The sequence below is a fragment of the Chamaea fasciata genome, unplaced genomic scaffold (assembly GCF_029207755.1).
Source record: "Chamaea fasciata isolate MVZ Bird 193981 ecotype frontalis unplaced genomic scaffold, bChaFas1.0.hap1 SCAF_1, whole genome shotgun sequence".
NCBI lineage: Eukaryota > Metazoa > Chordata > Aves > Passeriformes > Sylviidae > Chamaea > Chamaea fasciata.
Window position 1 is genome coordinate 153,167,535 of NW_027094086.1, and position 132,504 is coordinate 153,300,038.

The 132,504-nt window shown below is 49.2% G+C and overlaps 1 protein-coding gene and 2 long non-coding RNA genes across 6 annotated transcripts; all 3 read left to right on the forward strand.

The window, feature by feature from the left end:
- Window positions 1-9,943: 9,943 nt before the first annotated feature.
- Window positions 9,944-59,566, forward strand: SMARCD3 (SWI/SNF related, matrix associated, actin dependent regulator of chromatin, subfamily d, member 3). 4 transcript variants are annotated; one of them, XM_066202985.1, is made up of 14 exons: window positions 9,944-10,020; window positions 22,205-22,422; window positions 25,482-25,524; window positions 35,666-35,788; window positions 43,069-43,191; window positions 44,942-45,037; window positions 45,534-45,635; window positions 47,126-47,287; window positions 51,096-51,185; window positions 51,870-51,967; window positions 54,267-54,402; window positions 56,457-56,579; window positions 57,818-57,919; window positions 58,017-59,566. In XM_066202985.1, exons 2-14 carry the CDS (start codon window positions 22,214-22,216, stop codon window positions 58,068-58,070), a joined length of 1,461 nt encoding a protein of 486 aa, XP_066059082.1. In that variant the 5' UTR covers window positions 9,944-10,020; window positions 22,205-22,213; the 3' UTR covers window positions 58,071-59,566. The 4 variants fall into 4 exon arrangements, with proteins under 4 accessions (XP_066059082.1, XP_066059076.1, XP_066059090.1 ...); XM_066202979.1 differs by lacking the exon at window positions 9,944-10,020 and adding an exon at window positions 11,531-11,869; XM_066202993.1 differs by lacking the exons at window positions 9,944-10,020; window positions 51,096-51,185 and adding an exon at window positions 11,538-11,869.
- A 43,861-nt stretch (window positions 59,567-103,427) lies between these two features.
- LOC136298122 (uncharacterized) lies at window positions 103,428-106,789 on the forward strand. The gene is made up of 3 exons (XR_010723272.1): window positions 103,428-103,513; window positions 104,676-104,898; window positions 105,060-106,789. It is a non-coding gene; the product is annotated as an uncharacterized lncRNA (long non-coding RNA).
- A 21,738-nt stretch (window positions 106,790-128,527) lies between these two features.
- Window positions 128,528-130,686, forward strand: LOC136298163 (uncharacterized). The gene is made up of 3 exons (XR_010723275.1): window positions 128,528-128,613; window positions 129,777-129,999; window positions 130,161-130,686. It is a non-coding gene; the product is annotated as an uncharacterized lncRNA (long non-coding RNA).
- Window positions 130,687-132,504: the final 1,818 nt, after the last annotated feature.

Below are 132,504 nucleotides of genomic sequence, written 5' to 3' on the forward strand. Positions count from 1 at the left end.
CAGAATGGTTGAAGTTAGAAAGCACCTCTTGAGGTCGTGTGTTCCAACCTCCCATTTCAGAGCTGGCTCAGCTTGAGCGATTTGCTGAGTACCAAGTTCAGTGAACTTCTGAATATCTGCAGTGATGGAGTGAACTTGCTCTTTGGGCAACCTTTTCTAAGTAAAAAACTGTTCACCTGTTGTGTATGTCCATGTGCTTTACACATTCCCTAATCGTGTATTCCTTCACTGACAGCAAGTCTTCCTTGCTCCAGATTTCCTTACTGGTCTTAGGAGCCTGGAATTCCTGACAGCCAATCTTGCCAATAAAGAAAGGCATTCAGTACTTCAACTTTTTCTGTGTTCATTCTTAGCAAATCCCGTCCCCAGTAAGCCCACATAATTCTCACATCTGTCTTTTACCATTGAGATATTTGTAAAAACCTTTCTGTCTGCCCTTCATGTTCCTCACCAGATTCAACTCCAGGTGGGCTTTTGTTATCCTAATTGCATCCCTGCGTGCTTGGACACTGTCTCTGTATTCCTTATGGGTCACCTGTCCCTGCTTCTGCCTCTTGTAATGTTTCAGGTCAGTCAGGAGCTCCTTACTCGTGCATGCAGGCTTGCTGCTGCTTTTGATCCATTTCCTGCCTGTGGGATGAACCAGTCTTGAACTTGGAGGAGGCGATCTTTGAAAATCAACCAGATCTCCTGGAACTCTCTTCTTTCCAAAACCGTAACTCATAGAATTCTTCCTAGAAGATCCCTGAAGAGGCCAAAGACTGCTCTTTTGAACTCTAGGGCTGTGATCCTGTTTTCTGCCCTGGCCCATCCTCTCATGCTCGTGAAATGTCATCTCATGGTGTAGCCAAGGCTGCTCTGACCTTCACATTCCTGACCAGCTCTTCCATGTTCAGCAGAGCACCTCTCTTTGTCTGCTCCTCAGCTGCCCATGTTAGGAGTTTATCTTCACTGTGACCCAGAAGCCTCATGGATTGCTTGTGCCCTGTTGTTATCCCCTCAGCAGGTACTGGGGTGGTTGTAGTCTTCCATGAAGACCGGAGACCGTGGACATGGGGATTTTCCTGCTGTCTGTGGTCTCATTACTTTTTCTTCAGCAGGTGCTCTGCAGCAGACACCTACCACGGCACTACGTATTGATCTGCCTGATAACTCTGATCCTAACTCTGGTCTGTGAGCGCTCAGCTCATTCTCTGTCCATCCCAAGATGGAGCTCTGTGTGCTCCAGCCACACACTTGGCTGAAGGGCAGCTCCTCCTCCTCAGCCCCCAGCCTGGAGTCCGTCTCCAGCCATCACAGCACTCCTGTCCTGTGCCTTGTCAGTTACCTTGGAGCTCAGTGCAAGTTCGGGGTGAAAAGGGACCAGAGAGAGTATCAGTAACAGTGTGGATGTCTGGACGCTTTCTGGAGGAGGGGGAGGTGGGCTGTCGGTCTGGGGGCAGATACAGCACCGTTGCCATAGGAATCAGGAGAATGTGTCACAGCTTCCTCAGTCTGAAGACAGTGACTGAGGGCGGCGTTCTGTCCTCCAGCCACAGGCAAATGGCAGAAAAAGCATTTCACATGTTCCTGCTCTCTCAGATGCTTTGCTGCAGGGAGACTGCAACAAGATCAGGAACTGAAACAATAACTATTGGAGTTACATGTGGTCCATTCTTCACCAGCTGCCAGATGGAACAGTAATTTTCTGAGGGTGTTCTTCAGGGATTTGTCTGGTTTGAAATGTCAGAGACCTGTTGTTTCTGCAGGCAGACAAGAGGGTTCACAGCACTGGTCTTTTGATAGACAAATGGAGCTGAAGTGTAAGGGAAGATCATAAGCCTTAAAATAAGACCATAACAGGAAAGGGATATAGGTCTGCAACAGATTTTTGATTAAATAATTTCTTAGGAGGAACTGTGATTGTTGACTCCTTGCAGAACTGTGGAAGAGACAAGGCATCCTGGGGTTCCATGGCAAAGTGGATGCAGGGCAGGGTAAAATCAGCAAATGCATAAGGCTGATGGGATGCAGAGGGATGCAGAATTGGGCCGTATCTATATGCAGTATCTATACTGCCGATAGACAGTTTCAGAACAAATTTTTGCCTGTGGCATTCCAAGAGGATTTAATCCCAGTGAAAAAGAAAAAGTATTTTCCAAGTTCAGAAGAGACAGAATTGCGGTTTTGTGATGTGCAACAGCAGGAGCCTGAACTGGGGAGAGGAAGGATTGACTTGAATAGAAGGAGGTGGAGAAACAAAACAAAAAAAGAGGGTAACTATCAAAACAAAATCAGCCAAAGGAAAGAGTTGCTAAAGGTCAAATGCAGCAGAAAAGGAGTAAGTTATGCGATAGACAAGAGAACCTTCTCTGAAGAACAGAAATATGACAAGCTTTTTTTGTATTGAAATATTTCTTAGCTCCCTGTATTATTGGAATATTAATGATTAATTTTCCATTACATAAACTTTTCACTAATTTTTTAAAGTTTGTTTTATGCTTGTTTAGATTAGGTGAATACCCTACTGGAGATTAATATCCAAACTAAAAGGATTTAAAGAAATACTGTTTTAATTTTCAAGGTATCTCAGACTAACAGTAGCAATTTAGAAAGCCTTTCTCTCTATAATCTTAGCTGAAATGTATGTATTACTATTTGGCATCGTATTTATAATTAGCATTCGGTGTTGCTGTATCATATGTATATATACCAGCTTGGCTGGATATTCTGATATATATGTCAGAACACTAGGGAATCTCTTTGAAGAAGGAACCATAGTTATTTCACAAGAGACAAAAAGGTAGTTGAAATCCCCCACAAGTGTGTTACTTCTATGGTTTCAAATTGCAGGCTGGGTATAAATTGATCAGAAAACAGGTGCCAGGGGTGGGGTGCACGGGGTAGGAACTTGGTGGCTATTCCAAACAAGTGCAGCCAGACAGCTGGCATGCCTGTCGGGATGACTGGTGTTCTCTATTCCACTGCGCTCCTTCTATTTCCATCTGTTAACTTCATCTGTAAACTGTCAAGGTCAGAGACTACATTGTTCTTAGCTGTACCTCCTCATACTCTCAAGCACCAGAAACTACTGAGTCCCAACAATGGGAAGGATTGTGGCATGTGACAGAGAATGTGACACAAAGTACAACGCTTAGCTCTTCTCTGACAGTTCATGGCCATGCACAAACAAGCCCCTCTCCTGGAAGTTCTCCAAAGTCCACTCTGTTTTGAAAAGCACTGAATGCCATAATGGTTCAACTTACGTTTCTTCTTTCTGTGTTTCTTCTGCATGTTTTGAAGATGATTTAACACGTAACTTGTGCCACCACTTGTGTGCCTTGTTGTTCAGACACGCTTTTTCCTGGGATCACTGCGGCGCGTTGCTGTGCACGCCGCGTGCCGGGTGACCCCAGTGCCAAAGGCAGGTCGTGGCTCTGAGCCGGGAGCTGCCAGCCTGCTGTGCTGTGCTCTGGTGAGGGAGGGGAGCAGACAAACCACTGTGTTGTGCTGTGGCCAGTTTCCACTTCTGCAATACTCAGTTGCTCAGATGAGCATTAGTGAAAAGCCCATCGTCCAGCCGGAGCCCAAGTGCTCTAATCATGTCCCTGTGCCACGAGCTGCTGTGCAGGTCCTGTGATTTCATACATGTATTTATGTACTGGGTGAATCGGCGCTGGAAGGATTAGCAAACCATCCTACCTGCCTGCTGCACCGACATAGCACAGTTCTTCTGCCTCAGGATTTGTCTTCCAGCTGGATTTTTTCCAGCTTAAATCTCCTGTGTAACATTTTAGGCCGAGTTGAGTTTTTTATCCTCTCTCCTGATTGGCTGTGAAACTTTTCCAAAATCTTCTTGTGTGAGGATTTAATCTACATATATTTCGCTTCTCTCTTTTTAAATCTTTGAAGGAGGTAAAAAAAGTCTGTCTGTAACAGAGTTACACCTTGGAGTCCATAGTAGACACGTTCCTTCCACTTGTTTTTATTACATGTTTATAACTTTTCAGTAATGTTACATTCAAATTACATACAAATTATGTTCCCATTATGAATTCCAGGCATATGATAATGTTTTTACTACATTGCCTCTAAGTCACATTTGCCATTTCCTGTTGGCTGCCATTGTTTTTCTTCCAAAGCCATTGTTTGCTGTAATGATGTACTGTTTGAGATTAACTTTGACTTTTTGGGGTAATCTGTAATTGTTGTAAGTATTCTGCCAAATAAAATAATTTAAAAAGACATTTGGCCTTGTCTGGCAACGCAGTTTTTTTATGATCACTACTCTTACTTGCTCGCAGTTCCATGGTGCTGATGTGATTGTATTCCCCTGTTAATTGTCTTTCCAGTTCAGCTGAAGTGGGAGCTGGGTTTATGAGACAGTCCATGCCAAGATTGCTCTGTTTTCCTTCTTTGGTTCTGTGTTTTCTCCAGCCTCCTGGTGCTCAATTCTTAGGCAGCTTTGCATATGAATACATCCTTCAGTCCATATTTACTTACTATTGATTTGCTTAAACTATAGATACTTTCCATATGATTTTCAGTGAGAATAGGACATAATTCTTAGCACTGCTAGTATTAATCAAAATGGACTTTAAATTTATTTTTCCTGACAAACGGGAAATCCTCTAGGTTTTCTGACAATGCAGAAGGGCAAGAGTACTCTAGGCAGATGCACTAGGTTCATCCTAAGTCCATGCAAGGCTCAAGAATGATTTTTAAAGAGAAAGTAACTGAGCATGAGAAGGATATGCATGGTATGAAAAAGCAGCCTAAGTTTACTAATCTGCTGTTTTTCAGATAATTTCTACACAAAGGAATCAGTGTCTTTCTTGTCTAGACTTGAGTGAAGCCCTTGATACAGTGTGATCTGAAAATCTGGCTGGGACTCAGAAGACAGGTAATAGCAGAACTGTAAAGTAGGTAAGGAGCTCAGTAAAGAAGACACAAAAGACATTGCAGCGTCTTCAGGATTTGTCTTGGCATTGGTGTCATTTAATATTTTCACTAATGCCCACGGCACAAAAATAGGCAAAATAATAATTAAATTTGCTGATGATGCAAAATAGGTATTGTTGAAGCAGAAAAAAACAGGTTATATATGGGAAGAACTGCTTGACTGTGAACTACACAGACAGAAACCAGCTGGTGTCTGGTGACAGTGCAGTGCACAGCCATGCACTCGGGGCCTTGTCACAGGAGCAGGCACTGTGTGCCCGAAGTGATCTAATGACAGTGTTTAGGAAGGAGAAGGAGAAACAGCCGGGTACATCAGTTCACAAGAGAATGTGGAGCTGTCACTGTCAGGATGTTGTGGGAGGCAACTGTGAACCTGGCGAGGTCTCATAGATGGATTTCTGCTCGTGAGAAAAGTCTCAATGGCACACGAGCATGTGGCCTGGACACAGGAGGTACAGTTCTCTCTGCCCTTATTCTAGCCAGGTTAACTGTGACTGGCAGGAAAAGATGAGTGATGAGAAATGGGCACAGAATTTTAAGAATCCAAATAACAGTTTCGCTTGTTTAATCTGACAAAAGGAGGACTGAATGTGGATGTGACAGGTATGTAGAAATGCTTCAAAGCATAAACATTAGACACAAAGGACCATTAAGGACAGTATTGATAAGAGTAAATGAAAATAGCCACATCTACAAAGCCCCAGAACTCAGATTTTTAGCAGTTGTCCTGTAGGAATACCAAGACTTAAAGTGCTGTGCAATAAACTTACATCTGAAAGGTTTATATGTGACATGGTTGCTGTTGATTATACATAGAAGCAGAGAATTGTAGAATGGCTTGAGTAGGAAGGGACTTCCCAGTCCAACCAGTAGACCAGGTCGCTCCAAGTCCTGTCCAACTTGGCCTGGAACACTTTTAGGGATGGGGCAGCCACAGCTTCTCTGGGCAACCTGTGCCAGGGCCTCACCACCCTCATTGGGAAAAACCAGTGGTTCCCAGCTGCTGACCCTGTGGTTCCCCCAGCTCCGTTCTGTCCGTGACTGACAGCAGGCAAACCTTTAAGATGCTCTTACCCAAAGCCATCATTCTAACCGCCAAATATCATGAAGATACACTTTTTGGACTAGGGGGCAGTTGGTTTGAGGGTAGTCGTTGATAGGTCTTTATCTCTGCTCCCTCAGGATTACCCACCAAGAATTCCTCCATTTCCTTCACTTTTGAAAAATTCAAACATTTATTCCCAACTGTTCTCCTTCCAGGACCAAAGTCTTACTGCTAACCTCTCACACTTTGCAGCTCTGCTCTGGCCCTTGGCTAGAGGATGAGGATTGTGGCTGCTGCTTGCAGTGCTCTGGTTCTTTGCTCAGATGTTTGAAGCTGTGTATAAGTGTTGCTGCACACTCAGTGTAAAGAGGGATGGTGAGGATGGTGATGATGGAAAAGTGGAGGTAAAGGTATGGTAGAACTGGACAGCTTACCATGAGGTCAAACAGAATTGTGCAGAATTGGCTAAAATATTCGTATGGTTGATGACATGATAATTCTGGTGACTCGTTATTTTGTATCCTATAATGTTACATATATATTTTATATATTTCTCTGTCTTTTAGCATCTCTGCTGTTGCCTTTGGTTACTTTTAAAATAATCAGGAAATAAGTTTCTCTCTACCTCTGCACAATAATGTTTGGAACCTTTAGAGACAAATACTTTTCTTTGCCTTAATCCTTCCTTCCTTCCTTCCTTCCTTCCTTCCTTCCTTCCTTCCTTCCTTCCTTCCTTCCTTCCGTCCTTCCGTCCTTCCTTCCGTCCTTCCTTCCCTCCCTCCCTCTCAGATAGATTTTAGAAACAAGTGCTGGAAAGGCCTAACAGAGAAAGGAACCCTGTTGTTACAAAATTTCATACAGTTTCTGTAGGGAAATAAGACAAAAGGAGCCTCTGGAAATCAGCTGGTCCTTTGTCCTGCCCCAAGTCCGAATGCACACCATCTACATCACTCTGGATAGATGCTTGTCTAACCTGATCTTGAAAGACCTTTGGCGATTGGGATTCCCATCCTTGCTGGACAAACTATCCCAGAACATCTCCACTGTCACTACTGTGCTTCTCCTTAATATCTAACATAAATCTTCCTGGGAGAAATTAAATCCATTATTTGCTGTACTCTGTGTATGGGGAGCAGCTCTTCCCCGTATTTGCTGCAGCCGTTTGGATACCTGACGACTGTTGTTTCCTCTTAATCTTCTTTGGGCCTTACAGTTCTTGTCACACTTACTGCCCTTTCCTTAACCATCCTGGCTTCCTGGTTTCTCCCCCATTTCCTTGATGCACAGAGCTCCTGACTGCAAAGGTTGGTCTGGATGAGACACTGACAATTCATACCACGACAGAACTGCTTTGGAAGAGTTCCTCAGCAATTGTGGCAAAATTTAATTTTGCAACTGTACAGAAATGTTGAGCTGGAACAGCTTGTGCCCTGGAGAGCTCAGGGGATGGGGAGAGGAGAGACGAAATGAGGAGGAAAGAAGAATCTAGAGTATTGTTGTCAGTGTCTGTGCTGCCACCAAGGGGATGAGAGCAGTGGGGCAGCATTCCTGCAGTTCCTTATCTTTTGGGGGTTTATCTGTTTATTTTGTGACAGTGTAGTACTGTTAACTCACAATCAGCTTATGATCTATCATATCCCCAGGTATTTTTTTCTGAAAAAGATTGTCTTCAGGTCTTTGTTCCCCATCTTCTGTTTAGATAGTTGTTGGATTTATATCCTCATGTGGAACCTTGCACTGTTTCTGATTGAATTATGGTTTGAAAAGAACAGGACATATCTCTAGGTCCTCAAGATTTTAATTTTAATTATTTCTTGTAGCAAACTTGTTACCTCTCCAAACCATATGTTGCTAGGAAATTGAATAAGCATGTTATCTAAGTACATTATCCATATTGTTAATGAGACCATTGAATAATTCTGAAATCAGGAACAGGTGGACATTTATTTAGATTAAGCAGAGCCTCAGTCCTGGGATATGTCTTCTATGCCACATTGCATCAATTCCAAAACTGTTGTCAATAGTTTAAGTTTCAGAGAAAAGAGTGATGCTGACTTTAATGAAACTTGGATGAGGGGAACCACGCCTGCTTAAGGCAGTCAGTACCTTCATGTACTTCTATAATTACTTACAGATGAAAAAGTCACAAGTAGCAGCAAACGTGTCTCCCTAAAACCACAACTTGGTTCATCTCTTTTCTAATTGGACCGTCTTAGTTTAACAGCCTGAAAAGCCTGAGGAACAGCACAGAAGTTAAAGCAAACCACACCCACGGAGACCAGGTGGGCTCCCAGCGCCCCAGGAAGTGCCAGGGAAGGAGGTCAGCCTTTCTCTGAAATGAAATGGCCTGGGAATGTGACATGAAGCCAGCTGAAAGTGAGTATGAATGGGCCCCAGGGCTCAGCCTTCAAGAACCGGTGGAGGAACACAAGCCTTACAGAGAGCCCCATGGCACAGAGAACTTCCAGGCCAGAGATGCCTGGGACCTGCCAGGATACTTGCAGCAGTTGGGAATGACTTGGGTTGGATCAGTCACTTTTTAAAAGAACATTGACAACTATTTTCTGCACTTTTATTGGGGGGGAAAAAAAAAAAAAAAAGGTTGGGAAAATAGGAAACCAAACTATTTAAAATAAAATTATATGCTGTTTCTCTTAATATGGGAAATGACATTATTGCATGGTAACCTTCACCCTTTTGTGCCAATGCCTTGCACAGTAGTTTTCCTGGACACTATTGTGAAGGGTTGAAGAATCACAGGAAATGGATTTCGTTCTCAGCTAGGTGATGTTGGGCAAGTCACTTCCATCCATTTGTACCGTATTTTCCATTTGCAAAACATAAGAGCTGCATGTACTGATTTATTTTCTAAAGTCCTTGGAGAACCACCATCATGCTAAGTAAGAACTTTTTTATTATTACAGGATTTTAAAACTTTTTTTTTTTTTTTTTTTTTTTTTTTTTTACCCAGTTGACAGCTACAGTGAGACTGGCATTCCTTAATTTTCAAGTGGCTGGCCTTGAAATTTGACGTTCAAGGAAATCTAGTTTTGGATGTCTGTTAAGAACATCGGGGTAGATTACAATATATATAGTGTGGTTTTCAGCTTAAATCAGTAACACTTCATAGCAATGTCCGGCTCCAGGAGGTAATCAGCGGCTATCGATACCGGGGCAGCTGCGGCTCCACGCCGTGTGCGCAGCTAAGGGGAGAAATAAGCAAACCCTGAAGCGCGCGGCCGAGCGCATGCCCCGGCGGCGGGACAAAGGGCCGGGGCGAGGGGCTCCCGCCCGGCCCGGGAGCAGCCGGCCCCCGCTCTGTCCGTCCCCTCCGCCGGCCCCGGGCGGCCGCCGGGCCCTCCCCGGTCCGCGGGCGGCGCCGCCGCGGCGCGGGAGGGGTTAAAGCGCCGCCGCCCGCGCGTCCCCGCCGGCCCGCGCTGACCTTCACGGGGCCGCGCCGAGCATGCGCGCGCCGCGCCCCGGCCCGCGGGGCCGCGCTGCGCCCGCCGCGGTTCCGCTCGCCCGGCACGGCCCGGCCCGGCCCGGCCCGGCCCCGGGCAGGCGGATCGGCCCGGGCCGGTCCCCGCCCGCCTGCGGCCGGGCCGGGACCGTGGCAGGCGCACGCCCTGCCCGTGCCGGGCGCGCCGTTGCCATTCGGTGCCGATGGTGCTGGCGACGGAGCGCGGGGGGACGCGAGGGGGGCCCGCGCGCCGCGCCGCAGCCCGGAGCCGCCGCCGCCCCTTCCCGCGCCGGGCGGGCGGGCAGGGCCGCGGGGCGCGCCGGGCCCGGCACGACGGCTGCTGGAGGAGCCGCTGCGGCCCGTCCTCGGTGCCGCTTCACGCGGCGAGGGCCCGCACGGCGCCCCGTGATGGGGGGAGCAGTCGCACGGGCCCGGGCCGGTGATCCCCACGGCCCGGATTGCTGAGACCGCCGGCCAGTGCGGCACCAGCAGCTAGTACAGACTGTGAGGAAAATGCACGGTGTCTGCTGGGAGCGGGGAGAAGGGCTCACATGATGGGAGCCAGCATCTCTGTGTGAGTCTGGGGTCTAAAAACCATGGCAGATACCGGCTGGGTGCTGTCCTGCCAGTCACACTGGCATGTAGAATTCGGAGTCGTTTAGGTTGGAAAAACCTCTCCAGATCAAATTAACCTGACATTACCACATCCACCAGACACAGAGCAGTTGGTTCCAGATTATGTGTGCCTTTAGTTCAGCTAGAACTTGAGGATTTTTTCCAGCGCAGAACATGGCAAGGCTATGTTGATTTGCTTGGCATATTCCTTCTGAGGGGCTGAGAGGGGGAACTGATTACCACGCTCGCCCTCCCTAAGTTTCTGTGATTCCTAGGGCTGTTGTCACACGCCAGCACTTAGATTGGGCGGCCCTAAAAATCATGGAGGTCACTGTCTTCATCCCCATGTTCAGAAGGCCGTGTGACCTTCATGGCTTGCCCTTCACTGCTAGTCAATGCAGTGTGTTTTCTGTGCTTGTTTCTATTATTGCACGAGGGCAGAATATTTTTTATTTGTTTCCGATCTGATTCTGTTCTGTTTGCAGTCTTGCCAGAAAATTCTCAGCCCCTAGACAAGAATTTCAAGCAGAGGCATAGAATAAACCTCTCTTGTAACCTGGCAACATCTCGCCTATGGCCGTGTTAAGGCAGAGCAGGAACGCGGGCCCGGGCGAGCCGCGGGCGCACGGCCCCGCCGGGAAGCCGCTCGGTGCCCCGGGCCGGCACGGCGGGCTCGGCCATCACGGAGCAGCCACGCTCCGCTCTGGAATGGCCGCCGTGTGCCCCAGCGCCGCGGAGGGGCCGGGCTGCCGCTCCCTTCTCCCTTCCCCCTTGGGCTGCTTGTTCCCAGCGGTGTCCGGGGATGTCACACGCTGTAGCGCAGGGCTTTGTGTGACGAGCAGCGAGCTGCTGATGTCTTGCAGCAGCTGTGGTGTTAATAATATGTCTGCGTCTGTCAGTCACCCGGGGTCTCTAGAGGATCCGGCACGGTGGTACCAGAGCATCCCGAGAGGGGTCACTGGGGAGAGGCAGCGGGAGCGCAGGGTTGGAAAGGAGCCGTGGGAGCCGTGCCGCCATGCCGCCCCCCACCCCCTTCCTCCGCTGATCTCACACTCTTTCCCCTCGCTTCCACATGTTGTCCCTCCCTGTTCCCAGCTCCGGCCTCCCGCTGCTTCTCTCTTGTCCAGAGGGGTTAGCTCTCGTCTCTCATGCTGGAAATGCTGCCAGCGAATGTTTCTGTGTGCTGCCTGCCAGGTCCCTGGGGAAAGGGCCTGGAAATGCAGTGCGGGAGGAGCAGTGGGAGCAAGGGAAAACCACTGCTCGCCTGCTGCATTTTCTAATGGGAAAACATCTCTGCGAGGTGCTGAGCTCCGTGTCGCTGCTGAAGTTGCCCCCTCCCCCTTCCCCTTGCCCCAGAATTTCCCATCCCTGATGCAGAGGAGGAGAGGCTGCAGCACTACCACGGAAAACGGAGACGTGTTTTTCAATTTGCCTCCTGCTTATCTCTGCTGTTTGGACAGAGAGGTTTAAAAAGCTGGATTTTCCGTCCCTGCAGAGTAAACAGACAGAGCCCGGCAGCACAAACTATTTCTGGCTTATCAGTGGAGGAATGCAGCAGCTGAGGCTGAGCGCGAGTGGGCCGTCAGGAAGGCCCTGAAGGGGCCCCCTCCCCACTCCGCGCTATTAGAAGTGTGAGAGCCCAGCAGGACTCAGAGGGGAGAGTTGGAGAAAAAGGCAGAAAAGGGAAAGAAAGAGGAAGAGAGAGAGTGAGAGAGGCTGAGCAGACCCTGATGGCTACAGATGAAGTTACAGGAGGGGCTCGCAAAGCTACGAAAAGCAAACTTTTTGAGTTTCTGGTCCATGGGGTGGTGAGTCGGGAAAGTTAGTGAGCTGGCTGGCTCTGAATAGAGGGATGAGTGGAAACTGGAGGTTCTGTGCTGGGCTGGATCGGCTCCTGCAGTGTGCTCCTGGGGCGCTGGTAGCTGCCTGCCCAGGAGAACACCGGGGTGTGTGGAGCCCCCAGCCTATGCACTGATTCATTGGTAATACAGGCTTGTGTCTGGGGGGATGTGTGCTGTGCTTTTTGCTGTGATTCTCCATGAATGGTGAATAGCATGCTTTTCAGCCTGATCATGGTGCAGAATCTGCACTGGATCTAACCCAAATGGGCTTGTAGGACACTTTGTTCTGTAATCAAACTTGTGTTTTGAAAAACAATTCTGATGAGAGCCTGATGAAGCCTTGGGGTGCTGCCTCTGGTTCTTGTCTCCAGTCTTGGCTGGTATGTATCCTCTGGCTACATAACAGGTGACTTTCAGGGGCTTGAAGAGATTAGCTCTGCAGATCTGTAACAGTCTATGGAAACTGACCCACGAGAGAATTTCAGGGTGCCATGCTTAATTAAAGCAATCCTTCAGGTCTTTAAAAATGTTCCAGCTTTTGTTTAAGAATCAGGTCTTCGATCTCCATTTAAGGGGAAATGCTCACCCTGTTTTGCTGCCATTGGAAACGTTCTTTAAATGACTCTAATGTCTGAGAGCAGTCACCATTTACAACATTTGGATTTCTGTCATTGATACATACTGAACAGAAATAAGGCTGTTAAAGAGCCCCAAGGAACGCAATATTGTTTGGATCCTGATAGTCCCAAGTGCTTCTTTCTTGAGGATCCTGGCACCTCCTGTGACACCTTTTTGAAGACATCAGGTGGGGGCTCTTGTTCAGAGATCACAGAAACCTCTGGGGCTCGAGGCAGACTATTGAGTTGTCTCCGTGATTCAGGCTTACTCCAGATGGGTTGGATCTTGCGTGTGTCCATTAGGTCCTGGATTTGGTGGGACTGGAAGGGCCAAGGACTTTGAGGTGGCACTCTGTGTTGGTGAGAGCTGTGAGGAGGTGGTGTGGTGCCCGTGTACAGGAGCATGCGGTGCAGGATGGGCCGCTGTTCGGGGCTGATGGAGAGCGGGTGTGCAGGTGGCAGCAGTGATTTTGTTGTGGACATGTGGGTTTGTCAGGGTGTCTGATTGTGGTGGTGGTGTCTGACCAGAACCAGAAGCAAGTCGGGAGGGTGGCAGATGGGATGATTTTGCCTTTTCTAAAGTTTCCCTTGGCATTTGTACACCAATGCTCTTCCTTGAGTATCAAGAGGAGCGGCAAAAATAGTTACGTGAATTTGCTTATTCCAAATCTAGCTGGCCTTCGTGTGAAAGCAGCATGCAGGGCTCTAAAGCCTGGGAAATTTTTAATTTATACTGGAATGAAAAAAAGCAGAACTCATTTCCATTACTTATTTGGATGCCAGGAAAGTGGGCCTTTTCTGCCCTGGAAGTTTTGTTGCTAGTGGCATCTTATTTGAATACATGCATTAGCCTGGAATATCTGTATATATCTTCCTGCTTCTTGTTCTGAGGCTGGGGCTTCTTGGCTGTTGTTCTGGTGCCTGAACACCTCTTGTATCACTCTCTCCTTTTCGTCATTATTGTCTCCTTCAGTTCTTCTTCGGTGCCTGGTTTGTTCTTTCCTTTAGTTTTGTCTTCATCTCAGGTTCATTTTGGTCAAGACATGGATTGGGGTAGTCACTCTTCCATTACTTAAAAAAGAAGAAAAAAAATTATAACTTATTTTTATCTCTCTAGGCCCTGTATCCTGCCAAATAAGAGAATGTGCCGTGCCAGCCATTACCTTGAGTTTACCTAATGCTGGCTCCTCGGTTTTATTACTACCCAAAGTGTGTCAACACCTGAATTAATTCCTTGAAAAATCAAGTTGCATAGCAAACTTTAGTGGAATTTCTTGGAGTCAGATTCTGTTTTAATTTCAGTGACCAATCTCTTCCTCAAGTGACTATTTTTTTTTTATTTTATCTATGATAACATTAATTTGGTTATCAAAAATTATTTTCTTCCCCACTCCCCCCCCCCCCCAAAGAAAAAAAAAAGGAAGAAAAAAAAGAGAAGAAGCAAACAGAGGTAGAATGTTGTGAGAAGTCTTTTTTTGCTTTGTTGACACTTACATGAGCAGGATAATTCTGCAGTACTTCCTAAGGGCAGTTAGCTCTTGGATTCACTTGATCTTTCTTGAGACATATGTTCCTTTGCTAAGGTCACTTTGCCCTTTGCTCTTGTGCACCTGATCCTGCTTTTGTGCTTTTCCGTCCTGCCAGCTTAGACGATGTCTTCTTCCTCATTTGTCCCAGGCAGAAAGGATCGCCCTGAAAGGTGAAATCTCATAACGGTTAAAACTCTCAAGTAGGACGCTTCATTTTCTCCTACTTGAGACCTTGGTATACACCTCTGGTTAGCAGTTGGGCTTTTAGAAAGGTTATTTTTTCTTTCAGTTATTTATTTTTACTATGCTTTTACTCCTGTTCGGTTTCATTTGCGTCTTGCAGATTGTTTTTGTGCGAAGAATTTTTTTTTTGCCTCCAAAGGCTTCATCCTGTACTTCATCCTTTTGTTGTTGTTGTTGTTGTTCCTCTCTTTTTCTAGCATTTGTATGGACAAATATGGCTTTAATCACCACATTTATGTTGATTATCTTTTTGTCAATGCATTTTCTGCCGTCCAGTAGTACACTTCAGGCAGTCTTTATGGTGTTTCTCTAGGTGTCCAGCTGTTGCCTTACATTTTGCTGAACAAGTTACTGGTCTTGCTGGAGGTCATTCCTTTCCTCCGTTTCCCCTTATCCTGAGGTCCCTACCATAGGCCTCACCGTTGGCTGGATCCCATAACTGGATTCTGCCTGTGTCTCCCTCCCCTGCTTTTTTCTTTGTTTCTTTCTCTTTTTTCTTTTTCTTACTCAAACAGGTATCTGCCTGTTTAGTCTTGAGAAGGTCCATGGTGCTGGTCTTGCCAAAGCTCTTGTCCAGACATCTGTCCTCTTGTGACTGGATCGCAGGAGCCTTCGCTTGGTGCCTTGTGCTGGCGACCTTGGCTGTGTCATCTGCACACGAGAACCTGCTGAGAGGTTCATTTTCTCCTCCCGTTGTTCTGACCTTTTTAATCTGCTTCTGTGTCCTTTTCCTGTTCCCACTTTATCTTCCCTCCAAAGCCAATCTTCTTGCCTTTTATCCACCAGATACCCCTATAAAGGTCTATGTGCCTTTCTTAACTCTGGAGTCACAGCTGTATTTACAATGTACTTGCTGTCACTTCAAATCACCTTTTCCCGTAGTGATCTTGGTCTTTGTCCTCTTTGCCGTGCTTAGGAAGCTCTCTGTGGCAATATAAGTCCTTATCCATATTTATTTTCTGCTAATAGATGTTATTTCATAGTTCCTGCTAATCTCTACAGTTTAATATTAGTTACACTCCAAGATTGCTAATTCATGCAAACCTGTGTATCGCTGATGTGACTCCTTTGCTTATCCTCAGCACTCTTTTTGCTTGGCTATCTACCTCTCAAATCTGGTCATAGGATTTTATGGTGAATACACAAACTGTCTTATATGAAATGGCATTTACAACAGTAAAAGAAGAGTGTCGGAGCATGCCAGCATGTAAACAAATATTTAATATATATGATAAATAACTTGTCAGTGTTAGAACAGACTAAACAACAGGTCTGGTGGGTATGGAGGATCTATTACAGATTTATCAAAACTCTGATTTGTGGTTTGGAAAAATAGGTAAGCAATGAATTTCATAACTGAGTTTTGCATCTCCTGATACATTGTGGGTGTAAATGAATTGTCACCATTCAGGAGAAAGGCTTGGATGTCCTGTGAGCTGCCCAGTGTCTAACTAATAAGAAATCACGTAAACTATTAGCCTGCTTGGGAAGTGGGGCAGGGAATAATGCAGAAGCAATTGTAAACCCATGGCATATACTCACAAGAATGTTTTTCTTTTTTTGGTAATCTGTATGACTAACAGGCCAAAAGACTGGGAACTCAGAGGGCAGTAGTAGGGAGAGACCTCTGAAGGCTTCATCAGTAGGGGAATAGGAGTATTTTTGATTTTATTTATAATATCTAAGTATAGAGACTGATTATGTAAGTTGTAAAATCTCTGTCACTGGAGGCTCTGAGGTACTGGTTAAAGAAGTAAACGTCTGTCAAAGATGATGGAGATACTGGTGATACTTGTTTGAGAGGAGAAGGAGCCGCATGACCTCAAGGACTCATATTTCAGTATATTATAAAAATTGTGGAGGTTTTATTAGTATGGAAAGAACTAAAGATATTTTCCCAAAATTGAATGGTGGCCTGTTTTAGTTGTAAGTGAATAAAAGTGACTGTTTCTCCCAGCCCGTCACAGGGGTGTAGAGATTACTACTGGCAGTAGTGAGGTGAAGAGAGTATGGGCCAAGTTTGAAAAAAGTAGAGCTTTGCTAATGAAAAATATCCCACTAATTTTTCTTTTGTCATGCACGTCGATGGTGTCATGTCAGAGCATAAGCCACCTAACACTGGAGTGGCCAGAAAAGAGCCTCATGAACTGTTTGTTTTGGACAGTTGGTCCCACTTTCTGCCACAGAAAGTGCAGAGCTCCCAGCTCCACAGAGCTCCCAGCTCCACAGAGCTCCCAGCATGATTCTCCCTGCAAGGGCATCCTCAGGGAACGGGGCCTGGAACGGAGGCACTGGTTTGCTGTGTGCACGTTCCCTGTTGTGGTGAACGAGGAGGTGTTTGGGGTGGGCAGGGCAGCCTGGAGCAATCAAGGGATTTGATTGGGAAGGTAGTTGCAGGGGGCAGCTAGAGTGAAAACCTTGTACAGTGTTCAGCTATGTGAGCAAGCTGCTGGTGGAGACTGAAGGTTTGTCCTTTTCTAGCCATGGACTGATTTCAGGCTGTCAGATAGAGAAAGGTTCATACATAATGAAGAAAATAAAATCATGTTAATGCTAGTTAAGGCTTTAATTGAGATCAAAGTGATTTTGTGCAATATGGGCTTGTTAAACAAATTTGAGTTCCTGGTTGAGGAGACTTGGATTTGCTGATTTGTTTGATTGTTGTAAGGGAAGGGAAGAGGCAACGAGTTCTTGACCAGCTTCTTCTCTCTCCAGACTAGTAACTGTGCTGCAGAGCTCTGCTGTTCCTTTCCCTCCCATCCTTTCCAAGAGGTGTATTCTGGTAGTTCTTCATACAAAATCCCTTCCATACATTAGATCACGGCAGTGGTATGATCAGATCTAATAAAGCTGGTGGAACTCAAAGCTGATCTGTAAGGTTTGTTTCAGTTCCAGACAGTTCTTTGGGTGGGTTTTTTTTTCGTTACATCCAAGTGCTCTACTTGAGCTTGGTGTGGGATTATTCTGAGCTGTGAACAGACGTACATGAAGTAGAACTGAACTTCATCTCATTTTCCACTTCACAGTTCTATAAATGGGATGTTTTCAAAGTTAAAGACCTCTGGATTGTTGTCAACATTATATTAAAATACGTGGTACCTGGCACAATTGGACTTAGAGACTGAAAGCTTTTGGGAAATGGAGGAAGGTGAATATGACAGGAAGCAAGAATTGCAAAACTGATGTTTCAGCTTACTAAGGCTCTAAAACATTCATAGACATTAAAAAAGGGAACTTATGAAGTAACATCTATAATTGTAGGTAGGAGAGAAGCCTTGTACCAGTTTTATTTGTGGTACTTCTAAGAGTCCATTTTGAAACAGCACATCGAGTTGGGAAACCATTTGTGCAGTCAGAAACTTGCTGCCATCACACAGTATCAATCCAGTCTAAATTTCTTAAGAGTTCCAGGCACTTCTGGTTACTCATTCTTACTTCCAGGCAGCATCAGGTATCTCCTCTTGCTTATGTTTATGCGCTATAGAAATCATAGAGTGGTTTGGATTGAAAGGGGCCTTAGAGGTCATCTCATCCTACCCTCTGGCATGGACAGGGACACCTTCTGCTAGACCAGATTGCTCCAAGCTCCATCCAGCCTGGGTTTGAACACTTCCAGGGACGAGGCAGCCACAACCTGGGCCTCACAACCCTCATAAGTAAAGAAGTTTTTTTCTAATCTAAACCTACTGTTTGTCAGTGTGAAGCCCTTTTCTCTTTTCTGTCACTCCAGGCTCTTATGAACAGTCTCTCTCCATCTTTCTTGGAGACTCCTTTTTAATTAGGAGATATGCTGTTTGTGTACTTGGTGGTGATTCTCAGAGTCTGTCGGTGTCTCTGTTAACAAGAAGCTGGTGGCTCTTCCCCACGAGCCAGCCGTAAGAGCCGCCTGTGTGGTGCTGAGGTGGACGGAGTCTGTCAGGACAGGAGATTGCTGTGAGCAGCACTCGGCGCTCAGCTGCAATGCAGCAGCTCCTGGCTCTCCATTCAGCCTCTTTCTGAGGCCTCTTGTGGGTGTTTTTGCTTTACTTTTCTTGAGGCTTTCTTTTGCTTTCACCTGTCAGTTGTCCGGGTTATTTTCCTCTTACTGGTATGTCCAGACAGGACTCCTTTTTTCTACTTCTGTGTTTTGACTGCTGTGATGCACATCCCCTGAGAAAAGACTTGGCAGTGAAAGAATGTAGAAAAGCACTGCTGTAATGTCGTCTCGTTACTGCTGTGGGACGGAAGTTCACTTAAGGATGACAAAGAGGACAGAGGCAGAGCTCTGATGTGACAGGAAGTTCAGGCAAGGAAGACAGCAGACAAGCCAAACGTGGTTTTGGAAACTGGTCAGTGGAGAGCAGTGAAGGGCTGTGGCCTTCGGGTGTGGGGGGGTGGTGATCTGCTGCACAGACAGTGTGCTCGGGTTTGAGCAGCTGTAGCCAGAGCAGTGATGGGCCGTGTACACAGACAGTTGGCAGAACTCTTGGGGACCAGTCCAGGGGCATGAAATATTGGTCATGTGCCTTTGTGCACTGTACTGTCTTTGCCTTGCTGCAGTGCCTCACCTCTCTGCTCTGCTCTCTGCTGCACCTTCTCAGAGCTGTGAGAGTGGTCCCTTCAACTGGGGACAGATCCTGACCTGTAGATAGATGCACCGTCAAGATCTCTTTCAAAAACCATAATGGTATTGGAATACTCTTTAGGATGAGGACTTTCTTTTTAATGTCACTGTTGGGAAAAATTTGATGTATTGTCCATTACAGTCTTTTCTTGCACGTGCATTTGAGAGCAAAATAAGCTCTTAGGTAAGGTGAGACACTTACTGCTTGTATGTTGTTCTTCTATGAAAGTTTAAATAGATAAAGCACTTCTGTATCTTGGGAGTCTGGTGGGCTCGCAGCAGGAAGACAGCTGCACAGTTGCATAGGGAGTAATATTTTATCTGTGAGTGATATTGGAGGTAGGAACATGAGAACTGAGGCAAAGGAATGAGGTGGTCAAGGGACAAGATGGAATGTGCTTTTGCCAGAGCTGCCTCTCTTTTCTCATGTTTGTCCTTTCTCTGTATTTCTCTATTTTAGTGCTTAACAAAGGAAACTGAAGGAAATTCAAAAACGTAAGACCACAAGCAGATTTAGCTTGCTGACCTTGTTCTTCGAGCCCTAAGTTGTCCTTTAGAGCAGCATCAAAGTGGGCCTTCAGTTGTTTTAGTGGGCCAGTCAGTCTCCGTGAGATGGCTGTGCTCAGGATGCGGGCTCCTCTCAATGACTGTCAGATGTCCCCAGTTGACTGGCAGGCAGCAGCTGGCCCAGTGGTCTGCCTGTTGCTGGAAGGAGGCCACTATGTGTGGCTTGGTAGATGACAGATCTTAAATGCAGGCTCAAGAGAGAAGCATTTTTGGGGCCATTTCTTTCTGCTGACGCTGCCTGGGTCAGAGGGTCGGGGTGCAGAGAGCGCTGTTCCCTTCCAGCTGTTCTTGGGGCTCCCAGCTCATGGCAGAAGACATTTGGAGCTTTGCACAAAACTGCAGTTTGGCCTGACTGCTGCCTGCTGCTCCCTCCATGGCCGTACCGGCCGCTGCTTTCGTACGTCGACTCTTGCTGAGTTCACCTGCTTAGATTCCTGCGCTGGTGACTCTCCTACCTCCTGCCTTGCTTCTCTGTCTGTACCAGTTGCAGCCCATCTTGGTTCTTTGTTGTTCATCCGTTCCTCTCCTCTCTCCTGTTTCCTTTATAGATACAAGTGTGAGGAATATGTAAGACTTCTAAGGGAGGGCACTGAGCTGGGGTTTTGGGAGCTGTAGTGGATTTGGGTGGTTAATTTGGAGATGTGGGTCCAAATTATTTTTAGAATTATGTTTTATTATAGCAGTTATATATTTAGAAATCATTGAAATTATGAGGTAAGGATGAAATAAACTTTAAAAAATAATTGTGTATGTTGACTGTGCACTGGGTATTTTCTTCCCACCCCCAGTGGCCTGGCTTGCATACCCTCAGGGGTGCATGCATCTCGCTCTGGCGTCCAGTAGCGTATTTCTCCCAAGTACCTTCTCAGTCTGCAGTTACTGAGCCGAGAATGTCTTCCATGTTGTTAGCAGCCCTTTGGAAGAGGGTTCCACTGGCTGATGCCCACGGTGTGACAAACTCACCCCTCCGCTGATGGCCAGGATTCACTATTCCAGCAGGGGCAGTGAACAGTCAATACCCGACTGTCCTCCCCCGGCCACGTGTGATTCTGCAGAGCTCTGGCAAATGCCCCTTTCCATCACCTTGGATCACCTCTTTCCACGTGAGGAGTCATAATATACTTATCTTTACTTCCATTGATGGAGTTCCACATGTTGAGAGTTTCTGTGCCATTCGTTGTCCTTGTTTCTTTCAGCTCTGCTCTGCCATCACTGATCTGCCGGAGCCAGAGCTGCATACAGACCTTCACTTGTGGACTCACCATGGCCATGGCACACTGATAGCTTCTGTTCCCTCCACTCTTATTTCTTTTCTTTATGACTTTTTTTGACCTCTAGTAACCAGTGAACAGGTATTTTTCTGGAAGTGTCTGTTTAAACAAGATCTAGGTTCTGCTAGACAGCAATCAGCTTAGGGCTCAACGCTTTTTCTGTGATTCTTGGACGGTTCTCCTTTTGTAATTCAGTTTAATATGTATTGAACTACATTTGTGTCTTCCTTTTAGGTGTTCCTTCTGTCTCATAAAGTCCTTCTGAAGTTCTTTAAGCTGGCCTTCATCCTTCCAGCATGAATAGCTTAGCATTACTAACAAGCTTTTTCACTTCCTTGCTTCTTTCCTGGCTTTTTTGGTTCTTTTTTCCCCCAGGTTGTTTTAAATATGCTGAAAAGGAGAATTTTACACATGCCTTTCTTTGTTTTCAGAACCAATTACTTTTGCCTCATTTCTGTCCGTTAACCAATTGTTTATCCATATTTGATGTCATTGCCTTTTTGTTTCCTTAAAAGACTTTGTGAAGGGACTTGGCTTTCAAAGGACTTTTGTTGTATGGTTACTCTTAATTCCCATCCTTGTTCAAACGCCTGGAGAGTGTGTGTCTGTATTTTTGCATATATGTGGACATACAAATATTGATAATTCTCAGCATGAGACTAAGCTGATCTCTCTGTTTTGAATTGCATTCTACAGGCAGTAATTATTTTACTGGTGGTTTTCCTTGATGACTATAAACTTTTAGAATTCAGAGTTGGGTTTACTGTGTGTCTTGTGCAGCATTAAGCTTGTGATTTGAACCACTGTCTCTCCAGAGCATTCAGAAGTCAACATAAATGCCGGGGCGTTAGAATGCCTACGGGGGCTGCTGACAAACTACCACATCCTCTTCATTTTTTAAAATTTATTTTAAAGGCTTGATCGGAGACATGACCCTTTTTCTTAAAAGATTCGTGTTGCATTATGAACTTACACTGCTCTCTGGTGCAGGCGAAGTAGAAGGCTGTTAATGGAAAATGTTTATCCTGGTGTTCTGCCTGTGCTGGTTTCTGTCTCCCAGCTGCTCGGCAGTGCAGTGCGTGCAGTGGGAGCGTGCTCGCGGCTCTGAGCAGCACGTGAGCCGTACCAGTGTGGGCTGCGTGTCGCTGCCACGGGGGTTCTGCTCAGGCTGAGGGTAGAGCTTCCACCTGTAGCCTGGTCTGGATATGCTACTGACCACTGAGTGTTTTCCCAAGCCTGGCATTTTGCCTCCCTGTTTCCTGTCTACCTTGTCCCTGAGTACCTCTTCATGATACCCAGGATACACCAGTCACAGAGCTTGTGTGCGTTGTGTTGCTGCTTAGTGCTTGTCAGGATGGCCAAAACCATCAGGGGAGTGTGGTGGGGCCGGTGTCGCATGATGTACAAATGTCTTGGCAGCTGCAGAAACGGGAACCAAACTGGCTTTTCTTTCTGTTTCGCTTTTCCTCCAGCGCCCTGGGATGCCATCAGGAGCTCGAATGCCCCATCAGGGGGCTCCAATGGGTCCTCCCGGCCCCCCGTACGTCGGAACCCCCTCTGTGCGGCCTGGGATGCCCCAGACCGTGATGGAAACAACAAGAAAACGCACTGCACCACAGCAGGTCCAACAGCAACAGGTGCAGCAGCAGGTGCAGCAGCAGCAGCAAGCCACTCAGAACCGAGCTAGGAGGTGAGTGTTCTGGAAAGAAAACACAGGAGGACAGTTTGAGGAAGCAAAGATGGTACCTGTTTAGCAGTAGGTAAGACCTTTAGGATCAAACGAGATAGAATAGAAGATCTATGTATTGTCAGATTTTTAAGCAGGAAAAACATCAGTAAATTTTACTTTTTTTTTGTTTATGAGTGGTCTTGAGCAAACCAACCTTTAGTAATACCTGGTTTTGAAGTTACTCTGCTTTTACTTTGCAGGTTTGTCAGGCCATAAATCTGTCGAGTATGTTTCGCCTGTGGAATTAATGAGCAGTTCTCTTTTAAATACAGTACAATTCCTGTATTATTTGTTGCCTGTTCTGTACAGTTGCTCTGATTTCTGATTGGCTAGCATAGTAGTTTGTACATTACACAAGTGGAAAAAGCTTTGGTTTGTCATTTGAGTACTTGTACTATGGTCACTCAGAAGAGTGGTCATAAAATTTGCAGTTGTCCCAAGTGTTTTTTATGTATGAGGTGAATAAATATGCACTGGAAGTAATTTCATAAAATTTCTATAAGGATTTCTATAAGGAACTTCCTTTTTGAAATATGCCCACCTTGTACATTGCTGAATGCATTCTCTCTTAAATAAGTTAACGAATTTGCTTTTGCAGTGTGTTAGACCCCATCAGTCTCGGGTGTCGAGTATGATCCACACACGGGGCGCGGTCATCTGTGTGGGCAATCTTTTACAAAACCATTGTAGATGTATATACAGCTTCAGGCAGTGCTCTGGTGGTGTCAGGGAATCCAGCTGTAGGTAAAACATGACTCTAAGCTGGGTTCTTCAGGAGCCCTGCTCTGTCCAGGTTGTATACCTTGGATCAGCAAGCCAGATTTGGGAATGCTTGAGTCTGGGATGCATCTGGAAAGGACGCTGATCTTGAGAGTGTCAACACATTGCAGTTGAAAAAGGTTGAACACTGAAGGAACGTGTGTGAGTGCAGCAGATGAGCACAAGCAGTGTATGTGCATCTTGGAGGCCTTGCCCAGCACCAGCGAAAATGCACATTCTGTAGCACCTCCCTGGTGGTTCTCCAGGAAACTGCACAAAATAATGCCCAGCCTTCAGGTACTAGGGTGGATATAACCTGAAAAATTGCCCCTGCTGGATAATTAAGGTAAACTTTAGTCACTAACTAGTTTCCAGGGAGCATTAAAGGACAGTATTTGCTAAAAGTTGGTGACCTGACTCACAAAAAGAAGTTCCCCTCCCCTGTTCTTAAGTTCAGCGTTTCTAGTTCGGGACCCAGCGGTGATGTCTACTACCTTGGGCCCAGTTCACACCAGCGCTCCCTGGGTACTCAGAGGTTTCTCTGTTTCTTCTGCTGTGCCTTCCCATTCAGATGAATGTTTTCCCTTTTTTTCATTTCCACCTCCCTGTCATTTCTCATTCTGTTTTTTAAGACCCACTTTCCTGGTGCCTTGGGTCCGGTTCTGGGGATAAATGAGCTCCATGTTTTCTGGCGTGGGCCAAGAAAGTTGCACTTGTCCTTTCTTGGCAGGTTTGGTGGAGACAAAAGTCTCATCTCTGTACTGTTGAAGAACTTGTTGAGATCCAAATTGTTTGGGGATGTTGCTTTGGTTTCTTTCTTGCTTTTTATTTGCAGGCCTGTGGGGTTGTTGCAGGTACATGCATATCCCAATCCCTTTGGGAGGCTGGGGTTTGCTCAGCCTTTACTTCCAGGTTCTGTGAAGTGTTTCAGTGCAGATTTGATTTTGTGAGCTGTGGAAGGTGTTGGAGTTTCACACCGTGTGACATTCCGTTCCCATTATTCCTACACTTTTTATAAGGGACATTGTTTGCCTATTAAGTTGGGTGTAACTGAATTTTCTGCCCTCTGCACCTCCGTGCACAAAGAGTTCCTCAGCCCTGGCTTATGTGGGGATCGGGGAGAGTCTTAAGAATCTGGTTTTTCAGCCCTGGCGTATTATTAACAAACATAAGAAGAGAATATGCCACATCAATGTGCATGGAAACAGCTTTTATGTGGACACGGCTGACGACAGACTTCCAGCGTGAAGACAGTAAGGAGGGATGTCCTTGTAACATGGCAGTGGCAGCAGGTGGTTTGCTTTCTCCCATTTGTCTGTCACAGATGGAGTGATTCACCTCCTGCTTAAGATAAAGGCCTCACAAATTAAAAAGATGAAGAATAGGACCTGAATTCCCTCTTGGCCCTGTTAGAGAAAGCTGGGTGACAGGTTTGGTGGGCATGAGCGGTTCTTAGAATCTGAAGACAGTCTTTTTGACAGTACCATTTCTCAGGCACATACACATTTGTGTTTATGTACATGAGTGCAAATGTGTTTTTAAAAGGATAGCTATAGAAATGTGCATGGGTATGGACACAGTACGTATACACACTGCAGACACACATTCATCTTCCCATGTGTGTTCGTAAAGATGAAGAAATGTGGAAGTGTAAGGTCTTTTACCTTTGTCCATCACTCATGCCAATATGTTCGAGTAAAACAAGTGTGTATGTACATAAGGAAGGAAGGAAGGGTGTTCGTGTGTGTGTGTTTTCATACCTCATGTGAAATACACGCGTCTATATGTGTGTTCTTCAGCTCTTAATTTTGGGCATGATTGAATAAATGTGTGTTGTCTGTTTGAGCAAGTTGTCGTGCCATTTGCAGGCGCCCAGCCACTCAGCCGTGCACACACGCAGGTGTGTCTGTGCGCGCCACACTGGAGACTGTGCCCCGCACACTCGTCTGTACCTAAAGCAGAGTGTGCCCTTGCACTTGCACACGTTGCCGCTCTGCACCACAGAAGATGCTGTGATCAAAGAACTTGCAGACTTCTTTCCAGGATGCATAACAGACAGCCCTGATTTGTCCTTACCTAACTGCCTCCCCAGGCTGCTGAGAGAAGGGGTGCGAGGTCCTGGGCATGGGTGAGACCCTTTTGCTGATGCATGCACAGCTGTGCACCAGCATGTGGAGATGTCAGGATAATTTAGCAGGTGGCCTCGTTACTCCTAGATCTGTCACCATGGTAACGTGTTTTTTTCTTTAAAAAATGTACAGTGCCAAGAGGAGGAAGATGGCTGACAAAATTCTCCCTCAGAGGGTGAGTCGCTTTCATTTCCTATTCCCTTCACAATCAGTTCAGCATCTTAGTGTAATTAGAGGAATTTTAGAAAATTCTTTCACTTTTTGTTTAAAAATCTAATTAAAAAGTAAGTCGGCAGTGGGTGAAAGTCTGGAGAGGCAGGCTGGGGCTGGGCTGGGGGCTGGGAGCGCGGAGCAGCCCGGCCTGCGCGGCCTCGCGCCTGGGTTAGCCGAGCCAGCACTGCCGCTTGCTGGAGGGACCGTGGTGCCGGGTGCCAGGAGACAGCTCGGCACCGTGCTTCTGATCCCTGCTGGAAAGGGATCAGTCTGGCCGAAACCTGCTCCACACTGTGGCTGTTCCTGCGGGGTGGGCTCACACTCGGGGCTCTGACCCGGTAGAGCTGCCAGGTTGTGGTTTTTGTGGTTGTATCACCATGGGGCTGGAGTGAGCCCGTATAAACAACAGAGTCCAAAGGGTCTGTATTGTCTGGAGAGTTATTAATTCTCTTATCCCTGGGGATACTTCTAGCCTGCCTATGTTTGATTCTCAATGCTTACATCTTCTACTTCCTTTCTAAATGTTGGGATTTCTCTCTGCTCTCCTCTCTTATTCCTCCCATACTTTTCCTTTCCTTTACCCTCTTCAGTACAGTTCCCAAGAACCCGCTTGGTCCCTGAAGGCTTCAAAACACGCACCCTTGTCACATCCTAGTCTCAGTTGCTTTGACTGCTGGTGCTTTTTCTGAGCTCAGAATCCCTTGGACAGGTGTGTCCTTTTCCTCCTTATCCTTTTCAAGTCTTCAAGCTCCACTGCTAGTGTGAGCCTAAACTTGCTGGCAGGCTCCAAAGTCACTTCTGTGACATTTCACAGGTGCCTACTATCAGCCGTCCAAGAGGTGAGCCCGCTTTGGTACTCCTGATGTTATACTATCACTTCTTCTCTTGTTATTCCTGCTACTTGCTGAAAGCACAGCCTCTCATATGTAAGCCATTAGATCTCTCATGTTACTGTCTTGAAAGGACTAAGCTACCATTAAACCCAGACCTTTGAACTCCTTGCAGCCTCTCTAGTAATTGTGTTGAAGCCTCATTCCTGCTCTGCTGGTGGTCTGTACTTTTTTTAATAATGAAAGCTAACTTTCTTGTGCTGTCGGTTTTGTCTGTCCCACACAAACTGTTTTCACAGACAGTGATACATCCTGTATAGTGAGGCTGTTGTTGGAAATATAAGTCAGTTTCAAGGTGCTTTTTTGTTTTGTTTTGGGTTGTTTGTTTGGTTGTGGGAGAGTTTTTATTTTTGGTTTTTATTTTGCCTGTTGCCTTTTTAAGATTAAAAGGTGTGAGAGGTAATCAAATTTTTTTGCCAGCAGAAGACCACTGACTCTACCTAGTCCATGATAATTTTTTAATAGGTAGAGTCTTATATAGGTGTGTCAAAAACCTTTACAGATACTTTCAGAACCATGCTGTCACCGAATAGTCCTGCTTTTCAGTGTCTTTGTTCCTACCAGCCAATAGTTTTAACTGATGGAATAATAAGGCATTTGCTAGAGGTCTTTTCTGCAGTGGGGTTTTTGTCAGTGCAGCTGGAGTGCTGGTATCGATGATGTGACCTCTGTCTGCTCTGCTAGGCTGCAGTTAGTGTGTCAGAAATCCTTAACACCATCTGTGGGATAAAGAAATGCTGTGCACATCATTGTCCTGTCACGTGGAGGATTTGCACTGGTGGCTGTGGAATGCACGTGAAACACGGGGTAAAACTTCCAGCTTTCTGGAAGTGCCTCTGGAGTGTTTTCCAACCAGTCAGCATCTGTTAGCCACAGACTTTTTGCGGACTCTTGCTTGTGTTTTCTGGGAACTTTGGAGGGAAGAGGGGAAGATACTAAATATATTTGACTCTTGAAAATGATCTTATGTAGTAGTGGGGAAGGAGGTGGGTTCTCAGTATTCCTCACTACGATAATGGCTCAGGCAGTTGGCACAGGTAACCTCCTGTTGGATTTCCAGACTCTGGTCAAGCCTGTGACGTAGTCCTGGAGCATAGTGCTGGTTGGGTAGGATCACTGAGCCACTCCAGGTCTACTATTTGAGAAGGATTTAATTTTGCAGGAATATAATTGTGTGAAAAGTTCAACCCAGCAAACTATTGCACATAGGAAGATTGGATTAGGGAACTGCATGGGATGTCCTGGCACTTCCAGCCTGGTTCCCTCTGTCACAGAAGCCGTAACACAACTGCCTCTTCAGGACTAGTTAGGTTCCTTACTTGAGACATACTTTTGAGCTGGCAGATTGCTTTTTTTTTTTTTAATTTTGCTAGGCTCGGCAAGGGAAGTGCTTTTAGTTTGCCGAGTTAGAGAGGCTCCCCTCTTGAAATCCTCTTAGTCGTTTGTTTTTTCTGATCCGGGTTGAATCAATGTCTTTCAAACCTTTTAAAATCTGACTCTCAAGAAACCAGAATTATACGTAATATTACAGATTGCCACTATCACCAGTGCTTGAATGCCACTCCTGCATTTTTAACTCTATTGGAAATAGCACTGCAAATTGGGATTGCTGGGTTTTGTGGGTTGTTTTTTTTTTTTTTTTTTTAAATGGCCTTTCCAAATTGATACAGCCTCTGGTCATTCTGTGATTGGCCAATACGAGTATTTCTGCTTTCTGTCATATGTAACTGATAAATTCCCATATTAGAGCAGGATTTGGACTCGGAGGTATGATCCTGGGCTATGTGTAATGCTGTATTTCATCCCATCTCCATTATACAATTCTGAGCTTCCTTAGATTCTCTGTACTATCCTCTGCCTTGCAGTGACAGCGACACCCAAATTTATCATGACTAGGTTTTCTTAGCACACTTCTCCTTTTTGTACAAGAGCACTTTTTTCCTATGCTGGGTCTTCTTCCAACTCCCATTTTTCAGTCTTAAGGAGTGGTTGCCTTTATGACTGTATGTCAAATGCTTCGCCTAAATGCAAGTTGATTGTACTGACTGCGTATCTTTTGTCTAAAATGCAAAATGAACACAACTTTGAATGAACACAAGGACTTGGTTACGCTCACATTGACGTACTGTAACATTACAAGGCGTAGTATTTTTTATAGTGTATTTAACATTAACTCCCGTTCTGTCCAGCAGGCTCTTTCCTGCCCTATTTGCCTCACTTCTGGGTCTTTCTCTTGTTCACACTTGGCTGTTGCTGAAACCCTCATTAAGTTCTGGAGAAGTTCACAGGCATCTTCTTTCCTAGCTGGGGACCTAAATCTTTGGAGCTGGTGTTGCTCTTGTGACCCAAGTTTAGCAGTTGTGCTTCAATTTTGACCTCAGACCACAAACTGTCTGTAGGGTCACATGACTAATCCTCAGATTGGACCTCTTTCTCCAGGCCTTGCCTCCGCATTGCTTCTGGTCAGTCTTATTTTCTCCTTGGATTGAGTCATAACATTTTTCCCAGGGACCTGTGAATGTGATCCACCGTTCTGTTTCTTTGACTTCCTTGCCTACCCATTCTGATGCAAAAATCTCAGCTGAAAACCATTCTGGCATCATAGCTGTGCCTGTCTCTGCTTTTTCTTGTTTAACTTGCTGAGTGGGGTACAACTTTGAAAGAGCAAACTGCCCCTCCTTCAGTGGCATGCTTGTCTGAGTATTAGCTGCTGCTCTTCTCACTCCGCCCCAAATTCCTGGGGACTTTTTGTCTAGCTGTGCTGACAGGTTTTTGTACACCTGTCCTCTCCTTTTCATCTTCTCTACTTCATTTTCCTTTACACAAATATTTAGTCAATTTTGCTGCTGCTGTTCACTGACCACCATGTGGAATTCTCTGCACAGATCCCATGCCATAATAGCTGTCCTGCTGTGGTTTGGTCACTGCATGGCTGTTGTCCACCTCTTTCTCCATCTGAGCCAACCAGAGGTGAGGAACACCTGGATCTGCCATTCATTTGTAAGAAAGAAGAGTTGAGGGGGTGTGGTAGCCTTGGATATAGCAACTGTGAAATAAATTCGAAATCTTGCAGGGGATGAGGAGGGAGAATAGTCAAGTACAAACCCTGGACTCTAGACAAGCAGAGTTTGGCTTATTCAGGGAACTGGTAGGTGTGGTTCCTTGAGAAGCAGCTCTGAAGGGCAGAGTGGCTCAGGGAAGCTGGGAGGTCTGTAAGGACCTTTAAGAGCAGCTGTTTAAAATGCAGAAAAATGAGCAGATTTATTAGGGAGCCCAGAACAGTGGTGGTCCCAACATCAAAAGGCAATGTACAAGAAGTGAAGCAGGCACAGGCTACAAAGGAGGAGTATAGAAACATTGCCTGGGCATGCAGGGAATGGTATCAGCAAAGTCAAAGGTCGGCTGTAGTTGAGATCTTCAAGGGACATCAAGGACAAGAAAAGCTTCTACTCTTGCACTAGTAATAAAGGCTGACCAAGGCAAATGTGTGTCCCATGCTGAGTGGGCTGGGTGATCCAGTGATGGCAGAGACAATAAGTCTGAAGCACTCAGAAAGCCTTCTTTGTTCAGTCTGCACTGATGATGCCTCCCGAGCCCCGTGATCAGTGAGCACATCCAAGGGGAGCAGCCACAGTGGATGGGGATAGGGCCAGGGCTTAGGTGAGGAAACTTGACCCGTCCAGCTCCATGATCCCCAACAGGCTGCACCTGATGGACCCGGGGGAACTGGCCAATGTCCTTTCAAGGCTGCTGTCTCGTATGTAATAGTCTTGTATTCAGGTTGGGACATTTTGGTCTAAATGGGCTGACAGCCGTCTGGTTGGACGATGAGGCTGAGAAGGTGGCTAATGGTTACACTTGGCCATGAAGATACTGACACTAGAGCACTGCAGGGATGTGTCACAGCAGCAGTTCAGTCCAGCATCTCTGCCACTGGAAAAGGTAGTGCAGTGCTTGCTTATAAAATCTACAGATGACACCAATCACTGGGTGGGGAAACCAGTTGATATGCTTGTGGACACGCTGGAGGTGTGAACCAACAAGAGCTTTGTGAAAGTCTACTAGGTCAAATGTTCTTCCTTGGGAAAGAGGAGGGCCGCCTGGCTGGGAAGCTGCACTGCTGGAGAGGCCCTGGAGGCACTGGTGGACAGTGAGCTGTGTGTGAGCAGGAGGTGTGCCTTGTCACCAAAGATGACTAACAGCATCCAGGGCTCTGTGGCCGGGAGCACAGCCAAGAGTTTGAGGGACTTGATTACCCTTCTTTGCTCAGTGCTAGAGCACTGTGTCCAGTTTTGGGATCCTGAATTCAAGAAAAACATTGGCCAACTGGACTGAGGTCAGTGGATGATTGTCAGGTTGATTGAATGACTGGATCAGCACATGAAGAAAGACTGAGACAACTGGCCTTGTTCAGCCTGAAGGAATGCTCTGAGGCGACCTAGCAACAGCAGTGTCTTGTCAGCTCCTAAGAGGGGAGGACCAAGAACATGGATTGCTTTTGGCATTTTACTGGACTGTGTTACTGGCCCTGTGGCAGTGAATCAGAAATCCTCCTCAAACCGCACTCTCTTAGGGGTCACAGGGTGGTATGATTTAGAAGGAGTGTCAGCCCTTAGCTGTCTTTCTTTGACCATGACTCAGTATTCCTCACTACGATAATGGCTCAGGCAGTTGGCACAGGTAACCTCCTGCTGGATTTCCAGGCTCTCTGGTCAAGCCTGTGACGTAGTCCTGGAGCATAGTGCTGGTTGGGTAGGATCACTGAGCCACTCCAGGTCAACTATTTGAGAAGGATTTAATTTTGCAGGAATATAATTGTGTGGCAATAAGCTACAGGCTAAAGTTTCTTAGCAGGGAAACTGTCCAGTAGCTGCCAAGTCAGACTTCAGTCATTGCCACTTAAGATACAAAAATTCTGGTTCTCAGCAACACCTGTGAAATGTGTGGGTTATGTCCGCCTGCCATAGATAGTAAAAAAACGGCTGAGGATCAAATTGAGCTTGTCAGACTTGGGGGAGGTCTTGGATTTTGTAACCTCTCTCAAAGATGGGAATTCCAGGGTAGCCGGTTTCGGAAGAAGCTGCCAGATCTCTATGTATTAGTGCTTTGGGGTTTTTTAAATCAAGATTGCTGAAACTATTTTGTTTGTCCTGCTTAGGCAGTGAAGTATGCAGCTCCAATTGTTCTGCCTGAAATACTTCCCATTTTATTTATTGGGTTTTTTTCTGGGAACTTGGAGGTACACAACAATAGGACCTGTGAAAGTTGTGCAGGCCAGCTGTTGTACAAAACAGCTTCAGGTTACATCAGCTTGCTCAGGACCTTGACCAGACTGGTTCTGAATACCTCCAGCCAAGGATGGACACTCGGGAGCATTTTTGGACAGCCTGTTCCAAGGTTTTAATACCCCATGTGTCTTGCTTGTTTTCTCAGAGGTTTTTTTCACAAACCAATTCCTTATAGGGGGTGAATAACCCTAACCCATGCTGCAGTGAGTTTCTGTTGCCTCTCACCCTAATCTCATGCACCTCCAAGGGGAGGCTGGCCCTGTCTGTGTTTCACCAGCGCCATATGGCCGTTGCACTCTCCCAGGCAATCTCATTTTCCCTTTTCTTCTCCAGGCTGGAGAAGCTCTTGCAGCTTCTCTCAGCAGGTCTATGCCCCAGCCCCCAACATCCTGCTGAGCCTCTGCAGGCCTCGCTCCAGAGCGTCACGTCTTTGTGGTCCTGTGCCCACCAGTCCATATCCAGTTTCACCAGCGTGGCGTAGCGAGAAAGAACCTCTTTCCTGGGCTCGATGGCAACGCCTGTGCTAATGCAGCCCCTCTTGCAGCTGACCTTTGCTACGGCTGCCTTACCCCACAGCCTCCTTCTGCACTTGTCTGTCCATCAGGGCGCCCAAGTCCTCTCCTGCCAACCTGTTTTGTGCCCGGCCGATGCCCACCTGTCCCCCTGCACGCACGGTGTCGTTCTGTCACAGCAGCAGAGCTTTTCCTGAGCTGAGCCTCGCCGTGCTGAAGGGCCCTCCTGTTTCTGCGGCCTGTCAGGGTCCCTCGGCACAGCCCTGCTGCCCTGGCTGACCTGGGCTCAGGACCCTGAGAGGCCTGAGGACAGGACTCAGCCAGGAGCGGTGGAGCCAAAGTCGGCGTGGAGCCTTCTCTGGGCCTTTCGACACGAGCGGCAGAACCAGACCTGGACCTAGGTTTTTCCTTAGCTTTCCTTCTGCTGCTGAACTTCTTGCAGAGGGCTTCCTCGTTGCTTTCCCCAGCCTTCTGGCTGCTGTTGTTGCTTTCCAAGCTGTCGTACTGTGACAGCCATAGAAGCTATCCAGAGATGTTGTTCGTATCTCAGAATCTGTAGTGTTGCTGCTTTTCCTTGGTTTCCGATTCTGTCTCACAAGCCTTGGACATCTGTTTACAGGCAGGTGTGGTGGGGCCTTCACATCGTGCTGCTTCTACAAGAAAATCGTGAGAGACTCTCCCATCATGGCATCTCTTCCACACTGTCCTCACTGCCCCCACTTCCAAGTTAGCCATTTTTTTGTCACCGTTGATAAAAAACCTTTGAAAATCAAGGATAAAAATGCATAATTTAGTAATAATTGCTTTTTACTGATCTTTAAAAGTTTGAAACCTATGAATTTTCATAACAGAAAGATAACTCCAGCCTCGAGAAAGACACTGTCTTACTAATGTTAGTAGTAATCTCTTACAGTTATCCATGGAATTCAAAGATAAAGTACAACTATATACGCTTCAAAACCTTGGCTGACAAGGTGCTGCTTCTGCTTGGTGCTTTCTGGAGTTTCTTCAGCTAGATAAAGGCCAGAATGGAGAATTTAAGTGTTGAAATACTCTACTCAGGACGTCAGTAGAGGAGTGTAGACCTGCATGGAGCTGTGAACTTTTCAGTTAGGGCAAACCATGCAAGAGAAGGAATTCAGCAGGCCGCACAGATCCTTGTAACATATGCACTATCATGCCTCCGAAAGGTTATTCCATTAGCAGGGTGAGAAAGCAAAAGACTGTGAGGGCTGCCAAAACTGGCCTGGGTGAACCTTTGATCTAGCCCAAAATTCCATCTTTGCTGTGACCATAACACATCCCTAGAGAAGAATACAAGCACAGCAAGTACAATTCTACTCTCAAATGCTCTCCCAGTCTCTGGCCATTTGCAGTTCAAGGAATTAGATGCAGTTTTGTCTTTAGCTGACCTTAGAGTGTTTGTACTTTTTAGCATCTTAAAATATTTAACATCCGGTTTGGTTATAGGAACGGAATAGGAAATAGCCCTTTCACTTTCATGTGACAAAAGATGTGAAAGTGTGGAATAAAAGTATTTATTGAAGGTTTCTGCTGTTTCTATGAACTTCCTGGATTTTTCATTAGATCCTGGGTCTAGTACCCATTGAACTAGCTGGAAAGGTTGGATCACCTGTGTTGTATAGGCTGTGTCTTAAGGACTGTATAGGCCTCTGCCTTTTCACCCTGTGTCCGGGGGGTTCACAAACTGCTTCTGATGGAACTTGGCATTAAAGGTTGGAAACACTTTCTCGGTAAAAAATTCAAAGAATTTTTAATTGACTGCAGAACACCATGATTAATTTCTTCCGGCGAGGAAATGAGGAATCTTTTCATCTGTGCAGAACAGGAAAAAAACCTTGGAGTGTTTTGTTGTGTCCAAAGATTTGCACTCACTGCCTTGCTGCCCTTGCTCTGCAAGCTGCCTGTCAATTCTTTGATGTTTCCAGGGTAATGCTTGCTCTTCGTGCTCATGATTCTTTTATTATTCTGCTGATACGAACATTTTGAGAAAGCATATAAGCAGTTAAAAATACAATGGTTCGGCTAAAGCTGGACAGGTTTTGCTCTGTGGTTTCTGCTTTTCCAAAGGATCAGTCTTGCTGTAAGTTGAGCAGGTATTCTGCCATGTCAAAACAAGCAGAGTAGGTTGAAAGAGACATTTATTTGTTAATCTTAATCAGTCGAAATACAGCAGGGAGAAATTGTTCGTCTTCAGGCTGGAAAAGAAAATTATTAAGAAAGGGACGGCAAAAACCTGTAAAACATATGGCAGAGGGGCCTAGGGAATACCTGCCCACTGCTGCTCCGGCAGTGCAGGGAAATGGCGTCAGATGAAACTCACCTGGGGCAGGTTCCCAATGAGCAAAAGAGCTTCTTCCTCCCACACTGCCTGGTGAGGTTCTGCAACGCTCTGCCTCAGGCTATTGCTGCTAAAAGGCAACAGCTTTGGAACCTTGTCAGAGACACAATCCTAGGAGAGCCAGCTCTTGGCATGACCTCGTGCAAGAGTTCTCATGTCCCTGCGGAGCACAGGGAGCAGGTGCATGCCTAGTGTCTCTCACGTAGGTGGTTGTGCCTTACACCAGGTATAAACCGTAATTGTAACAGTAACTAATGGTGATTCTAAAGCAAAGCAGGAATACCAACTCACTTTTAATTCCTGTGGAAATACTATAACAGTTAAATATTTTAGTTAAATAAGTGAAAGCTAGAGTGAATATTGTAGAAATAGAAAAGGTTGTGTAGTAGACCTATTTTAGTTACTTACAGTACCTTTTTTTAATGGTTTTCCTGCAGGAGTTATTCCAAATTATCATTTAAGGGTATATTTAGCATTTCTAAGCTCCGTTCATTAGGTCTTCGTTCCAACCTACTTCATATCCCCTTCTCTGCTAACTTGCTTGTAAAAGAGAAAATAAAAAAGGGGGTTTGTCAGTAGAACTAATGTAGTTAACTAATTTATTAAAGTGCCAATAAAAGTTGGCAGGATCATAAGTTGACACCTGATATCTGGTCATGTTGAAACTTTGACGTGAAGGTCAGTTTCACCTCAGCCAGGAAGATGTGCTGACAAAGGCTGGCATCCGACGGGACAGTTTTTACTTTGGATTGCTGGAAGTAGTGGCTCCCTGGCTGCTGGCGGCTAAGCCTCACTCGAGGAAAACAGCCTTGATTCAGGCCTTGTGGATTCAGGCAGGGTCTTCCAGAATGCATTAGCCTCAGTTCTGTGCTTTTCAGTCTGTGCCACATTGTCCACGCCACTGAGACCTGCCCCACTGTCTGGGAATGCTGCCGGAGGGAGAACTCCTCTAGGCACGTCTGTCCAAGGGCTGGGACTGTGTCGATGTTGCTGTTCGGGAGCACGGCAGATTCGTGCTTCCTGTGCTTGGATATTCATTGCTTCCTTTCAGATCCGGGAGCTGGTTCCTGAGTCCCAGGCCTACATGGATCTCTTGGCCTTCGAGCGCAAACTGGACCAGACCATTATGCGGAAGCGCGTGGATATTCAGGAAGCACTGAAGAGGCCGATGAAGGTATGTGGATTGTGTCAGGGGAGAAGAATAATTCTTGTAGTAAACGGTGGAAATACCTTTCCAGTAAAAGTCCCATTAGCAGAAGCGCTTTGGAATGGGTCAGTGAGCAAACAGCTGGGAATCAGCATGCATAGAAAAGAGGCAGAGAAAATTCTGTGGCTATTACCAGCTCTAGCTTCTGAAAGTCTTTAATAAGGGGAATAATGGCCTAGGGATAAATAAAGGATAGATAAACACTGGTCTGGGAACTTCGTATTGAAATGATAAAAAATGAGAAAAGAAGAGATTAGAGGGGTGTGCTGAAGGTATGTATTAATGTTTCCAATTCAAATTTGGTCAAAAGTGGAACTTGAGGAATAACAGAGCATACAATGGAAGATTTACTTACAGAAATTATTATTTGTGTGAGAAAAGAATGGATGACATTTTCTGCGTTTTCTATTAGATCAAGTCCAGCACTTCGCTCTTCCTAATTTCCCACTGAAATGGTCTTTTTCTGACTTTTCTGAGTCTGTTCATTGGAATCACGTAAGAGTTTAGATAGGAGGAAACTGGAAGTTATCTAGTTCAACCTTCTGCTAAAAACAAGGTTGTCAAGGCCTTGTTGAGTTTTGAAAATATCTAAGGATGGAGGTTTCACAGCATCGTCAAGCAGTCTGCTAAAATTTTTGCCCACTCTCATTGTGAAGAATTTCTTTTCGTGTCTCATTTAATTCTTGTGACTGTATTGGGTAGCTCATACTCTATTCCTCCAATAGCTCCCATAGAATAAAGGGGTTTGTAGCTGTATCTCTGCTGTGACGTAAAGCTAACATTCTTGTCTGTACCACAGTGATGGGGTCAGCCCAACAAAGATCAATATCCTATTGTCTTTGCCACTGTACAGGTGATACAATGTGATAGGCTGATAAAATGTGGAAGGTTTTACCTCTTTCCAGTTTTACCGGTTGCTATATGCAAAAAAAACAAACAAAAAAGAAACAATCAAGTTCCATTAACACCTAGACAGGGAACTGAACTGTGGATGGTCTAAATCATGAATTCATTCTTAAAAAGTGTTGTACATAGTAGATTGTACTCTCAGAAGAAATAATTTGTCTTACCTTCTTGATACGGGTAGAACACCGTTCTTTTAAACTGGCTAGGAATCTGGCTAAAGGTTTTTGAAGGTTTAAAGGGGATTTAAAGGTGATTGAAGACTTTGACTTGAATTCATAAATCAGCAGGAAGTTATTTATTCTGTGGCAAGCTCTTTAATGAGGGAATTAACAGGTCCACAAGGTCCTAGCTGTAAGCTGTGCAATGAAGATACTCAATCTCTGGGATAGGGATGAGTGTAGAAGGCACAACACTCTACAGAAACTGTAGAGAGGAAATTTTGTTTCCATCTAGGGCTCAGCAAACACATTTTAAATATCGGTTACTCAGTTACCATCTAGAGAATGATCAAACGGATGTTTTTCAATTCATGTATAGGTAGTCCTAGCATATCGGTATCAGACCTGTCAAAATAGGGCTAAACCTAGATACACTTGGGTTTTTCTTAATGTTAAATATTTCCATTTTATTACAGTTGCAGAATTGGTTATAGCAATAGAAGTTATCTCTGCATTTCCATCTCTTATCAAAGCTCTTGTAATTTTGAAATATTTGCCCTAACTCAGTGATTCTCAAACTGGGATTGTAATCCCAGGTGAAATATGAATTTGTCTGAGGTGTGTGAAATTATGTAGGGAATATGCAGGATTTCTCAGAGTTACCAGCTGTAATTGCAGTCACAGTGATTGAGCTGTAGCTAGAGACAGTCGTAAGGCACCACAGATTTATGGTCTAGTGTTGCTCAGGCTGGCTTTTTTTTTTTTCTGTCTGAAGACTAACTATTCTGGGGAAATTTTAGGGAGAAGTGGTTTAAGCTTTTTTTTTTTTTCGAGAGGACAGTGCATAAAATATGTTTGGCTTGTTGGTCCTACTTGGATCTCCTCAGAGCAGTTGTGCTCTTGAGCCAGCTGACAGCTGTGGGACGACTCAAGAAGTGAGGAGACCTGGGGTTTGTGCGGCTGTTGGAGGGGGAAATGGCCTTCCCCACCTGTCAGCTCCTTTGACTACTGTCGGCAGCCCCCTTCAGCTGCCAGCTTCTCCACTTTAGATCCTGCCTTGGCTGTTGTCTGCTGGTTGGGCACTGCTGTTTACTGTCCTCTTCCTCAGCCACTCCTGCATTCTTGGATTGCATCTGTCAGGAGAGTCTCAGAATTCCTTGTCTGGAGAGCAGCATTAGCGTTGTACTGACTTCATGGAAGACCCACATGGTCAGAATTCCAGAAAGAACTTACAGGAGGTAGTCGGGCAGGCAGGGCTGTTTGACAGATACAGCAAGCTCCGTGGCCCGAAGGAAACAGAAGCCGTACACTCACAAGACCAGTAGATGGCATTAAAGAATCTGTGAAAAATCTATGCAGCTCTAAGACCATGGTGGACTTGGGGAGTAGGATTTATTTGACTAAGTGTAGACATACCCATTTTATTCATTGGTATGTGAGCTGGTCACTCTTGGCTCCCTTCATAGTTGAGAGATTAAGTTGGTGTAGGCGGTGCTGTTCAGGGCACAGTTCTTCTCATACAGAAGTGGATGTTTAAAAGAATATAGATAAATAACACCCTAAAAATGTTTTTTTTTTCTCTCCATGGTGCAAGCCTGAGTTAGACAGTTGTGGCCATAAACATAATTTTAAGACTGAGACAATTTTCATCCCGAAGCTTGAACCAGGGTCTCCTGACTGAAAGAGGGATGTGACCCATGTCACAAGCAAGGCTCCTGCTCCAAGTCCTGGCACCACAGACAGTACTTTCGTCTCACCCAAACCAGAGACTCTCATGCAGGGACTGTCACTCTTTTGCAGTGAACTGGTGTGAGACATTCAGTTTACCAGATATGTGTATAGTTGCAGTTTCCAAACTAAATTATCTGCTTCCAGGTTCTCCATTTTTGGGTGAAAAACAAGTAGTAGCATCATAATACCATCATAGTGTCTCTCTCCCTAGTTTCATGAATTGAGATTTTTTCCCCACTTTCAAGTTTTAGGATGACTGAGGAATTGATATCCCATTGTTGCCAGAAAGCAAGTTTGGGTTGTTTTCTGAAACACTTGTCTTGTGGCATAATTTTATGTGTTCTACTGTTTGCATTATGAGATAAGGAAAACATGAACACCTAATCTCCTCCTTTAATCAGTCAATGATTTAAATATGTCTTTCGGGTTCTTTAATGTTCTCTTTTCTCAGGTAAAAAATTCACTCCTCCCAATCACTGCAGAAAAAGAATTTTTCAGTGCACTTGGCTTCTTATTACCTGTCGCTATACAACACCTCATTCTCTCCTGAGAAAGTACAATATGCAACTGAGAAATAAGCTGCTGTAGCTGATTTTATAGACTGTTGTGCATACTAATTTCCACTTTATTCCTCTGTAGCATTTGCTTCACTTCTTTTTGAGTTTTTTGTTGTTCTTTAGGTTTTATAGAACTGTCTGCAAGTATTTTTCATGCAATTTTGAACTCAGTAAATATTGTCTCATTCCTTTTATTATTCATGATATTATGTAGTCTACCAAGCCACTGGTTTTTCTGCTTCAGGTTGGCCATTTTTAAGTTCTTGTCCATTTTTTTTAAGGAGTTACCTAACTAATTTTGTTTCCTCTACAAATTTTGACATCTCTGGCTGCTGCTCTGTGTAAGATGCCTCTGTATTCCAGCTCTGATGTGGACACTCTTTGTTTAATTTGGGTCTTTTATAATGAACAGACAGTGGTCATTGTTTTTTCTGTCTCCTGATTTTTAGTTTCCATGCTGCCACTGTTAATTTTGCTTCCTAAAAAGTTTCTTGTGTGTGTGAGACCGGGAGACAGTTACTCTGTGTGCAAAGGGAGAAACACAGATTTTAATCTTTTCTGTGCTTTTGCCTTGAAGTTTTTATGCTATGTTGAGATTCATAGAAATTCACCCTTAAGATATACTTAGGGAGCTCTTAACACAATGCTACTTATAAAGTTGGCAGTCAGGGTTTTTTTGACTCAGTCAGCAATGGAGTATCTGCTAATAACTTGGTTTGTTTGAAATCCCGACTTCCCTGGAAGTGTCCTGGAGGTTTTGTGTCCAGCCTGAGTTCATTGAAGAGAGCTAAATTCAGCAGCTGATGGAGATTTGTCTGGGGGGTAGCACACGGATCATGGCATCATCAGATACTTCCTTCCTGATTCAACTTGTTAGGTTTTCAATACTAATGGAAACTGGGGGGAAAAAAGTAACACTGAAAACCAGGGGAAGTTTTCTGAAGGTTTTGACAGATTTCCAGCATTTCACCCATTTACTTGAACTTAAAGCTGTATTGATTTCTGTGAAGATGACATCAGAGAACCTGGAGAGAGAGCAAGCTGTAGGTGTGGTGCTCCACCATTCCTGTCAGCCTCCCATTTAAATCTGTTTGATCTCACAGGAGCCCTCCCAGCAGTTGTGCTGAGACCTTTGCAGGAGTTCATTTCTGAAATGACCACTCATCTGTTACATATGATTTTTTTTTCCTTTTTGTTTTCTCAAGGAGAAATTGTAAGTGAAACACAATGGGTTTAGGAGAAGACTTTTCATTTTAATATGACTGCTATTTAAAGTCATTTTTGCTGAAGCTGAGTCCAAGGTCTGTATCTTACTCTTAGAGGGCAAGGAGATCAAGCATTTACTGATTTTTTGGACACAAGATGATTTGATTCACAACGTTGATCAAGTCTCTGTGAAGTTTCCCCTTCTTAGCTTTGTGGTTTTGGGTGGTAAAGTCCTGGTGTGTCTGAAGAGATGAAGTGTGATGCTTTCTGTTTGCCCTAGACCTGTAAGTCTTCTCTTTAGTTTTTGCGCCCAGCTCCTGAGAATCCTTTGGTTGCTCGCTCTTCTGCTCTCTGAGAATCCACCACACAGAGAGGAGAACAGATTTTAGGTCTCTCTGATAAAGCGGATGGCTCAGAAATTTGCAGAATCTATTGAAGGGCAGTGGCTTCTTGCCACTGCTTTATTTAAGCCGCAAAGCAATCAAGTTGCTCATAAATTTTATCATTTCCTGCCTGGATGAGGTGGAGTTGCTCAACTGGAGATGGAGGAGTATGTCAGTGAGAGCCTTCTGGGTATGAACTTGACATTATTGCAGGACACGGGGATACTGAGGATGAACCAAATGCAGTGGGTTTTGGTGTGTGTCAGCAGCTGAAGAGACTCTGTGGCCTGTACTCTAAAACCCCACCCAGCACCATGTTGGTGTCTTTCTTTCTTGAACTCAGTTGTGACTGTATCTCATCTCCGAACTGGTGTCTTCCCAGACTGGACATCCTTACGACAGCAGTATAGCTGTGCATGCTGGAGTTGTTACTGCATAGATCCCTTCAGGTAGGATTCAGACTGTACTCTTGGGTCTCTGCCAAGGGTCTTGCTTCCCAGGCTCGGTGGTAGTTTGAATCAGCTGCCAGGAAAACAGTCATGGTGGGAGAGAAGGAGCTTGAGGGTCCAAAGTAACTGTTCCTGGCTGTAGAGCCACAGTCCTGAAATTTTGCTAGGGATTTCTAAATTTATTTTCTTTAAATTCCGCTGCACCAAGTATGCACTACCACTGTTGGTGAGAAGGGGATGTAGGGCAAGTTCAAGTGCCATTGTCTAGTTCCTGGACCTGGAAGAGGAGACAGCCTCCCAAAATGTCTGGGAGCAGAGCCATTCCCATGTAGCTCTTACAAGGAGCCAGTGGTGCTGGCGACAGTAGATGTCTATTAAGTGAAAGCTTGTGTTGTAGGTACAGTTCTGCAAGTAATCCAGGTGGGCGGAAAATTCAGGAATGGTCCATAAAATGCGCAGGGGTAATTTGAAGAGTTTTGAGTTTAGAAATATGAAGTCCTTCGCAAGTCCACCACACCAAATGAAGCTTTGGGGTCATTAAAATAATTATATTATGAAAGACCACTTTGGCAACAGAAATCCTGTAGGAAAGGATGGCGAAAACATGGATTCACAAGAATCTTTTTCTGCCTATCTGCCTGTTCTTACCTGTGTAAACTTGTCATTTTCTGCACTGATGGCACTTTGGAAAATCCTGTTCCCTGTCAGAGCATACTGTTGACACTCCGTTTCTGTCAAACCTGTCTCTCACTGTCTTTTCCAGATTTGGCAAAATGTAGTAGTTTTCTGTTCCTCTTCAGCCATACATCTCTGCCTTCCCCATTCCTCTATGCCAGATTATCCTGGATAATCTGCTGTATGTAACTTCCTTCTCTCCTGTGTGTGTGTGAAAGCTTTACAAGATTGCTGCTTTCTTTCATTGTTTTGTCGGCATTAACTTGACAACTGTAGCCCTTTTGACGTTGTATTATACGTAGGTATTGGAGATTTAGAGTCCCAAAGTAATTTTTGGTGATAATCTTTTCTGGAATCCATGCATCAGACTCAATAGCTGAGTTTTCCACATGGTGCCTGGAAGGAGGGGCGCTGAGAAATTACACGGCCATAAGCCACTGCAGTGACTGGCAAACTTCAGGTGGTGTGTAAAAACGACAATGCGTAGGCAGGATTGTGTTTCTGATGGGCCTGAGCCCCTGGGTTAGGGACGAAGGGCAGTACCTTCCTTCACTCAGGTCTCCCAGCTAGCTGGAGCTGCAGCATGTTTGCTGAGGGTGAAGGCAGGTGGGGTAAGGCAGCCAGTGTGAGTGTGTCAGTGTGTCTGCAGGAGGTTTATTACCAGATACTGCATGATGGTAGAATGCAGATGGGCACAGATGTGCCCAGCAGGTAGTTTGCAGCATGAGCTGTATTTGTGACGGCCATTTACAAATTTGAACTGATGCAACTATGAAAGACATTTGTGTTGCAGTAGATTTGCGGCTGAATTTTAGCAATCTAGATAGGTTGAAGCCCAAAAGGACATCATATCATGCTTTTCTCACAATGATTTCTCAAATATCTAAACCTGAAGTACAGGATGTGTCACTTCTCAGGCTTGGCAACCCCCTGTCTTCCTCCATTTGCAGTGAATTTCAGCACGTTTGTATAGCCAAAAGTTTTTGAAAGGGATTTCCAGATTCAGCTCTCCAATGTATTTTTTGTTCATGTAACAGAATCTTACATTCTAATACAACTAGTGCAACTGTACAGATCATGGAGATTCCCTATTAAATGTGTAATTATCACGTTTCCTGCTGCTTCCTCAGATCCTGAACTTAAACTGGATATGTGCTTTTCCCTTGTCTATGTGCATAACAGCAAAAGCGGAAACTGAGACTTTACATCTCCAACACTTTTAATCCTGCAAAATCAGACGCTGATGACTCTGATGGCAGCATTGCTTCGTGGGAGCTGCGCGTGGAGGGGAAGCTCTTGGATGATGTATGACTTATCTCTGCTTCACTGGGGCTGGCAGGAGTCTAAAGATTTCCTTTGGGGTGGTAGGTTTTACTGGGGCATCAGCTGAGACAAGATATGACTGAATGGCAGTGTTGGCTGCTGGGAAGGCACTGTGCCCAGCCCAAGCGAGGGATAAGGGATTCCTAATGGGAATGTTGGAGGGTGCAGCAGAAAATGAGGCAGACATAAGGACAGGACAGGTAGACGAAAGCAGAGAGAAGAGGACTGAGATGAATCCCTTTACAGAGATGGCAGGGTTCAGGTTACAACAGGTGCAATAATTCTGGCCTACAGTGGGCATTGGATCTTGTGAAGAGCAGCGTAACAGGGTGAAGGCAGTGCTTCATGTTCTTAGGGCGTACAACACTATGTACGAATGGTTAGAGCAAGGGTGGAAGAAACACTTTACCATTACGAAATCCTCAGAAACCTCAGTGGTGGGTTTAGCTGTACTTGGGGAAGGCTGGACTTTCCTAATGCAGGCATCATCTATTTGAATAGACTTCACAAGTATTTATAGGCTAAACAGATGAAGAGCGTGCATGCCTGGAGAGGGCAAGGCTTTATTCTGTCTGAATGTAACTGTACATGAGTCAGTCTTGCTGGAGGAGGAAGTGGTGATGAAGTGCAACATCTGGGAATTGACGTTAGGCAAATGCACTTTAGAAATTAGAGCATATACTTCAATAAAGAAAGAGATTCTTCATTGGGACAACATAGCTTTTCACTTACCAGCGTTTTAAAATGAAATATTATCTGCACTAAATACAAAGAAATAAATTGGAGTCCTGTGGCCTGTATTCTGTGGAGAGTCAGATTAGGTAATCATAGACCTAGTTTTTAATATAGACAGCATGAGCTGTGCAGTAAACAACAAATACTGATAATTAAATGATAATTAAAAAAATAAAGGAAATAGTTTTGCTTAGTGTATGACCAGTCTGCAAAATTTACTGTAATCTGATAAATCCGACCAAGAAATTAGCATTCATCAAAAAAACCCAGGCCGTTAAAAAGAAAGGTGTACAGAGGACCTAGGATCATAAAATGGTTTGAGTTGGAAGGGATCTTCAAGACCATCTCATTCCATCCCACTGCCCTGGACAGGGATACCTTCCACTAGCACGTGTTGCTCAAAGCCCCATCCAACCTGGCCTGGAACACTTTCAGGGACAGGGCAGCCACAGCTCCTGTGGGCAACCTGTGCCAGGGCTTCACCACCTTCTGAGTAAAAAATGTCTTTCTTAAGACCAGTCCAAACCTACAGGCTTTCATTAAAACCATTGCCCCTCACCCTGTCACTACAGGTTTTGGTTAAAAGTCTCCCTTGAGCTTCTTACAAGCCCCCTTTAAATACTCCCTGGAACCTGTGTTTCTCTGGCCTAAACAGCCCCAGCTCTCTCAGCCTGTCCTCATGGGAGGGGTGCTCCAGTCCTGAGATAATTTTCATGGCTGTTCTCTGGACCTTTCTCAAAGATGCCGTGTTCACCTTACAAGCCAGTCCTTCCCAATAACATTAAGAGTCAAGGAAATCTTCCCTAAAGTGTGCGCTGTTCCACCGCTGTTGAGATTTTTGCGTCCTACCCTGTGTTTGTCAGAGAACTCAATTAGATTGATCACACATGTGGTTTACGTGGGATTTGGTGTTCAAGACAGAGAGACTGAGAAGAAAGTCTAGGGGACAAGCTAATACATGCAGCCTTATACATGTCTGGTTCTTCTGCTTGTACAGCTCAGCAAACAGAAACGGAAGTTTTCATCTTTTTTTAAGAGTTTGGTTATTGAACTGGACAAAGATCTTTATGGACCTGACAATCATCTTGTGGAGGTGAGAAGGCTGTGCGCCCGTTGCATACAAACAAGTTACTGGCACACATAAACACCTCGTGCCTGTTGCCTCCCTTGTTTAAGGGACCTTGCACTCATTATCTCATTTAAGGTGTTTTCAAAGTTTTCAAAATTCCATTTTTCTTACGAATATTTGCTAAAGGAATCTACTCTAAAAACGTAGGTGATGTAGTGATGCAGTGCACATCTTAGAACAGAATGTATGAAAAGATGAAAATATTGTGCACATTTCTCCTAACAAGTGAAGTATGTTAACAACAGAGCAGATTTTGCACTAAAGCTGAATTGAAATTACTGCGGGGGGTGGAGGGGGGAGTTGTCGTGGTTTGGTTTTGTTGTTGTCAGGTTTCTTTTTTAGATTGCCAGATTTTAGAGAGCTTGTACTTGTCTGATTCTGGCATGGTGTACTGCGCAAGATGCACCTCCATGGACATCAGTGAAGAAAAGACCAACAGTTTTGCTTTTCCCTTTGTTAGTGGCACAGAACTCCCACGACCCAGGAGACGGATGGCTTCCAGGTGAAGAGACCTGGGGATGTCAGCGTGCGATGCACATTACTCCTCATGTTGGACTACCAGGTCAGTGCACTGCTTTTAGCCTGGGACATGCAGCACTGGGACCTAGTGCAACAGAGCAAATTCATCTTGCCACACATCTCAGACCCCAATGTACTTGTACTTGCAATGTCACATGGTCCTTTGAAGTTAGAATGATACCAAACTGACAGATTATTTAAAATTTAAAGGGGACAAATCAAGTGAGTTTCTAATACAGTCTAGCAAAATGTTGGTCTTTGCATTATGATAATTAGTATTTTTATTGCCCAGAAAAAATATGCATTTCTTCCTCTAGCTTCTTACAGAACAGTCAGGTAAGTTGCATACAAGTTACACGTGTGGTTCTTTAAAAAAAAACCAGAGGAGAAGCTTTTGCTAGTGGTACCTGAAGTAGCTGTGTAGCTGTGGCAGCCTTACCTTGGCACAAATGACAGATACTGCAGTTGTGGAGCTCACTAATCTGAAACCATCCCGGGAAGAAATGTTGCTGTGTTAAGGAAACTGTTAAGAGTGCACTGCTGCGAGTAGACGGCGGTTCAGGCTCAGATGCATTTTGATGGTGTAACTTTAAGGACTTGTTCTCTACCACCTTCTTTTGCCTCCAGGCAAATAGCACCTATTCAGGATATAGACACTCCATTTTATGTTAACAGAAAGAAAATTGTATTAATTTTAGGGCGCATATGGGCTAACTGAAATACTGATGTAGGCAGCAGGAATTTATACTCTTGAGACAATACAATGATGTTTGTTATGCTCACCATTTTTATAAATTCATACTTTAAAATAGATAGTCTGTTATCCTTAGGTCTTTATTTGTTATAAAGATAGCTTTGGGTGACCTGCCACCCATCAGAGTAATCCTTGCTTAATAATGTGGTGGATACTAAACATGAGTATGAGGACACACTTGAATAAGCATCAAATTTCAAATTATCCAAGGAATTTTTGTTACAAGAGATGGAGAACAGGAAAGTTGAGTTGTGTCACTGAGATCAGGAAAAGAAATAAAATCCATTGACTGATTGTGATTGGGTAAATGTTTTGGTGTGCACCAGAACGGTGGGAACATGCCTGAACAAACAGAGTTCAAAGACAGTGTGTTGATGTGAGGCAGCAGGTACTAGCAACTGTGGAAGCATCATCCTGTCTTCCTTCTCTCTCTGTAGTTAAATTCCAGTAGTTCAGAGGAAGGACTGTTCCTTTTCTTCTCATTCCCAAAAGTCAAATTTTGCATCAGTGTTGAAACGGAAAATTCTTCCTGAGTCTTTGTGCAGGTTTTATTATTTGAAGCATGTGCTGCAGGTGGTCTGTGTGCACGGCACAGGGCCAAGGTCCCTCTTCCAGGGCACCAATGATGGGACACAAAAACACAAACTTACATTTTTGCCATCTCTGCCACTTAATGGGATGCTTCTCCTTAGGAACACCGAGAATTAAAACTGAAACGTCATACTTGTGTGTCTGTCTGCTTTCCTCTGTATTGCCACCTCCCTGGCTCTCCGTTCCAGCCTCCCCAGTTCAAGCTGGACCCGCGGTTGGCGCGTCTGCTGGGGATCCACACGCAGACACGCTCGGCCATCATCCAGGCGCTCTGGCAGTACATCAAAACCAACAAGCTGCAAGACTCCCACGATAAGGAATACATTAACTGCGACAAGTACTTCCAGCAGGTAACTTTCTTGGACACTGCAGCTCTTTAGAAGCAAACCGTAACACCCAGCCACAAATTAGGGGTGAATGAAAATGACTGGTTTTTATTTTCCCTTAAGGATTTGTGGTATCCTCAGTACCCAATGGCTTTCAGCAGCCACTGCAACTCATATCATTAACACTCTCTCCATGTACCAGGGTTGTCAAAACCCTCTACATCTGGTCTAGCACTCCCACATAAGTTGTGGCCTTTCCAGGAAGGAGGACTTCTGTACTGATTTGATGGGGTTTTTTCCTCCATTCTATCATTTTATACTAGGAAACGTAAAATAATCTGCTGATTTTGATTGTCAAATCATATGTAGACCTGTTTTCTTCCCTTCTCTTTCCCTGTTTATGAAGGAAGAAGACGTGGAAGATATGATAAGAAAAGCTGTTTTTCGTAAATGTTCTTCAGATAATGAAATACCCTTAATGATCTGCATGATGTTTTGAAAATAACGTTAAGACTTTTTGTCTTTTACAATGACCTCTAGAATTAACCAAGAAGGCCACTTCAAAGCATCTCCACCCTTTCTGTAGATATGATTATGGGTTTGTTTTTTTTTTGAAAGGTGATGTTAACTGAGCTATCAGTGTCTTACCTGGCTTTGTTTTTCATGCTCACTTGACTTATTTTGAAAGGAATTAATAGTAGGGTTTGTGACATACTTCTGGAAAGTACTGGCAGAGTACAATGAATGAATAATGTTTTAGCAAGCAGTGAAAGTAAATGTTGTGATGAAACTTGTGTGTCACTGTTACGGACACGAAAGAACCACGCTCACTCAGGTTGAGAGATCAGCAGAGAAAGAGGAAGTTTATTAGGATTTGGGGTTTAAATGGGATTTGGGATTTGATCAAGGATTGAGAGATGTGAGGAACACCTCTCTGACCCCTGTGGTCAATTCAGCAGTCCATCACAGAGAGGTGTGCAAAAGCAATCTACTTTGTTTATGTTAAATGGGTGAGAAACTCCAGTCCAGAAATGTAAACAATTAGAAAGTTAAAGAATCAGGGCAACACTTGCGTCCTGGTTTTCTTTTTATTTTCTGATGTTAATTTGCCCTATGACAGTTCAAAGTAGCCAATGCTTGAGGTAAACTTGAAGACACCTTTGCACATTTGAAAATACAAAATGCAACAAAATAATTGTGAGATTCATGGGTATTTATAGGAATATAGAACCAAAGTGATCAGGATTGTATGGTCACTAGTTTGTGTTTGGGTTTTGGTTTTTTGAGAATTAGAGCATACAGTCTTATTCACAAATAGTGAAAACTCCATATTAAAACCATGAAAGAATTTTTGGCAAAATGACAATTCTGTTAGTTCTCTTGATTAGATTATTTGATTCCCATTCTTTATTTATCTATAGCCAATTTAGACTGAGTTTTGTTACTGCCAGCCCAAAGAGGAAATGGGAAAGGCAAGGTGAAGAACATTTGAAAAATCATGAGCAGAAAGAAAAAGGTGAAAAAGGAGTAATTTTTTATATTTTGGTCAATAATTAGAGTCCATCAACTAAAACTGGCAGGTAGCAAATTGAAAACAAACAAAAAGACTCAAGCATATTTAAACTTCAAAACTCCTTGCAATAGAACCTTGCAAATGCTAAAAGTGTATATGGGTTCCAAAAGTGACAAACCAATGGATGAAAAATCTTGGGCTGTTTTAAATGCAGAGCTGTGGAAGTTGGGAGAGTTTTCAGGGGGGGAAGAACCGGTGTATGTTTCTCCTGTTCTCACATGTTTCCTTTACTGTCCACTTTTGGCCACTGCCAAGGGTGGGATATTACGGTGGATTTGCAGCAGATCCTTTGTGTGACCCTCTACAGATGTACGTATTTTTAGTAGGCAGGAGGGCCTTATCAGTTTTATTTATTTTAACTTCCAAAATTTTATATATTTTAACTTTCAGAATAAGGACTCTGTTAGAATAAGAACTTGTTGAAGCTGTCTTCTCCTCGTGCACATCATTAAGAGACTTACTTGCTCTTAGGTCTCCTTTGTCTTAGAACTCTGCAGAAATGCTACGACACCTGACAGTTGTCTTCCCTTGTCTTCTCATCCTCAGAAGATGAGTCAAGTGAGAGAGTTGGGAAGTAGCTGATTGCTTTTCTGGAAGACTCTAGAATCTCACACCCGGCAAGAGCTGGCTAATCTGGAATAGTTTCATAAGAATTCAGTGCTTGCACAGATTTAAATCATAAATGGGATTGTTTTGAGTATTTCTGTTTTCCTTAGGTTTCTGGCAAAATTGTCCTAATTAGCTGATCTTGCATTCAAAGCTGAGGCTACTGCTTAGGAATCTGAATCCCCTTAAAATAAACGAAATATTTCATGATGAGGTTTTTTTGTTTTTCACTGTAGTACTCTCAGGTCGAGAGATGGAGGTCAAAGGAGTTAGGTTAGTAATGCCTTCCAGTCTGATAATATTTCTGTAGGTTCTATAGTTTTAGCCACATAACTCCTGGAAAGAAAAATGTTGTCCTGGCTGGAAGTGTGTGCATCACTCAGGGGATCAGTACATAATGCATCTGCATCTCTGGCATTCCCCTTGAGATACTGGTCTTCTCATTTAGTATGCCAGCTTTTCTGAGGGGTTTTTTTGTGGTTATGTCCAAGGGCACAAGACAGTACAGACTAAAAAATTATCACTGATAGAGTTACCTTGACCCACCAGGATCACTGTAGCCAGAGAGGCTTTCAGAGCCTTAGCTTAGACCACTAACTCCAGTTAGGCAGGAATGTGAGAAGCTTTAGGAAAATTGCACCCACGCTGAGTTTCCAGCCACCCATCCTCCTCTCATTAATGTGTGTCCTTGATCCCTTTTCCCTTAAAGCTCCTGTCGCTGGGGCAGGCATCCATGTCAGGAGTTTGACATGAGTGTTGAGCCAGTGGTGACAGCAGATGGGATGGAGCTTGATGTGGAGAGATTTTGGGTTGGAATTCCCACAGTCACCTCTATCAAGTGTCAGAATTCATAACTCAAGTAAGGAGTGAGCTGCAGACTCAGTAGGTTTTGTTACTTCCTTGTTCTTCAGGAACTAGCTGGCTGAATTCCTGGATGCAGGCAAGTCCAACACAGGTTTCAGAGTTGATGAGGACGGATTCTTTTCTGTTTAAAAACAATGTTTACATCAGCAGGGAGATTTGAAATCCACTGTGTTACGAGCAAAAGCAAGAAAAATGATTCAAAGGTATTTCAAAAGCAATAGAACCTTGAAAAGGGTTACTGGAGCTGGTTCCAAGGTATTTCTGCTGCCAAATTCACTCACTTGAGATAACTCTGAATTTCAAAAGATACCCTATCTGAGGAACCAGAGCCTCTGACTTTGTATGTCTGTTGCACAACATGAGAGTCCTTTATTTTCAACCCTGCCTGCATCCTTTGCCTCTGGAGCTGCAAAGGTTGTTTCTGTTTATAGATACATTACTGTGAGTAGTGTATCTCTTCTGTCAGGTGAAAATAGTTTCCCTGAGAGGCATTTGCATCTGCATAGGCCTAAACATTTTTACAAATGGCTCCACATAAGGGCACATTTTAAGGCAAATGTTAATATATAGAAAGTTCAGGTTTGGGGTTTTTTTAAGGTCAGTTTAAATGGAGAATCTTCAGAGAAAAGTTTGTTTGCCTGTTCAAAGCATTAAAAATCACAGTAGGAAACAAAGGCTGTAATAATTACATTTCTCAAGGTGTGAAGAGTGTTGTTTCTATATTCATAGCAATGCACTGCAGTTGCTCACAGAAAATTTCTAAACTCTACAGCTTTTAACCCTTTCCAGATTTTTTTTTTTCCTGAATTCAGCAGAAATCCATGGTGTGATTTTCGGGGTTGTCCTGTGCAGAGCCAGGAGTTGAACTCAATGACCCTTGTGAGTCCCTTCCCACCCGGGATATTCTATGAGTCTATGATTCTATTTAGCTTCAGGACCACAGTAAAGAGAAAGTAACCATAAACCGCAGTTTGGAAAGGGGTGGATCCCTCCCAAGAGGCTGTTCAGGCTTTGGTTAAGAATAAATAATATCACATGGACTTTATTTTTCTGTAATCCTAAAAACCACACAAATTGCAATTGGGTTTAAAATCCAGAAATGTTTTCCTGTATTTATCTTTAGCACAAAATATTGCAGGAAACATTCCTTGGGTGAAAAAAGGCAAACCCTTTCTGTTTTTCCCTGGTGAAAAAAATACAGTTGTTTTCTTTACAATATGCTGCTGTAAACCCTCAGTAAGAGAGGGAGTATTTGCTTCTCTCCCATCATTGATACAGTTCATCCTCATGTCCCAATAAAGTGTCCTGCTCCCTCCAGCAGCTAAACTAAAAGTGAGACACCTGAAATTGTCATGACCCTATGGATATGTCTGCAAGCCCAGGTGAAAGTACAGGGACAGAAATGACCAAAAAATTTAATCTTTGCAAGGAACCTGAATTACAGCTTTCAAAATCACCTTCCATAATTGCCTCAGTTCCTTGTGAGATGCAGATTTCTTTCTTTCTCATTTAACTGCAAGATGGGCTTTGGACAAACAACACTTGTTATTTATTGTGTTCCAGATCTTTGACTGCCCACGGCTAAAGTTTTCTGAAATTCCTCAGAGACTCACTAACCTACTGCTGCCGCCGGACCCGATAGTGATAAACCACATCATCAGGTAAGCTGGTTGGTCAGCTCAGCACTGTCACGTGCAAAACACTCACTAGATAAAGTACAGAAACAGCTGCAGCAGCTGTAGTGACCAGAATCCAGTTTTTTTAACTTCCAGGTGAATACCTTGGACTTTGTTGTGTGTTTGTGCTCTGTGTTATTCTAGTTTGTATAATTCTGAATTATTTTCACTAGCACAGCACCAATTTTCTAGGAGGATGAAAACCAACTTTTATATTTACTAGAATACCATTGAGAGAGTTGATTGGGCATTTTTCCTAAGGAGAGAGGAATGAAAGTTTGAACTCACAAAAAGAGATAAAAAACAAATTGAAATGAGGTATTGTACACCATGGACAATCATTCTAATCTCTGATATATTGTGTAAAATGTACAACAGCACTACAATTTCAAATGCAGGGCCAGTCCATGCATGCTTTGTTGGGATTGGGCCAGCTGTTTGACTGTTAGTCTTGTTCTGAGAATGCCAAGGAGTCAGGAGTTCTCCAGAGATTAACAACAGGGAATGCCTGGATTCAGAGGAGGTCATTGTGTCCAAGATGCTGAGCTCTCCTTTCCTTGTCAAAAGAGATGTCTTTGGGGCATAGCAGATGAAACGCAACTTTCAGGTCTCCAGGGCTCTTCCAGCATGTGCCTTGTTTAAGTGACAGCTGTGTACATGGAGGGGGGGATAAAGAAACTTCTGGGGATTGCAACTTTACTGTTCAGATATTTCAGTCCTTTCCAAGTTTCTTTGTGGTCAGGGTCAAAATTCTGCTTCTGGGTTTTTAAACATTATTATTACTTAAGATACTGATTTGATTTCCTACAGAATATATACAATATATTTTTAAGCAAATGTTTCTGAATTTGCTTAAAATTGGGCTCTTTATTTTAAATTTGTAACATATGTGATAAGAAGTTTAAATATTGCATAGGCTATGAAAATAACATTTGTTTTTTTTTTTAAATTCATTTGAATATATCAGAGTAATGAAAAAGCAGCTTGGTGGTGACAGGGTGGTGACACCCATGCAGATTGAGAGCTGTGTACATACTGGCATTGGGCACAACTCAGTGACCTGTCTGATGGACCACAAAAAGCTGAAGTCCTCAGAGATAGATAGATAGTCATTGCTTAGAGAAAAATGATTATATTGATTATGTTTCCAGGGGCAGAGAGGTGACAAAAAGGCACTGGAGGAAGTGTTTTTTGTCAGGTGCCAGCTAAAGAGCAGGTGTGTGTCACAAAGCAACAGCTTTGTGTCTAGCAGCATTCTCTGATGCACTGTGTGCACCACACAGCACCTGACAACCTTAAACAGTATTCATGTAACGGTGTGGAAAAAGGAAGAATTAATTTCCTGGGAACAGGAAGTACTTTTGCAGTGAAGTCTTTACAGTGTTGGGCTAAGATAAAATAAATCTGGAAGTCCGTCACTGAAGTTAAAGAGAGTAAGTAATTTTTAGACTCCTAACGTCACAGAATAGTTTACAGTAGAAGGGATTGCTGTGGTCATTGAGAGCTCCCCCATCCAAACCCAAATCAGGTTCAAAGTCTGTCCAAGATACTTAAGGGTCTGGTCCAACCAAGCTTTTAACAGGGTCTCACAAATGCTCTGCCCTGTCACCCTGCATTCAGTTTTTCGGAGTGAATGTGGTCAGCCACAGAAACAATATGCCAGCTGCCTGTCCTGGTTTAGTCCAGTCTTCAGCTCAGGCTCCCCATCCGCTCGTTCTCTCTCCAGCAGGGCGGGGGGAAGCGCCGAAAAGGTAAAAGGGAGAGAAAGACACTATAACAAATGATGATTGTGATGATGATGATGGTGATGAACAAAATCCAACACTACAAGCGATATAGATGAAAACTATTGCTCAACACCAACTGACTGATGCCCAGCGACACCCTGAGCAGTGAACACCTGCCGCAGTTTACTGCTCAGTATGGTGCCACATGGTTTGGAATATCCCTTTGGTCAGTTGGGGTCTGCTGTTCCCAGCCGTGTCACTTCCCAGCTCCTTGTGCAGCCTCAGCCTCCTCGGGCAGTGTGAGGAGCGGAAAAGGTCTCGACACTGATCATAAGCAACGATCAGCAATAATGAAAACATCTCTGTGTGACCGTTTCCAGCACAAATTCACAACGCAGCCCCATACCAGCTACTACGGAGAACGTTAACTCTATCCCAGCCAACTTTTTTCACAGCATTTGCAACAGGTTTTATTGAAGAGTGAATTTTGGGCTGGATGGAAATCCATTCTGATTAATTATGGCCATTCTCATGATCTTGTGTTATACTCTCCATAGTGTTGACCCCAACGATCAGAAGAAGACGGCTTGCTATGACATAGATGTAGAAGTTGAAGACCCATTAAAGGGCCAGATGAGTAGTTTTCTTCTCTCAACAGCTAACCAACAGGAGATAACAGCATTGGATAACAAGGTATTACCCCAAGAGTAAAGTATCCCATGGTACATGTACTCATTGTGTAGCTTCACGTGTGTTTGGTGTCGTGTGTCAAAGACAGTAATGTTGCGAGATGGGGACTTCTGTTAAGGGCATGTGCTTTCAAGGGATGAATCAGCCAAATGCAGCGGGAATACATCAGGGTGAATGGCATTCCCACTTAGGATTTGATCTAAGGCCCGACGTGGTTGTTGAGGTGATAGTTTCACAGGTAGTGTTTTGAGTCCCCTGACACTTGAGAACCACCTGAACTGTATGACTAACTTTTTATTGAGAGGTTATGATACCTTGCGGAATTGCTAAGCCAAAGCTAGGAGAATTTTATACTCAGCTGTGGGTTTTGTACTCATAACTGCAGAATGGCTCTCTGCATTAGGTGGAAGTGTGGAACGTGCATGGCAGGAAGATCTCTTGGAGCACTTTGGGGGTTTTAAGTGTTAGTGGAAGAGGATCATGTGCACTTCAAATAATAATACCTGTCTTAAGGCAGGTGGGTTTTGCAGGCTGTTTTAGGGGTTCGTGTCCTAGGGGCTGTTGGCCAGTTCCAGCACGTGTCAATGGCTGATTTGGATCAGTAAGGGATAAACTAAAATGCCTTCTCAGAGCAAGGCCCAGGTTCTCTTTGTTTACTGCTAATGCAAACAGTATGTTAAACTCTGGTCTTCATGCAGTTTTAAAGGGGGTCTGGGCACCAGCAATGCAATGGATTCTGGTAACTGTTGCAGCGTCTTTGCTGTCATGGCTCTTGAGAACAGTCCTTTTCAGCTGCTCAGTCACTTGGTTCCCAGTCTTTATAAGCTTGCAAGCAGCATGCATAGGGTTATTCTGTATCCAGTGCCACTCACCTTTTCCCCTGTCTGTGTCACCTCTTTTTTTAATATTTGCTTCAGCACAGGGCAGGCTGTGGTCAGTGAAGTTACTGAAGTCACTGCTGGGTGAGTGGGCACGAGCTGCTCCTGTTAAATTGGGCATTGCATTGCTGTGCTGCCATGGAGTCCCCCCCGGGAATTCGGCGCACACCAATGGAGTTCACTCCACACAACTACAGAATTTTCCCAAAGAAGGAATGATTTTAAGTTGACAGCAGCTCTCTTCTCCTGACGTACCATGTAGTACCTACAGTAGTGGCCTTGATGGCATAACCAGATCAGGGTTTATTTTCTCCCACATGCTTGGTCACCTTAGCTGCTTTGGCAAAGGAGACGAATATGTGGAACTAAACAAGATAGGTTTACTATTTCAAACTAGAATGTTAGAGGAACAAGGTAGCAAAAGTTTGCTTTTGTGTGTGTCTATGTGCAAATGATTCATAAACTGTCCTCCTCCTGTTCATACTTCATGATAGTATCCATTATAGGACCTTGACTCCTCTTCAGTCTTCATTCTTCCCTGCTAGTTAATGTTTCTGCCATAATATATCTAAAGATACAATTAATTTTCTATAAACCTTCCATACGCATGATTTCTCATTGTTCACACTCTTCTTTTTGCAGCCATCGTGACTTTTACAGGCTTTCTCTTAAGAAAAAGTCTAGAAGTTGTGGCTGTTCATTTGACATGGACTTGATCAGGAAACTGCTAGAGTGTTTAAGGATTACAGTAGGATATTGAAGGTGTGGTGAAGATGGTAACCAGGGGAATAACTGCTTTCTTGCACTGGGCACTGCTTAACTGCATATTTACGTAGCACCTTTCCTGAAAGATGCCAGTCTTGGCAGGAAATTATTACATTGTGCAGTGACGGCTTGGTTCTGCATGCCACGCAGGAGTTCAGTGCAGGCAGTGAAGGACAATCCTATACATACTTGTATTGCAGAAGTATAAGTGAAATCAAAATGTAGTGGCAGGATTGCAGTTAAATTGCTGCTTTTTGAATTGAAAAAGCCCTAGGAAGGGCTGCACAAGTCTGTGGTGTAGAATTGTCCCCTTTGTACGTTACCAGGAGTATAAAGATAGTAACGGAGCTGACCCGATGGTCACTGGAGCATGGGAGAAATTAAAGAGTGTTCGCTTTGTTTTTTTTCTGTCAGATTCATGAGACAATTGAGTCCATAAATCAGCTAAAAATACAACGTGATTTTATGCTGAGTTTCTCCAAAGACCCCAAAGGATACATCCAAGACCTTCTCCGGTCCCAAAGTAGGGATCTTAAGGTGAGCTAAGGTTTTGAAAAGATGGAATAGTGGAACCAGAATGGAAGAATTTTATCTAAAGGTACACAGAGTGTATAGCCAAACATCTGGGATGGATAATTGTTGGAAGACAGACAATGAGTGAACTACTGCAGTCTCAGAGTAGAAAGTATGCAGGAGAGATAGTTTAGGTTGTATTCCACTTCCAGTGGAACAGTGGCGTTTCATGGGAGTGGTAGGTCGATTTGTGACCAGACAGGAAGTTCAAAATGCAGGGCTTTGTTGATGTAGTCTGTAAATTCAAAGCTGTGTAAAACTCAGCAGGAGCAACCTATAGTACGAGAACACAATTTGGATCTTGGTTCATAATTTAATCTTATCAGCTGACCTTGAGCTTATGTTTGAGGTATGCAAGAAATGGAATGTAAAGAAGTTCAGTTGTTTGCCAGCAAAAATTAATAATTTGTTTCTCATTAAGTTTCACATTTTCTGCCTTTAGCTGGCGTGCCTCAAAATCAGTTATATTATTGAATCCATGGAAATATTTTAAAAAAACCATTGTGTCTTTTGTATATAAATGCCTGTTGTTAACTGAATAGTCTTCTAAAAATCCACTGTTAAGATTATGGTTTTTATTATTTATATTGCATTCAAAGGGGACAGACATCTGAAAGCATGTTTAAATAAAGCAGACTTTGACTTGAGGATATTACAAACAAAGGTGTTGTGGAGCTTCTCTAGCTACGTACATGGAATAGTTATTCAGAGTTTTCCCTGACAGACAGCTAGACCTGTAAGAGCCTTTTCTACTAATGTTCTGCTCTGCTGGCATCAGAGTTGTGATTCCACAACACTGCTTTGCAAAATACACCAATAACTATATTTACTGGTGATTCTGTGATGCTGGACACATAGTCATCAGAACTCTATTTTTTGTAGAATGGTTCCAACCCCCTGCTGCCCTATCCCTGGAAGCAGATTGGACAGGGCTTGGAGCACCTGATCTAGTGGAAGGTGTCCCTGCTCATGGCAGGGCGTGGAATGAGATGAGCCTAAAGGTCCTTTCCAACACAAACCATTTGATAATTCTGTGATCCTGTTTTGGCAGTAAGCACACTTTGTCCATTTGCTTTCAGCTTTGAGAACAGTTCTGACCATTTTTATGTGTAATGTAGATAAATTTTCACTCTGGGTAAATCTGAAAGTTTCTCTATGTGGTAGAAGAGCTATGGTGAGAAATGGTTTTATTTGTGTCACAGGTGATGACTGATGTGGTTGGAAACCCGGAGGAAGAACGCAGAGCCGAATTTTATCACGAGCCATGGTCTCAAGAAGCTGTGAGCAGATATTTCTACTGCAAGGTATGAAAGAAATATCCACACTGCTGACTTATAAATGCATCTCCTGCCACTGAGCAATTTAATCTGCTAAACTGTACAGCGTGTCTTTTTCTTTCAGATCCAGCAGCGCCGGCAGGAATTGGAACAATCTTTGGGAGTGCGTAACACATAAATAGTGCTCACAAGATTCCATTGGCATCATGACCACCAAACCAGTGGACTTCTCAGTGTTACTTAGCTCACTGTTACACATGGACCTGCTTCCTGACTGGGTGAGAACGTGCCATCAACACACCAGTCAGAACACCAGCTTTAGAGTGACCCTTGAAAATCTTGCCCAGGACGGGTGTCTCAAACCATTCCAAGCCAGAGACAGCACCATACCAGTGTCAGTGTGAAAGAAGACTAAAGGTTCACTCATCAACGCACATCGTTAAGTTTTAGTGGAAAGTTAGACACTACACAGCAAATCCTAACGGGCTATGCTTAGACTCATGGGTGGCACCGATGGGGGAGGTTGAGATAGGTGTTCTAGTAGACCACAGATTTAGAGAAATAAATGCAGTTCTTACCCTATGGTACCTAAGAGTCTCCCACAGTAACTTATCTGGAATTAGACAGGATAGTCTTTCTTATAGCTGTGGAATGCTTTATATTCCTGAAGAGAGTTTTTATTTCAGCCGGACCAATGCAAGGAGCTATCTCGCCATCTGAAGGAACAAACTTGGAGCGTTTGCATCCTGGAATGCAGAGCCCGTCTGGAAGAAAGACACATAGTCAGGCCATCTCTTCTGCAGATGCAAATAATTTCTCTACCCCTTGTCCCAGCAGTGAAAGGTAGATTGAATCACATATCTCTAGATGGGTATGATCTGTACACTGTACTGAGAGAAAGAGAATCATCCCTGGGATAAAAGTTTCTTATGCACCCCTAATATCAGTGGTATTGGCAAGAAATGAGGCATTCAGAGAAAATAAAAGTAACGCAATGGTGCTTTGCTGATGCCTGCCTTTCACACAGCGGATATTAACAATAAGTATATGTGTAAAATACCAGATAATTTAAGTGTTTCTCTGTGTGCTTGTAGGGTTCATTACTGAAAAGAACTTCCTAATTCTTGGTGTAGAATCCAAGAAGCTTAACTTCATGTCACATGGTAGTTTTTTCTTTCCTTCAAGATGTTGACAGAGTCCCTGGATTGGTCTCAACATTTTGATCATAGGTGAACTGCCTTTTACTATGAATTACTTAGCTCTCCCATACATGATACGTGCTGGTTATTTTGGATGCTGCTGAGTTACAAAGCACTATCAGCCTTAAATAGCACAGAGAACATATCCCTTGGAAATCATCTTCTTTGTAAATGTACGACAAATTCAGACAATGGGAATTTATAGAACAATTACTTGGAAGCAGGGACATCTTCCTTAAATCCTTCCCCTCCTCATTTTTTGTAGTGCACAGATGAGTTGTAATTAAAGTCCCAACATGATTTCTAGTCCAAAAAGCAGCTGCCAAAGTATAACTGTCCATTTGATGTGGCACTCAAAATCCTCTTCTAGGTTACTCCTTTTCACCTCCTTTCTTTCACTTCCTTGGAAAGAGAGTCAAATTCACATGTGGTATGAAAGGAAGGCAGCCTTCTGAATAAATGCATTTTTTCTCTAGTATTGTGTTTTCTGCTGTCTTTGCCAGTTTCTCTCTTAGTTTAACTTAAAAGTTTCTTCTGTTCAGTCACAGAAGAGATAGTCTTCTCTTTACCCCTTTATTTAACATCTTCAGTAGTGCTGTAGCTTTTAGTCCGTTGTGTTCAGAGATGTCTTAGGAAATTTACTCTTGATTGAATTTACGTGATGGCAGTGCTCTCACACAAAGTATGTTGTTGGGAGAAGTATGGCAGTGCCTCATTGTCTGAGGCCTTTTACTGGGAATGGCTCGATTTGGAATTTTTCCCTTCATGTTAAAGCCTCTTTTCACAGTAAAATGTGAAATCCTGCAGTCTTAAACAGGTTGTACTGAGGGGCTGTTAGGCTGCCACAGTGATTGACTTGAAATGTTACTTAATTTAGGACTCTGCTAATTGGACTATAAGCAAGCATTACAAGGAAAAAACAGTGGGGATCATCTACTGTGCTTCCATATTTGTTATGCTGCTGTGCCTGTTATGTGCATGCTGCTCAGTGTATAAAACTCTTGTCTGTATGTGGCAAACAGAGCAGCTACATTCAGGGGCTGTGCTCCGTCTGCAGGAATAAGAAAGGCAGAGAAAAGTAGGCAAGGATGTGAGAAGGGCACAGGACTGAGATAGATGCCTTCAGTATGTCTGCCAGGGAATTTGGGGTTTGAGAACCTTCCCGCTGAAGTGGCAGATAACACAGCTGACAACATACTGGAGTCCAGCCTGCTTTTAGAGCCTCTGCAGAATTAATTGGATGGACCTGGTTCCAAGCCTCTTTCAGAGCAAAAACTAATGCGGTGTTGGTGCCAGTGTTCACAACTGCATCACTGAAAGCTGAAGCTCTGTCTAGCAGCAGTGTTACACTGAAATGGGTGTGTGCATGAATCAGCCACTGAAGATGGCACTGGAGATAGCAGCCCAGAAACTAAACTCTTGTATTTCACTGTCTGTGAAAAAAGCCTGCTCACTACCAGTGAGTCATAGGAATAACTGTCAGGTGTCTTTCCTTTGATTAAATTGGGGTTTGAGATTCTGATGCCTTTTTCTGGTGTTCAGGAGCTGTTCCAGTCTTTTACTGAAGACAGAGAGAGAAAAAAATTATCCTTTGTTTCATAGGCACAAGCAAGCTAAGAGCTTGCTTGTTTGCAAAACAAAGAAAAATTTTATTTGAAGAGAAATAATGGAGCAATACTGGAAGCAGCCTAGACCAAGTGTTGCTTGAGCATTGAAAATGAAAAGTAGTGGCACTGAACAGGCAGGTAACTATGGCAGACTCTGAATGAGGAATTTAAGTTTGGGATGGTTGTCTTTTTGTGTGTATAAAAGATTACAAGAAGATGTTTTGGGATCTTCAGTTGCCACAGTACAATTCAAATCTATGCATACTGAAAAAAACCATTCTGTGCATAGAAGTAGTTCATGTATAGATGATAATATAGATTGTTAGAAAATATAGCACCAAACTAGGAAAGGGTTCAACAGAATTCTGGAGTACCAGTAGGAGGGAAATGTATCTTGGAGCAGAAGTGTTGATGTGGCAGGTTAGAAACAGGTTTTCTTAGTCTTCTGGGTTGTTGGCTATGAGGCAGGAATCAGATCGAATGTTTCTTAGAGATTGAAGGGGAAGCAAGTGTTCAGTTGTGGAATAAAGAGAACAATACAACAGTGGGAAAGGAAATTAAAAAACGGAGCAGAGTGCCACTGAAGCGCCAGTAAGACCAGCCCAAGATAACGTGTAAAGTTCTCTTGGAGATAGCACAGCCCACGAGAGTCTCTGCGTTGTGTGTGCGCGTGTGTCTGCAGACACAGAGAGCTCGTGGGAGAGAGTCTCGGTGTGTAGCCTGGGGGGCAAGGACAGAACCAAGTTTTGCAAATAACTTTGAGACACTGTCAAAGCTTTTTCACTGTCACCCGCAGAGATGTGGTTGTTCGACGTAGCAGGGTTGGTAGCTGTAATGCAGACATCTCAGCTGGCAGCTTTTTTACACCACGTTGTTTAGCACTTATCCTGTGGAAGCCAAGTGAAAATATTAGTGTATAAATCAATACCGGTGCATATCCTAGGGCTTCAAATTTTGCCAAAATGCTAATCAGGTGTTTGGGGATTGTTGGTCTGGTTTTGTGTGGAGAACTCTTTTATGGCAATGTAAAGAGATAAGGAGGGAAAGAAGGCTCATTTTTCCTAAAGAAAGCGGTCTCCTTTGTGTAACTGCTCTGTTGTTTAATAGGATGTATCTGTTCTGCCAGATCCTTTATTATAAGCATCTTTTCCAAACTCATTGAAGAGAGGAACTCCGTTTAAAAATTACAACAGTGGGTTTGTGAGAGTGAGCAAATACGTGTATAAAGAATAGGGGGAAGGGAGAGAGAGGTGGCCCTCTACTCTGTAGCCACCATATCCATTGTATGATGCCGAGTGATTCGTAGAAGACCTTTTAACAATAAATACTTTGTTTCTTTGTATCTGGTGCACCAACCTTATGTGTCTTAATGAAGACCAGTACCTTGGTTTCTTTCTGCTCCTGATAATGATCTCTAGTGTTTGGATTTCTCTTCACTTGTGAATGCACACAAAGACAGGCAAACATTTACAGGTTTTAATGGGACTTGACCAAGGTGAGAACTGTTTTGCCTTAGATCTTTCTTGTGAATTCCTTTTTTCATTAGTTTCCACCTTCAGCCATTTCCATACTCACTAAGTGAGAAATCCTTTCCATTGGAGAGATCTGGCTCCTCTCCTGGACAGCCTAGAGCTGAAGTTTGGATACTGAGAGGTGGTGTAGGAATTACACAGTCACCATCTCTACTGTGGTAGCAAATAGGTGGATGCCACTTTTATAGCGCTTCTCCCTAGGTTTTGCTTAAATTAAAACAAAACCAAACAAAACCAATGGAGTTTCTTCTTCTACTATGTGTAATACATCACTGTAGTTTCAGGTCAGGCCAGGAGCTTCTGAAGAGGAGGCCTCTGCCGCCTGTCCATTGGCGATTTGGCTGGCAATATTGTTTTGCACCCCAGTGGCTGGATGGAGCACTGGGGGCAGTTGTGGTTTGTCAGCTTTAGAGTTGGATTGCAAAAGTCACTGAAAAAAAAGAATGACAACGAGGTTTGTCAGACTGCTGCTTTCAGACCTCACTTGACGTCTTTGCTTCGTGTTGGAGGTTGTTGTGCATTTGCACTGCAGGGAATGAATGTCCCCTTCCAAATTCAGTCCAGAAGGTCTCAAAGGCTCTTACTGGGAATATTTCTTCTTTACTTTCTTTCCTTTGTAATAACATAATCTCCAAACTTCCAGGAGAAAATCCTTAATTTCTCCTGGAGAAAACCACATGGCAGAGGCAGGTTGCAAGGGAGCCCAGAACTGTGTTTGGAGAACAGGGTGCAGTGTGCCCTGATAAGCAGTGGCTGCCTGTGTTCTTATTCCAGGGGAGAAATATGCACAATGCCAAGTCTTTCTCAGTTCTTTCACCTAGAAAAGCTCTTCCTGGCACACAGGGAACAAATGTTTTTTTCCTCAAGTGCTTGGACTGGACTGAGACCGCTCCACAGCTGACGAATAATTTCATTTTTCTAGAAGGAAGCGGGAAAAAAAATGGACATCCACGTAAGATTGGTCGGAGAGAAACTTGGAAGAAGTCTTGCAACTCGTTGATGATTTACTCTGGTCTGGCACTTGGTCCTCAGCGCCCCAAATGTCCATTCCGGCTCCCCGTGCGAGGGCTGGCGGGGCCCGGCCCGCGGCACTCCCCGTCACTCGCCGCTGGCATCTGCTGGCGAGCGGCGGGACTGCAGAGGGAGGGACAGCGCGCATGCGCATTGTCCGCGGGAAGCACTGTCGCCTGCTAAAGGCGAAACGGGAACCCCGCGAGCATGCGCACTGTTGTGGGAAAAGCAGCGCGTGCGCATTGACGTGCCTGACGCAGCGTTCCGGGGCGGGACGGAGTCGGGCAGTCACGCATGCGCTCTGGTCTCACACACGCGGTGCTGTTGCTCTGTGGGGAATGCCCGGCGGGGCCGGCCCGGCTGTGCGGGGCCGGCGGCTGCGGTAACAAACACCCGGCGGGGCCGGCGGCAGCGGTAACAAACACCCGGCGGGGTCGGCGGCAGCGGTAATAAACACCCGGCGGGGCTGGCCCGGCTGCGGCAGTGGCGGCCGTGAGGGCTGTGCTGACAATGGAGGAGGGCGGGAGCTGCCGCAGCGCGGTTGAAGCGGAGCGGAGAACGGCCGGTCCCGGGAGAAGCCCCGAGGACGGCGGTGGCAGCCGCGGGGGGCGGCCGCGGGCGGAGCCGGGCCGGCAGCGGGCGGCCGGGGCTGCGTGGGGCGAAGGCGGTCCCGACGCGGGCACGGAGCCGGGGAGGAGCAGCGGGGCCGGCTGGGGCCGCCCGGCGGAGCCTTTCCTGGGAAACAAAACCTGCGGTTTCTCCCACCTCGGCCCCGTGGCGAGGGGCAGCGCAGCAGAAGGGAGCAGCACCTGAGCGGGTGGGGCAGTGCTGGGGCGCAGGGAAGATGCGGCTGGGGCAGAGCTTGCAGGCTTCTTACATTTAAATGAATGTGGAAAGCAGAGAAGAGAGGTAGTATAAAAGCTCTGTGAGTGCGCGGGCGGGTGAGACATGACTCAGGGGAGGGAGTCGCTTTCCTGAGCTCCTGAAATTCCATTTGTCTCTCTCAGGAGCAGATGTGAGAAGTTTCCAGTTTGGAATTGGGCTCCAAAAGGAAGGAACCTGCAGCTGCTTCTTTTGATAAATCCATAAGTATGGGAGGCTGTATGAAGCACACTGTTTTAAGTAGCCAGTAACTTCCATGGGTATTTGAACTATTAAAAATGGTGACTTTTAATTCCTCTGCACAGTGATGATTTGGCTGTCCCACACAGGATTCACTGAGGCTGTGAATTGCAATCCCGAGCACCTTCCGGTTTCTGGTGCCTAGGGCTGTGGCATTTGGTGTGCAGAAAACATCCCAGGCTGTCCACCTAGGAAGTGTATGTGCATTTCCACAGGTCCTCAGAGTGGGAAAAAGCCAAGAGGGTCGTGGTGGGACCTCCCTTTCTCCCAGGCCTGGGCATCCTCAAGACACCTCAAGACTGGTTTTTAAATGTTTGTTGTTTTTTGTTTCCCAGCCCAGGGCTAAGCTGGAGAAAAGGTGGAGAGTAGCAAGTGGGACTGCCATGTTAAGATCCATCCTTGGATTCCAGGTTCTCCTGGTGGATTTGTCCAAAGAAAGGAGGTGTTGGCAGTACCTGTTTGTTCACCTGTTGAGCTTGGAAGAGATGCTGAGCATGAAATTCCAGGGAAGCTGCACTTGTGTAGTGGCTGGAGTGAGAAGCATCTTGCCTGTCTTTCCCCACTGGTGTGCTGTGGTCATTTCCTCTCTGGGTCCTTGTTTCCCTCTTTGTCTCTGTATCCCTCTGTCCTTGCCATGTGTTTGGCACTCTCTCTTTTTCTCCATCCTTCTCCACGCCTCGTGTTCATGCTTATTCTCTGTGGCTTTGTGGTGCTCCCCGTGCCACTGTTTCCCATGGGATCCTTGTGTCCTGTTTGCTGTCCCTGTTCTTTTTTAATCCCTCTCCGTCGTGCTGCCCATCAGTGTACAGAGGCTGACTGGAGGGAGGTTCTTGTGCTGCAGGTTCCGTTCAGGAGGCTGGTGTGATTCAGCAAGCCCACAGTTTGAATTGCCCCCTCCATGTGGTCCAGCCAGCTGTGCCCAGTGCCCATCCTGGAGTGCCTTTTCTGTCAGCTCACCCGCCATCGTGCTGGAGACTGTCAGGCAGGTGCTCTGGTGGACGAGGGGAGGGCAGGGGGCTGAGGTGCTGTTGTTGGGCAGGGCTTGCTCTTTCACCCACACCGAGTGGTGGCCAGGCTCAGCTGAGCACAGCAACTGGTGTTGGAGAGGTGATGCCTGTCTCGTCTGTCTGAGCTGCCCCAAAGGCCGAGGACAGGGCTGAGGCTCTGGTGGTTTGGCTGTACGAGGCCCATGGCAGCACAGTCACCGCCCGGCTCCAGGCCTCCCTCCCCGTTACGGAGGCGATGCTGTGAGTCCCTGCAGAAGGGCTGGGGCATGTGGCGATGGAGATCAGTCCCTTCAGCCCTGTGCTTTGTCCCCCAGCTGTGACCTCCTGGAGCGTCTGGCTGTGTGGGGCCACCTGCTGCTGGAGCCACAGGGCCTGAGGCTTTCCTTTGCAGCCTTCATGTGCTCTCTGACCTCCTGGTCCTCCTGCAGCCACCCAGGCCAACACTGTGAGCTCAAATCACAGACTGAGCTGTTCCCCATCCCGAGTGTTGTGCAAGGCAGCAGTTCCAGGGAACAGCAGTGTCCCCATGTCCTGCACCCAAGTGTTGCAGAGACGCGCTTGAACAACCCTGCTCCTCAGGGAAGGAGGACAGCTGCCCACTGCCCAGCCAGGGTAGGTGGTCTTGAGCGAGTTCTGAGTTCTTAAAGTGTGGACAAAGGTGCAGAAAGGCTGGTGTGCACAAGTTCTGCTCCAGCCATAGAGGTTTGGGGAGCAGCAGCTTCCACAGTGACTCCTGTGTTGCAGCCTTCATCTTGCCTAGCAGTGAGTGTAGAAACACACTCTACTCCCTTCCTTCTCCCTCTGCCTGTCCCTTGCACCGCCCTTACAGAAGAGGAAACACAAAAAAATCAAGGGGATTATGTAAAAACAAGCTGGAGCCTGTTTTTTTAACTTGTTTCCAGGTAACTGCACTGACCTTCCTCCTCCCAGGGGCTTTGTTGTAGTTGCTCTTTTAGTGTCTGCCTCTGAGCAGTATCTCACTCCTGGGATTGGGGAGGCTGAGCTTACCTTTATTTTTTGGGGATGAGGTGGAGGGGAAGTCTGCTTCAGCCCCTGTGGGGAAGAGACTGGGCACAGGGATTTATCCTTCCCATGAAAAGGCACGCACGGTGATTTCTACACAAAATACTTTATTAGTCAACTAAAAGCAGTGGATCAGCAGCCAGAAAGGGAAGAGGGAGAGGAAAGAGTCAGAGTCCAGCACAGCATGTGGTTTTCACCCTTTTCCCCTGAAATGCCTGTGGCCGGCCATAAAAAGCCCCACCACCAGGCTCAGCTTCTCCCTCCCACACTGGCAGGGTGCAACAGTAGCAAAGAAGCGTGAGCACAGGTACAGGGCAGCTCCGTCTGTGGCCAGGCCCTGCCTGAGCTCCTCTTGGCCCCTTAAATGTCCCTCAGGAGGTGGCAGCAGGTGACACTCACCTGGCAGGGGCTGCACCTGGAGAAGGAAGAGGGAAATGAGGAGTCAGAGGGCATAATCTGGCTCTGCCCCATGGGCTGTGGGAGAGCTCCCCACAGCCCCCACAGGGACTGCCAGTCTCACCTTTGGCCCTGCGAGCAGATGTCCAGCAGCTTCTTCTGACACTTGGAGGCACCTCAGGCAAGGCTGGAGCAGCAGTCACTTTCCTCCTCCCACGAGCACGTCCCTTCCTTGGCCCTTCAGCTACTGGCGATTGAAGGAGACACAGGAAGACTGATTCAGTGATCAGAATTTGGTTTCACTGAGGTTTTCCAAAAGCTTGTATACCATTTCAGGAAGGTTAATAGTTTCTACTACAATAATTAGGTTAAAAGATCATACAAACAGCTCATGCATTTTACAGCATCTTTTTCGTAGGGGGTTGATTGAATCTCTCCTCTTCCCATAAACAGGTTTAATCCCATCTTCTGTAATCTCAAAGTTCTGTTTGTTCCTGCCATGGCATCCTGGTTATCAAACCAAGCCTGCAAATGAATGGTGAGCGGTCTGGGGCAGATGGAGGGAATGGCAGGGCTGTTTCAGAACTGCAGAGAGAGGACGGAGATGTGGGGGAGCTGCTGGTATTGCAGCATCCCTTCCAGCATCCCCTTCCCAGCGTGCCTCCCACAGCACCTTCCCCTGCAGAATCCTCCCTGCTGCCACCCCTCCGGGCGCCTCACCTGCCAGCAGCACCCGGAACTTGTTGGCCGAGAGCATTGCAGGGACAGCTGTCATTTTCTCACACTCTGTCCCGCACACTGAAGGTCAGGTGCACCACGGGCTCATTGACCTCCTGCAACTCGCTGGAGCTGAGGGTGTAATCCACGTGCCAGCACACTGAGCCCAGCTGGGTCAGTACGGTGGGGAGTGGGATGGTGTCAGCACCCCGGTTCACTCCAGCATGGTGATTTACACTGATCCCCACACTCCTGTTAAGACCCAACACCCCGCTCACACCTCAGGCTGCAGGCACTGAGCCAGTCCTGGAGGGGGCTCTGCTTCTCCTCAAAGGAATGGCACAAGGCGCTGGCATGCTCTGCTCTTGAGGGGAGACAAGAGAAGAACGCCTCTGCTCACACCAGACCTGAAGCTGCCAAACTCCACCAAAGCACCTGGGGAGGCCCCAGGGACTGATGGACAGAAGGGAGGTGACAGAGGACAGCACAGCAGCCAGCCTGCCCTCCATCTGGATGTGAAGGCAAGGCTGGGAACTGTCAGCAACATCCCAGCACGCCTGAGGAACCTTTGGGCAGCCCCAGCTGCTGCAGGTCACCTGACAGAGACTCACCATCTACCCAGTGCTTGGCCGCGCTGGAGAGGATGAAGCCGAGGACAGCAATGGTCGCCTTCAAATCCCCCGACTCTGCAGACAGGAGGGGGGGTGAGCTCTGTCACCTTGGAAAGGCATCCCCAGACACACTGCTGCCCATGCCTGGAGCATGGCTCCATCAGGGGATCATGGTAAGGACAGCAGTGCTCACCTAACTTTGCATCTAAGGGCAGCTTCGGGATCTTGTCATACTGTGGGAGAGCAGAGCACCACGGTAAACACCAGCTAACACACTCACTATCAGTGTTAACACTAACAATTCTTACCTAAATATTAATAACATATGCATAATATACGCATATTATTACTACTAGAAGAGGCCGGTAGTGTTCTTAACGCTGAGGCTTACATGAAGAACACGAGATTAAATAATGTTGCTGATTATGCCATTGTAATGTTGAAACGCTTGGCCCCCACCGCGGTGAGCAGCGGGCCCGCAGCAGGCGGGGGGCGGGCACTTGAGTATCTTGGCCAGGGTGCTGATCCTCCCAGCGCTGATCTCGGCCAGCACCCAGTCGGGGCGGCCCAAGTCCCCGCAGAAGCGGAACCGCTGCGGGGAAAGAGGCGCCCACAGCCGGCAGCGGGCTCTGCACGCGCCCCCGCTCCCCGCCGCCGACCCCCCTCCCCACCACGTCGCCGCCGCTCCCTGGCCCGCGCTGCTACCGCAGAGTCCGCCTTGGCGACTCGGAACCGCTCCCGGCCGGGCTGCCGGCTGCGCCCCTCCCTGCCCCGAGTGCCGACGGGCGCTCCGGTGGGGGCTCTGCAGGGGCCTTTCAGCCGGGACCGGGGCACAGGGAGGGTCGGAGAAGGGGACGGGGGTCTCGGGAGCGGGACCCCGGGCGACCGCGGACCCCCGAGCGCCCCTGGCTCCGCCCGCCTGAGCGCTCGCGCTCCCATTGGCTGCAGCCTCAGCTGCCAAGCCCCGCCAATCCCGGCCCGCCTTTCTCCGCCCCGTCCAATCACAGCCGCCCTTTCAATCCGGGCGCGGTCCCGCCCAGATCAGCCCGCTCAGTCGCGGCCCGGCCCCTCAGCCCGGTCCCGGTCCCCCGTTCGCCTGAGGCGTCCCTCCCGCCGCCTCGGCTTTGGGAACGAGCGGAGCCGTGCCTCCGCTGCCGCAGCCTCGGCAGGTGCTGCCGGGGCCCGGGAAGCGCGGCGGGAGCTCCCCGTTGAGGTCCCGGCCGGGAGTTCTCCCAGGGAAACGGGGAGACGGCGGGGAGCGGGCGGAATGGCGGGAGCGGGGCGTGAGGGGACAGCGGGGGGTCGCGGAGCCGAGGGGGGCGGGAACGGGCGGGCCGGGATTGGCGGGCCGACACTGCGCTGTGATAGGTTGGGCTGGCCCCGCCGCCGCTGCCTCAGGTTGTGATTGGCTGGGGTGGCCCGGCCCTGGGGGATAAATAGCGTGCCCTGAGGGGTCTCGGCGCTAGTTCGGCGGCGGCGCGGAGAGCGACGGGTGGGACTGGGCGGTCGGAGGAGCGCCGCCGGAGGAGCGCGGCTGCGCCAGGACGGGATGTTTGCGGCTTCCGGTCAGGGGAGCGCCGGTGAGCCCGCACGCGACTCCCGCGTCTGTCTGTGCTAGCGTGTGGGGACTGGCGGTGTCCTGGGGCAGCGCTGCCGGCCGTGCCCGGTTCTTTCCGCCGCGCCCTGCGTGACTCGGACGGCCGGAGGCTGGTGCGGGGCTTGGTGCGGCGCAGGGAGACCGGCTGGGGCTACCAGGGGAGAAGTGCTTCCGTGGTTTCTGGATACAAAGTAACGCTTAAGAGATCAAAAATAAAGCTGCATTTTTTTCAGTTTTAATGTTTTATTTTGTTTTATTCGAAATAATTATGATTTTTTTTCTTTATTACTCCGTTTCATTAATTTCGTCGCTTTATTACATTATTTTGGTTTATTTTTGTTTTCTTTTGCTAGATAGTTGTTGTTACTTCAGTAAAGGTTGTAGGGCTAGGGCTGAAACGCCGGTTGTGAGACCAGTGGAGACATAAAGCCCCAGGGTGTGGAATAAGGACCTTGGCACTAGAGGCCGGCCCAAAACAATGAGGAGCAATGGGAATGCTGGGGCTGGAGTGGATAAATGCCACGGGAGAAGGGGATGGAGCTGCAGCTCAGGGCCTGCAAGGGCCTGGGGGGTTGCCAGCCCTTGCCCTGTGGTACCAAGCAGAGGCTGAGGGTGTGGGGGCTCGGAGGGCACCAGGGCCCGAGAACCAACACAAGGGCACTTTTTGGGATGGGGGAGCAGGGGCCCAGTGGCTCTTCCCAGCCCCCGGTGCTGCCTGGGGGAGGTGAGGGGGGCCTTGGGGCAAGTGCTGGGCTGAGACCCAGGGGGAGGGGGAAGACAGATGTTGGGCTTCAGGTGCCAAGTGTTCCCAGGGCTGGGAACCCAGGAGGGTGGGTGGTAGAGCTCCTAAGGACATTGAAGCGATGATAATAACTGACTTGTGGCCTTATCAACAGTCCTGGGCTGCAGGGAGAAGCAGTAGCGGCTTTTAGCGGCAAGCAGCGGAACGCTGAGGAGCTGGAGCTGAGATAGCAGAGCTGGAGGAGACACAAAGATGGTAGGGTTTGGGGTGAAACCCCTGTGGGGCTGGTCTAGGGAGTATGGAGCCGGGACGGGAACTGCGTGACTGGAGCTGAAATCACTGTAAGGACGGGGATAGGGATGGTAGAGCTGTTGCTGCAGTAAGGATTAGTAGGTTGGGGCTGGAATGTGGGTACAAGAGCTGTGCTGAAACAACACAGAGTTAGACCTAAAACAACAACCATACTCTGAGAACCAAAAGCAACGTTATGTGCCAGTGCTGGGAAGACGCGGAGACAAAAGTGAAACAAGAGCTGGCAGTGAAATAAAGCCTGTGGGTCAAGAGCTGAAATCACTGGGGCAGGGAAGGGGGCTCTCCAGGGCTCGAGCTCAAATCACTTTTAGAGTGACATAGAAACTTTAGGGCTGACTGACTGTGAGATCGGTGCGCTGAAATGACTGTAGGCCTGTGATACTGATGTTGGGGCTGGGTACTGAGCCCAAAAATGGGAGAGAGGGTGGAGATCTGAAAAGGGATTGCTGTTAGCTCCTGAAATGCTGGTGCTGCTGGGATATTGCCCGTGTCAGGGATACCCACTGTAGGGCTGGGGCTGGGATATTGACTGCGGGGTGGGCATAGACACGGTGGGGTCAGAGCTCAATGGCTGCTCAGCTGGGGCCAAGATGAAGACCCTGCCCCGTGGACGGTGGAGAATTTTCAGCTGCCAGAGTCGGAGAAATGCGCTCGTGGAGCTGGAAGAAGCGAGCTGGCCGTGAAATAAAGCTTGTGGGTCAAGAGCTGAAATCACTGGGCCTGGGAAGGGGACACTCCGTGGAGTGAGCTCACATCTCTAGAGGGGTGGCAGAGAGACTGCCAGCGCCATAGCAACTCTAGCGCTGATGTACAGACTGTAGGATTGGTGTGCTGAAATGATTGTAGGCCTGTGATACTGATGCTGGGGCTAAGTTTAGAGCCCGAAAATGGGAGAGGGTGTGGAGAGCTGAAAAGGGATTGCTGTAAGATTGCTCCTGAAACGCCGCCGCTGCTGGGATATTGCGTGGGTCCGGGGTTGCCCCTGTAGGGCTGGAGCTGGGATATTGACTGCGGGCTCGGCATAGACACAGTAGGCTCAGAGCTGAAATCACTCTGGGGCTGGGATATTGACTGTGGGGTGGGCATAGACAGTAGAGTGAGAGCTCAACTGCTGCTCAGCTGGGGCCAAGATGAAGACCCTGCCCCGTGGACGGTGGAGACTTTTCAACTGCCAGAGTCGGAGGAATGCGCACGTGGAGCTGGAAGAAGCGAGCTGGCCGTGAAATAAAGCTTGTGGGTCAAGAGCTGAAATCACTGGGCCTGGGAAGGGGACAGTCCAGGGCTCGAGCTCAAACACTTTTAGCGTGACAGAGAAATTCTAGGGCTGACGTATGGTCTGTAGGATTCAGCCCGGCCCCACTCCCCTGGCCCGGGCTCTGCCCCAGTTCCCCAGCATCGGCACCGGCCCGGGCTCTGCCTGTGCGCGGCGTGGGCGCTGCCCCGCATCCCCGTCCCTCATGGTGCGGGAGAGGGCGGCTCGGGGCGGGCGGCAGCCCCGCCGCCTCACATGGTGCGGCCGGTCCCGGCTGGCGCGCTCGGGGCTGCCCTTGCCCCGCGGGCGGAGGAGGAGAAGGGGCAGAAGGAGGGCGAGGGCGGAGCAGCCCTGCCAGCGGCCGCGGCGGGAGCGGGTCCGGCGGGCGCGGGCGCTCGGGACGCGGGGGCGGCGGGGAGGGGACGGGAAGGGACGCGGGCTCCCGGCGGCGCCGTGCCGGGCGCTGCCCTCCGCGCACATCGCGCGGCCGGGCTGACTCAGAGCCGGCTGCACCTCGCCCGCCCTCCCCGGCTCTCCCCACCCCTCTCCGAGCAGTTCGCGCCTCCCTCTGCTCTAGAGGCTCCATCTCACCGTCTCCCCCCATCGTTCTCGCCTGGCAATGGTTGGAGGACTGTCACGGACTTACACACACCGCGACTCGTGACCGCGTTTCCCCGCTTGTGTTTTTCCCGAGGCAGGTGCCAGGTGCTCCCCATCACTCCCCGTCCCCCGCAGCCCAACTTCCCTGCCTTGCCTGCTCCAGGCGCCCTCGGCCCTCGTGCCAGACCCTGCCAAGTCTGCCGCTGCAGCCCTTACACCTCGGCTCACGGGTCTCTGAGGGGACCCAGCTGGGACCTACGCCTGGCAGGATCTCTGGGTGGGGGATTTCAGTGGGCAAACAGCACTGACTCTTCCAGGCTGCGAACGGACCTTCTCTCTTTCCTCACAACGGTGGCACCTCCTTACCTCATCCCCGCAGCGTTCCGACTCCAGCGGGTCTTGAGTTTGAAGTGTGTAGGCTTGGCTTAAAACCTTCACTGCAAAGTGGGGAAACATCTTGAAGTTACTTTGAGAGAGTTCAAGTTGTTCCCTGTAACCTTTTGTGATACAGAAAAGTGAACCGGTGAGAAGTTCCAACAAATTTTCATTACTACCTGCTAAACTACCTTCAAATGTCATTTGGTGCTTCTTTTAAGGTATGAGGGACTCAAGGGGATAAATCAGGACACTCATTTCCCAGTTCCTGTAAGAGCTGTCCTCAGGAAAGAGAGCTTAGAACCAACTCTGGAAATGGGGAGTGAAAGCATCTTTTCTTCCTGGGGCTGTGCTGCGGTATACAGCGGGTAAACATGAATATCCAACTGTTTACATCCTGCTATGCATGTTCACACTGATCTTTCTCCTGAGGAAAAAAAAAAAAAAAAAAAAAAGACAAAACCCCATGAGTGAGTAAGTGAAAGATGATGGAACCAAACTAATTGTGTTAAAACTATTCCTCTCCTCCTGTTCCAACTGAAGCTGGAATGCATCCAGATTTGAATTTCCAAAGTCTGGCCCCTCTTCTCAGAGGTTACACTGAACTTTGACCAACTTGGTCTTCATGTTAGAATCTGAACCCACTTTTATTCCTCACCTTGTCCCTCTTAACACCCAGAAAAACAACGGGGTATCACATATATCAGACTATACCTCCGTAGTCTTGGGCAGATAAGAGCAAAACAGGTTTCACATGAACCTGTCTGAGGTCAGGGACGTTCAATCAAGTGTTACTGAACTCAGATAAATGGGATCAAAGATTCCCAAATAACAGTATAAAATCACTCTGAAACATCTGCAACTGCAAACACAGATGGGCAGAGAAAACAGTAGGTCTGCAGGTGAAACCCTTGCCTCAGATAAGGACAGTGTTTGCCTTTGAACTCAGCCAGTTACCCTCTGCCTTCCACCTGGGGAACTGGAAGGAGACTTGTGGTTGTCTCCCCCTACTCTCCTCCTTTTTCCCCTGGACCTTGCCTTCAGGGTGATCATTCAGTTGGACACTTCCTGCACTTGCTGTCTCAGGTCAGTCCCACCAAAGGCAGAAATGAATGCCGGGGTGTGGGAATACGCAAGACAGAGAGGAAGACATCTCTAATTAGCACAGCTGGTTTGATAACCAGGATGCCATGGCAGGGACAAACAGAATTTTGAGATTATGAGAAAATGGGATTAAACCTGCTTAGGGGAAGAGGACGTGCTGTATCACATCTCAGCATCCCACATGACAACACAAAGTGACTCTGCAAGGCAAAGACTTAATTTTAACAGGTCTCATTGATACTAGGCAAGCCTGATTGTTATCTCAAAAAGCCATTGGCGTAATGATTGGCCGTTAATGCCCGTCTCCCAGGCTCTTTCAGGGGTGGGTGGAAATAGTCAAAGCCTGCAAAGGACACTTAATGCAAATTGCTGCAGTCAAACCTTTTCTACTGTCTGTCCCCCGGTTTTGTGGGGGAAGATTCTCTTAACACAGCGGGGTTTTAAAATTCAAACAAATTTTGTGGGCGGTCATTGAAGCGCAATCAATGCAGAAGACATAGACAGCATCCAAAATCACTGGGAAGTATCCCATTCTTGTGCTTGAAAGGCTTTGAATCAGAAGGTCTGCCAGGGCTGTTGCCTGATGAGTATTTGTGAATCTTCCCAGTGAGATAACGTAACTTTTTCTAGCCTGGTGATGCTGAAAGCAAAAGACCATCCCAAAGCGCAGGAATGAGCCTGGCATTCTTTTGGCAGTGTGCAAGTATAACCCGAAGGCAAAGGCAGTTTCCAAGTGGAATGACTGAACTGGGAGAGGTTTGAAATGCAGGTAACCTCCAGGGAGGTGAAGCGGGGAGGGCTGAAGGACAGCACAGCGCAAGAGGCAGCTGGGTGCTCCGGCTTGTACACATCTTCCAGGGAAGCCTTCCTGTGGGACACTGTGGCTGACAGGAACTGAAGACATGCTTTCAGTAGAATGGCACTGAGATATATGTATACACTTTCTTTTTCTTTTCCCGCTGAATGGGGGCTACTTTGCTATTCAACATTAACCTAAAAACCAAGTACCCTAAAATATAAAAAGTATTTTTGCGAATCTCTGCTATCCCCTGTGATGGGTAGTGTGTGAATAGAAAACTTGGAGACAGTAGCATAAAACACAAAGGCAGGAAGGGAGTAAGTGTTTATCACGATGTGCAGAATGCACCTCTCTGCTACAGCCTTGAAAGCTGCTTCTACAAGCTGGCAATATTCAGTTGCTGGAAGACAATATAACTAATCCAGACATGTTCAGCATGTAGAATTCCAGAATCTCAGCCTTGTCCTTCCCTCACGAGCAACAGGAATTGGATTCATTTTTTCCCCAAAGAAAAAAATCACTTGAAAGTCTAGAAGTTAGAATCCAAGAAAGATATCACATCTGCTTCAGTGAGTTTCTCTCTTTTGAACTTGGGGAGGAATTATTTTACTGTGCCAGAAATGCAGGAATTGTGTTGTTACATGGAAACTTTAAAAAAGCAAAGACAAAATTTGAGCACTTCACTTCTTTTTCTCCTTGATATTCATTTTCCCCTGAATTTCAGCCAAACTGCCAATTCAAAACTCATATCATTGCTTAGTGTATGGAAATTCCGATAAAATTAGTGTGTCAGTTAAGAAGAAAACAATGTGAAATAAAGAAAGTGAATGTGAAAATAGTAATTTGAAATAAAATAGTTCAGTTAGATGGCCTAAAATCTTCTATTAGTGAAAAAAAAATCACTAGATCTAATGTAGAATAACAAGAGTTGTCAGAAAAATATCTCAGAAATACTTTTACACACACACACACACACACATTCCTCTGTGTGTGTGTGTACACTTCTCCCCATCCTACTGCTTTTTCTTCCTGCTTTCTCCCCTGTAATTTTTTAAGAGCTGGTATTTGTCATTTTCATTCTATTCGCCCAGAATAAAATTTCCAAGAAGTTCCCTAATGTTCTTTTTGGCTTTTGAGAATTAAAACAAAGCAAAAAAAACCAAACCAACAAACAAAAAAACCCCCAAAATTAAGAACAAAACCCCAGGCCTTTCCCACATTTTTAAAAGCTTTATATTCCTGCATTCTGACACAGACAGAATCCACAGGACAGTTCAAACAAGTGGGCTGTTATCCTCTCTCTGTTTCTATGGAAATGAGTGTCAGACCACTTAAAACAAAGCACATACTTTACAGTAATCACTACATTTTGATTATTTAAAATAACAGAGCGCAGTTTTCCCAATCCAACCTCTATTTCTATGGATACAAGCTGAAAATCGTTGTAGAGAAGCCTGTTCCATAGTTTTTTCCAATTCTGAATTTGTTTTGGATGCTGTAAGTTCTCACAAGGCGCTATGGATGATACGATCTAACAAGAGCTTCAAGTGTGCTGTAATTTGAACTGGAGAGGACCAATTCTGTGAGCCAGAGTTAGGAAACATTCTTGTGTGTGTAAATAGAAATTGGAATGAATACTGAGTGAAGTACTCCACCCAGCAGGTTTAGAAGGAGGGGAATGATTTGCTGTTTTCTGCTATTTTTTGACTTGCTTCAGAGAGAGTGAGCTGAGCTAAGCAAGTTCTGAGTTTGGTGATCATGAGCTGCTCCTTGGCCAAACTAGTCAAAACACCATAGAGACCCCCACCACTTCACGAGACAGAAGATGTGACCCATGAAGTTTGCAAAGCCAGTCTCCTCACGTTTCATTTGGAATGAAACCTCACTCCATTTCCTCGGGAGAGGCAGCAGAAGGTCCCCGCTCCCCACCCCCCTGAATGCTGCCAGTCTTGCTGGCACTTCTCCTGTACGCAGATTGTTTTTTCTAGCAGTGCACCTGGCACTTGTATAGACATGAAGTGAGAGGCATGTCCCATCTCAGAGAGCTTACTGCTGCAAACAAGAGAATGTCCCTGGTCACTTCCCGACATGATGTTTCAAAGACACACTAGGAAAGACTGTGTGTCCTGCCCCTCAGTTAGGAAGGACATTAGGCCACAGTTACTGGGTGGAGCACGGTCAGGGAAATCACCCTCTTTGTCAAAGTGCTTTACTACGGTTTTATGAGCCTGCCTCTGATGGGTCGTTATCATGACACTGTTCCCCTTCCGTAAGTATTTAAGACAAGATTTTCCAAAATGACCAATGACTACGTACTTGAAATTCAAGACAGAAGCTTTTCAAAGCCACAGAATCAATGTCAAAACACTGAAAAAACTGTGGCTTTTCCAAGAGCCTTGAAAAAATCGGGCTTCCAGATGTCTCAAGTTAGGTATGCAAAGGCATGCAAAACTGATGGTGTTTCAGAAAAGAATAGCCCGTATCAATATCTAATCAGTGAGAGTTAATAGTTTTGAGATCCAGACCTCAGGCTAATTCGACCTGAGCACAGTGAAATTAGAAGCATATAACAAAAATTTAAAATGATATTGCAGTGCTTATAAGTGCCTGCTTTTCCCATCAAGACTGTAAGGGCTCCCTGGTAAATTCTGTGACTCAGTGACTTTGTCAAACTCAGACTGGATGATGCTTGAAGATTATTCCATGTGTATAAGGTGGGAAGGATTTCAGTACACAGAAATACCCGAGAATCGCAGTAGATACTCAGAGGTGCTCTCAGCAAATGCTTCCTCTGGCTATGCACAGCCTGCTCATTGACACTTTTCTGTCCTCTTCCCTTTTTTTCTGGTCTTTCCACCCATCTTCAGCACCTGGGCATGCGGCCCAGTTCCAGAGTCTCACCATGCTCTGACTCAAACCCCTGATGCTCATAATGCCTGGTCGGCAGATCCTCCCATATCGACAGGCTCTAATATTCCTCGTGGGAGGAAGATAAATTGCCATTAGTCAGGCTTAAAATGCACTCCTTGCACTCCAGCTGAAATAACTACGGGATTGGAGGAGGAGGAAGAAGAGGAGGAGAGATGATTTTGTTTTACAGCATCTAGAGTAAAAAAAGTTGTGGTTTTACCTCAGCCTTGCCAGCCCACTCGTCTCCTGGGTCCATACACGGACCTTGCACATACCCTGGACTCCTCGATGCCAAACTCCTGGAATTCAAGCTCTGCAATGACTGTGTCCAAGTGTGTGAGCCAGCACTGGGCTGATCCCAGCAAGGATCATGGAGGTGCAGGGCACAGGGCATTTGGACATGTGATGACAAAGAAGAGATAGTGTTGGGAGCATTCCCTTCTTGGGAGGCCGTGCCGAGGAGGTGGTCCTGTCAGCCCATCTCTGGGCAGCGTCACCCTCTCTCCTTCTGTCATCCCATGCCTCAGGGTGCCAAAGGCTGGAAAGCAGGAAGATTTGACAAAGAGCTCTATATCACACTTGAAATTTGGGGAAAAACTGAAGGAAACCTTTCTGTGTAATAGTTGTGTAAACTGAGAGCGAACACTGAGAGCTACAGTTTTAAGGTGCGATTTTGGATTAAATGTATTCCCTCTGAATGCTTTCTATACTTAATTTATACATAAAAAGAAACATTTATTTTAAGACACTAATGCATTTCTTACCAAAGGAGTGAAGGGTGGGAGATTGCAACTCACAGATGAAGTGAAGTGAAACCACCACAGGGGTTACTGTAACTGTAAGTGGGGTATCCCAACAGCAGGACAGGTTTGGGCTGGGATTAGCATGGGCTGTATAGCTGGGGTCATGCAAAGGTCTGTCTGCAGCCCTTCTCATAGTCCCTCATCTGCAGGGAGAGGCTGTAGGCCTGGAGATCAGGCTGAGTTTGGGAAGGGTCAGGAGGACACGGTTACGGAGTGATGTAAATGCGTATCAAGAGACTTGAGGGGTGGCAATGTCAGCTAGAGAACAGCAAGGATCCATGGCTAACGGCTGGAGATAGGGGCTGCCTGAGAAGGACGGGAGTGCTTAAGGCTGAAATCAGAAGAGAAACCTCGGTGAAGCTTTTGTGTTAGAAATGGTCTCATCTGCCAAATCAGATATTTGTCTTCAGGATTGCACGAGTAAGGAATCCCACAGCAAAGAAAAAGGTCCAGGTTTGGGAGCAAAGGCAAGTTGGGCAGGACTGCGGGGCTGGGGCTTGGCTGTTTACCTTCTGTTCAGGACAGTAAAGGCCTCAGAGGTCGTAACTGAGGCAGGAAAGGGTCGCTTGGCTCAGTTAGTCTTGTATCTAGAACTGTTCCTTTAACAAGGGGGGGAGCTGAGGTTCATGCAAGGGACCAGGAATTGCTTTTTAGCCTTGAAAATGCCAGAGGGGTGTGTGTAACTTGGATATGATGATAAGTTCATCTGGCAAGAATCACAGAATATTTTGATTTACTGAAAAACCGGGCAGCTCAGAAGTTACTACTCGACTCATTGCTGCTCCCATCTGTTGCACACGTAAGCACAGCAGAACAGATGATTTTTTTCTGAGCCTGAGGTCTTCGACTGACCCTCCGTAAATGCGTCTTGCCAAAAAGCAGACTCGGGGGAGGAAAGTTGTCAGATATAATAGAGAAAGAAAAGGACACAGGCTTCAAAGTCCACTCCAGCAGAACATGGAAGTGACCTGGCTGGAAATGAAACCCGTAGTCTGCTTCCCCAGCCTCCTGGAAGCCTCTAACAGCTCCACAGGCAGTGAGGGGAGAGAATAATTTAACTTCAAGTTGAAATAAAAATAATTTTCAGTAGCATTCTGCAGTACTTTTAAAATACTAGAACCATGAAATATGGTGTGATGATAACTATCAGGCTTGTAAGCCTGGTAACTAGGACTTTTACCTTGAAGATCTCAGTATGGGTACTTTAAGCCTTTTAAAACAGAGTTAAATCAATTTTTTTTTTCCCTAGTTCTGCTAGCACTAGCCTTTCTTTTCACCCCCTCAAAAACAGAGCAACTCCCTCTTGAGAATGTTATTTACTTTCCATATTATGTGCTTACCGATTTCTGGAATTGCCAATGTATTTGGATACCTGCATAAATTTAAGTTTCAAGAAAACTGTAAGGCTGAAACAAAAGAGAGAGACTGCTGCAGATGGGATACTGGGAAGGAATTCTCGTCTGTGAGGGTGCCGAGGCCCTGGCACAGGGCCCAGAGAAGCTGTGGCTGCCCCGGATCCCTGTGGCCTGACTGAACTAGAGGTAAAGCCGCCTGGGTGTCCTGCCCACGGCAGGGGGTGGGAAGGGATGGTGGAACGAGATTGAGGTGAATGTTTTGAGATTAATTCGTGGGTTTTTTAATAATATACTTTATAAGCCTGTGTAGTAGATATTTTAGAGTTAGTTTGTGTTTTACTGGATAACATCACTTTCTTAAGCGTAAAGGAATGCGGGGTTCCCGGAAGACATTCCTCTGCCGAGAGGGACGATAATCACCCATCGCGGAGAGAAAGGAGGGTGTGACCCCTGGCTGATGGAGCTGAGCACCGCCATCAGCCACCGTCAGCCGAGTGCTCAGCGCCCCACAGCCATCATCCCGACTGTCGTCAAGGACATACATCTCAATACCCGGTTCCAGCAAACCCGGACAAAAGCTTCTGTCTCCCCGGAAAAAACTATTCACCTGACTTGCAACCGTAAAAGACCCTAGATGAATATGAATCAAGAATCATACACACAAAGAACCCATGACGTAATCGGTTGCCCAAGCCCAAAAACTGTATAAAAACGGGCTCTGCACACTCTGAGTTTGTGAACCGGAGGGGGACTCTGTGCCGTTCCATGGTAACTATTTTTAACTCTTTTTGCTCACCTGAGCACCGGTCGCTGGGCAGGCCCGACAACTCGGCCGGGGCGGGACCGCGGGAGCACCACCCTGCCCGGGCCGCGATATCTCCGGGCCGCTGCCGCTCCCGCTCCGCCCGCCCCTGCCTGCGGGAGCAGCGGCGATTCCGGGGTGCCGCCGTGCCGGCTCCGAACCGGGCATGGCCGGGAAGCGGAGCGGGGCGCCTGCGGCCCGCGGGACGAGGAGTTCGATGGCGCCCGCCTCACGGCGCTGCTGCGGGACCCCGCGGCCGCCGCCAAAGGTGAGGGGCTCTGCGTGGCGGGAAAGGCGCGCCCTGAGGCGGCCGCGCTGGACAAAGGCGGCCGCGCCGTCCCGGGCTGAGGGGGCCGCGCCGTCCCGGGCGGAGGCGGCCGCGCCGTCCCGGGCGGAGGCGGCCGCGCCGTCCCGGGGCTGAGGCGGCCGCGCCGTCCCGGGCGGAGCCGGCCGCGCCGTCCCGGGCGGAGCCGGCCGCGCCGTCCCGGGCGGAGCCGGCCGCGCCGTCCCGGGCTGAGGCGGCTGCGCTGGGCAGAGGCGGCCGCGCCGTCCCGGGCTGCGGGGGCCGCGCCGTCCCGGGCTGCGGGGGCCGCGCCGTCCCGGGCTGCGGGGGCCGCGCCGTCCCGGGCGGAGGCGGCCGCGCCGTCCCGGGCTGAGGCGGCTGCGCTGGGCGGAGGCGGCCGCGCCGTCCCGGGCGGAGGCGGCCGCGCCGTCCCGGGCGGAGGCGGCCGCGCCGTCCCGGGCGGAGGCGGCCGCGCCGTCCCGGGCGGAGGCGGCTGCGCTGGGCAGAGGCGGCCGCGCCGTTCCGGGCGGAGGCGGCCGCGCCGTTCCGGGCGGAGGCGGCCGCGCCGTCCCGGGCTGAGGCGGCCGCGCCGTCCCGGGCGGAGGCGGCCATCCCGTCCCGGGCGGAGGCGGCCGCGCCGTCCCCGGCGGAGGCGGCTGTCCCGGGGCACGTCGCAGGGGGTGGGTGGCACCGGTGCTGCTGCTGGCGGGGCTGGCGCACATGGCACCGCTCGGCCCCTCAGGGTCGCGGCCGGGCCGGAGCGGGCCCTGCACGGGGCGCCGGTGCCCCGGGTTGACGCTGCGCCTTTGCAGGGCTGGAGACGTTCGTGTCCGTCGCCAGGACGCTGCCATCGGCCCAAGTGTACGATGTCGTGGAGGGATACGTGAAAATTTCCATGGAGTGTGCTGAGATATTCAAGCTTCTCGATGGAGAAAGGAAGCCTGAAAGTGAAGTAAGTTGGACAGGGGGCTTGTAATTCAGGGACTGGCGGCTGCAGTCCCAACAATCCCACCCTGGAGCAGAAGCGACAAAAAGTTGCCAGAAAATGGTCACAGTGGCCAAGGCTGCCAGAGCTCCAGGAAGGTTTGGGCAGCGCTGTCAGGCGTGGGACTGTTGGGGTGGCTGTGCAGGACCAGGAGTTGGACTGGATGATCCTTGTGGGTCCAGCTCAAGATACTCTGTGGTTCTGTGAATAAATGCTTTGTGGTGTAGATAGCTCTGATAATTGATTATGGCTTTGGTTTGGTTTTTTTCTTTTTTTCTGGAAGTAGCAGTGGCAGAAGCACCTACCGAGTGGGAGGTGCTCTTTTCAGTTCATAGATGTTCCTGGATTTAATGACACACACAGCCAATCGTCCCGTCCAAATCAAGCTGTTAAGGTTCTTTAAATGTTATCAAAAGATCTTTTAGGAAATAAGGGGATCAATAAAAGCAGTTAAGTAAGCAAAACAATAGTCTGGTGAAAGTAAATGTTCTTAGGTATCTCCCTGATATATCAGTATTTCTAGGAAGCTGCTGGTAAAGTTGACCTCATTTTTCTTATTTTAGCTGGACACAATTTATCCTCATCAGAATATGACGAATGAACACAGAGTTCAATAATTTTTCACTCTGAATGCTGGTGCAGCATTGCTGACTGCTTACAACATAGTACTGTATTGTGTGGCTTTTTAACCATCGCCTGCTATTCTTTGTCTTCCAGTATCATTTTTATCTGTGTCGTGTTCAGTGACAGCCTTCCCTCAATATCCCATTGCTCACAGGGGCTGGTGTTTGTAATGGGCGCAGCCCAGTGCTGTGTGGTTTCTGGATTCCTCTGCAGGGAAATAATTGCAAGACCGGAACAGCCCCAGTGTTTTTCTCGGGGACATTTTGTTTTTCGTCGTCCACTTAGGAGCAGCCGTCTCTTAAAGCAATGATTCCTTGAAACTACATGCTCTCCAAAGTGATCTTTTCCGAGAGGAAGCATTAATTTGGGAGAGAATCTAAAAGTTAATGTCACTTTCGTGTGTGGAAGCTTTCCTCTTGGGGTGGGGTTACCCTTTATCGATGGTGGTTATTACTATTTGCTCAGCTAATAATTTCAAGTCTTACCTGATATTGTGAGATGCTAACATACTTTTTTATCCGGCAGATGCTGTTAGTCTTTCAAGCCCTAGAAGCCATTTTACTGAGGACAGCCAGCGACCGCTCACATTTGTGGGAATGAACATCGTCAGAAAGTTGATTCATTCCTATATGAGACTGGTCTATGCTGCTTTGTATTCTGAAAATCACAAGTAAGTCTTCTTGGTGCTCTGCTGGAGAATCTCTGTCAGTTGATCTGGAGGGACTGTACGGGACGTTTCAAAATTCATCTTGAGTTATTGCTAATAATCCACCTTTATTTAATAATCCTTTTCCACTTGTCATAAAATAATTGCCTGTGGAAGTCTTTGCAAAGTGAAAGCTCTGATGCATCATACAATCCAGTGCTGTAGGATAATTTCCTGAAGGTGTAGTTTTCATCGGTTGGGCCTGCCCTGGTGAGAGCTAACACTGGTGGTACCTTGAGTCCTCTTACTTTATTGCTGCTTGATTTGTGGGGTGGAATGTACTGCGTGGAACAGGGCTGGGCAGTCTTCCTGTGACAGCAAAAAGAGCTGCTCTTGAGTTCTTTGTTTTCCTGTATTTTTTTTGGAGTCAGGTTGCCATGTTTATAATAGATTTTTCTCTTTCAGACTGGCTTTTTCTGTAATTTTTTCAGTCTCCTAAAACTGAGGTCATTTTAGGTTGCTCAATAACTGTTGTTATTTAGTCCAGACCAAACAACTTCTCATGCTCCTGTGGATGGGGAAAAAAGTTGCAAATGCCAGAGACATTTCAGTACAGACCTGGGAGGAAGAGGGAAGCAGAGAAAAAATCAGACTGAAATTGACTTGGCCGAGGCAAATGACTCATCTTTCAGTCTTTGAGCAGAACTGGAAAACCTTTTCTCTGCTTGCCTAGTTCATAGGCACAGCTGTGCTTCCTGAGCTGTGCAGTTGATCTTATTGCAGCAGGCTTTTTAACCTGACAAAGAATCTCAAATGTGTAAACTGGAAACAAATTTTGAGGCTGTGCAAGATGTGCACTTCTGATGAAATGTTTAAAGATTGCAGGTTCTGGAGGAATCCTTCTAGAACCTGCACAGAGGGGGCTGCAGATTTCTGGTGGGAGATGCTCTGCATTTTCTGTGCAACCTCTTTGCTGTGCAGAGGGATTTTCTTTATTGCATGTCTAGATGGGATCTCTGCTTGAACCACACGGCTTTTTACAGATTGTCCATGACAGATGCACGATGGACAGGTTACAAATCTGTTCATGCTAGTGGCTGTTCAGATGATGGAGGTCTGCTGTCCTCTTATGTATTCCTGTTGAAATAAATGGCAGACCTCTATGAATTTAGGAGTTCATAGAATCATAATTAAGGCTTGCGTAGTCCAGCCCCACTGCCATGACCAGGTCATCTTAGAGTTGTTCGTTTTGGCACTTTCACCCTTTTAAACTACTTGATAAAAGGAATATCCAGCCTCACCTTATGGCCTAATTTTGGGGAAGAATATGAAAAGGCATTTCCTTCTCCCTTCCTCCCTCACCCCTCTTTCCCAGCTGCTGTTATTGCTACCTAAAATAATTGCTTTGATTATTTAACTTCCCTTCTATTTTCTCTTGAAGTTTTAATCTGTTGGTTTGGTGATTAGTATAACCATGATCCTGGAAATAACCTGCAGGTTTTCCCTCTGCTTTGTCTTTTTAGGGTGAGCCAGGGGTGCCTTACACTGCTGTCAGCAATGGTGGCTCAGGGCCCGGGTTCAGCAAGGGATGTATATAGTCATTTCGATTTCAATGACAAATACCTGCCTGGATTGTTGGAAAGAAGATGCAAGAAGGTAAATTAAGGTCCTGCATGCAATGAAATGCTATGCCATGGCTCCACCAGCATTTTTAGCTAACTGTTGGGAACAAACTGTTGCCAATGTTTGTTGTATTTTCATCTGCAAGAGCTTAACTCTCCCTTCCTGTCCTGTGTCAGGCTGAAGTCCTTGACTGTGCCTAACTGGACACATGAAAATGCCTTACGTGTTGCCAACGAGCTGTGGAGAAACATAAATGTACAGTTTCTGTGAACTGTCCTTCTGGTGTCTAAAACAGAGTGAAAGCGATAGTACACTCCTGGAAACTAGTCAGTCATTTTGTGGTTTGGTCCCACTGAAATAAATGGAAGTTGGAGAGGGGATATTGCTCAGTACTAATACAGGGTAATTGTGTTTGAAAGCATAAACAGAATAATCCAAATTATCTCTAACTGGAAATCCTTAAGAGGAATATGTGAGTGAGGGGAAGAAGTCACTCCTCTTTTTCCTGAAGAAACTATCTCTTGTTTCCTCCCTGTTTGCTAAAAATAGTCAGGATTGACACAAACCAGAACAAGAATATCTAAGTGTCATTCCAAATGCAAGTATAAAATTAATCCAGTATTGTTTGCAATGTTGACATATTGTTTCTAGATTTTAAAGATTACTTGCAGAGTGAATGTGTAAGTTTGTGTTAGGTTTGTGCCATCTGAGGTGAAAATTCAGACGTTTTCTTTATTAAGCAGTCAAATGGAAGGCAAAAAACCAAACATCCCTTTTTCCCTGGAACCACCTTTTATAGTTCTGGAACTGTCAGATTCCTCGAGTTTTGACCTCACTGCAGGAGTTGTCTGCAGGAGTACCTCCACCCTTAATTTTGAGTGCTTGGGTGTAGTCTTTTGACCACAAGCTGCTCAAGTGCTCCAGTAAGGTACAAGGAAACAAGCATCCAAAAGGTCTTACTCTTGTACAGCTTTCCATGAAATTGTGTCACAGCTGGTTATCAGAGGTGAGTTTTTAACACAAAAATACCAGGCCCAAAGCTTCCAGCAAAATTTTGTTTGTTTCTATATTTCTTCTTTCAGCCTTTTCATGAGTCCCTGCTGCCTTATCTTTTGCATACACAGAATCATCTTTACATGCAGATTATTTTGCACAGCAGGTTTATAAAAAATTGTAAACCATGGGGGGACTCTGTCAGGGAGTGTAGTGATAGGATGAGGGATGAGGTTTTTTTTAAAAGAGGGTGTATTTACATAGGATATTGGGGGGAGATTCTTGGCCATGAGGGTGGTGAGACGCTGTCCAGCACAGGTTGCCCAGAGAAGCTGTCACTGCCCTGTCCCTGGAAGTGTCCAAGGTCAGGTTGGACAGGGCTTGGAGCACCCTGGGATAGTGGAAGCCATCTCTGCCCATGGCAGGAGGTGAATGAGGTGATCCTTAGGATCCTTTCCAACTCGAACCATTCTGTGATCCGTTGTTCATATCCTGTGGTGCTGTTACAGGTCAGGGTGTCGCTGCTTCCACTGTGCCTGAGTTGGTAGTTTTATACTTGCCCCTTTTAATGGGCATTTTTGTGACCTGACCAAGCAGGGCACAAGTGAGGAGGTTCAGTGACGCAGGGTTTGGCATGAAACTGCTGTTAATGTTTCCTTTTTCTTTAGATCTGTGGCCTGGTCTCATATCTCTGGAATTGAAGAGCACGTGAACTAGCACATTTTCCTTTTTAGGTAAAAGTGATCTGCTTCATGCCAGAAGCGTTTTAGCTGAATACACTGTGGATGTATTGCATGTAAATGTGGCTCTGTGGCTGCATGCAGCATGTTTACAGAAGTTGTTTCATTTACCCATTTGTGGCACTGGTACAGGTAATCAGCAGTTGCAGTATTGATTCTGCAGTTGGGTACCGCCTGTGTGCTGACAGCTTTTTTTTTAATTTTATATTTACATTTTTATGTTTCCAGGGGAGAACAGATGCCCGCATGGCCTGTATTCAGTTTGCTCTCTCCTTTCTCATTGCTGGTGGCAATGCAGTCTTGGCACAGGTGCTGGAATTAAAAGGTACTTCATAATTGCATTTGGGTTTTTGTTTTCTAAGGCACGGTCATTTACATGACCTAATTAAAATGCAAACCAGGTAGAGAGCACTAATGGGGCAGCAAAATGTCAGCACTGACAGTCCAAGGCTTGGAAACCAGTGGGGCAGCTAGGTTCTGTAGGACTGCAGCTGTAGTTCCTCAGCATTCTGTGGTCATCATGCTGTCACTTACTCCCAGTTCACCTTTAACAGCTTTATTTGCATTGTGGCCTCTAGAGAATTCCTTTCTAATGGGAGCTGAGACTCAGGCAAACAAAGTTTATTTGTGGCATTCATCCAGTTCTTTCTAGCTCCCTGAGGGAGATGAAGTTAACAGGGAAGAGTTAGGTGCTGATTGTTTTGGTCCATGTGCTTTGCTTGCTTTCATTAATGGCTGGATAACAAGTAGCTTTTATGCCTCCTCCTGTTACAACTGAAACCTGAGATGGCTTTTCCTAGGAAGTGAACAGTTGCATTAAGTGCTACTGCTGTTTCTCTCAGACAGGTATTTGTTGTCTGCCTCTTGCCAAAAGCTTACGCTCACAAGTCTTATTTTGAAAGGGGAAAGGGAAAGAGAGAAATTTTTAAGTGAAATAATAAATTTGCCACAAACTGTAGTGTACTGTCTCGTGCACTTCCCCAGCCAAACCTACCTGACATTAGCTAAAAGTAGCGCGCCCAGAAATCGGCAGCACGACCATATCCTTTCCTTCGCTTTTTCCTGTTGTTCAGCCCTGCACTGAACAGCAGTGGGACTGGTGGGGTTCTTACAGGGAGTATTCAGATGCTCAGGTTGTGCTTTATATGTGTGAGCACTTGTGAGTCAAATTAGAAACGGCAGCTCTCGATCTAAGCACCGAATAAGTGGATTTAGTTTTGAAAGTATTCATACAGGAAGGTGTGGGGAAGGAAACTGGGGATTCTGTGGGTGTTTTTCTCATTCCTGTTGGGAAGACGGCAGGTCATTTCCTAGGCAAGCGTGCTGGAAATAAAGTTGCTAATGCTTGTGCTGGGTAATGGAGGTGCGACACTCCACTCTTGCTGTGAAGGAAGGAGAAGCCAATTATGGAAATATTTTGTTTAGGTTCAGATGATGCTGAGATGCTGCTTCTGAAAGCTGCACTGCTTCAGGTCATGTCTTTATCAGAAGGTTGTGCCCCACTTGGTAGCACAAAGCAACTTTGATTTTAGCAAGCTGCTAAAAGGTATGTGATGGGGGTTTGTATTTCCTCCAGTGTTTTCTCTGGCTGTTTACAAAGTCCACAGCAGAAGGGAAGGTTTGCTTTTCTGTGGAGATAAAGGAACTGTTTTCTAAAAGTAGCCCATTTTAGTTTCTCTGTTCTGTTTTTATTATTTATTAAGTTTTTGTTGTTTGGTCTTACTGTTGGATTGCCTGGGTGGTGACTTTTTAAAATGTGTTGTTGTTTCTCTGATGAGGGCCACAAAGATCCTACCCAGGCTCCGAGAGGCTCAGACACCAGTGCTTTGTGCTGCTGATGTCAGGTCAGATGGGGGCAGCTCAGGTTCTGATTGCACTGCGAGAGCTCCCTGACCTGTCACAAGAATAAGTGAGGTTATTCATGAGCTGGTGATAGCAGGGATGCAGGGAGAGACATGAGTGTGAAGTTCCATTGTCTGGAGCAAGTATTGTCGTGGTATAAGCATTTGTTGAGTTAAATTCTGTATTTTGCTCTCCAGTTTGTCCTTTGTCCTGCCTGTAGGTCACAGCTTTTCAAGGTTGCTGAGACTGATAGAAGAGATTTTATATTTCCATGCACGACCAGTGCTTTGTGCTGGGGTTAGGTGATGAAATCTCCCTCTGAGGGCTGGATTCCCGCCTTGGGTTGGCCAGCCTTCGCTGCAGTGTGTCTGGGGATCCCATGACATGAAGATCTGTGAATTGCCAGCTTGTCTCACAGTTGTGTTCTAAACCCTAAAACAGGAATGTTCTGAAGTCTCAGGCAGATGGACCGATGTGAAGTTTGTTTCTTGCGTTCACACCTCAGGTATCGTCACTGGAAAGGGCCTGCGGGAGGAGGTCCCTCCTCTTCTGCAGCACCAGATCCTGAAAGTGGCTTTGGAACTTCCTGCCAACAAGTTTGCCTGGTTCAGAGTACAGGTAAGAGGCTGGTGCAAAGTTATGTTTGCTTGCTCTGTTGTCCTCAAATGTTTTCCTCTGGCATCGCCTTGTTTTAAATTAGTCCAGACATTTTAGGGGTGACCCTTTTGTAAAGCAGCAGGAATTACAGTCTTAGCAGTAGTGAAAACTCCCTTCTGAGCTGGAAGGTTTTTTACAGGGAAAACATTTTTTGCCTCCCTGATGAACGGAGGAGGATGTTGCTGTAGCTCTTTGTGTCTCTGGAGATGTTCCCTCACAAGAAAGAGTGTGCTGGATTCCACTTGTCTGGAAAGCCTGAGCTGCAGACCAGGGAAATGAGCTACTGATGGGAGCCGTCCCACCCCTTCCCAAGGAGGATTCCAACATTTTTTAATGCTCTCCATAATTGGTGGAAGCCATCAGGGCCCCAACTCTATTTTACTGCAGGCTTGTCAAATAAGAACTCTGTCAAGACTTGGCTTGTCATGTCAGGAGAAAAGAGTGGACCTGGCTTTGAGGAGGTAGCAGGGATAGACATGGAATGATTAGGGAATGAAATATGATTGATGAGGGAAGTTGCTTTGTCTCGGGCCCTTTCAATAGTTGGGGGTTTCTGTTACTACGGTCTTCTTCCGCTTTTCGGGCAAACATTTTGCAAATGAATGCAACGATGCTGGCTCATTGACTGCAAAGTAGTGTAAATGATCCCACTGGTTTCTGGCCTTGGGACTTTTGGGCAGGTCTATAAAGTAACACGCTTACCTTGCGTATCATTGTCAGTGCAACATAGTCCTATACAGTGTTGCTGTAGCAGAGGAATTCTAATACATTTTTCTTGTAGGACATCTCTGAAACAGAGAAGCTATCTGGTGAAAAATCAGTCTTCTATTTACTGATGAAAATGTTTGTTACAAGTACCCACTCTCATCTGAAAACTTCCAGCAAACAATTAATCTTCAGGGTACGTATTTGAATTGAAATATCGGGATATTCACTATATCCCACAGGTCTGAAATGCCAGGATGGTAAAATTTGTTCTTGAAGCAGCAGATACCTTTACTGCATGATTGTGTGGTCGACACCGGATTCAGGTTTAATTTAGCGATGATTTTCTTTGTTAGATCAGTAGTTTTCTAAACTGTCCTACAGGCTATTTGTAAGGCGCACTTTTTTTCTGCCTGTGATGACATGAAGATGTACAACCCTCTGAAAGCAGTATAACCTGCTTTCCAGAAATTATAGAGGTAAGGTTTTTATTGTCCACTATGCAGTTGACAAGTCCCACTAGTGAGTGGAAAGAAAAGGCCTCTTGAGTTGAGGGGGTGAGGAGAGTGGCAGGTACTTCTTTTCATCGACCTGCGCTTCCTCTTTCCTTTCCCAAAAGAAGGGATCATGAAGTTACTGTACAAAAAGATCTGCATCTCTTGGAGTTTTGTATTTGAGGTGTTTTGAGGTTTATTTACACACCTCCCCCTTTGTTTCCTGGACAGGTTTTACGTGACAGTGGCGTGTTTGAGTACACATGGAAGGGAACTTTCAGTTTGGCTGGAACATTTGGATAATGCAAAAGAAGACCAGAAGGAAGCAGTGATTCAGTTTTTGGAAAGGGTAACAGTGTTCAAATTAGCTGGATGAACAATGCAAAGAATAATGTTGGTGGGAACTAGAGATCTTGTTCTGTTGTTGAGAAACCTGTCAAAGACCAGTGAATGGATTCTCAGAAAAGCATTGTTTGGGGTTCTTTATACAGAGGTGGCATCATTCTTGTCTCAAATGGGAGGACAGGAAAATTATTTGCAGGAAAATGCAATCCAAAAGGATCAGTTCTTATTACAGCATTGTTGGTATAAGTGTAGAGAGCCGTATGTGTGGTACCTTTTATCTCCTCTTTAGGTGCCAAAATTATCAGACCTCAGTGAATTGTGGTCTTTTACAAGGAAAGCTGACACTTGCTGTTACTCTTCAGGATGTTGAATGCCCAGTGCTTCATTTCCAGTGCGGTCTCCCCAGGGACTCAGTCTGTGGTAGCAATCTGGATGCCAAATTGCAGTGGACCTTTCTTTTTTCCACTCCCATGCAGAGAAGGAACCGTAGACAGAAGGCTGCAGAAGTGATATGGAAGTTGTCCTTCTAAAACCTGCCCATCTTCCAACACCTTTTTGCACACGGTCTTTCTTAGCAGCATATGCTTCCCCTGCGCTTGACAGCCAGCGCACTTACCTTCCTCTCCACCTTTGCTGACAGATCCTGCTGAAGCTGGTGCCAGGGCCCTGCCCCTGCACAGACAAGGCAGCAGACCTGGTTCAGGAAGCCAGCATGCTCCAGGTCACCGTGTTTAATTAAACAGGACTCTGATAACATCAGCATCCCCGTCTCTCACATTGCTGGTATGTGGTGACTCCTCAAACACAATTTCACGACTTGGGGCTACATTTTCTATCCCCAGTAAGCAAACTGGGGATGGATAACTATAGAAATCCTGTTAAGTAAGGACCTCCAGGACTCAGCCCTCCATGTGAACTTGGTATCAGAAGTAGAAGTTGGAGTTGCAGTTACCACTTTAACCCCCAAAAGTAATTTCTGATGTGGTTGTGCCACTTTAACAGTATTTGAAGTCTCTATTCATGCTCTTGCAGCAGCATTTTTGAACTCAAATGGAAATTTAGTCCTTCTGCCTGGGGCTGTTCATAGAATTGTGGAATCCCAGAATGGTTTGGATGGGGAGGCCCCTTAAAGCTTGTCAGTTCCACCCCCTGCTATGGACAGGGAGACCTTTCAGTAGCCCAGGGTGCTCCAAGCCCCATCCAGCCTGGCTTTGGGCACTGCCGGGGATCCAGGGGCAGCGACAGCTTCTCTGGGCAGCCTGTGCTGGACAGCAGCATTGACAGGCAGAGTGAAGTTCAGCTGTGATTTTTGTGTTGCACTTAACAATGTATTGCGTGACAAATGGGGCTTTCATCCTTTCTTTGATTTTTTTTTTTTTTTTTTGGAGGGATTGAATTTAAAAAAAATGCCTTATATTCCTGGAGTGTTGCGTTCTGCCTCTGTTGTTTTCCCAGTTAGTCTAGATCCTCTGCTTAGATTTTTTTCTTCACTTATTAGATGTCCTGATTATATGGTGGATGTCCTGAGCGAGGGCAGTGATGGCTTAGATGAAGAAATTGGGCTCTCTTTAAATGAAGATGTGATTGTCCAAACATTTCCCTTCAGTGCTGTTGTTTCTGCTGCGTTGGAAGCCAGGAATATGCTGTTGCTTCAGTCTGAAACTGGAACAGGTACAGATTTTTTGGTTTAATGTGTCATTTCTACCAGTGGAGTGAGAAGTGGCATCATTTTTACCCATTTTTAATAATTTTTTTACCATTTATCGTTTTTTAGCTTAAGACATGACATTATCTTCCCTGCAAGCAGAAGGAGATTCAAATCCATGGTGTTTCTTGCTCAAGAGAGGCATTGAAGCTCTGTAGGTGCCTCTGCCACTTTTCCCTGACCTTGAAGAGAAGAGACACTGTCCCTGCATGGACAGTCTGGGTCTGGAGGTAGTTGGCTTCAGTAACACAGTGTTTTAAAGGACAGAGTGTGGAGACCAGGAGAGGAAAGTGGTTTCCATGGCTGTAGGCAGCTCTTCCGAGATCAGGGAGAGAGGACTGCGCTGTTAAATAGGAAATGGATGCATTTTCCAAAGAAAACTATTTCAGAAATGAAGCTCTGGTGGCAAAGTTCTGCCACCTCCTTGAAGAAAGCGCTGGAGTCCCAGGGGCATCAGACGGGCTTGGAGCAGGACTTGCCAACTCCACAGCACCTCACTGCGTTCTCTGGGTGTATTTGGCGATCGAGTAGCACCGGGGGTGGACTGGAAGTCCCAATTCTGAAAGAAAATTCTATTTAACTTGCACACGTTCACTGGGGTGCGTGCCCCCGGTGCAAATCAGCTCTTCGCTGAGGTGGGGCTTGGCAGGGGTGTTTTGCTGTTGAAATACAGGCATATTTAGCACAACACAGTGAGGGTGGATTATTTACTTCAGCAAGTACTGATGTGTGGAGGATTTTTCAGGTATCTCAGTGGTCAGGAACATTTGTCTAGGTCACTACAAACACTTCTTGATCTTATTCAATACTTTTCTGAGTGATGCTTTGTGGGCTGCTGCTGAGGCCCAAAGGAATGAGGGTTGCCCCAGTGTCTGTGCTCATGTTAATAGTTTAATTTATTTTTACTTTTCTAGGAGCACGCATCGTGGAGTACCTTGTTGCTGTTTTCACTGACCTCCTGCCCTCTCAGAGAGAACCACTTGCTCTCTGCTTGATGTTCCAGCCCTATGATAAAGATCTCAAGTCCCTGAAAGTTGTTAAGTATCCTCAGCTCTACCAGTTCAGCCAATACTATAAACTCTGGATGCCCAAGCAATCTCAGGATCATGTGGTATGGAATACCTGAAGTTACTGAATTCTTGAGACAGTATTCCTATAAAAACCTTGCAGTTTCTAGAGGTGACATTTCCATCAGAAAAGTGCGGTTTTATTGAGCTAATTCTGTATTTGTTGTTGATCGTGTTAGGACACAAAATTTTGTGTTGGGACACAAGGACTAAAATGAAACAAAAGGTGTAAAAAAAAAAAAACCCAAAATGATTTCAAGAGGGGAGATAGTCTGCAAAAAAATGTCCACTTAGGCCTGGATGCTGACTGCTATTGCTGGTCAATGATAGCAGCTGACAGGTCAGATTTCAAACTGTTTTGTTTAACAGGAAACTGGTTTGTTCCTTCTTGTGAGTAGGATCATTAGTTTTGCATGGGCAAAGCACCTCCAGATTTTCCATCTAGGAAAAGTAGTTAGGGAGCCATTTAAAAACATAATCCTGGAGGTGAACAGCTTGGCTTGGTATTACTGTGTGGAAAGGGAAGAATATATGTTCTGATTTTTCTCTCAACTTTCTTCCACAGCTGTTTTTGTGTTCCTGACTTCCGTTGACATCGGGGACACGTGGCTTGGAGCCCAGGAGCCGGATATGTCACTTACCCGTGTCAGATGGGTCTGCACTCGTGCAGGTTAGGAATTACAGGATCGCTCGGAAACTCAGAAACAAGGAGAGGAAACTATTGTGTCTCTTTGCAAAAGAATTTATCTCCATCAGGGCATTAATTCAGGGAACTAACATTCCATCTTTAATGTTCTGTGCTCTGCAATTATCACACTGAGCCATGAAAGCCTCCTCAGCTGTTTTCATACAGACCTAACTTGTTTGATCAAAAAAATCGGTATTTTATTTCTGTGTGCAAACTCAGGGGACAGATTTTATTCAGCGTCTCTCAGGAGGACATTAAAGCTCGAACTTCCACTTTCTTAAACAATCTGAGACACAATATTACTTACCATTTTTATTACAGGCATTATTAACTTTTTGAAGAACCGTAAAGACTGTTTGTGGACGTGTGTGTCATTAATATCCATCCTCTTTCCAATACAGAATGGCAAAGAAAGGCTGCAGAGCGTCCTACAATATGCTCTCAGTGTAAATAACGAGGAGCCAGAGGCAGCACTGGTTGGACAGTGGCCTTGGGCTCCACCCCGGCCCCATCCCCAGGCCGCGCTGTAGTAGATTTCTGTTTGGTTTGTGTCCAAAAAGTGGGATTTGTGCTGGAGAGGTGCTTTTGGGAAGAAAGGATGGAGTAAATCTGCTCCAGGGAAGTGCAAGGAAGAGCTACCTACCAGGGGAGGGCAGTATTTATAAACTGTCTCCGTATTTGCCTGTAATTCTGGGTGTTTGGATTTAGCCTGGGATTGTCAGCTAAGTTATAAACAAGCCAACCCGGCTACTGAACTCCCAATGAACGTTTGGAACACTTGCACAGAAAGACAAGGTAGTGATGATTCCAAAGGAGAAAATGTAAATGAAGGGTAACGATTGCTGGGAAATTTCCTTAGGAATTGTGAACCTCACACAAACGGAATTTAGGAGGTGGAATCCCAGTTTCAGCCTTGGGCACGTGCAGGAGCAGAGGGATCCTTATTCACAGCAAGGAAAGCCCGGTGCCCCAGCGTGTCAGTGCACACAGTGCAATGTCCAGGAAATGAGCAGCTGGGACTGGCAGCAGCTGCAGGTGAGAGCTGTCACAGGATGATTGAGGGGACAGAGCAGCCCCAGGTGAGAGCTGTCACACTGATGAGGGGACAGGTGGAAGCTGTAAAGGATAACGAGGGGGCGGGTCCTGCCAGCACTGCTTTAAGAGGGGAGCCCGAGCTCAGTTTGGCACGGAGCTGCGGGAGGAGAGGGGTTTATGCTGGGCTCCCAGGTGAGGCTCATGGAAGGATGGTGAGTTCATCTCACAGGGGCTGGGGGAGGCCTTGGGCGTGGAACATTACTTCAGGAGGTGCTGAGGGACAAACCTTTGTGCCGAGCAGCAGCAGCAGCACAAAAGGTTGAAATAAGTTTTGGTTTGGCATGTAGTGATGGGATTGGCGTCTATGGTGTGCTAGTGTTGTCTAAAGGTTTAAACTTTAACGTTTATTTTTAAAGTTTTAAGTTAATGAATTAATATGGGTCGCAAGACATGGGCTTTTTCCTTTTTATTTGGCTAGAGGGAAGTCTTTAACTTTGGGGGGGCTCTGAGTATATGTTCTGGAGTATTATTAAGGGGTTTGGACATGGTGTTGTTTTTATTATATTCAGTAGTTTGACTAGGGGTGATAAGAGTTGGCTTTTTTTGCTGGAATTTTTTTGGGGTTGTCTGTTTGAAAATTTATATATTTATGCAGTTAAGTGTGGTGGTGTTTCTGGTGTAACTCTTCAGCATATGTTATTGTTTGTGTGTTTTAGGTGGTCCACTTCTCTTACGCCCTGACCGATTGGCCAACAGATCTGCTGAGATCATACATCGATGTTTGTTTTATTTCTTGTAGCCGAATAAGAGACAGCAGCCCGGTGACAGCAGGAAATTCCCAGAGGGCAAGGCGGCATTCTGTGGCACCCGGCGTGGATTCTCATCCCCAGATGTCCAAGAGATAAGTGGAGGGTTCAGAGCCACAGAGGGGATGAAAGTGGAGTGCTGGGTCAGGACTTGTCAGGAGGGGTTTTTGAGTCAGGTGTGGAGATAGGGATGTCCAAGATGTGCCAATTGAGAGTACAGGTGTACCAGCCCGACCCCACCCCTACCCCAGACCCGAAGGAGTAGCCCTAAAGACATGCCCGTTTCCCTGAGTGCAGGTACAGGCAGGAGCCCTTATGCAGGACAATGCCAGAAGGCCTGGCTGCGAGGTGCAGGGCTCTAAAGAAGTTGGGTTTAGAAGGGGGGAGGTGTAGCCACACACACAGAGGCTGAGGTAAAGGACTCAAGGACTAGAGGACACACGGTGAAACTCAGGGGAGCAGGCTAGGATACAAGTCAGAGTACAGGTGTAGCGGCCCTCACAGCACTGCTACCAGCACACTTCCCCTGAGAGCAGGTGCAGGCAGCAGCCCTAGTGCAGGAACACACCAGAAGCTCTGACCTGTGCAGACACAGTCAGGCTAGGGCCAGGCAGGAAGCGATAGTGGGGAGCAGGATCCAACAGGGCTGGGGATAACGGGGGTTTCCCGCCCCACCCACCCTGGGATTCCCTGTCTCTCCGCAGCCGGTGGAAGTGCTCCTGATTCCCTCTCGAGGCGGCGGTTGGTAAGGCTTCGTGCCTTTTGCCACCGCAAAGAGTTCGGCTCTGTCAGCCTCTGCCCTGTCTCAGGGCCACGTTTCTTAGGGTAGGCAGGGAACAACTGTGGATGTACCTGTCCTGCGTGCGGGACAGCTCTTGGGACCCTAACGGTGCAGAGCGTCCCCGGCTGCAAGGTCTAGGGCTCTGAAGAAGCAGGGTTCAGAAGGGGGGAGGTTACAGTGATACACACAGAGGCTGAGGTAAAGGACTCGAGGACTAGAGAACACACAGTGAAAATCAGGGGTACAGCCTAGGATACAAGTCAGAGTACAGGCATCCCGGCCCTCACAGCGCTGCTGCCAACACCGTTTCCCTGAGAGCAGGTGCCGGCAGCAATCCTAATGCAAGACAAGGCCAGAAGTCCTGAGAGGTGCAGGCAGTAGCCCTAAGCTAGGGCCAGGCAGGAAGTGACCGTGGTGGGGCAGAGTCCACAGGGTTGAGGTTCACCGGGGATGTCCACCCTGCGTTCCTGTCCTGCTCTAACCGGGGATGCTCACAGCCCTAATGGAGGCCACGGTGGGTGGGCTCGGTGCCAGTAATGCCTCTAAGGCTTTGGCGCTGCGAGCGTCGGCCTCCGATTATGCTTTGATATTTGGTTTTCTTTATTGTAGCTGACTAGGAGACAGCAGCCCAGTGACGGGAGGAATTTCTCTGAGGGAGAGGCAGCCTTCTTTGGCACCCGGCGTGGATTCACCTCCCCAGACATTTGAGAGATAAGTGGAGGGCTTGGAGCCACAGAGGGGATGAAAGCGGGGTACCAGGGCAGGGGTCAGCGGGAGGGATTTTTTGAGTCGGGTTTGGAGATGGGGATGTCCCAGATGTGACCCCTTAGGCTACGTGAAGGAAAAGTCTCATTTTTCATCTCAGTGCTGAGGTGTGCAGGGCAGAGCAGTCCTGGTGTGTGTTGTGTCACTTGTCTGATGTGCACTCTGTCTGTTTGGTGTCTTGTCTTTTCCTTTAGTCCTTTCAGGGGCCTGTCAAAACCCCTGGCATCAGTCTTAGCATTTCTGATCTCTGTGCTCCTCAGCCAGGTGCCTTTGTCTCAGCTGCTCGGACACTCATCAGAATCCATCTCTCTTCACAAGCATCCAGTCCGATGCCTTTTCAGGTCTTGTTCTGAGCTGTACTGACAGCCGTGCACTGCCCTGATCCATTCCGGCGGGTTAGGTCTTGTGAGAATGCAAAGACAGGTAGAGGATTCTGACCGTAGGATTCTCGGGCATCCATCTCTGCGTCTCTTGGGATAAGTCATCCCGATGGCATCTTGTTCCTGCAGGGTTCTCTGAGCCTGGCCAGCTCACCTTCCATCTTACCTCGGTCATCTCATTCCGAGTTCTCTGGACCCTCAGGGTCATTCTTCTTGCCCAGAGTTTTCTGTCCCTGTTGCGTCCCCTCGTTTGTCCTGTGCTGTGTCACGGGTGTTGGTGTGTGTTTGGCCCGGAGCTGCTCTGCCTTGCTGCTCAGTCTGGGTGTAGGGGTACGAGGGTAATAGTCCTGGGGGCTTGAAATTTGTGATGTGGGGTGTGGTTAGACTGTAGAGGGTATTCCTAGATTGCCACAAGATGTCTGGAGCTGTCAAGGTATCCTGCAGCACTCTGACTTTTGTCCGAACTTTCTTTCAGATGCAGAGAGATGAAATCTGTGGCAGAGCCCCCCATCCTGGGTGAGGGGGCTCCCCTGAGAAGGTCAGTCCCTGTTTCTGTTTGCAGGGGAGGTGTAAATGATGGCTGTGTTACAGCTCTGTGTGGAGAGTGTGATTGATAACTGGCTAGCTGCAAAAGGTCACGTAGACATGAGAGAGCTTTGCTGAGCACACAGGCACTCTCATGAAAACCAGCAAGGCAGTAAGCTTCGTATGTCCTTGAGCATAGCTGCTATACGATAACAACAGCTCTGTTCTTTGTCTTTATTTTTAGGTGGTGAAGCCGGATCTCAGCAGTCAAGCTGACGTGGGCAAGGTGAGCAGTGACTCGTGGACAGAAGCCGTTGCTGTTGTTCAAGCCTCACTCGCTGGTGCAACTCTAAGCCTCCGTTATTGTGTGTTTTAGGGAGTCCACTCGCAGGAGGCCGAGCTCCCCTCTCACCAACGGGACGACAGACCCGGGTCACCTCACCCGTGAGCCCTCTGGGAGCATTCCAGGAGTCTGTGATGGAGCCTTGATCTTCTCCTTGTGAAGGCCCCATCCAGGTAGGCTTGGATAACGGCCGAGGAGTTGAGGTGAGTCAGGGAGGAGAAGGAGGGAGGGTCCCCTCAAGTTCCAGCGCTGCCACGTCACCTTGTCTGCTCTTTACCCAGGCAGACCCTGCGACGCCGGCGTTGGCCTCTGAGCGCAGCTGAAGCACGGGGCCGAGGACACAGGCAAGCTTAGGAGACAGTGAGTAGCAGAATTGTCGGGTTTTGGGTGATGGGCTGCTAAGATCACGCATTCATGTTTGGTTTTCTTTGTTGTAGCTGACTAAGAGACAACAGCCCGGCGACAGCAGGAGTTTCCCTGAGGGAGAGGCGGCCTTCTTTGGCACCCGGCGTGGATTCTCATCCCCAGACGTCCAAGAGATAAGTGGAGGGTTCAGAGCCACAGAGGGGATGAAAGTGGAGTGCTGGGTCAGGACTTGTCAGGAGGGGTTTTTGAGTCAGGTGTGGAGATAGGGATGTCCAAGATGTGCCAATTGAGAGTACAGGTGTACCAGCCCGACCCCACCCCTACCCCAGACCCGAAGGAGTAGCCCTAAAGACATGCCCGTTTCCCTGAGTGCAGGTACAGGCAGGAGCCCTTATGCAGGACAATGCCAGAAGGCCTGGCTGCGAGGTGTAGGGCTCTAAAGAAGTTGGGTTTAGAAGGGGGGAGGTGTAGCCACACACACAGAGGCTGAGGTAAAGGACTCGAGGACTAGAGGACACACGGTGAAACTCAGGGGAACAGGCTAGGATACAAGTCAGAGTACAGGTGTAGCGGCCCTCACAGCACTGCTACCAGCACACTTCCCCTGAGAGCAGGTGCAGGCAGCAGCCCTAGTGCAGGAACACACCAGAAGCTCTGACCTGTGCAGACACAGTCAGGCTAGGGCCAGGCAGGAAGCGATAGTGGGGAGCAGGATCCAACAGGGCTGGGGATAACGGGGGTTTCCCGCCCCACCCACCCTGGGATTCCCTGTCTCTCCGCAGCCGGTGGAAGTGCTCCTGATTCCCTCTCGAGGCGGCGGTTGGTAAGGCTTCGTGCCTTTTGCCACCGCAAAGAGTTCGGCTCTGTCAGCCTCTGCCCTGTCTCAGGGCCACGTTTCTTAGGGTAGGCAGGGAACAACTGTGGATGTACCTGTCCTGCGTGCGGGACAGCTCTTGGGACCCTAACGGTGCAGAGCGTCCCCGGCTGCAAGGTCTAGGGCTCTGAAGAAGCAGGGTTCAGAAGGGGGGAGGTTACAGTGATACACACAGAGGCTGAGGTAAAGGACTCAAGGACTAGAGAACACACAGTGAAAATCAGGGGTACAGCCTAGGATACAAGTCAGAGTACAGGCATCCCGGCCCTCACAGCGCTGCTGCCAACACCGTTTCCCTGAGAGCAGGTGCCGGCAGCAATCCTAACGCAAGACAAGGCCAGAAGTCCTGAGAGGTGCAGGCAGTAGCCCTAAGCTAGGGCCAGGCAGGAAGTGACCGTGGTGGGGCAGAGTCCACAGGGTTGAGGTTCACCGGGGATGTCCACCCTGCGTTCCTGTCCTGCTCTAACCGGGGATGCTCACAGCCCTAATGGAGGCCACGGTGGGTGGGCTCGGTGCCAGTAATGCCTCTAAGGCTTTGGCGCTGCGAGCGTCGGCCTCCGAGCTCAGCTGACGCACGCACGGGGCCCGAGGACCCGGTCCTGCTTAAGAGACGGTGAGTAGCAGAGCTGCTGGTTTTTGGCTGATGTGCAGCTAAGATTATGCTTTGATATTTGGTTTTCTTTATTGTAGCTGACTAGGAGACAGCAGCCCAGTGACGGGAGGAATTTCTCTGAGGGAGAGGCAGCCTTCTTTGGCACCCGGCGTGGATTCACCTCCCCAGACATTTGAGAGATAAGTGGAGGGCTTGGAGCCACAGAGGGGATGAAAGCGGGGTACCAGGGCAGGGGTCAGCGGGAGGGATTTTTTTGAGTCGGGTTTGGAGCTGGGGATGTCCCAGATGTGACCCCTTAGGCTACGTGAAGGAAAAGTCTCATTTTTCATCTCAGTGCTGAGGTGTGCAGGGCAGAGCAGTCCTGGTGTGTGTTGTGTCACTTGTCTGTTGTGCACTCTGTCTGTTTGGTGTCTTGTCTTTTCCTTTAGTCCTTTCAGGGGCCTGTCCAAACCCCTGGCATCAGTCTTAGCATTTCTGATCTCTGTGCTCCTCAGCCAGGTGCCTTTGTCTCAGCTGCTCGGACACTCATCAGAATCCATCTCTCTTCACAAGCATCCAGTCCGATGCCTTTTCAGGTCTTGTTCTGAGCTGTACTGACAGCCGTGCACCGCCCTGATCCATTCCGGCGGGTTAGGTCTTGTGAGAATGCAAAGACAGGTGGAGGATTCTGACCGTAGGATTCTCGGGCATCCATCTCTGCGTCTCTTGGGATAAGTCATCCCGATGGCATCTTGTTCCTGCAGGGTTCTCTGAGCCTGGCCAGCTCACCTTCCATCTTACCTCGGTCATCTCATTCCGAGTTCTCTGGACCCTCAGGGTCATTCTTCTTGCCCAGAGTTTTCTGTCCCTGTTGCGTCCCCTCGTTTGTCCTGTGCTGTGTCACGGGTGTTGGTGTGTGTTTGGCCCGGAGCTGCTCTGCCTTGCTGCTCAGTCTGGGTGTAGGGGTACGAGGGTAATAGTGCTGGGGGCTTGAAATTTGTGATGTGGGGTGTAGTAGGCCTGTAGAGGGTATTCCTAGATTGCCACAAGATGTCTGGAGCTGTCAAGGTATCCTGCAGCACTCTGACTTTTGTCCAAACTCTGTTTCAGATGCAGAGAGATGAAATCTGTGGCAGAGCCCCCCATCCTGGGTGAGGGGGCTCCCCTGAGAAGGTCAGTCCCTGTTTCTGTTTGCAGGGGAGGTGTAAATGATGGCTGTGTTACAGCTCTGTTCTTTGTCTTTATTTTTAGGTGGTAAAGCCGGATCTCAGCAGTCAAGCTGACGTGGGCGAGGTGAGCAGTGACTCGTGGACAGAAGCCGTTGCTATTGTTCAAGCCTCACTCGCTGGTGCAACTCTAAGCCTCCGTTATTGTGCGTTTTAGGGAGTCCACTCGCAGGAGGCCGAGCTCCCCTCTCACCAACGGGACGACAGACCCGGGTCACCTCACCCGTGAGCCCTCCGGGAGCATTCCAGGAGTCTGTGATGGAGCCTTGATCTTCTCCTTGGGAAGGCCCCATCCAGGTAGGCTTGGATAACGGCCGAGGAGTTGAGGTGAGTCAGGGAGGAGAAGGAGGAGGAGGGAGGGTCCCCTCAAGTTCCAGCGCTGCCACGTCACCTTGTCTGCTCTTTACCCAGGCAGACCCTGCGACGCCGGCGTTGGCCTCTGAGCGCAGCTGAAGCGCGGGGCCGAGGACACAGGCAAGCTTAGGAGACGGTGAGTAGCAGAATTGTCGGGTTTTGGGTGATGGGCTGCTAAGATCACGCATTCATGTTTGGTTTTTTTTGTTGTAGCTGACTAAGAGACGACAGCCCGGCGACAGCAGGAATTTTCCTGAGGCAGAGGCGGCCTTCTTTGGACCTGGCAGGGATTTGCCTCCCTGGATGCCTGAGAGATAAGTGGAGGGCTGTGGCTCACAGAGGGGATGAAAGCAGGATGCCAGGGCAGGGATCACCGGGAGGGGTTTTTTAAGTCAGATTTGGAGTTGGGGGCACCAAGATGTGACCCCTTAGGCTACATGAAGGGAAAGTCTCATTTTTCATGTCAGTGCTGAGGTGTGCAGGGCAGAGCAGTCCTGGTGTGTGTTGTGTCACTTGTCTGTTGTGCACTCTGTCTGTTTGGTGTCTTGTCTTTTCCTTTAGTCCTTTCAGGGGCCTGTCCAAACCCCTGGCATCAGTCTTAGCATTTCTGATCTCTGTGCTCCTCAGCCAGGTGCCTTTGTCTCAGCTGCTCGGACACTCATCAGAATCCATCTCTCTTCACAAGCATCCAGTCCGATGCCTTTTCAGGTCTTGTTCTGAGCTGTACTGACAGCCGTGCACCGCCCTGATCCATTCCGGCGGGTTAGGTCTTGTGAGAATGCAAAGACAGGTGGAGGATTCTGACCGTAGGATTCTCGGGCATCCATCTCTGCGTCTCTTGGGATAAGTCATCCCGATGGCATCTTGTTCCTGCAGGGTTCTCTGAGCCTGGCCAGCTCACCTTCCGTCTCACCTCGGTCATCTCATTCCGAGTTCTCTGGACCCTCAGGGTCATTCTTCTTGCCCAGAGTTTTCTGTCCCTGTTGTGTCCCCTCGTTTGTCCTGTGCTGTGTCACGGGTGTTGGTGTGTGTTTGGCCGGGAGCTGCTCTGCCTTGCTGCTCAGTCTGGGTGTAGGGGTATGAGGGTAATAGTCCTGGGGGCTTGAAATTTGTGATGTGGGGTGTGGTTAGACTGTAGAGGGTATTCCTAGATTGCCACAAGATGTCTGGAGCTGTCAAGGTATCCTGCAGCACTCTGACTGTTGTCCTGACTCTGTTTCAGATGCGGAGAGATGAAATCCGTGGCAGAGCCCCCCATCCTGGGTGAGGGGCTCCCCTGAGAAGATCGATCGCTATTCAAGGTGAGAGTCACACATTTCACATTTATTGGCACTCCAGTGCAGGCCACCTGCGTTTACAGCTTCAAACAGGTGAGTCCCTTGGTAACCCCCCTGGGCAGCAGCTGGAGCCTGCTCCGGGCTGGGCTGCGGGAGCAAACACTTTTGGCTGACACAGCTCCACACTGAGGGTACTTGGGAAAACACCTGCCTTGTCCTGGAATTTTTTTTTTTGAGCTTTTGACAAGGTTTTAATCATCACCTTGGTAAAAATAAATGGTAAGGACTGAAAACATGAGAGGCTGGCAGGTTATACGCACGAAAGACAACTTTTTTTTTCTTAAATATTTGTGCAGCCTATATCTTAATTTTGAGACTCTTTTTTGGTCAACTTTATTGTAAAAACCCCTTATTTTCAAGTTAGCTGCTTCAATAATGAATTTGTTTTACAAATACCCGCTAATGTCCGAAGGTTAAAGCACTAACACCAACATCCCACCTCTTTTATTTTTGCAGCAAAATTTTATCTTTACTAAACTTGAAACTTGATGTTTTTGCAGGTAGTAAGTTAAAGAAGGTGTTTATCTGCCCATCACTGATAGTCAGGGTCATGAAGAAATTGCTCTAGTGTTCTAAAATAAATGCAGATTTTTAGGCCTCTCCCATTCTCTCTGACTAGCAACATGTGAATTGATTTTTGATCTCCTTTCTGTTGGTGTCTGTGGGTTTTAAGCTGCATGGAGAAGGTGTCTGTGGACATGGCACCCAGGGAATGGTGCTGGGAAGGGCAGGATGGAAAGGAGCTGCTCAGGAATCCAGAGCAGCAGTGGAGTGGGAGCTGGTGCTGCTGCCTCAGTCACACCCTCCTGGACAGTCTGTGCAGTGATAATATTCCTACTTTCCTTCCTGAACCTGGGGTTGGAGGAGAACACGAGTCTTGGCATTGATGGAAAGGGGAACTCGAGGGAAAAACTGCTGTTTGTGTCCTCAGAGAGCAGTGGGAAGAGCCTGGGAGAAATCCTGGCTGGCTGAGGGATCCTTGTGTCCCCTCGGGAATAAATCCCTGCGTCTCCTCAGCCCTGCTGGTTTGCAGTAGCGTTTGTACACCTTTCGCTGCAGCTGTGGTTCTTAATAACTGGAAGTCCAGGGATTCTGGGCGATTCCCATAAGTTCTCCTGTTTTGTAGGAGCTGCACGGTGAGGTCAGCATTCTGAGGGAGGCCCTGGCACAGCTGCCAAGGGCAAGGAACGTGGAGCATCCCGGGGCTTCTCCCGCCCGAGTTTCTCCCGGAGCGTGCTGCGTGTCGTGCCGGATGTTTAACCCGGGTTTGGGGTGTTCTCCTGCAGTCCCAGCTCTAACTGCTGCCCCCGAGCCCCGGCCTTGCTCTGTCCCAGCACTGAACCTGGCAGGTGGGTGTGCTTTTCCAGCCCTTGAATCCCACGGGCAATCCCAGATTCCCGGAGCTCCCCGAGGCACAGCCTGGCCTCCCTCCCTGGGAGCTGCACCTCAGTCTGCCTGGACCAAGGCCATCCTGTTTGAGACTTTATTCCTGTTGCTTTTCCTCTTGCAGGTAGTTGGCGAAAAGGAGAGAGCCAGTAGGAAGTGAAGCCACTGGAAGGCCTTATCCCAGTCCAAGGTTGGATGGGAGTAACTGGACCTGTTGAATTCCCACTTCCCTTTAAATCAGTGCAGAGGAAGCAGATTTTAAATCATCATTCCATGAACTTTCACCAACTTCATGACTCTTGCAAAAGTTTTCAATGTTAGAAATTCCTGAGCTTGTTTTCCAGGCAGGCTTGGATTTGGATGTTATTCCTTCCTTTTAATTGAAGGAATAACTCTGATTTTCTCTCTGATTTTAGTAAGGGAATATTTATTTATTCCAATTTTCCATCCTAATTGGAATTTTTGTACCTTGTAGAGCACATTTCTAAGGAAATTTACCCAATTAATGTTGGTAAATCAGCAATTGTCCAGCACCATCTCCACAAAATTCTGTGATTTCCCAAGAAAACTTTGAAGTATTTATTTGCCACGATTCGTCTCTTTGTAAAGTTCAATTTACTGCATTTTTAATTACATAAATGCCATTAAAACCTGAATCCAGGCCTAGCTGCTGTTCCTTGGACACAAGGGGCTAGTTCTTTCCTACCTTGGCACATTTGGATGTTTGTCCAAAATGAGCTTCCCACTAAAATAGAATTTGTTTCCAAGCAGAAGTGGGAATTGTCTAGAAAACCTTCTGTTCTGGGGGGCACTGGGTTTGTTTCCCTTATTGCTGCATAATTGTGGAAAGCCATGGCGCTTTTTTAGGCAGTGGCAGGAGGTGAGAGCTGCGTTTATTTAATTTTGTATTTTATTTTTTGTTATTTTTGTATTTTTGTGCTCTTTTGTTGTGGTTTTTCATGTTGCGTTTTGTGGTTTTTCAAAGACTTTTTCTTCAGTTTTTTAATTTTTATTTTTTTTCTTTAGCTATTTATTTACTTGTTAAAACTACTTTTCGTTTTTTATTTTAATTTTTTGTTTAAATTTTTTTTCCACTTTTTTGTTACTTTGAAATTTTTTTCTTTTGGTATTTTAATTTTATTTATTATTTTCTATAGTTTTGGTTTATTTTTTCATGTTTTCTTTGTTCCTTTTTTTTTTCCCCATACTCTTTCTTCCCCCGGGCGCCTGGGAGTTTGGCTGTTGGCAAGAAAGATGAGAAATGACCTCGGTGCCCGCTGGACGTCGGGATGTCATAGAGAGCGCAGTTGGCAAAAGCTCCGTATTTTCTGCTCCATAAAACTCCTGAAGGGAGAAAGCTGTGACCACCGTGGTGCCGTTTTTTCCTTCCCAGCCCCGACCAGGTCTCCTCCTACCCGTGCACAGTGTTACCAGCAGCAGCCTGCTGTCCAGGCTGTCGAGGCGTATTTCAGAGGGAGCAATAGAAACAAAGTAGACGTTTTATTTTGAACTCTCCGACCCTGCTTGTTTATTAGCAAAGAAATCCAAAACAAAGCGAACAAAAAAAGAAAACCCCCAAAATAAAATCCCCCGCAACCCACCAAAAAAACCCCATACAGATAGAGAAAATATGCCCATATTATCTAAATAAAGATTAAAACTTTACCCCTTAGAAAACCAGGCTCATTTAATTCAAATTAATTGTGTTTCTGATGTGTTAGGTTAATGAATTCATCTAGTGTAAAATATCGTTTAAAATATAAACAAACGAATTAAAAAATAATGAAAAAGAAAAATAACAAAAAGTATAGGATATGAAAAATAATATCAATAAAAAATACACAATATATTATTACTTACACGTTTTATAAATATATTTAATATACATAATATAAACATCTATAATGTACATAATCATATTTAAATGAAATGTATTATTATTTATAACATTACATAATAAATAAATTATTTTATATATAACTTTCTATATTTAATATCTATAATAAATATAATAGTATAATAAACATAATACATGATGTATAATGTACATAATATAAAAGATGAATTGTAATGATGAATGTAAATATCAGAATCACAAAGATATAAAATATTGAAATAGAGCCTGAACGAAAGGCTTTTTTGTTTCGGTCTGGTTGCTGGCAGTGCTCTCGCAGGTGTGCTCGGGGGTCTTTTGGGCCATTTATTCCGGAGGCTGTTCGCAAGGGCATTCCTGGGCACGTTCGTTTATGGCTCCGCTCCGCGCCGCCGCGCGGCAGTGCTGCCACCCTGTGGGCAGAGAGCGGTAGTGCAGCTGTCCCCCGTGCCCGTCCCGCCTGATCTGTGCGGCAATGCTGCCACCGCGTGGGCAAACAGCGGTAGTGCAGCTGTCCCTCCCGCCCGTCCCGCCTGATCTGTGCGGCAATGCTGCCACCGCGTGGGCAAACAGCGGTACTGCAGCTGTCCCCCGTGCCCGTCCCTCATGATCTGTGAGGCAATGCTGCCACCCTGTGGGCATACAGCGGTACTGCAGCTGTCCCCCCCCGCCCGTCCCGCCTGATCTGTGTGGCAATGCTGCCACCCTGTGGGCAAAGAGCGGTAGTGCAGCTGTCCCCCGTGCCCGTCCCCGACGCGCGTGGAAGCCCCGCACTGTGAGCTCGGGGGCGGCGCTGCCGCCCGCCCGCCCGCAGCTCGGGGCCGAAAGGGAGGGAAAAAGGCAAGGAGCCCGGGCGCGTGGCAGCCGGCTGCCTGCGCGCGCCACCCGGACCCCGGAGCCGTCCGGGCGCGATTTTCCGCGGCGTTTGCGGGTGTGCGGACACGGGATGGGGGCGCAGCGGCGCCGCGGGCTGCAGTCCATTCAGTCAGGCGCTTGTGGGAGGAGCCGAGGGGGCATTTTAGTGGGTTCCACTACCAAGATGGCGGCGAGACGCGAGGCGCCCGACCTTCCAAAAAGGGCGGCCAAAAGGGCGGGAAAAAATAAGGACCCTATAGGCGTTTAGCCAGACGCCTGCACAAAAACCCCGACTACGGCGCCGCCCGGGCGCAATTTTCCGCGGCGTTTCCAGGTGTAGGGACACCGGTCATGTGCTCAGCCGCGCCGCGCTTGCGTTCGGATTCGCGGATTTAGTCAGGCGTCTGTGTAAACACCTGGCGGAGGCCTATGCCGAGCCGCAAAGAACATGGCGGCCGGGACGGAAGTGGCCGCAGCCGCAACAAAGATGGCGGCAAGGAAAAGCGGAAGTCACGCGACGCCCCTCACAAAATGGCGCCCAGGCGCGAGGCGCCCGACCTTCCAAAAAGGGCGGCCAAAAGGGCGGGAAAAAATAAGGACCCTATAGGCGTTTAGTCAGATGCCTGTACGAAACCCCGACAACGGCGCCGCCGGGGCGCAATTTTCCGCGGCGTCTCCAGGTGTGGGGACACGGGCCGTGTGCTCAGCCGCGCCGCGCTTGCGTTCGGATTCGCGGATTTAGTCAGGCGTCTGTGTAAACACCTGCCGGGGGCCTTAGAGGTGCCGCAAAAAAGATGCCGGCGGAACCGGAAGTGGCCTCAGACGCAACCATGATGGCGGCAAGGAAGGGCGGAAGGCTCGTGGGGCTCGTCGCGGCCGAAAATCGCCGAGTGCAGCTCACACCCTGCAATGGCAAAAGCTGTTTTATTAAAACTCAGCCGAGAATTTTTCTCTTATTTCCAGGTCACAGGATATACTGAGGCTGAGAGGGATCCTAAAATCTGACTCTCAAGCGGACGGACCGTTTGAGAATCGAACTCAGCACCTTGGCATTACCCGGACTCTGCTCCAAGCAGCTGAACCAATCTCTGCATTATGGGGATGGACCTCCATAGGATGGCAACGCTTGGCCCCACTAAGGTAAGTGCAGTGCCGCCTTCTCTGCCAAAGCTGCTTCACACACCAGCCCCTGGAATGGCTCGAGGGCAGAAGTGGCTGGCAGCTCACGACAGCACAAAGCTCTTCCAGTGACGCTGATTTCCTGTCCTTTCCAGGATTTACCCAACAGCTGCCGTAAAAGTACTCACACAAAGTCTCTTTCCGGGCGGAAAGGAGCAGGACAAGTCCTGAGGCTTCCCTTCTTCCACGGCCAAAGCTCTGCAGAGAGGCAGGGCCGGTCCCACCCGCACAGGGGCGTTTCCTGCAGGTGAGTGTTGCCGGGCCAAAATGATGGCAGCTGCTGAGGCCGGGGCTGCTTTTCTGGCCGGAGGCCTCGGTGCCCCCCCGTGCCGCCTGCAGTGTCCCTCGGGGTTTCCTGCAGGTGTCCCGGGTGCCCGGAGGCGCAGGGAGGAAGGAGGCCGGCAGCCCCAGCGGGGCCAGCAGCCCTGGGATGATGTGCAGGGAGGAGCTGTGCCTGCGGGGCCCCGCCCGTGGCAGCGGCGGCCAAACGCAGGGCCCGGGGCCGGGCTCGGGGCTGGCACGGACACGGCCCCGGGGCTGCCGCGGCTCCTCGGCCAGGGGCTGCTCCCGCCGGGCACGGGGAGATGCTGCAGCCCGGACAGAGGCACCCACAGCCCAAGAGCTCCCCGGGGAACAGCTGGCATTGCCCGGGAACGGCGGCTCGGGCTGTCTGCAGAGGGGCTCAGACAGCAATTCCCACCTCCCGGAGCTCCCACACAGTTGCCAGGGATGTCCTGGCCACCCCAAATCCCCTCCCTTTCAGCCTGAGGACATCACCCGTCGGCAGCATTAAAGCCAAGGCGCTCCTCCCTCACAGAAATTAAATCCAGAGCAACGGCCCTCGGAGATGCCTCAAAATCAAAGGTTTGAGTGGGATGGAGTTTCGTTTGGATGAGGTCTGGACTTTTCCAGGGAGCCGGCCGGAGTGCAGAAGCGATGGAAAGCTTTTGCAGGTGGGTCCCACTGGAGGTGTGCTGAAGGCAGGGATGGGCGTCCCTTGCCTGAGGGAAAGGCACTTGCAGAGGCCACTGCTGGGGCTCGGAAAGGAGCTGAGCTCCTGCAGGGAGCTGTGTCCTCCCGAGGGCACAGGGGCTGCCTCAGCACAGGCCGGCCAGTGCCTTCTCCTGCTCTGAAACATCACCTGGAGCCCGAGCTCAGGGGGGTGGCTGAATTCCAGGGAAATCTGACAGGTGACCCCCAGGGGGTGAGGGTTATAATTAACCAAATCTATGGAATAGAAACCTATCCTGTCCCCATCCTGCTGAGCTTCCTTGGAAGCTCTGCTGGTTCCTGACATGTCTGGCATTCAAGCAGCAGCTCTGCGTGGGAATATCCGTGCTCCGTGAGGCACTGTGAGGTTATTGCAGCGGGAACTGAGCAGGGAATTCGGGGCCGTGGGTATAATTCATCTAAACTAGCAAAGGTGACAGTGAACCCCAAATCTGGGCACCACACAGAGAACAATCTTTGTGCTGCCCTGTCAGCTCAAGCCCCTGGGCTGGGAAGTTTTGGGAGTCAAACATATGGAATGATAGAAGTCACAGCAACTGGTGTCACCCCGAGGGACAGTCCAAGTCCCAGACAATTCCTCTGCAATCCCCTGGGGGGGAAAACACCCTCTGTCTGCCAGGAGCCCTGACTCTGTTTCTCCTAGCAGCTGTGTTGGGCTTTAAGAACTTGAAATAACTTTGAAGCCAAAGAAATCACGTTTTCCTACTGGTTTGATTGTTGTGTTTGTTTTTTGTTTTGTTTTTTTTTTTTTCTTTCAGATGCTGGACTTGCTTCTGTGGATGTGTGCTGAGCTCTGGCTGCAGGGGACTGTCAGGCCTGAATGGCTGTGAGTCTGTGTTCTTCTCGCTGGGGAAGCGGAAATAATTATTAATTAGACTGCAGAAATGTTTTCAGAAACCTTTCCCCTTTCCTGCCCTTTGCTGGTGGATCTTCTCTTTCTGCCTTTGACTTTACAAAGCTGTTCCCTGATGTCATTTCCCCTGCCTGAATTCCTTGCAGCTCCTAGCTGGGAAAAACTGGGATGATGTCCTGGGGATGTTCTTAGGGGAGGACAGAGGTGAGATTTTTGCCTGTGTTTTTCTAATATTTTCTAAAATTTCAGGGAGCTGCTGCTGCTGCTGCTCCTGCTCCTGCTGCTGCTGCTGCACAAGTGGAGCCTTGTCAGCGAAGACCTGCATCTGCAGGAGGCCCCGCAGGCCCTGGCTGGGAAGTGCCAAAACAAAGAAGTGATCAGTAAGTGCTGAACTGCTTCCAGGAGGGCGTATTTTGTTGCAGCCGTTACAGAGCAACAAAAGAATGGTGCTGTGTCCGCGTGGTGTTGGTGACTTTGTGTGAGTTGCTTTATTAAAGCCAATCGTTGGTAAGGGTTTTGAGCATCCCTTGGATAGCCCTTGGAGCTCTGGGTGCCCTGGCTGTCTCTGCGGTGCCCTTGCCGTCCCCTGGGTGCACCTTGGGGTCCCCGGGCTGTCCCCTATGTGTCCCTGGGGTGCCCTGGCTGTCCCCTAGGTGTCCGTGGGAGTGCCCTGGCTCTCCCTGGGGTGCCCTGGCTGTCCCTTAGGTGTGCCTGGGGGTTCCCTGGCTGTCCCCTAGGTGTCCCTGGGAGTTCCATGGCTGTCCTCTAGGTGTCCCTGGGGGTGCCCTGACTGTCCCTGGGGTGCCTTGACTGTCCCCTAGGTGTCCCTGGGGGTTCCCTGGCTGTCCCTGGGGTGCCCTGACTGTCCCCTAGGCGTCCCTGGGGGTGCCCTGGCTGTCCCCTAGGTGTCCCTGGGGGTTCCCTGGCTGTCCCCTAGGTGTCCCTGGGGGTGCCCTGGCTGTCCCCTAGGTGTCCCTGGGGGTGCCCTGGCTGTCCCTTAGGTGTCCCTGAGGATGCCCTGGCTGTCCCCTAGGTGTTTCTGGGGGTTCCCTGGCTGTCCCGTGGCTGTCCCTGGGGGTGCCCTGGCTGTCCCTGGGGTGCCTTGACTGTCCCCTAGGTGTCCCTGGGGGTTCCCTGGCTGTCCCTGGGGTGCCCTGACTGTCCCCTAGGCGTCCCTGGGGGTGCCCTGGCTCTCCCTGGGGTGCCCTGGCTGTCCCTTAGGTGTCCCTGGGGTGCCCTGGGTGTCTCTTGGGGTGCCCTGACTGTCCCTGCGGTGCCCTGGCTGTCCCCTAGGTGTCCCTGGGGGTGCCTTGCTGTCCTTTAGGTGTCCCTGGAGGTTCCCTGGCTGTCCCCTAGGTGTCCCTGGGGCGCCCTGGGTGTCCCTGGGGGTGCCCTGGCTGTCCCCTAGGTGTCCCTGGGGGTTCCCTGGCTGTCCCCTAGGTGTCCCTGGGGGTGCCCTGGCTGTCCCCTAGGTGTCCCTGGGGGTTCCCTGGCTGTCCCTGGGGTGCCGACTGTCCCCTAAGCGTCCCTGGGGGTGCCCTGGCTGTCCCTTAGGTGTCCCTGGGGGTGCCCTGGCTGACCCTAGGTGTCCCTGGGAGTGCCCTGGCTGTCCCTGGGAGTGCCCTGGCTGTCCCCTAGGTGTCCCTGTGGGGGCCCTGGCTTTCCCTGGGGTGCCCTGGCTGTCCCTTAGGTGTCTCTGGGGGTTCCCTGGCTGTCCCCTAGGTGTCCCTGGGGGTGCCCTGGCTGTCCCCTACGTGTCCCTGGGAGTGCCTTGGCTGTCCTTTAGGTGTCCCTGGAGGTTCCCTGGCTGTCCCCTAGGTGTCCCTGGGGGGCCCTGGGTGTCCCTGGGGGTGCCCTGACTGTCCCTGGGGTGCCCTGGCTGTCCCGTATGTGTCCCTGGGGGGGCCCCAGCTGTCCCCTGGCTGTCCCTGGGGGTGTCCTGGCTGTCCCCGAAAGTGCCCTCCCTGTCCCCTAGGTGTCCCCAGGGGTGCCCTGGCTGTTCCTAGCTGTCCCTTGGGGTGCCCCGGCTGTCCCTTCGGGTGCCCTTGCCGTCCCCTGGGTGCACCTTGGGGTCCCCGGGCTGTCCCCTAGGTGTCCCTGGGGTGCCCTTGCTGTCCCCTAGGTGTCTCTGGGGGTGCCCTGGCTGACCCTGGGGTCGCCCTGGCTGTCCCGTGGCTGTCCCTGGGGTGCCCTTGCTGTCCCCTAGGTGTTCGTGGTAGTGCCCTGGCTGTCCCTGGGGATGCCCTGGCTGTCCCCTAGGTGTCCCTGTGGGGGCCCTGGCTCTCCCTGGGGTGCCCTGGCTGTCCCTTAGGTGTCCCTGAGGGTTCCCTGGCTGTCCCCTAGGTGTCCCTGGGAGTGCCTTGGCTGTCCTTTAGGTGTCCCTGGAGGTTCCCTGGCTGTCCCCTAGGTGTCCCTGGGGGTTCCCTGGCTGTCCCTGGGGTGCCCTGACTGTCCCCTAGGCGTCCCTGGGGGTGCCCTGGCTGTCCCCTAGGTGTCCCTGGGGCTTCCCTGGCTGTCCCCTAGGTGTCCCTGGGGGTGCCCTGGCTGTCCCCTAGGTGTCCCTGGGGGTTCCCTGGCTGTCCCTGGGGTGCCCTGACTGTCCCCTAGGCGTCCCTGGGGGTGCCCTGGCTGTCCCCTAGGTGTCCCTGGGGGTTCCCTGGCTGTCCCCTAGGTGTCCCTGGGGGTGCCCTGGCTGTCCCCTAGGTGTTTCTGGGGGTGCCCTGGCTGTCCCTTAGGTGTCCCTGAGGATGCCCTGGCTGTCCCCTAGGTGTTTCTGGGGGTTCCCTGGCTGTCCCGTGGCTGTCCCTGGGGGTGCTCTGGCTGTCCCTGGGGTGCCCTGGCTGTCCCCTAGGCGTCCCTGGGGGTGCCCTGGCTCTCCCTGGGGTGCCCTGGCTGTCCCTTAGGTGTCCCTGGGGTGCCCTGTCTGTCCCCTAGGTGTCCCTGGGGGTTCCCTGGCTGTCCCTGGGGTGCCCTGACTGTCCCCTAGGCGTCCCTGGGGGTGCCCTGGCTCTCCCTGGGGTGCCCTGGCTGTCCCTTAGGTGTCCCTGGGGTGCCCTGGGTGTCTCTTGGGGTGCCCTGACTGTCCCTGGGGTGCCCTGGCTGTCCCCTAGGTGTCCCTGGGGGTGCTTTGGCTGTCCTTTAGGTGTCCCTGGAGGTTCCCTGGCTGTCCCCTAGGTGTCCCTGGGGCGCCCTGGGTGTCCCTGGGGGTGCCCTGGCTGTCCCTGGGGTGCCCTGACTGTCCCCTAGGTGTCCCTGGGGGTTCCCTGGCTGTCCCTGGGGTGCCGACTGTCCCCTAAGCGTCCCTGGGGGTGCCCTGGCTGTCCCTTAGGTGTCCCTGGGGGTGCCCTGGCTGACCCTAGGTGTCCCTAGGAGTGCCCTGGCTGTCCCCTAGGTGTCCCTGGAGGTTCCCTGGCTGTCCCCTAGGTGTCCCTGGGGGGCCCTGGGTGTCCCTGGGGGTGCCCTGACTGTCCCTGGGGTGCCCTGGCTGTCCCGTATGTGTCCCTGGGGGGGCCCCAGCTGTCCCCTGGCTGTCCCTGGCGGTGTCCTGGCTCTCCCCGAAAGTGCCCTCCCTGTCCCCTAGGTGTCCCCAGGGGTGCCCTGGCTGTCCCCTAGCTGTCCCTTGGGGTGCCCCGGCTGTCCCTTGGGGTGCCCTTGCCGTCCCCTAGGTGCACCTTGGGGTCCCCGGGCTGTCCCCTAGGTGTCCCTGGGGGTGCCCTGGCTGTCCCCTATGTGTCCCTGAGGTGCCTTGGCTGTACCGAAGGTGTCCCTGGGGGTGCCTTGGCTGTCCCCTAGGTATCCCTGGGGGTGCCCTGGCTGTCCCTGGGGTGCCCTGGCTGTCCCCTAGGTGTCCCTGGGGGTGCCCTGGCTGTCCCCTAGGTGTCCCTGGGGGTGCCCTGGCTGTCCCTTAGGTGTCCCTGGGGGTTCCCTGGCTGTCCCTTAGGTGTCCCTGGGGGTTCCCTGGCTCTCCCCTAGGTGTCCCTGGGAGTGCCCTGGCTGTCCCCTAGGTGTCCCTGGGAGTGCCCTGGCTGTCCCTGGGGGGCCCTGGCTGTCCCCAAAAGTGCCCTCGCTGTCCCCTAGGTGTACCCAGGGGTACCCTCGCTGTCCCCTAGGTGTACCCAGGGGTGCCCTGGTGTCCCCTAGGTGTCCCTGGGAGTGCCCTGGCTGTCCCCTAGGTGTCCCTGCCTCGCCCGAATCCTCGACTCCGCCTCCGGCGCCATGGTGACACCCCTCCCAGTCTGGACCAGTGTGGCCACACCCCCTCCCCTGGGGCCATTAGACCCATCCCAGTATAGACCAGTTAGGCACCGTGTGCCCACCACGGACCCCCACACGCCTGCCAGTTCGTCCCAGTCCACTCCCCGTCCATCCCAGTTCTCTCTGATCACCCTCCCAGTGCTCCCAGTCCATCCCAGTCCCGCAGGTGTTGGTGCTTGTGGCTTGATCAGCTGCTACCTGTCCGCAACGTGGAGCCGGTCAAACGAGGCCTCAGGGGGACGGGGGGGCGGATTTGGGGGGTCCTGGGGGTCCCGAGTTGTCCTGGAGGGGTTTGGGGGGTTTTGGGGGGTCTGGGGGGAGTTCTGGGGGCTGCTTTGGGTGGTTTTGGGGGATCTTCGGGAGGTTTGGGCGGCCCATTTGCGGCATCAAAGGAACCTGAGGAGGGTTTTGGGGGCTCCTGGAGGTCGGGGGGGGCCCTGGGGGTGGTTTGGGGGGCACTGGGGGGTTCCAGCCCGTGACCCCCCCCGTTTTTGACCCCCCCCCCCGAGCTGTTTCGGTCTCATCGACGCCCTCCTGAAGCCCAAGGGGGGGTGGGCGCTGGGCCCCCCCCGCTGCCCCCTCCCCCTGCCACCCCCGCGACGCCCTGCAGGTGAGGGACCCCCAAAAACCCCTCCCCAGACCCCAGATTCACCCCTGGGACCCCAAAAAACCCCCAAAACCTCTCCCCGAACCCCAAATTCACCCCTGAGGCGCCATAAAACCCCCAAACCCCTCCCCATGAACCCCAAATCCATCCCTGGGACCCCCCAAAACCTCCCCAGGACCCCAGATCTACCCCGGGACCCTCGAATCCATCCCTTGGACCCCCAAAAACCCCAAAATCCATCCCTGGGACCCCCCAAAACCTCCCTCCAAACCCCAAATTCACCCCTCGGACCTCCAGAATCCCTCCACAGGACCCCTCAGGGATCGTTCCCCACGAAAAAGGGCGGGAAACGTGAGGGGAGAAAAAGGGCGGGAAACGTGAGGGGAGAAAAAGGGCGGGATCAAGTGGGGGGGATCAATGGAATTTTGGGGGGGTCAGCGACGCTGAGGAAGGATCAATGGAATACTGGGGGGGCATCAATGACATTGGGGGGGGTCAGTGACACTCGGGTGGGGATCAATGATGCTGTGGGGGGGTCGATATCAGCTCGGGGGGCGGCCATGGGTTTTTGGGGGGCCGCAACGCAGGCGGCCGTGCTGGGTTTGGAGCGGGGGGGCCCCAACAACCCCTGGGGGTACCCTGGCTGTCCCCTAGGTGTACCTTGGGGGCCCTGGCTGTCCCCTAAGTGTCCCTGTGGGGGCCCTGGCTCTCCCTGGGGTGCCCTGGCTGTCCCTTAGGTGTCCCTGGGGGTGCCTTGGCTGTCCTTTAGGTGTCCCTGGAAGTTCCCTGGCTGTCCCCTAGGTGTCCCTGGGGCGCCCTGGGTGTCCCTGGGGGTGCCCTGGCTGTCCCTGGGGTGCCCTGGCTGTCTCCTAGGTGTCCCTGGGGGTTCCCTGGCTGTCCCCTGGCTGTCCCTGGGGGTGTCCTGGCTGTCCCCGAAAGTGCCCTCCCTGTCTCCTAGGTGTCCCCAGGGGTGCACTGGCTGTCCCCTAGCTGTCCCTTGGGGTGCCACGGCTGTCCCTTGGGGTGCCCTTGCCGTCCCCTAGGTGCACCTTGGGGTCCCCGGGCTGTCCCCTAGGTGTCCCTGTGGGGGCCCTGGCTCTCCCTGGGGTGCCCTGGCTGTCCCTTAGGTGTCCCTGGGGGTTCCCTGGCTGTCCCCTAGGTGTCCCTGGGGGGCCCTGGGTGTCCCTGGGGTGCCCTGGCTGTCCCCTAGGTGTCCCTGGGGGTTCCCTGGCTATCCTTGGGGTGCCCTGACTGTCCCCTAAGCGTCCCTGGGGGTGCCCTGGCTGTCCCTTAGGTGTCCCTGGGGGTTCCCTGGCTGTCCCCTAGGTGTCCCTGGGGGTGCCCTGGCTGTCCCCTAGGTGTCCCTGGGGGTGCCCTGGCTGTCCCTGGGGCGGCCCTGGCTGTCCCCAAAAGTGCCCTCGCTGTCCCCTAGGTGTACCCAGGGGTGCCCTGGCTGTCCCCTAGGTGTTTCTGGGGGTTCCCTGGCTGTCCCGTGGCTGTCCCTGGGGGTGCCCTGGCTGTCCCTGGGAGTGCCCTGGCTGTCCCTGGGGTGCCCTGGCTGTCCCCTAGGTGTCCCTGGGGGTTCCCTGGCTGTCCCTGGCTGTCCCCTAGGTGTCCCTGGGAGTGCCCTGGCTGTCCCCTAGGTGTCCCTGTGGGGGCCCTGGCTCTCCCTGGGGTGCCCTGGCTGTCCCTTAGGTGTCCCTGGGGGTTCCCTGGCTGTCCCCTAGGTGTCCCTGGGGGTGCCCTGGCTGTCCCCTACGTGTCCCTGGGAGTGCCTTGGCTGTCCTTTAGGTGTCCCTGGAGGTTCCCTGGCTGTCCCCTAGGTGTCCCTGGGGGGCCCTGGGTGTCCCTGGGGGTGCCCTGACTGTCCCTGGGGTGCCCTGGCTGTCCCCTAGGTGTCCCTGGGGGTGCCTTGGCTGTCCCCTAGGTATCCCTGGGGGTTCCCTGGCTGTCCCCTAGGTGTCCCTGGGGGGCCCTGGGTGTCCCTGGGGGTGCCCTGGCTGTCCCTGGGGTGCCCTGGCTGTCCCCTAGGTGTCCCTGGGGGTGCCCTGGCTGTCCCCTAGGTGTCCCTGGGGGTGCCCTGGCTGTCCCTTAGGTGTCCCTGGGGGTTCCCTGGCTGTCCCCTAGGTGTCCCTGGGGGTGCCCTGGCTGTCCCTGGGGGGGCCCTAGGTGTCCCTGGGAGTGCCCTGGCTGTCCCCTAGGTGTACCCAGGGGTACCCTCGCTGTCCCCTAGGTGTCCCTGGGAGTGCCCTGGCTGTCCCCTAGGTGTCCCTGGGGGTGCCCTGGCTGTCCCTGGGGGGCCCTGGCTGTCCCCAAAAGTGCCCTCCCTGTCCCCTAGGTGTACCCAGGGGTGCCCTGGTGTCCCCTAGGTGTCCCTGGGGTGCCCTGGCTGTCCATTAGGTGTCCCTGGGGGTGCCCTGGCTGTCCCCTAGGTGTCCCTGCCTCGCCCGAATCCTCGACTCCGCCTCCGGCGCCATGGTGACACCCCTCCCAGTCTGGACCAGTGTGGCCACACCCCCTCCCCTGGGGCCATTAGACCCATCCCAGTATAGACCAGTTAGGCACCGTGTGCCCACCACGGACCCCCACACACCTGCCAGTTCATCCCAGTCCACTCCCCGTCCATCCCAGTTCTCTCTGATCACCCTCCCAGTGCTCCCAGTCCATCCCAGTCCCGCAGGTGTTGGTGCTTGTGGCTTGATCAGCTGCTGCCTGTCCGCAACGTGGAGCGGGTCAAACGAGGCCTCAGGGGGACGGGGGAGCGGATTTGGGGGGGTCCCGAGTTGTCCTGGAGGGGTTTGGGGGGTTGTGGGGGGTCTGGGGGGAGTCCTGGGGGCTGCTTTGGGTGTTTTTGGGGGATCTTCGGGAGGTTTGGGCGGCCCATTTGAGGCATCAAAGGAACCTGAGGAGGGTTTTGGGGGCTCCTGGAGGTCGGGGGGGGCCCTGGGGGTGGTTTGGGGGGCACTGGGGGGTTCCAGCCTGTGACCCCCCCCCGTTTTTGACCCCCCCCCCGAGCTGTTTCGGTCTCATCGACGCCCTCCTGAAGCCCAAGGGGGGGTGGGCGCTGGGCCCCCCCCGCTGCCCCCTCCCCCTGCCACCCCCGCGACGCCCTGCAGGTGAGGGACCGCCAAAAACCCCTCTCCAGACCCCAGATTCACCCCTGGGACCCCCAAAAAACCCCCAAAACCTCTCCCCGGACCCCAAATTCACCCCTGAGGCGCCATAAAACCCCCAAACCCCTCCCCATGAACCCCAAATCCACCCCTGGGACCCCCCAAAACCTCCCCAGGACCCCAGATCTACCCCGGGACCCTCGAATCCATCCCTTGGACCCCCAAAAACCCCAAAATCCATCCCTGGGACCCCCCAAAACCTCCCTCCAAACCCCAAATTCACCCCTCGGACCTCCAGAATCCCTCCACAGGACCCCTCAGGGATCGTTCCCCACGAAAAAGGGCGGGAAACGTGAGGGGAGAAAAAGGGCGGGAAACGTGAGGGGAGAAAAAGGGCGGGATCAAGTGGGGGGGATCAATGGAATTTTGGGGGGGTCAGCGACGCTGAGGAAGGATCAATGGAATACTGGGGGGGCATCAATGACATTGGGGGGGGGTCAGTGACACTCGGGTGGGGATCAATGATGCTGTGGGGGGGTCGATATCAGCTCGGGGGGCGGCCATGGGTTTTTGGGGGGCCGCAACGCAGGCGGCCGTGCTGGGTTTGGAGCGGGGGGGCCCCAACAACCCCTGGGGGTACCCTGGCTGTCCCCTAGGTGTACCTTGGGGGCCCTGGCTGTCCCCTAAGTGTCCCTGTGGGGGCCCTGGCTCTCCCTGGGGTGCCCTGGCTGTCCCTTAGGTGTCCCTGGGGGTGCCTTGGCTGTCCTTTAGGTGTCCCTGGAAGTTCCCTGGCTGTCCCCTAGGTGTCCCTGGGGCGCCCTGGGTGTCCCTGGGGGTGCCCTGGCTGTCCCTGGGGTGCCCTGGCTGTCTCCTAGGTGTCCCTGGGGGTTCCCTGGCTGTCCCCTGGCTGTCCCTGGGGGTGTCCTGGCTGTCCCCGAAAGTGCCCTCCCTGTCTCCTAGGTGTCCCCAGGGGTGCACTGGCTGTCCCCTAGCTGTCCCTTGGGGTGCCACGGCTGTCCCTTGGGGTGCCCTTGCCGTCCCCTAGGTGCACCTTGGGGTCCCCGGGCTGTCCCCTAGGTGTCCCTGTGGGGGCCCTGGCTCTCCCTGGGGTGCCCTGGCTGTCCCTTAGGTGTCCCTGGGGGTTCCCTGGCTGTCCCCTAGGTGTCCCTGGGGGGCCCTGGGTGTCCCTGGGGTGCCCTGGCTGTCCCCTAGGTGTCCCTGGGGGTTCCCTGGCTATCCTTGGGGTGCCCTGACTGTCCCCTAAGCGTCCCTGGGGGTGCCCTGGCTGTCCCTTAGGTGTCCCTGGGGGTTCCCTGGCTGTCCCCTAGGTGTCCCTGGGGGTTCCCTGGCTGTCCCGTGGCTGTCCCTGGGGGTGCCCTGGCTGTCCCTGGGAGTGCCCTGGCTGTCCCTGGGGTGCCCTGGCTGTCCCCTAGGTGTCCCTGGGGGTTCCCTGGCTGTCCCTGGCTGTCCCCTAGGTGTCCCTGGGAGTGCCCTGGCTGTCCCCTAGGTGTCCCTGTGGGGGCCCTGGCTCTCCCTGGGGTGCCCTGGCTGTCCCTTAGGTGTCCCTGGGGGTTCCCTGGCTGTCCCCTAGGTGTCCCTGGGGGGCCCTGGGTGTCCCTGGGGGTGCCCTGACTGTCCCTGGGGTGCCCTGGCTGTCCCCTACGTGTCCCTGGGAGTGCCTTGGCTGTCCTTTAGGTGTCCCTGGAGGTTCCCTGGCTGTCCCCTAGGTGTCCCTGGGGGGCCCTGGGTGTCCCTGGGGGTGCCCTGACTGTCCCTGGGGTGCCCTGGCTGTCCCCTAGGTGTCCCTGGGGGTGCCTTGGCTGTCCCCTAGGTATCCCTGGGGGTTCCCTGGCTGTCCCCTAGGTGTCCCTGGGGGGCCCTGGGTGTCCCTGGGGGTGCCCTGGCTGTCCCTGGGGTGCCCTGGCTGTCCCCTAGGTGTCCCTGGGGGTGCCCTGGCTGTCCCCTAGGTGTCCCTGGGGGTGCCCTGGCTGTCCCCTAGGTGTCCCTGGGGGTGCCCTGGCTGTCCCTGGGGGGGCCCTGGCTGTCCCCAGAAGTGCCCTCGCTGTCCCCTAGGTGTACCCAGGGGTACCCTCGCTGTCCCCTAGGTGTCCCTGGGAGTGCCCTGGCTGTCCCCTAGGTGTCCCTGGGGGTGCCCTGGCTGTCCCTGGGGGGCCCTGGCTGTCCCCAAAAGTGCCCTCCCTGTCCCCTAGGTGTACCCAGGGGTGCCCTGGTGTCCCCTAGGTGTCCCTGGGAGTGCCCTGGCTGTCCCCTAGGTGTCCCTGCCTCGCCCGAATCCTCGACTCCGCCTCCGGCGCCATGGTGACACCCCTCCCAGTCTGGACCAGTGTGGCCACACCCCCTCCCCTGGGGCCATTAGACCCATCCCAGTATAGACCAGTTAGGCACCGTGTGCCCACCACGGACCCCCACACACCTGCCAGTTCATCCCAGTCCACTCCCCGTCCATCCCAGTTCTCTCTGATCACCCTCCCAGTGCTCCCAGTCCATCCCAGTCCCGCAGGTGTTGGTGCTTGTGGCTTGATCAGCTGCTGCCTGTCCGCAACGTGGAGCGGGTCAAACGAGGCCTCAGGGGGACGGGGGAGCGGATTTGGGGGGGTCCCGAGTTGTCCTGGAGGGGTTTGGGGGGTTGTGGGGGGTCTGGGGGGAGTCCTGGGGGCTGCTTTGGGTGTTTTTGGGGGATCTTCGGGAGGTTTGGGCGGCCCATTTGAGGCATCAAAGGAACCTGAGGAGGGTTTTGGGGGCTCCTGGAGGTCGGGGGGGGCCCTGGGGGTGGTTTGGGGGGCACTGGGGGGTTCCAGCCTGTGACCCCCCCCGTTTTTGACCCCCCCCCCGAGCTGTTTCGGTCTCATCGACGCCCTCCTGAAGCCCAAGGGGGGGTGGGCGCTGGGCCCCCCCCGCTGCCCCCTCCCCCTGCCACCCCCGCGACGCCCTGCAGGTGAGGGACCCCCAAAAACCCCTCCCCAGACCCCAAATTCACCCCTGGGACCCCGAAAAACCCCCAAAACCTCTCCCCGGACCCCAAATTCACCCCTGAGGCGCCATAAAACCCCCAAACCCCTCCCCATGAACCCCAAATCCACCCCTGGGACCCCCCAAAACCTCCCCAGGACCCCAGATCTACCCCGGGACCCTCGAATCCATCCCTTGGACCCCCAAAAACCCCAAAATCCATCCCTGGGACCCCCCAAAACCTCCCTCCAAACCCCAAATTCACCCCTCGGACCTCCAGAATCCCTCCACAGGACCCCTCAGGGATCGTTCCCCACGAAAAAGGGCGGGAAACGTGAGGGGAGAAAAAGGGCGGGATCAAGTGGGGGGGATCACTGGAATTTTGGGGGGGTCAGCGACGCTGAGGGAAGATCAGTGGAATATTGGGGGGGCATCAATGACATTGGGGGGGGTCAGTGACACTCGGGTGGGGATCAATGATGCTGTGGGGGGGGCCGATATCAGAGGTTATCAGAGGAAATCGCCGCCGCCGTCCTCCCGTGCCCAGAGCCCCGCCAGGACCCCAGCGCAGCTCCGGCTGCAGGCGGAGCAGGAGCGGCTCCTGCCGCCCGCAGCGATCCCGGTCCCGATCCCGATCGCAACGCCCCCCTGGTCCTCCGGCCCCGAGACCCATAGCCCGCCCGCCGGGGGAGGCCGCACCGCTCGGGAGCCGCAGCCGACACTGACAGGACCCGAACCAGAACGGCCGGTCCCATTCCCGGCCCCGCCTGGCTCCGCGCAGGGCCGCGAGCAACCTCGGCTCGGCTCAGCTGTGAGGGGCGGGGCGGGGCCGCGGGCGATGGTCCCGCCCCCATCCCGGGCAGCGCGGGGCGCCGGGGCGGGCTCGGGGCGGAGCCGGGGCGGGCTCGGGGCGGAGCCGGGGCGGGCTCGGGGCGGAGCCGAGGCGGAGCCGGGGCGGGCTCGGGGCGGAGCCGGGGCGGAGCCGGGGCTCTGTGAGGCGGGGCCCGGAGGCAGCCGGGGCCGGGCAGTACCGGGGGCGCGGCTTCAGGGGCGCGGGGCGGGTCCCAAGTGCACGGCGCCGGGACCCCACCGGGGCGTTCCACACCGAGCCCATAGAGCAGCAGCTACTTCCGCCACCCTTTTGAATCCCCGCGATTGGCGGGCTCGCTGAGGCATCGGCAGTGCTGATTGGACAGCGGGCCCCGGGAACCGCCCCCGCCCCCCGGCCCGCGCTGAGGGCCCGGGGCCTCCGCCCTCAGACCGGCTCCGGCTCCAACCCGGCCCGGGCTCTGCTCCGGTCCCCCCGGCCCGCCCTGAGGGCCCGGGGGCTCTGCCCCGAGACCGGCCTCGCCCCTCCCCGCCTCGCCCTGTAGTAGATTTCTGTTTGGTTTGTGGGAAGAAACATGTGTGAGAAGTGAGAGTTGTGCTGGAGGGGTGCTGCTGGGATGAAAGGATGGAGTAAATCTGCTCCGAGGATGTGCGATGAAGAATTCAGGGTCAGAGGTGGGCAATATTTATAAACTGTCTCCATATTTCCCTGTATCTCTGGGTGTTTGGATTTAGCCTGGGATTGTCAGCTAAGTTATAAACAAGCCAACCCGGCTACTGAACTCCCAATGAACGTTTGGAACCCTTGCACAGAAAGACAAGGTAGTGATGATTCCAAAGGAGAAAATGTAAATGAAGGGTAACGATTGCTGGGAAATTTCCTTAGGAATTGTGAACCTCACACAAACGGAATTTAGGAGGTGGAATCCCAGTTTCAGCCTTGGGCACGTGCAGGAGCAGAGGGATCCTTATTCACAGCAAGGAAAGCCCGGTGCCCCAGCGTGTCAGTGCACACAGTGCAATGTCCAGGAAATGAGCAGCTGGGACTGGCAGCAGCTGCAGGTGAGAGCTGTCACAGGATGATTGAGGGGACAGAGCAGCCCCAGGTGAGAGCTGTCACACTGATGAGGGGACAGGTGGAAGCTGTAAAGGATAACGAGGGGGCGGGTCCTGCCAGCACTGCTTTAAGAGGGGAGCCCGAGCTGAGTTTGGCACGGAGCTGCGGGAGGAGAGGGGTTTATGCTGGGCTCCCAGGTGAGGCTCATGGAAGGATGGTGAGTTCATCTCACAGGGGCTGGGGGAGGCCTTGGGCGTGGAACATTACTTCAGGAGGTGCTGAGGGACAAACCTTTGTGCCGAGCAGCAGCAGCAGCACAAAAGGTTGAAATAAGTTTTGGTTTGGCATGTAGTGATGGGATTGGCGTCTATGGTGTGCTAGTGTTGTCTAAAGGTTTAAACTTTAACGTTTATTTTTAAAGTTTTAAGTTAATGAATTAATATGGGTTGCAAGACATGGGCTTTTTCCTTTTTATTTGGCTAGGGGGAAGTCTTTAACTTTGGGGGGGCTCTGAGTATATGTTCTGGAGTATTATTAAGGGGTTTGGACATGGTGTTGTTTTTATTATATTCAGTAGTTTGACTGGGGGTGATAAGAGTTGGCTTTTTTTGCTGGAATTTTTTTGGGGTTGTCTGTTTGAAAATTTATATATTTATGCAGTTAAGTGTGGTGGTGTTTCTGATGTAACTCTTCAGCATATGTTATTGTTTGTGTGTTTTAGGTGGTCTACTTGTCTTACGCCCTGACCGATTGGCCAACAGATCTGCTGAGATCATACATCGATGTTTGTTTTATTTCTTGTAGCCGAATAAGAGACAGCAGCCCGGTGACAGCAGGAAATTCCCAGAGAGCGAGGCGGCATTCTGTGGCACCCGGCGTGGATTCTCATCCCCAGACGTCCAAGAGATAAGTGGAGGGTTCAGAGCCACAGAGGGGATGAAAGTGGAGTGCTGGGTCAGGACTTGTCAGGAGGGGTTTTTGAGTCAGGTGTGGAGATAGGGATGTCCAAGATGTGCCAATTGAGAGTACAGGTGTACCAGCCCGACCCCACCCCTACCCCAGACCCGAAGGAGTAGCCCTAAAGACATGCCCGTTTCCCTGAGTGCAGGTACAGGCAGGAGCCCTTATGCAGGACAATGCCAGAAGGCCTGGCTGCGAGGTGCAGGGCTCTAAAGAAGTTGGGTTTAGAAGGGGGGAGGTGTAGCCACACACACAGAGGCTGAGGTAAAGGACTCGAGGACTAGAGGACACACGGTGAAACTCAGGGGAGCAGGCTAGGATACAAGTCAGAGTACAGGTGTAGCGGCCCTCACAGCACTGCTACCAGCACACTTCCCCTGAGAGCAGGTGCAGGCAGCAGCCCTAGTGCAGGAACACACCAGAAGCTCTGACCTGTGCAGACACTGTCAGGCTAGGGCCAGGCAGGAAGCGATAGTGGGGAGCAGGATCCAACAGGGCTGGGGATAACGGGGGTTTCCCGCCCCACCCACCCTGGGATTCCCTGTCTCTCCGCAGCCGGTGGAAGTGCTCCTGATTCCCTCTCGAGGCGGCGGTTGGTAAGGCTTCGTGCCTTTTGCCACCGCAAAGAGTTCGGCTCTGTCAGCCTCTGCCCTGTCTCAGGGCCACGTTTCTTAGGGTAGGCAGGGAACAACTGTGGATGTACCTGTCCTGCGTGCGGGACAGCTCTTGGGACCCTAACGGTGCAGAGCGTCCCCGGCTGCAAGGTCTAGGGCTCTGAAGAAGCAGGGTTCAGAAGGGGGGAGGTTACAGTGATACACACAGAGGCTGAGGTAAAGGACTCAAGGACTAGAGAACACACAGTGAAAATCAGGGGTACAGCCTAGGATACAAGTCAGAGTACAGGCATCCCGGCCCTCACAGCGCTGCTGCCAACACCGTTTCCCTGAGAGCAGGTGCCGGCAGCAATCCTAACGCAAGACAAGGCCAGAAGTCCTGAGAGGTGCAGGCAGTAGCCCTAAGCTAGGGCCAGGCAGGAAGTGACAGTGGTGGGGCAGAGTCCACAGGGTTGAGGTTCACCGGGGATGTCCACCCTGCGTTCCTGTCCTGCTCTAACCGGGGATGCTCACAGCCCTAATGGAGGCCACGGTGGGTGGGCTCGGTGCCAGTAATGCCTCTAAGGCTTTGGCGCTGCGAGCGTCGGCCTCCGAGCTCAGCTGAAGCACGCACGGGGCCCGAGGGCCCGGTCCTGCTTAAGAGACGGTGAGTAGCAGAGCTGCTGGGTTTTGGCTGATGTGCAGCTAAGATTATGCTTTGATATTTGGTTTTCTTTATTGTAGCTGACTAGGAGACAGCAGCCCAGTGACAGGAGGAATTTCCCAGAGGCATAGGCGGCCTTCTTTGGGGCCCAGCGTGGATTCACCTCCCCAGACATCTGAGAGATAAGTGGAGGGCTCGGAACTAGGGAGGGGATGAAAGTGGGGTACCAGGGCAGGGATCACTGGGAGGGATTTTTCGAGTCGGGTTTGGAGATGGGGATGTCCCAGATGTGACCCCTTAGGCTACATGAAGGGAAAGTCTCATTTTTCATGTCAGTGCTGAGGTGTGCAGGGCAGAGCAGTCCTGGTGTGTGTTGTGTCACTTGTCTGTTGTGCACTCTGTCTGTTTGGTGTCTTGTCTTTTCCTTTAGTCCTTTCAGGGGCCTGTCCAAACCCCTGGCATCAGTCTTAGCATTTCTGATCTCTGTGCTCCTCAGCCAGGTGCCTTTGTCTCAGCTGCTCGGACACTCATCAGAATCCATCTCTCTTCACAAGCATCCAGTCCGATGCCTTTTCAGGTCTTGTTCTGAGCTGTATTGACAGCCGTGCACCGCCCTGATCCATTCCGGCGGGTTAGGTCTTGTGAGAATGCAAAGACAGGTGGAGGATTCTGACCGTAGGATTCTCGGGCATCCATCTCTGCGTCTCTTGGGATAAGTCATCCCGATGGCATCTTGTTCCTGCAGGGTTCTCTGAGCCTGGCCAGCTCACCTTCCATCTTACCTCGGTCATCTCATTCCGAGTTCTCTGGACCCTCAGGGTCATTCTTCTTGCCCAGCGTTTTCTGTCCCTGTTGTGTCCCCTCGTTTGTCCTGTGCTGTGTCACGGGTGTTGGTGTGTGTTTGGCCCGGAGCTGCTCTGCCTTGCTGCTCAGTCTGGGTGTAGGGGTACGAGGGTAATAGTCCTGGGGGCTTGAAATTTGTGATGTGGGGTGTGGTTAGACTGTAGAGGGTATTCCTAGATTGCCACAAGATGTCTGGAGCTGTCAAGGTATCCTGCAGCACTCTGACTTTTGTCCAAACTCTGTTTCAGATGCAGAGAGATGAAATCTGTGGCAGAGCCCCCCATCCTGGGTGAGGGGGCTCCCCTGAGAAGGTCAGTCCCTGTTTCTGTTTGCAGGGGAGGTGTAAATGATGGCTGTGTTACAGCTCTGTTCTTTGTCTTTATTTTTAGGTGGTAAAGCCGGATCTCAGCAGTCAAGCTGACGTGGGCGAGGTGAGCAGTGACTCGTGGACAGAAGCCGTTGCTATTGTTCAAGCCTCACTCGCTGGTGCAACTCTAAGCCTCCGTTCTTGTGTGTTTTAGGGAGTCCACTTGCAGGAGGCCGAGCTCCCCTCTCACCAACGGGACGACAGACCCGCGTCACCTCACCCGTGAGCCCTCAGGGAGCATTCCAGGAGTCTGTGATGGAGCCTTGATCTTCTCCTCGGGAAGGCCCCATCCAGGTAGGCTTGGATAACGGCCGAGGAGTTGAGGTGAGTCAGGGAGGAGAAGGAGGAGGAGGGAGGGTCCCCTCAAGTTCCAGCGCTGCCACGTCACCTTGTCTGCTCTTTACCCAGGCAGACCCTGCGACGCCGGCGTTGGCCTCTGAGCGCAGCTGAAGCGCGGGGCCGAGGACACAGGCAAGCTTAGGAGACGGTGAGTAGCAGAATTGTCGGGTTTTGGGTGATGTGCTGCTAAGATCACGCATTCATGTTTGGGTTTTTTTGTTGTAGCTGACTAAGAGACGACAGCCCGGCGACAGCAGGAATTTTCCTGAGGCAGAGGCGGCCTTCTTTGGACCTGGCAGGGATTTGCCTCCCTGGATGCCTGAGAGATAAGTGGAGGGCTGTGGCTCACAGAGGGGATGAAAGCAGGATGCCAGGGCAGGGATCACCGGGAGGGGTTTTTTAAGTCAGATTTGGAGTTGGGGGCACCAAGATGTGACCCCTTAGGCTACATGAAGGGAAAGTCTCATTTTTCATGTCAGTGCTGAGGTGTGCAGGGCAGAGCAGTCCTGGTGTGTGTTGTGTCACTTGTCTGTTGTGCACTCTGTCTGTTTGGTGTCTTGTCTTTTCCTTTAGTCCTTTCAGGGGCCTGTCCAAACCCCTGGCATCAGTCTTAGCATTTCTGATCTCTGTGCTCCTCAGCCAGGTGCCTTTGTCTCAGCTGCTCGGACACTCATCAGAATCCATCTCTCTTCACAAGCATCCAGTCCGATGCCTTTTCAGGTCTTGTTCTGAGCTGTATTGACAGCCGTGCACCGCCCTGATCCATTCCGGCGGGTTAGGTCTTGTGAGAATGCAAAGACAGGTGGAGGATTCTGACCGTAGGATTCTCGGGCATCCATCTCTGCGTTTCTTGGGATAAGTCATCCCGATGGCATCTTGTTCCTGCAGGGTTCTCTGAGCCTGGCCAGCTCACCTTCCGTCTCACCTCGGTCATCTCATTCCGAGTTCTCTGGACCCTCAGGGTCATTCTTCTTGCCAGAGTTTTCTGTCCCTGTTGCGTCCCCTCGTTTGTCCTGTGCTGTGTCACGGGTGTTGGTGTGTGTTTGGCCCGGAGCTGCTCTGCCTTGCTGCTCAGTCTGGGTGTAGGGGTATGAGGGTAATAGTCCTGGGGGCTTGAAATTTGTGATGTGGGGTGTGGTTAGACTGTAGAGGGTATTCCTAGATTGCCACAAGATGTGTGGAGCTGTCAAGGTATCCTGCAGCACTCTGACTGTTGTCCTGACTCTGTTTCAGATGCGGAGAGATGAAATCCGTGGCAGAGCCCCCCATCCTGGGTGAGGGGCTCCCCTGAGAAGATCGATCGCTATTCAAGGTGAGAGTCACACATTTCACATTTATTGGCACTCCAGTGCAGGCCACCTGCGTTTACAGCTTCAAACAGGTGAGTCCCTTGGTAACCCCCCTGGGCAGCAGCTGGAGCCTGCTCCGGGCTGGGCTGCGGGAGCAAACACTTGTGGCTGACACAGCTCCACACTGAGGGTACTTGGGAAAACACCTGCCTTGTCCTGGAATTTTTTTTTTTGAGCTTTTGACAAGGTTTTAATCATCACCTTGGTAAAAATAAATGGTAAGGACTGAAAACATGAGAGACTGGCAGGTTATACGCACGAAAGACAACTTTTTTTTTCTTAAATATTTGTGCAGCCTATATCTTAATTTTGAGACTCTTTTTTTGGTCAACTTTATTGTAAAAACCCCTTATTTTCAAGTTAGCTGCTTCAATAATGAATTTGTTTTACAAATACCCGCTAATGTCCGAAGGTTAAAGCACTAACACCAACATCCCACCTCTTTTATTTTTGCAGCAAAATTTTATCTTTACTAAACTTGAAACTTGATGTTTTTGCAGGTAGTAAGTTAAAGAAGGTGTTTATCTGCCCATCACTGATATTCAGGGTCATGAAGAAATTGCTCTAGTGTTCTAAAATAAATGCAGATTTTTAGGCCTCTCCCATTCTCTCTGACTAGCAACATGGGAATTGATTTTTGATCTCCTTTCTGTTGGTGTCTGTGGGTTTTAAGCGGCATGGAGAAGGTGTCTGTGGACATGGCACCCAGGGAATGGTGCTGGGAAGGGCAGGATGGAAAGGAGCTGCTCAGGAATCCAGAGCAGCAGTGGAGTGGGAGCTGGTGCTGCTGCCTCAGTCACACCCTCCTGGACAGTCTGTGCAGCGATAATATTCCTACTTTCCTTCCTGAACCTGGGGTTGGAGGAGAACACGAGTCTTGGCATTGATGGAAAGGGGAACTCGAGGGAAAAACTGCTGTTTGTGTCCTTAGAGAGCAGTGGGAAGAGCCTGGGAGAAATCCTGGCTGGCTGAGGGATCCTTGTGTCCCCTCGGGAATAAATCCCTGCGTCTCCTCAGCCCTGCTGGTTTGCAGTAGCGTTTGTACACCTTTCGCTGCAGCTGTGGTTCTTAATAACTGGAAGTCCAGGGATTCTGGGCGATTCCCATAAGTTCTCCTGTTTTGTAGGAGCTGCACGGTGAGGTCAGCATTCTGAGGGAGGCCCTGGCACAGCTGCCAAGGGCAAGGAACGTGGAGCATCCCGGGGCTTCTCCCGCCCGAGTTTCTCCCGGAGCGTGCTGCGTGTCGTGCCGGATGTTTAACCCGGGTTTGGGGTGTTCTCCTGCAGTCCCAGCTCTAACTGCTGCCCCCGAGCCCCGGCCTTGCTCTGTCCCAGCACTGAACCTGGCAGGTGGGTGTGCTTTTCCAGCCCTTGAATCCCACGGGCAATCCCAGATTCCCGGAGCTCCCCGAGGCACAGCCTGGCCTCCCTCCCTGGGAGCTGCACCTCAGTCTGCCTGGACCAAGGCCATCCTGTTTGAGACTTTATTCCTGTTGCTTTTCCTCTTGCAGGTAGTTGGCGAAAAGGAGAGAGCCAGTAGGAAGTGAAGCCACTGGAAGGCCTTATCCCAGTCCAAGGTTGGATGGGAGTAACTGGACCTGTTGAATTCCCACTTCCCTTTAAATCAGTGCAGAGGAAGCAGATTTTAAATCATCATTCCATGAACTTTCACCAACTTCATGACTCTTGCAAAAGTTTTCAATGTTAGAAATTCCTGAGCTTGTTTTCCAGGCAGGCTTGGATTTGGATGTTATTCCTTCCTTTTAATTGAAGGAATAACTCTGATTTTCTCTCTGATTTTAGTAAGGGAATATTTATTTATTCCAATTTTCCATCCTAATTGGAATTTTTGTACCTTGTAGAGCACATTTCTAAGGAAATTTACCCAATTAATGTTGGTAAATCAGCAATTGTCCAGCACCATCTCCACAAAATTCTGTGATTTCCCAAGAAAACTTTGAAGTATTTATTTGCCACGATTCGTCTCTTTGTAAAGTTCAATTTACTGCATTTTTAATTACATAAATGCCATTAAAACCTGAATCCAGGCCTAGCTGCTGTTCCTTGGACACAAGGGGCTGGTTCTTTCCTACCTTGGCACATTTGGATGTTTGTCCAAAATGAGCTTCCCACTAAAATAGAATTTGTTTCCAAGCAGAAGTGGGAATTGTCTAGAAAACCTTCTGTTCTGGGGGGCACTGGGTTTGTTTCCCTTATTGCTGCATAATTGAGGAAAGCCATGGCGCTTTTTTAGGCAGTGGCAGGAGGTGAGAGCTGCGTTTATTTAATTTTGTATTTTATTTTTTGTTATTTTTGTATTTTTGTGCTCTTTTGTTGTGGTTTTTCATGTTGCGTTTTGTGGTTTTTCAAAGACTTTTTCTTCAGTTTTTTAATTTTTATTTTTTTTCTTTAGCTATTTATTTACTTGTTAAAACTACTTTTCGTTTTTTATTTTAATTTTTTGTTTAAATTTTTTTTCCACTTTTTTGTTACTTTGAAATTTTTTTCTTTTGGTATTTTAATTTTATTTATTATTTTCTATAGGTTTGGTTTATTTTTTCATGTTTTCTTTGTTCCTTTTTTTTTTCCCCATACTCTTTCTTCCCCCGGGCGCCTGGGAGTTTGGCTGTTGGCAAGAAAGATGAGAAATGACCTCGGTGCCCGCTGGACGTCGGGATGTCATAGAGAGCGCAGTTGGCAAAAGCTCTGTATTTTCTGCTCCATAAAACTCCTGAAGGGAGAAAGCTGTGACCACCGTGGTGCCGTTTTTTCCTTCCCAGCCCCGACCAGGTCTCCTCCTACCCGTGCACAGTGTTACCAGCAGCAGCCTGCTGTCCAGGCTGTCGAGGCGTATTTCAGAGGGGGCAATAAAAACAAAGTAGACGTTTTATTTTGAACTCTCCGACCCTGCTTGTTTATTAGCAAAGAAATCCAAAACAAAGCGAACAAAAAAAGAAAACCCCCAAAATAAAATCCCCCGCAACCCACCAAAAAAACCCCATACAGATAGAGAAAATATGCCCATATTATCTAAATAAAGATTAAAACTTTACCCCTTAGAAAACCAGGCTCATTTAATTTAAATTAATTGTGTTTCTGATGTGTTAGGTTAATGAATTCATCTAGTGTAAAATATCGTTTAAAATATAAACAAACGAATTAAAAAAATACAGAAAAAGAAAAATAACAAAAAGTATAGGATATGAAAAATAATATCAATAAAAAATACACAATATATTATTACTTACACGTTTTATAAATATATTTAATATACATAATATAAACATCTATAATGTACATAATCATATTTAAATGAAATGTATTATTATTTATAACATTACATAATAAATAAATTATTTTATATATAACTTTCTATATTTAATATCTATAATAAATATAATAGTATAATAAACATAATACATGATGTATAATGTACATAATATAAAAGATGTATTGTAATGATGAATGTGAATATCAGAATCACAAAGATATAAAATATTGAAATAGAGCCTGAACGAAAGGCTTTTTTGTTTCGGTCTGGTTGCTGGCAGGGCTCTCGCAGGTGTGCTCGGGGGTCTTTTGGGCCATTTATTCCGGAGGCTGTTCGCCAGGGCATTCCTGGGCACGTTCGTTTATGGCTCCGCTCCGCGCCGCCGCGCGGCAGTGCTGCCACCCTGTGGGCAGAGAGCGGTAGTGCAGCTGTCCCTCCCGCCCGTCCCGCCTGATCTGTGCGGCAATGCTGCCACCGCGTGGGCAAACAGCGGTAGTGCAGCTGTCCCCCGTGCCCGTCCCTCATGATCTGTGAGGCAATGCTGCCACCCTGTGGGCATACAGCGGTACTGCAGCTGTCCCCCC

Coding starts and splice junctions, on each gene's coding strand:
- SMARCD3 (XM_066202979.1), top strand. CDS start 11,792: ATGGCTACAGATGAAGTTACAGGAGGGGCTCGCAAAGCTACGAAAAGC. Junction 51,186..51,869: donor AGTTGAACTCAATGACCCTT/GTGAGTCCCTTC, acceptor ATTGTGTTCCAG/ATCTTTGACTGCCCACGGCT. Junction 56,580..57,817: donor CCCAAAGTAGGGATCTTAAG/GTGAGCTAAGGT, acceptor TTTGTGTCACAG/GTGATGACTGATGTGGTTGG.